A 138,204-nucleotide genomic window follows, 5' to 3' on the forward strand; every position below is an offset into this window, starting at 1 on the left:
TTCGGTTGTCGGGAAATCTCCAGGTTTCAAATACGAACACAGTACCCAATCGATAGAAAAGTCGGTCCAAGGTGTCGATCGACAAGAATTGTGCGATCTTGTGGAATCACCCACACTCGATCACATGCCTCATGTCGAGTCGGCTATCTCCAGGTCTCTAATCGATTTTTATTTGTGTCAGAATGACCCTTGCGATTAGCTCGGTCGAAAGGTCGCTTACGGCCAAATTCTCGAGTCTAATGCATTAGAAACTCTTAGCGGCTTCACCCGACGGACTAGTTTTCACATGAGTGGCCGACTCAAGGAAAGGAACTATATGCGTGCCAACGAAATGCCCGTCTCAATTTATTGAGAATAGAATTGGAAAATCGGGATGTCACACCTTTTTGGGCCGTGTTTATAAGTTAGAATTGGAATGAGAGACTGTTAACTCATTCAGTAGGTTACTGGTTTGGCAAAGAACAAAGTTTGTGTATGATTTTTTTTTCTTTTTCTGATTGGAAAGTCTGTCTATGATTAGATACATGATATGAGTTGAATCTTCACTTCACCAAGTACAAATGGTTCCTGTGATTAGAAACTCATCCAAACTTTCACTTAAGTCGCATTTTTACTTACTTAAGATAAGATTCTTTGTTGTAAAATGAAGATTAAAGACTGAACCAAACGCATTCTTCACCGGTCCGATAAAGGGTTATGGCCGCCGGTGAGCTAGATTTAGCGCCATGGTCATTGATCGAGGTCGCTTGAGGTCACCCTCACTGGTCAGGTGACCTTTGGTGAGGACCACCATTGACGGCCATCAGCCCTAGATCTAGCTTGTTGACAACTATAGCCTTTTGCTGAGCTGATTATGGTCCTTTTTTTAAAAAATTATATGTATTTGATTTTTAGCATTATAATCAAAAATTATATTTAAAAAGTTGCATATATTATTTTTTAATTTTAAACAAATATATTTAAAAAAATTATATTACTCACTTAAAAAGCTTTATAAATATGTTTTCTACCGAACATATATATCTCAAAATTGTTTCTGAAAATCTATTTTAACAATGGCCTTTTTATTTATCTAATTCTTTAAGTTAAACTATTTTATATTTTCTCAATCCACTTTCAAATTACTGAATTGAATGCACTCACCCCGTTTCCCGCCATAACATTTCAGCTCTCGAAAGCGGTATCACTTCACTCGCAGCTCTCCGAAATCCCTAGAAATTCTTCTTCTTCTTCTTCTTCATCATCCTCCAAATGCAGAAACCGCCATGGATGAGGCTCCGACGAAATGGAACGTCACCTTCACGAAGCACCTCAAGCAGAAGCGCAAGGTCTACCGCGACGGCTTCCTCTCTCTCCACTCCTCCTCCGCCAAGGTGCGTCCCCTCTCTCACTCACTACTCGTCTCCGCCATTGATGTCCAGCTCAACTCGATCGGCGAATTTGGTTACCTTCGATTGGGCTAGGACATGATTCGGTTTTGATCGGCTAGTAGTAGTCCATGTCGAAACTGCAGGGGTGATCGATTCCCTGAATTCAGCTCGCTCGATCAGGCTAGATAGCAACGGCTCGATGCTGCTAAGGATTTCGATTTCGACTGTCCTCGCGGATTGTTCTGTTCTGTGGTTTCAGTCGTTGTGCTCCCTGCGATTGAGCTTGTTCTGAGTGGATTAGGCCATGCCGTGATTGATGATCGGATTTTTCGACAGGTAATGCTGTATGACGACAGCGACCAGCTGTTGGAATGCAGGATCTTGAAGAATGACGAAGTTGTTTGCTCCGGTGAGACGCTGACGTTCAATGCTTATCTGGTTGATGTTGGAGAGCCTGAAGGAGGGCAAAAGCCTCTCGATGATACTTATGCTTGCAGCCGAGAAAATAAAGTCCCTAAGCGAACGAATCTGCTTCACAGAAACAAGTTCGTCAACGTATCTGATTGTGCCGGTATTGTCTGTTCTTACATATTTGTCTTTCTAAATGCTGGTGTCTCCGTTGGTTTGAAAATCAATGACTCGTGCTCATACGTTTGTAATGTTGTGCCCATCATCTACCTGTATTATCGTATAATTGACTTAGCTTTCTTTTCAAGGAGATGAGAAGACCATAGTGGAGAAGCATAAAGAGCAGACGATCAGCCTAAGTCCATCGCAGAAGATTATTAGAGGTTGGTGATGAATTCCTACATAATCTAATTCTCTCTTAATTGCAAGTAAATGCTAGGTACAAAACTTAGCATGCGTGTTCCTTTGCTTTTTTTATTTTCAGAATTCAAGAAGAATGAAATAAACAAGTACGGCATATTGCAGGCGAGTCCGAACTCAAGGACATCAAGTACGACAGGTGAGTTTGGATTTTTACTGACTCATCCATGCCCATGCCAGACTGTGTCTTTCTCTTGATGTATCTCCTGGATTGTGAATCTGTTCTCGATTTTCTCTGGGTGTATGATTGCTGCATGTTGTTACACTACATGTGGCATCCATTCAAAAAATATTTACTCAAAGTTGATGCTTTGTATATCAAATCTTCTCAGTCACAGCAGTATTATGTTCACATATTTAAATCGCTTCTCTTGAAGAAAATTGGAGCTTCCTAGCATATTTCCAGACTTTCCCTCAGAAAACTGGTCTCTATATTCTCTATGTAGTTACATTCATAAGTTTGTTATTGTTGTCTTAGCACTGCGGTTGACGTGATATTCTTTTTGATATAGATTGGCATGTCTTGTATACAACACAATTAACTCAAAAGTCGAAGAAATATCATGATGGCTTCTTGCGTTGTATAAGCAGTGGATCTATCACTAGACAGGTCAAGCTCTACAGTCTACATCTCTACTGATCATGATCATTAACCTTAGATAATACCAGCTGTCTTGTTGCTGAATCATATTTCAGGTCTTCATTCCTTAATTAGTTAGTTTTCTTCTTCATGGTGTATACCTTTCTCTACAGATGAGTGAAAATTTTTTATCAGGATAAACATGGCTCAGATCATTGAAACCTTTTTGGGGCCTTTACCAGGTTTTCTTGTATGATATGAGCTGGAAACTTTTAGATAGTAGGTTCCTGAGCAAAGCTGAAGAAGTAAGCCCTGGGGAGATGATGGAATTTCCTGGTCATTTGGTTGAAGTTGGCAATCGTGAAGCAAACCATGAATCTTTGAGGGAACTAAATCTAAATTCAAGCGGAAACAGCTTCAGTTCTCTTCACAAATTATATATGCAAAAGCAGCAGTGTAATGTTACTACCGTTAAATCTGCTGTAGAAGGTACCCTGGAATAGAGTTCAATTTGATTTGCTAGCTAGTGTCCTATAAATAGCTGTTTTTTCCCTGTTGATTCTTTCTTTGGAGGTAATTTGCCTTATGTCCTCTCCTAAAGTCTTGAATTGTCAATTGATTGTCAACATTTTCTCCCTGATTGTTTATATTCCCATTGATCCTATCATTCAGCTGCTCTGCAAATTTATGTAACTAGGGGAGGCTCTGTACTCACCAAACTGATATTTTAACACAATGTGATTCGGAGCTTTACGGACACAAATTCATGGGATGTTTATGATCGTGGGAATTTCCACAAATTCTGGAACTTCCAGATGCCAAGAGTCAGTTTATTGGTTTTATATGTAGTTAACGCTTTCTTCATTGACCAAATATAGAGATCACAATTGAAAACCATCTCTGTTATTTATATCATCTTCTCCTTTTCTGTTAAGGAGCGAGATTCCCTTCTCTTCATGTTTTGTATGATCTATGTTAATTACCTGATTCTGATTGTGATGCACTGAAACATGTATTCATTAGTACTCTTTCAGCAGAAAAAAATGGCCAGGTGCATCAGAATGGGGTAAAGGGGAGTATATTAGATGCTGGAAAATCAGGCGTAACAGGTCAGATTTTGCTTGTATGCATGTTCAGTTTGCTAAGAGTGTTTGCTAGTTGCCTTGTCTCTACATTTGTTGCACGTTCTTATGTGATTATGAACTCACCTTTTTTTCCTCGGTGAAATCAAAGTTGCTCGTTAGGAAACTTTCGCACTTGTCATAGGCAAAACTCTATACCGCTTAATGAGATGGATTTTTGAAATTCCTTACATATGACAGATAACGCACTTGAGTTAAAATGGAAAAAATGTACAGTAGATAGAAGATTCACCAATTTAATAACTATGTATAAAGCTGCCGAATTTGTGCTTTAGAGGTGGTCTAAGGTTGTCCTTTCACTTGGAAAATCCACAATTTACCTTGTCAGGTTATGTTCTTGGTATTTTCCTAGCTCTAGCGCCATGCTTTAGGTATTGAAAAATGAGTTCCATTTAAGAGAACCCCATGCAAAAGAGGAGGGCATATTGGCTAAGTTACAGGGATTCTCCTGTGTAATTCTTTATGGTTTTTACATTTTCTATTGAAGTTTTCATTAACAAGCTGGTTGCTCGTTCTACTTCCTGTTAGATTTTCTAATAAAGTTTTCATTAAGTAGCCAGTTATTGTCTTGATATGACTTTGTATTTACTGCCTCCTTTTAGCTTGAGGTTACTGAAATAATGAAATCAATAACAGGTCCACTATTGTCCTTCAGCCATTTTTGACACCCATGAGCATGTGAATGTTCTTTTGTGGGCTATGTGCTCCCGCTGTTTTGTATTATTCTGAGCATGTCCTTCTTGGAGTTTGACATTTTCGTGTCATGTAGAATGGCAGGTTTTGTACACAACACAAGTAACTCAAAAGGCCAAGAAATACCATGATGGTTTTCTGCAGCTTGAAGTTCACGGATCCCTAGGGAGGCAGGTCATTTCAAGGCACTTTCATGGATTTTTTCATTAAGCCACTTTTTTTTTTCATTAAACTGGGCTGGCCACTTTGTTTGCTGATCCAACATGAATCACTTCTGTTTTTTAAATAGTGGTTCATTATGTGCCCCAAGTATCACACTAATTCAAGTGCTTTTCATTACCCAAAAAAAGTTCAAAGGTCTTTTTATAGGTCCTGGAATCACTTTTCCGCTAATTATTTTCTTCCCCCTGGATCATTCAGGTCACACTGTATGATGCTAGTAGGAAAATCTTGGTGAATAAATTTCTTAGGAGAGATGAAGTGTTGGGAACTGGAAAATCTCTGGTGTTCGATTCTCACTTGGTTGATATTGGGGAGCATGTGGTAAAAGAAAAGGGGGCAATGGGTTTGAATGATCGTGAAACATGTCGCGCTGCCGGAGAAATGAGGACAGGCCATGAGGAGGTGGATGGTGCTAAAGTTGATCAATCAATCCTGGGAGGTTTGCAGCATTTTTATTCATCCAATGCTATTTAGATGTTTCAATAACTTCATTGTAGATGTAGTTTTCCTTGATGCATCCTGTTTGACTAGCTATGTCCTAGTGAAGTACTGAGGAGGTTATTTAGGTGGATCTGTGGGTGTTAAGATACAATAGGAAATGAATATGTTGAAAGAACATGTTAAGAGAAAGTTGCTATCCTTACTAAGTAGGGGCACTTATACGAGGAGGATTGTACACCTGATATGGTCAACTAAAGATGATTCAGAATTGGAACATCTAATTCTTTCTTTCATAGATATTAATTCTATGTGCCTCAATTATTTGATGCCTAATGCTTGACCTTTGGATATTACAGTACCCTGGCATAAACATGGAGACAAAACTTCGGGGAAGGTCCATCCAGCGAGAGATTCGGATTCAAACAGTGGAATATCTGGTATGAAAAGCACAGATTGCATCAGGAGAGTTTCCGAGACCAAGCCTCTACGTGATGGTGATTACTCTATGGAGAAATTTCTCTATATTATAATTATCTTCTGCCTTTTGATGTTACTATCTTTCACACGTGTAGTTAGATTTAGGCACAATGAAAATAATTTTATCTTATTCAGGTGCATCAAGTAATTTACAGTAAGCTTTGTAAAGCCTGCAAAGTCGATAGATTGTTTCATGGACCTGCTCTAGAAAGAGAATGTCATCAATTAAGCTTGGGATTGGTTTTATTGATTTTGATGCATTGCTCACTTCATTTTGCTTTTCTTTGAAAGTTAGTTCTCATGTTTATTGGAGGAACCTATGTGTGTTACTATAGCTTGCAAATGATCTCTTGCAATCAAATTGATGCAGCCTGTCAAATACTATCTGTGCTGCGAAAACCATTAGATCAAGTTGCCATTGCTGAAAATTCATACGAAAGGAAGGCAAGTTTTGCTTCCCTAACGAAGGAGCTTCAGGATCCAGATGAGTTTTGTGATGGATCTCAAAGACAAAGAGCACCAGCTCCCGAGCTGCCTTCGGTGGAGAATGTGGACACTGGAAATCTGACTGATACCGCCAACAATGAAAAGTTACCTGGTCTAATGAAGTCTGAATTCAATGAATCTTACTTGACGGGGGACTTTGCAATTGGCAACTCACAGGTATTTCACAGCTACTTGTCCTGCTCTATTTTCAGTAATAGATTCTTTCAGCTCTATTTTGACCCGTCTGTGGCAAGATTGTCACCCTAAGCATCTGGAAATTCCCTCAGAACTTAATGAGTTTTGATGTTTGATGTAACTCTTTCGTCCAAACTATTGGACAAGCTGGATTAAATTAGCAGCAGGTAGCAACTGCTTGCAGGGAATGTTCAAACTAGATGCATGAGGCCCTGCTTGAATTCTCTAATGCATCCCTGTCCAAAATCTAGTTCTTTATTTACCTTGAGGACATTCTCAATTTCACTGAGCTTTGTATGACTAACATGTACATCTGCTGCAATTAACATTTGCAGCCTTCTCATGGGCAAGCTGTCCCCAAGTGCTGCAGCGACAATCTTGTTTCTGAAGCATTGCTTTCACACTGTTCTCACAGCAATGCTAGTGATAAAAGAATGGACCCTGAAGGAGATAGAGATCCATTGAAAGTGAAGGCTGAGTGTCCCAGTTTTGATCTTGGATTTTGAACCATATCCATTGCTCATTCAACAATATTGTTACTGAAGAATCTTCTGCCTGTCACACATGAAACTGTACAGTTGAGCTCCTGTTTTTATGTGGAGCGTTCTGGTGCCAAATTCATTTGCAGCTGTCTGATCTGAAACGTTTTTAGTTATACGACATAATCAAAGTATTTCCAGTGATCTTCAACATATTTAGGTACACTTTTGATGCAAAGAAACTCATATGTGGGTCTATCCGGTTTCCTTTATCCCTTCTTCTTATTTCTCGTCCAGGAACTTGTACAACTTGCTGTCCTTTCTTGACTTCCGCATGCTAAGCAAGGCCTTGAAGAGACTTTTGTTTTTGCTGGAACATAGCTCGATATCAGTTCTTCTGTTCCTCTCAACATGAGTAGACATTGAAGTGGATCTTTGGGGTTCCGATGGGTACTGGATGTTCATATGGGCATATAAGAGACTCGGCCATGAGAGGTCATGTCCGCAAGACATGTCCAACAAAAAATGAAGCTTAATAGCTAAGCTGCACTGAATTTCATTGATGCTTACTCGTTTTTTGGCGTTAGAAGGGTTTGGAGTTGTGGATTTATCGGCCAGAGAACTTGAACGTGTGAGTTGAAATAGAAATGGGGAGGTGCGTTTTTCTGTTTAGAAAAAGTGCGGCTTGCATTAGTAGCTTGTCTGACTACATGATATATGATAAAATCATAGGCATGAAAACATGATGTAAACGCTATGTATGGCAATCTGGAGGGGGTAAAAACATTAGGAGTGTCAAAATTTCTTTTTGTTCAGTTGAGTGCCACATCAGAATAAAATCAATTATTTCAGTGTCAATTCTATCATTCTACATGGAATTTATTTATTTTTTTTAATTTTCTTTTAGAGTTTGTGTTTTTAATTTTGTTTTTTTTTTTTTTTTTTTGCCATGAGGGTCACTGGCAACCCTTGTTGGTTGCGAGACCCTCGCCCTCGGATGTGAAGTCCTGGGCGAGGCTGCGAGAGCCCTCGCCAACTTTGGGCAACGTTGCCAGTGGCGGGTGAGGATGTGATGCCCTCGCATAGGGCCTTCACTATGAGGGCGAGGCAACCCTCACACAGATCTAGCCACGAAGGCCCTAGGTGAGGGCCCTCATAACTTTGCTAGTGTAGTGGCTAGTGAGGTCTTGGTGACCTCGCTTAGGGCCTTTGCGAACTTGCTTAGGGCCTTCACAACCTCGTTTAGGGCCTTCGTGGCCAAGGCGAGGATTTTGCTATTGGTGACTCTTGCCCGCCCAAAATAAAAAAAAAAAAAAAATAAAGAAAAAGTATTTTAAAAACTGTCCACATTAGTGCTGGCAAAGCCACGTTAAGCAACTAGCGTCTATGTCAAATTTTTTGGGGAGATAATTCGGAATTGGTACTCAAATGATTAATCTTTCAAATTTGTGACACTGAAGTGAGCAAATATAAAGTTTTGGCACTCGGATAAGCACATACGAAAGTTTGGGCACTCTTAATGCTCTTACCCCAATTTATAGTATTCAATACCGACCTGCTTTTTTGTTGGACAAGGTACTTGCGAATGAAAAGGGGCCCGTTCGGGAGGATTGTGGAAATTGTGTTGCCAAATGCCGTCTCCTGCATCAGGGTTCCATTGTCAGCATCAGGTCTTTCCGGAGCTAGGATGAGTAGAACAAATTCAGTCAAAAGTTACCTGACGATTGATGCAGAAGTCTCTATATTTCTCGGATATACTTCTTTGGAAAGCAAAAAAAGTTATTAGTACGTCAGTAGTAGCATTTGATATTCTGCTTTTTGATGGAATAAGTTGAACACTTGCAAATGATGAGCGAGAGAACAGCTACTTCTATGACTCATGAACTTTTTACATCTAATAGGCCAATCTTGTTCCGTGAAATGTGCACAGTGTAGCTAAACTAGAAAAAGAGTCGTACAATGTTAACCTGCTGATATTTCGCCATTCACTTCATTTGTCACGCAATATCGCAGATTTTTGTTGTCTCCACCGTCTTTAGCTTTTGAAACTGAAAGAAAGTTCTTAAGCATGAACCGACTTCGATCTTTTGGCCTTAATAAACCAATGACAAATGTTGTGAAGGGAAGCATGCCTGGTAAGATATATCGCATGTGGTGCTTCGGAGTCCTTATCGCTAGCGACTGTTGAGATAGGCCTCCGTGGTCTACGGACATCTCACACATTCGTTGTCTCTAAAACACAAAAATAGGGTTGAAGGTTATATTCGTTATCTGTGATAAATGAGTCAATAGCACAAGAGATAGTTGTTCCCTATGTCATTTTCCATTTTATTGTTGAAGTAAGATATATTATGCTATTTAGAATATAGTTTGCTCTGCCAATTAGTTTGTTACAATGTAATATAATTCCGGCAAGTCATGTAGTTTATTTGGAGTAATTTCACAGTATCAAGAACTTAATTCTTCTTGGTAAGTTGCAATTTATTAGACCTCGCACATGGTAGATCATAGGGTATGCAAGCCCTTCTCATTCTTAATGCTATAATACAAGGAAAACCTAGTTATATGGCACACCTGTTGAACACGAGAATCTAAGGTCAATTGCAGAAGCTTCCCCAATCTTGTCATCCAGGAGACTATTGACCTTATAAGTCATGGAGCCCAAGTGATCCACAGTGTTGATGAAAGCTTTAGTTATATAATCTCTAAGCGTGTTCACCACTCTACATTATTGACAAGGTCAACAAAGAGATGCACAACATGAATAAATGCTCAAGCCGGTACACTATGATGAATTGAAAACCTATGCATCTCACATTTGTTTATGATCTTGTCCGTTGTAAGATAATTCAAAATATTCAGCTGCTGAGTATAACTGCTTCCTAAGATCCTTCAAGTCCTGATTAGAGAAAAGCTTATGATTAGCATGCAAGACAAATCCAAACCCTTTCACCCTGAAATTCGAACATGATGTAAACTAGATCATGAGGAATTTGATCATCTAATAGGCGAAAAAAATAGAGGAACATCAATCGAATTTTAAGGTAAACCCAGAAAAAGTAACTAGTAGTTATGTACCTTCAGGCTATCTGAAAAGATCAAACTCTCTTTCATGGAGAGCTCATCATAATGCGAAGCTCCTTGAGGGGAGGAAAATGAAGGAGGTGATTGGCAAGCATCCATCATACCAAAGTTCAGAGTATTTTCACCTGTTATAGTGAAGATGAAGCAATCAGATTCAACTTCGCACCCTTGGGCACTGACTATCATTATTTATTTCCACGACGTATTTTCTTCTTCTTGACGTTCTTTCCCTATTCTTATCTTGACCATTTCCTTCCAACAAAGCCGAGGCTAAAATCCTGAGATATTGCGATGCTCACAGAGTTCTCCATGTGCCGACGGCAACAGTTATTGCCAACGGAAGCATTTCTTCTTGTTTTGTCATTTCACGGATCACACAGAGCATTGGCAAACCGCAAGTCCAAAAAGAACCAGATAAAAAAATCTCAGCAGGAGAGCAAAAAGCATATGCGAAGAATATGAAGCTGACGTTACCTCCTTTTTATCTACTGCAACACAGTCCCAAGCCTCCTTTCAGCTCCCTAACATTCTCTGATAAGGAAAATCAAAGAAAGATATCCAAAAGGCCATAACCAAAATTAGTGATCTTCACCTTAGATATTGAGAGAGGGGGAGAGAGTAGAAAAATCATCTTGCAGAAATGGGTCACCACCAAGTGTCATAGTGATTCGTGCCTTTTGCTTCTGTCACAAGGTTGTTTGAGTGTCTCTGTTGGGGAGAGCAATAATTGGGGTATGATGAAGGCTGTACCATCCTAACAAGGACAAGCAAGGCGCTGAGTTTTTTGGGATTAAGTACTGAAAGCAACGCGCACCCAAACTGAACACCACAAAAGTGAGACGTCCAATAACAATAATATCCCAATAATTCTTAATCGCTATTTTGCCCATATGCCTGTCATGTATGAGCATTTTCTTCCATCTAATAATCTAAGATTTTACATATCTAGCATAAAGGAAGATTCTCACCAATCCAATCTCCGCTCCCGTTCATTCCGCTTACTACTTTTCTCATCTCCCGATATTTATACTCGGCATGACACGTGAGAAGGGTTTTTCAAGTTATTCTTTTGCAAAGATCAAGTGTAATATCTGCTTATGAGTGGGAAATACTATCATTTTCATTCACTCTCGTCCATCAAAAGCATTAACATGCCGTGTCAGTGTGGCATTTGGTACTACATAGAATTCGATCCTCTACGTAGCCAACATGCATCAGCTGTCTGGTGCTGTTAGCTTGAGTCTTTTATCATTTGAGCCACACTAAATTAGTATAGGGAAAAAGTTGAAAAATAGAAAAGACTTCGTTCACTTAAAGTAAAAGACTAACTTGCTTTTTGCCTACATTAAAATCATGTGATGAGCTCCTAAATGATAATGGCATCGCCATTAAATTCGTTGGGAGTCCCACCTAACTTGCTTACTGATGAATACGGTTTAATACTTCACCCAAATTTGTTAGGCTTGATTTGAACTCAAGGATGGGTTTGATTTCATTCATTAGCCTACACAGGGTAGATCTATCACATTTAAAATGTGGATTCAGTCAAATTCTCAACTCAATTTGCATTCATCTGAAAATTTATTTGGTACCAATTATGTAAAATGGCATCGTCAATGGATAGTTGTGCTTAATTTAGTTGTCAATAAAGTGATTTTTTTTTTTGGAGATATAATCAATTTGTACAAGACACAATGGACTTTTTTAGGAAGTCGGGTGATGCGGGGCTTACACATTCAATTCGGCTACCAAATGACATTTAATCTAAAAATAGGCCTACTCAAGCTGTGCGTGCAAATCCAATGAAAGTGAGGTTTTGCCAAAGATCCTGTAAACGCAATTAAAAGTGAGGTGGCAAAATCTTTGCATTTGTCAACTTTTTTTATTAACATTGTCGTCTTGAAGATCGAGCAAGATTTCATGGTAAAGATGGAAATGAAACTAGCATGAATTCATGGTAAAGATGGAAACGAAATGTGCGCTTTGGAGCAGAAGTGCCTACTTGAAGAGAAACAAGAAAAAGCAAGTCATTTGAGAAAATAACGGAATGAACACGACATAAAAAGTCATGAATTTAGAACATTTTGGGTGGGTGGGAATTCCTTATTAGACTTTTATGATACATCATCGTACTATATGATGAGATTTGTCAATGATTGTTGCAACCCAACAGCTATGAGTCAATCAATAATGACTTCCATTGTTCTTTCCCAGTCGGAGGAACATCAATTATCATAGTCGGGCACCAGCATTTAGCGACGATTTAACCACGCGGAGGCCAAATCATCTATCAGGCAAGACTCAATGAAATTGCAAACCCCAGAGTAATCGATTCTGCTCTGTCCTGGGGGCTTTATGCAGAAAATGTAGAAAGTAGAATCTCATTTTCACAGAGCTCAACCTGGAGTCTAGGAGAAAATATAGGGGAAAAGAAAGATCCGACACGATTCTCCTACGCGACTCGTCCGAATCGATCTTAAAAGATGGCTCCGAATACCAACAATCAAGAGTAAGCATGAGCCCGCGGCCGTGCAACGACTATTTCAATGCTCTGTGAGTCTTTGACCAATGAAGACAATTGCCGTCACCGAGGGGCGAGGGTCCATTAGTCAATTTATGAGAGACACTTCCGAAGGCCTGAACTGATGCTAGAGAGTATATTGTCCATCTGAGTAAATTAGTGAATTTGAAAACAGAATTCCAAGTAGAGAAAGCTAAAATTCCCTCACCGCAGGAGAACAGCAGCATTTGCCGTGAGTCGGCAATCGACACATAATCATTTGCTTTCTCGCTACCTCCGGCAACTTCATCTCTGTATATCAAAAGTGAAAGAATAAAGTAGGCACACATAGAAAAGAATCTTTAGATATACAAAGAATTGAATTTACTCATTCCACGAGCAACATGCCAATTTCGGCTTTTAGCCACCCCAGTTTCTACTCTCACCCGCGCATTTCGTCAGACATCTGACCCAGCGCTACGAAACGCTCGGATCTTCTGCCCTTTCCATTGCAGCTTTCGTGGCGACGATTTCAACACCACGAGCGACGACTCTCGTTTCTTCATATGCCTCCCATCCAGTGTCTTTTTGGAGAAGCGTGGAATTTCGCTCTACCTCCTCTCGCGTGCCCTTCGCCCTTCAACTGTTCCCCTCCCGGCGCTCGGGAGAACTTCACAATCTTCCATGAGCAAGTCGCGAATTCCTCTCCTCTCCACAGCGAGCGAAACGACGGATTCCCCCGAATTGACGCCCACGAGGATGAGAGGGAAAATGAAACGAGCAGAATGTTGCAAAATTGCAGAATGGATGGAATTTTTTATAATGAATACGTCATGTCAGCTTCAAAACGATTACACACAGACGGCTGGAAAGATGTAGTCTAGTGTTCTTGCATATAATGCAAGGGTGCGTTGACTCAATGGAGAAGACTAAAGCGTGAAATAAAGAAATATATGAATTCGATTAGTGCGCGTGCGGGTACGGTTTAACTTAATATTGGACAATATATACGAAATTATTATAAGAATCGAGGAACAACTTTGGACAAATGAATTAGCGAATACGATTGATATTATTGCCATCAATATATTATATAATTTATATATTTAATAGAATAAAATGAAAATCTCTTTTCACATGAAGGAGCTACAAGATGGATAGATCGTGTCATGAACCTGGTCTTGAAAGAAGAATGTCATGCAATTAAGTTTGGGAGCGGTCGTATCAATGTTGATGCATCATCGCTGTCCCCTTTATTTTGTATTTCCTTCAAAGTTAACTCCCGTGTTTATTGGAGGAACCTACATTGTGTTACTTACTGTAGCTGCAGAAAACCATTATATCAAGTTGCCGCTGGAGAAAGTCATATGAGAGGAAGGTAAGTTTTGCTTCACTGACAGAGGAGCTTCAGCATTCAGATAATTCTTCTGATGTTGCTCAGAAACAAAGAGTGCCGGCTGCTAGACTACCTTCAGTGGAGTATGAGGCATCGGAAATCTAGCTGCCAACGTTGGCTACGGAAAGTTACCTGGTCTCATGAAGTCGAAAAAGGTAGGTTTAGCCGTGATTTCTTTCAATTCAGCGTTCTTTCAAATTTTAATGTTAGTTTCTCATAGTTTATGTTTCCTTGTCTACATTGTAAAATTTCATCAGAATCATCCTCTGATTTCAATGAATTTCACTCTACGGAAGGGCTTTCAAATTGGCATTTCCCACCTATTCCACGGCTACTTGTCCTGTTAAATTTAGGGTAATCAATATTTTTGGCTCCATTTTTGAGCCATTGGTCGCAAGGTTGTGACAAATGACAATAAGCATCTTGAAACTCTATTAGAACTTCATGAGTTTCGATGTTTGTTGAAACTTTTTGGTGCAAACTACTATACAAGCAGAAACAAATTAGCTGCAGGTAGCAACTGCTTGTGGGAAACCAAAGTCTAGTTCTGCATTTACTTAGTGGACATTCTCAATTGCACTGAGCTCTGTATGACTAGCATACACATCTGGTCCAATTATCGCTTCCCGCCTTCTCCCGAGCAAGCTGACCCCAATTGTTGTGGCAAGAAGCCTTGCTTCCAAAGCATCTCTTTCATGCAGTTCTTGTGGCGATGCTAATGATGAATTGAAGACCCCTGAAGGAGATAGGATCAATTGAAAGTGAAGGCCGAGTGTCCCAGTTTTGATCTTGGATTTTGAACAATGGTCATTGCTCAATCGACCGTATTAACTACTATAAGAATCTGAATGGTGTGTACAAAAATCTTGTGCCTATCGCATATGAAATTCGTACAGTTGAGCTCTTGTATTTATGGGGAGTGTTTTAGTGCCCAATCCATTTGCAGGTGTCTGATCTGAAACCATTTTAGTTATACAACATAATCAACGTATTTGCAGCGACATTCAACATATTGAGGTACACTATGTTTACATATCGAAATGGAAAGAGGCCACCCGTGTCAATCTGAGATATTAGTTAAATTAAAGACAAGTGAAAGCATGGTGAAGAAGTTCAGTTGAGGAAGCAGAAATAATTCTGTGTGTCTTCTCATGTCTTCAAATATTTATATGGCAGGACAAAGTTGCATCATAGACCGTTCGTTTGTACACAACACTCGTTTGATTCCTATCGAGAGAGATGCTCACTTTAGATATTCGTTAGATAACACATATCTGGCCATTGAAGGTTGCCCAGTTTTAGCTGTGTCTTAGCATGCAGATCATGTAACAGCAGCTCCTTAGTCAAACTGAGGGAAAAGCAGCCTGTGATTTTGATAAATAGCTGCTTAAGCAATTTTATTGGTCCCTTCCAGGTTGCCTGGTCTTAGCTGTGTCTTGTGAATTGTGGCTTGTGAGCCTATCATTACTTAATTACCAGGAGGAAACAGTATCTCAGCTTTCTAAACATTCTTCAATCTTTACCTTCTCTGTTTGGAATAACAGGCAAGAGCGAATTGTAGACTATAGAGCGGCAACCATCTTCCGAAGGAATTCCTTGTAGAAATTATTTAATTTTATCAGGACTTTCTTTTCATTCTGTTTCTTATTGCATTAAATTATTCTGAAAATCTTAAAGCTAGCTTAAGCTACCATAACAAATACAGTATAGGTCATACTTGCGGTGCAAAGAAACCGTGATAATGGGCCTATCCGTTTTCTTTCATCCCCTGTTCTTCTTAGCTCTCGTCCAGGAACTTCGATAACTTGCTGTCCTTTCTTTGACTTCCGCATGCTAAGCAAGGCCTTGAAGAGACGTTTGTTTTTGCATGAATAAAGCTCGATATCAGTTCTCCTATTCCTCTCAGCATGAGTATATATTGAAGTGGATCATCTGGTTCCGATGGGTACTGGATGTTCATGTGGGGGATATAATGGCGATTCAAAAGAGAATCAATCATAAAAGCTCATGTCCTCAAGACATCCGAAGAACAAGAAAAGTAGTTTTATAACTTGTGATCTTTCTTCATCTAATGGACCAATCTTGTTATGTGCAATATGCATATGGTAGTTAAACCAGAAAATGGGTCATACAACGTTAGCATTTGGACATTTTGCCATTTAAGCCACTTGTCAAGTATTATCGCAGATTCTTGCCGACTTCCTCGTCTTTAGCTTTTGGAACTGAGAGAAAGCTATTAAGCATGAGCCAACACCGACATGTTGGTCTTAATAAAACAACAGATAAATCTTGTGAAGGGAAGTGTGCCTGGTAAGATATATCGCATGAGGTCCCTCAGAGTTCTTATCGCTAGTGAGTGCTAGAGACACCTCCAGGGTCTATGAACGTCTCAGACGTCAATAGTCTCTGAAAAACAATAACATTGTTGAAAGTTCTATTTGTTACTTTGTGATAAATAAGTTGATAGCACAAGGGATGGTTGTTCTCCTTGCCATTTTCCATACTTTGGTCAAAGCAAGATTTCTTCTGCTGTTTAGAATCTCTCTTGCTCTAGTAATTAGTTTGTCACAATATGATATAATCTGGCACATTATGGAGTTTATCTGGAGTAATTTCACATTTTGAAAAACTTGATTCTTCTTGATCAGTTGCAATCTATTAGACCCAGCACATGGTAAATCAGAGGGTATGCAAGCCCTTCCCATCCTAAACACTACGAAACAAGGAAAACCTAATTATATTGCATAACTGTCGAATGCAAGAAAATACGAGCTCAACCGCAGATGCTTCCTCAATCTTGTCAGCCAGGAGACAGTTGACCTTATAGGTCATGGAGCCAAGTGATCCACATTGATTATGAAAGCTTTCGTTGCAAAATCTTTTAATGCGTTCACCACTCTACAATATTGTCAAGGCAATTTACCAGATGTGCAACGGGAAGAAATGCTCAACCTGGTACAAGACAATGAAGTGAAAACCTATTTATCTCACATTTGTAGCTACGTACTGAAGAAAACTATAGGTGTATTATGAAGTACCTTCAGCTATTCGGAATGTTCAAGCTCTCTGTTTCATGGAGAGCTCATCATAATTCGAAGCTTCCTGAGGAGTGGAAACTGAAGAAGGCAACTGGAAAATCCATCATCTTCACCTGTTACAATGACAATGCAGCAAACAGATTCAAATTCACACCCTCGTGCATTGACTATCATTATCCATTTCCATTGAAAATATATACAGACCCACTCTTCAATTGCCACTTGGGATGCTCCTGCATTCCAAAAGATAACATATGTAATTGTTCAGGCTCGACAATACAGCTTTTACGTGGATGTATCCTTCCACACAGCATGAAGCCCTTTTTAAAGCACGAGGTTTCCGTACTGGGCACACCTTTCCAAGTTCAAACTCAGCAGAGCCACAGCAAGGGCCAAATGACACATAGACGTGGTAAGTGGAAGTTTAACATCAGTCTGTGATTCCAGAAGAAGATAAACAATCATAATAGTTGAAGAGGACATAGATCAGCAACTCAACAGAAGAGATTTTATGAGACCCTTCAAAGGTCTGAACGGATACTGGAGCGAATATTATCTTTTTGACTTAATTAGTCAAGTGAGAACAGAATTCCAGTTAGAGAAAGCCAAAATCCTCTCATAATATTTACCTCCATGATATATACCGCGAGTTCTTGGTCGCAGGAGAAGAGGAAAATTTGCCAGGCGTCCCCGATTGACAAATAATCCAGCAATTTCATCGCCGTTGTTCAAAGCGAAAGAGTAATGTAACCACACGTAAAATAATCTCCAGAGTATATCTTGCAGCCTTACATTTAGGAGACGGGGATACTGATAACAACAAAAAATACAGGAGACTGGGAGGTGCAAAATGCACTGTTGTATTTCTCGTCATCGTTCATCTATATACAAAGAAATCAATTGCACAAGCCGAAAGCGACACGCCGATTTCAGATAAATGTTACCCCAGTTCCTACTCCATATCCGCATTTCGTCAAACAGCTGACCAGCACTATGGAAATGATCGGATCTCCTCCCCTCTCCTCTCCTCTCCAAGGCAGCAGCTTCCAACGATGACTGGCTTCCAACGCCACGACAAGCGACGACTCTTATTTCTTCAGATGCCTCTGTGAAGAAGAGCAAGATTACAGATGAATGCTATTGAAGAAGATGATTCCTTATTCTCTTCTGTATTATGGTGTATTCACCTCAAAAATACAGAGCACCTTTTCAATGGAGTATTCTCCTCTCTGTTCTCACATAGACGGTTACAATGAATCAATTGTTTGAAGAAGAAGTCGCTCTTTATCTATATACAACAGAAGCTTAATGAAAAAACCGAATGCTAGCTGTCAACGTAAAGACTTTAAACAGAAAAGAACTTATTTCACAAAGGCTAAGCTAACAGAATTAACTGCCTCTCTTTTCCTTCTGGAAATTGTTCACGTGATGTCTTTTCTTCACCGACTTATCTTCACCGTCTTATGTAGATACACAGCTGGCCTTATTTGACAGCATTACTGGTTACACAATTGCGAATTCTACTTCTTCCAAGCTTCTCCAATGACAGCCATAGACTTGTCTTCAGTACAGTCTAACTTCTCTGTTTCAAGCTTCCTCTCTGTTCCGAGCTTCAAAGAATGAATGTTCTTAACAGCCTCCCCCCATCCATCCAGCGTCTTTTGGAGAAGCAACGAATTCGCTCCTCCTCCTCCTCCTCCTCCTCACGGCGCTCGCGAGAATTTTGCAGTCTTCCATAAGCAAAGTTGCTGAGTTCTCTCGACAGCGAGCGAAACAACAGATTCCACCCCCACTGATTTGGAAGTCCTCAGGGATGAGAGAGAGAACGAAACGAATGATGATTTATGATGGAAAGAAGACATGGAAAATAATTTGTCAAGGAATGCCATAATACAATACTCTCTATTTTCACTTACAGATATTTATTTACTCTCATCAATTATATGCAGCATTGCGGTTATTCATCAATTTTTTCATTTTTCACATCTGCTAATTATTCTGGGGGCCCACCGCCCTGACAACTGACAACCCCACAAGCTCACGCGCCCCTCCCTCCTTAATATTGGGTGGGTTTTACCCTCCACGTAGGCGGTGGGTAAAACCACTCAGCGATCGACACGTGGCGCCACGTAGGCGAGGACGTCAAGCGTTTAAAATTTGCGCGCGCCGCTGCTTGGCCCACCACTCTGACGCTCTCTCTCCTCTGCAACATGTCCACTCGTCCTCTCTCTCTTCTCTCTCTCTCTCTTTCCCCGTTCTCCCCATTCTCCGTTCCGTTTTGCGAGAGAACAAAATTGCAGGGCTTCTCTCCGAATGCTCTTCCCCTCCTCTGCTCTCTCTCCTCCGCTGGTTGCCCGCGACGCCTCCTCCGCTGGTTGCCTGCGACGCCGACGCCCTTTCCACCTCCGCCGACGCCTCTGCTCTCTCTCCTCTGCTGGTTGCCCGCGACGCCGACGCCGATGCTCTCTCTCCTCCGCTGGTTGCCCGCGACGCCGACGCCGATGCCCTTTCCACCTCCGCTGATGCCTCTGCTCTCCTCCGCTGGTTGCCCACGATGTCGACGCCGACGCCCTTTCCACCTCCGCCAACGCCGACACCCTTTCCAGTGAACCGCGACGCCGACGCCCCTCCGCCGGTTGCCTCCGTCGCCCCCAACTCCGATGCCGGCCGACGCGGCCTCCGCCTCCGCCCCGAACCCGACTCCGACGCCGACGCCTCAAGCGGGTTGCCTCGTCGCCCCCGACTCCGACGCCGACGCCGACACCGACGCCTCCGCCCCTCCACCTCCGCCTCCGCCTCCGGCGCCGTCGCCGACGCCCTTTCGCCTCCCTCTCGCGACCTCTGCTCCGCTCTCTCCCTCTTTCCTCTGCGGAGCGCCCTTGCTGGCCAACCCGACGCCGACGAACCCCGATCGCGTTTTGGCCTCCCTCTCCGCGAACGAAGGTCGCTCTCTCTCTCTTTCCTCTGCGAATCGCCCCCCTTGCTCCGAACGCGGACGCCGCCCGTGCCAACGCCGTCGCCTCCCGCCGTCACCTTCCCAAGCCCCCCGATAGGCACCCCATTGGCGACTCCGTACGTCCGGAGGTTCGTTTTTCTTTTTCTTTTGGATTCCACTCGGTAGAATTCATGTTAAGGTTTATAGTCGGATAAGGATGGAGCTCATTTGCATTAGGATTCCACTCGGTAGAATTCGGAGGAAGATTCGAAGGAACGGTAGACCTTGTTTTTATTCAATAAGCAAATCTGTTGGTTTTTACGGACAAAGAACTTGCTGCTAGTGGGTTTACTAGAAAAGAGCAAGATGATATGGACAAGGTATAGTGATTCACGATGATTTGCAAATCGTTAACATTGTGTTGTCCAACCGCTTAATTTGGTGTTAGACCTAGTGGTGACCATAATTGATTATTCTGGTTCATGCTTGGATCACTTAGGAGTTTGCCTATTTAGTCTTATTCCTTCCATGGATTTTACTCTTTGTCATTCTTGGCTTCGTCAACTCCTTTTCTCACGATCATCTTCATTCTCTTGCATCGAAAGCCAAAGGCAAAAGAACGCTTCAAGTCTTAACTTTGCACAAATGGACACTTAAGTGCCATAACTTACGAAAGCGTACACTTAAGTGCCAAAATCGGAGTAAAATGGATCACTTGAGTGCCAATCTGGCCAAATCTTTGTCGTGTCAATTTTTAGGCGAAAGCGTGAAAGTGCGAAACGGCGTCGTTTTAATGCCGATGTGGCCAAAAATTTAATAAAAATTAATTTAAAACTAAATTTATTAAAATATTTATAAAATATTTAAAATTTTTAAATTTTTAAATTTTTAAAAATTTCAAAAATTTCAAAAAATAAAAATATTAAAAAAATTTAAAAATTTTAAAAATTTTAAAAATTTTAAAAAATTTAGAAAATTTTGTAAAAATTTTATAAAAATTTATAAAATTCTATAAAAATTTATAAAATTCTATAAAAATTTATAAAATTCTATAAAAATTTATAAAATTCTATAAAAATTTATAAAATATTTAAAAATTAAAAATAAATTAAAAAGAAATTAAAAGTTAAAAAATTCAAAAAATTCAAAAATTTTAGAAAATTTTAAAAAATTTTAAAAATTTTAGAAAATTAATTAATTTTAATTTAAAAATAAATTTATTTAAAAATTTTAAAAATAAAATTTTAAAAATTAAAAACATTTGCAAAATTAAAAAAGTTACAAAAAAATAATTTAAAAAAAAAAGAAAAGGGTGCCGGTTGAGGGCTGAAATTTTTGTAAATTTTTAAAATTTTTGTAAATTTCGTAAGTTTTTTTTAAATTTTTGTAACTTTCTAAAATTGTTTGTAAATTTTTTTGAATTTTTTGTAAATTTTTTTAAATTTTATGTAAATTTTGTAAATTTTATGTAAATTTTGTAAATTTTTATAAATTTTGTAAACTTTTTGTAACTTTCTAAAAATTTTGCAAATTTTTAAAATTTTGTAAATTTTAATTATTTTTTAAAAATTTTTAAATTTTGTCTAAATTTTTAAATTTTGTAAATTTTTGTAATTTTTTTGTAACTTTCTAAATTTTTTTGTAAATTTTTAGTAATTTTTAATTTTTTTGTAAATTTGTAAATTTTTGTAATTTTGTAATTCTTTTTTTTTAATGTTTAAAGTTTCTAAATTTTTTAAAAATGTTTTAAATAAATTTATTTTTAAATAAATTTATTTTAAATTTATTTTAAATTTAATTTAAATAATTTTTATATTATTATAAAATTAAATGATGTCAAAACGACGTCGTTTTGGCCGGGTCGAGCTGACTCGGCTCTGCGTGAGACACATCGAGAAATATTAATATTTTAATGCCACGTATGATTTCCACCAACTTCGCCGGAGATGGCACTTTAGGTGTCCCACTTTTCTTAAAATGTGGACTTAAGTCACGCTTTCGTAAGTTATGGCACTTAAGTATCCTTTGGCCAAAGTTATGACACTCAGGAAGTGCCGCGTCGAAAGCCAAAATAATATCTCGCCAATTGCCTGCATTGTGGCTCCTGGCTTTGCATGTTTGGTCCTTGATTGGAAGTGGAAGTGGAAGTACTTTGGTAGTATTTTAATTGTTGTTTTCTGTTTTCTTGGAAACGTGTGAATGAAAATGAAAATTCTCTAACGGGATGAAAAATGGGAGTATATGCTTGTATTCCATCAAAGCTGTAAAATAGAATTTTTCTTTTTCCTTCCAAAGATCTGTGCTTTTGTTAGAATGAATAAATACTGGATACACCAAAATGTCATTTTCAGCTTTGAACTCTTTTTTCATTCATAACATGCTTTCCATTGTCGAAGATGGAGAAACTGGAACTTTTTTCTAGGTTGCTTAGTGTTGCTGGTTAACCATGTTCTATGTGAGCTCAAGAACGTGTCAAGTGGAATTCAGGGAAAATGAACCTTTTTGTGCCGTTTCTCTACATCAACAATGCTCTCAGTTAATTCTGTCATGCAGCATGGTACTTTGGATAAGAAAAACTCTAGAATGGGTTGTCGGGAGACTGTTCTATGCAAATGATGCTTATATTGCAGACTTGTACAGAAATCTGTAGATTGCATTGTGGGGTGAAATTTTGAAGGAGCTAATTGGAGCCTTCAAAAATGCGAGTTTTTTTATTTATGAGGTGAGAAAGAAGCGGGAAATGCGATATTTTTTGGTGAGAACTGTGATGGGGGGCTATTTTAGTATTCTCTCGGAGCGTTCTCGTCATGCTTTGATGAATTTCTTGGTGGTAGTTTTAGGTGAGTCAGGGAATGGCATCTGTTGCTGCTAGGGTTAGAAATGACACTTCTGATGTTTAAGTTTATAGATACATCTGCAGCAGGTATTGCTTTATCTCTTGTACGTGTGTCTGCGGCAAGTATCTTGGGCCATTTGTAGGCCATCTTGCCTTCAAATGGTGCTGTTTTTCTCAATTTTTTCTGGCTGTTAAGCATCTGCAGATATTGTAGGTCCGCCCTGTGGTGATTTTGTCACAATATAGAAGTGAATAAATAATTGCGTCGGTCAATGCAAGATGATATATTTCATTTGTTGTTGAAGCTTTTTTATATGGACTTCTATGAAGAATTTGCAGTGCATGCTTACAATTAATATGTCTTCAGGCTTGGGTTTGGTAAAAGGAATTGAACTTTTTAGCGCTTTACTTTGGACATTGCTTCTTATCTACCTAGGCAGGTATGACTTAAATTCTCTCAACGGGACTTTGGCTTCTTCTTTTGTAGTTGCAAGTGGCACAAAAGCCACTTTAAGTTGTTTTAACAGGAAAAATGCTTTCGATTGATTTCTCAGCTGACATTTATGTGCATTATGATGTGATTCTTATCTCACTGTCACAACGTGCTTCTACATTCTTTTGCAATTTCTTAAGCTCTCACCTCAAGAGTCTTCACAAGATCCCATCTACCATGTTCTGCTGCAGCATTCTAGCTAGTATGTTTGCACTCCATTTTATTGTATCATGATGCTATGTGCTCACAAGTTCTTGAAAGGCCAAGCAGTGCGTTTGCCATTATAGTTGGCTTAACTGTATCCTGTGAACTTATTAGTGGAAATTAATCTGCATTCTCTGATTTACTTTTGTTACTTGCTAGGTTCATTTAACCAAGTTTAGATATATTTGCAATATTCATCAGGATAGAATGCATGAAGATAATTATTACTCGACACATTGTTCTTTTAAAGAAATCCCTACAGTTCTCATAAAGTTGAGGTATATGTATTATCCTATGTTCAGTTTACGAGCACGCTTAACATGGGTGGTTTAGTATTCTGTCTAATGCTTCCATGATTGTTGAACAAGGAAATCCTAAGACTGTTGCATATGTTTTTACATGAGTCAACCTGTAGATATGTTATGTTTCTGATAGTTTCAACCATACAAGTTTAGGAACCCATCATGGATAAGGTCATAGGTTTGATGAGTAGAGTTTTTTACGAATGCAAGTTGAGATATAACTTCAGTCAGTATATTTACATTTGCTTTTCTGTTGGATACAGAGGAGGTGAAGTCCAAATGTCCGAGGATTACACATGCAGATCTATACCAGGTGAAAAGACTGTGTAAAGGATTGGTTCTTCTGTCTTACATATCACGAGTTGGCTCCCCAAATAGGCGGACAAAATCATTGTTGATATAACAAGCTTAGTTTGAAAAAGACTTACTATTTTTCCCATGTAACTTTGATGTTTTCTGTCCTCCAGCATGCAACATCTTCAAAACTAATATGCATGCACGTAATGAAGCCCTTAATTGGCATAACTCACAAATTCTCTATTTTCAGATGCTTTAGGAGCAAATCTTTATCTATCTTATTTTTAGTTCTCTGGGAATTTAGTTCTCAGTTGCTTATAGGAAATCTCCTCTGTCTAGTTCAACTGGTATTTTTCTTGGTTGTGGCCTGTTAGTTTTGAAATGTATGTCCATCTCATCTGAATATCAATTAGTAAGTTTCCAGAGGAATGATTTGAATGAGATAAGAAGCGCAGTGGAAAAAGAGGTATCGGAGCTAACTGACATTCAAATGTTGTACATCCCATCTAAATGTCAGTAAGTTTTCAGATTAAGAACTGCACAAGCAAAATGGGCACGGTGCCTATTTCGCATGAGTCAGCTGTTGTGAACTCACTACAAAGAATGACTTGAGAGAGAAGTGCTGGGATTTGAACTCTTGATCCGTCATATGAAACAGTGCTAGAATATCCAGCCTAAAAGTTTAAGCTGTGATGTGGACAGAGACAACATGTATATAAGAAAACTGAGCCATTAGGTGAGAGAGACTATGTGTATGAGACTCATTATGACCATGTTTTCAGGGGATGTTTGATTATATTAAAAACAATATTACTACTCATGCTTTCACATGATATTTTACATCTGCAACTCACTGTAGCTGATCGAAAGGAGGCTCAAAGGAAAGGAGGCCTTCAACCACAGCTTGGTTAAGCTTATCGATTTGTGATATTCACGTTTAACAATCCACTGCCTATCCATAACTTACCATAGCTCTAAATCCATAGGAGATCTTTCATGCATTATAATTCTCTTATTGGTGAAATACACGTACATTTTGCTTAAAGGGTATTCGAAATTTTTTCTAAACTTGTCATTGCTGGATGTAGGTCCTCCACATCTAAGGGACATCTTTTACAGGATGGGTCTCTCGGAGAAGGACATAGTGGCCTTATCAGGGGCTCATACACTGGTAATTTCTATTTCTGCTTGGATTTACATTCAAGGTCAGCTGGGGATGCGTAACCACACTTGTTATTTTTTATTCTTGTGTCTAGGGAAGGGCACACCAGGAAAGATCTGGATTTGATGGTCCTTGGACTCAGGAACCCCTTAAGTTTGATAATTCCTATTTTGTGTAAGATTTCATCTTTTCACTGGATGCATTTTCTAAGTTTCGGCTGGAGCATTATAGAGCCAGATACTAATTGATCATTTTTGACACAGCGAGTTGTTGAAAGGGGAAGCATAGGGGCTGCTGAAACTGCCAACTGACAAGGCATTGCTGGAAAATCCTGCATTTCGCCCTTATGTGGAGTTGTATGCGAAGGTAAATAAGCTTTTCGCGTGGTCTGGTGACTCCATCGATAAATCTATAAAATTGAATTGCAGTTACATGGTTTCCTTTTGTAAATTTGTTTTTGATGAAACTACCCCGCCCACACCACTATTTCGTTTCCTTATGCTCATGGTCTATAACCCTTTGATGCTACTGTCCTTGGTTTTGCCGAGAATGAAAAGAGATGGAAAGTGTTTTTCATGGAATTTATGCTGTGTAGGCTTGTGATGCTTAAAAGTAAGCATTCAATATGTTCCATCACTATCTTCTATGTAGAGACCAGGAAATATTCATGATGAGATCGCACATCAAATGTTGGGTAGATACATACATGTGTTGGGATGGATATATTATGTGGTTCCCTGAAACCTCTAGGCTAGAGCATCATCTTTGTGCTACTGGGAACACCTGATTTGATATTTGAATTGGTTGTTGTTCCGCAACTCTCTCATGGTGGTTGGCACGACCTTGAAAAGAGACAAACGGACAATTTGATACCGTGCTTCTTTTCCTCGTTTTCTTTTGCTATATGCTCTTCTTTCCCTAATGTTGTCAAGCATGTGGCAGGATGAGGATGCAATTTTCAGAGATTATGCAATCTCGCATAAGAAGCTCTCTGAACTGGGGTTCATGCCAAGTTCTTCACGCAGCAAGACAGTAGCGAATGGTGCCATATTGGCACAAGGTGCTGTTGGAGTGGCAGTGGCTGCGGCTGTGGTGATCTTGAGCTAGCGCAAGAAAATGAAGCGAATGCTGTTCTCTGATTTCCCTTTGTACCTAGCATATATTTTAGCGCTTAGTGCTGCCCGCCCCATATATCTTCATCCGCAATAATGGTCAAAGCATTGCCGGTGCTTGAATGGAACAAGCCAGCAAACTCTTTGAAAGTCACAGGAAAAATCTATGCCCATTTTCAACACATCTTTTGTTGCGTGATACTACTTTTTCCAGTTGGTTATTAGTTAAACATGCTGCTTTGAGTGAGTTTCAATATGCGTATGACGCCTGGTAGTATGCATTTATGCGATGCTTGCCCAACTTCCAATCCTTCGAGCAAATTTCTCCAACCTAAGAAAATGTTTAGCTGGATCAAGATTTCTTCCCATGTGCAAGAGATGATTATTAAGAATCTGGGACGTGTGATGCACCTTTTCCGTCATTGAACAGCGAACATTTTCAACACTTGGAATCTTTCATTGGTGGATTTGTTCTTCAACGCACGTTAGTGTTTTAACTTTGGTTGAAGAACCACTCTAGCCCTTTCTCCATCTTTTTCGAATTCTCCTCTCAGCTTGTGGATGGCTGTATTGTTTCGTCTGCTTCAACGGGGAATCAAGTCAGAGACGTGGTTTCGACCTCTCGTGAAGAAGTATGGGACGCGCGCACCTCTTAATTGACACAATGACTCTGGTAATTTGGACATCGCTTCTGATTTGAAAACAAATAATTCTGTCGGTGAATTAAGGAGATTAACATGAAAAAAGAATAACGAACTTTCAAATTAAAATGAAAGGCATACACTATCCGGTTCAACACATCTGGGGAAGGAGCGCGCTAGGATTCCTCTAGGTTAAAAGCCAGTCTTCGAGCAAGAGGAGCCTCCTCATTGCACGCTGGGGTCCTAACTTTGGTTGAAGATCCAGTCTCGCCATTTCATCTTTCTCTCCTCTCAGCTTGTAGATGGCTGCATTGTTTCGTCTGCTTAACGGGAAATCAAGTCAGAGGCGAGGTTTCGACCTCTCGTGATGTCGTATGGGACGTGTGCGCCTCTCATTGACACAATGGCTCTGGTAATTTGGACATTGCTTCTGATTTGAAAACTAATTATTCTGCAAGTGAACTGTGGAGATTAACATGAAAAAGGGATAATGAATTGGCAAACCAAAATGAAAAGCACGCACTATCTAGTTCAACACATCTGGGAAAAAGAAGGAGCGCCCTAGTTTGGCTTTAGTCGGAGGTAATTGTTGAATGGGAATAAGAGGGGCTACTGAAACTGCCGACTGACGAGGCATTGTCGGAAGATCCTGCATTTCGCTCATATGTAGAGTTGTATGCCAAGGTAATATAAGGCTTTTCGCGCGGTCTGGAAATGAAATGAAAGCATGCACGCATACACATCGGGGCATGCACCTGCTTATGTACATACGCATGTATACTCAATTACCAGAATAGCACCGTACAACAAACCAGAAACTCTTTTTTTCCGTGTAACTACAGAAACAAGAAACAGTAACAGGAGATACATATCTATGCATCTATTGGCTATAATTTCAAGATGTCAAAATCAGCTCCTTTACTACAAAATGACAGCATGAAGCAAATTCAAGTGCAAGGAAATATAAACCAGATCCTCACTTCTAAACGTTTCAGATTAACAATTGAAGGCAACCCCTTGCTTGCAGCGGCCAATTCCATCAGCTCCAGCTGTTCATCCTCCATAAGCTCCATGGATTCCTTGGCAATTCTGCGAGCAGTGGCCTTCTCCACTGCAGCTTTTCGTCTCTCTGCTTCTTTTTCTCGACGAAGCTCTTCTTTTTGTCTCTTTTTCTCCGCCTTCCAAACAAAAAACCAGAGAAGTTGGTAAAGAAAAAGAAAAGAAGAGATGCTGCTTAACCAATCAAATAAAGCAAAAGAAACTAACTAGTTAAAATGCAATATCAAGCTCAAATACTTACCTTAATAGATTCTTTCTGTAAATACTTCTCCCGTCGCTCTGATTAACGCCTTTGCTCACGTAGCAATCTCTCCTCCTCTCTCTGCTGTTCACGCATCAACCTTTCTTCTTCCTTCCTTCTTTCACGATCAAATCTTTCCATCTCTTTCCTCATTTGTTCCTCAGACTGCAATAGAAAAATACAGGATATCAGTACATGCCAAAGTTTTCTCCACAAAGCTTACATATCCTTAACAGTCAGCACAACTCTTCAAAAAGATTGAAACCTTTGGAAGATGACTGCATCAACGAAATAGCAGCAAATAACAAATTAATTGCACACAATCTCCATATGACAAGTAATGACCAACATATTAGAAGAGGTTCCTCTTTCTATACAAAATTGCATGTGTGGCTTTTCTTTTGATACGGTAACTGACTATTACATAAACATCATTACAGTAACTGACTTTACACATATTCTGCAGCAAAATAGCCACCTATCTATACTTCCAATACACAAAAATCTCCTTTATCTTCCCTAGCGAAATATGCTATAATATGAAGTCTTAAACTCACACCTTCCTCCAGCCCCTACATGCTGCTGAATTCTTCCAAGTGCACTACCGGGAACTTAATTGTTTTTGAATTTTGGAATTGTGAGATGACCTTCCACCTTTGTCCTTGTAAGAATTTCTAGAAGCAATGGTCTTCCCTCCTCTATAAACAGCAGCAATTGCTCGCCGTCTCTGCTTGTTCAGGCGCTTTACCAACTCAGCATCATTCGCATTCTCTTCACTTTCATCCTGCACCAGGTGGAAAAGAAACTCTCATTACTGAAGCTAACAAGAAAGAGCAATAAACAACGATAAGTGATGACTATGGAAAAACTTCTTTAAAAAACTTAAAGTCACTTTTCATTTTCAATAAACTACAGATGACTCACTGATAAACACATGTGAAAAAGCACCAAACACAACAATTAGTAAACACTATACTAGTCCATTATCCCCTCGAAGAAAACAGTTGACAGCAACACAATTACTCAAGCTAAAATCGCATGTATTTCTCAGCAAAAATTTTGAGAAGCAAATTTACGAATAGCTCATTTTTGTAAGTTCAAACAAGACCAAATTCTGAGCTGCTAAATTCAAAAGACCTCAAGCCAGAAACTTACTTGAATTAGCCATTCCATCAGGCGCCATTAAATGGGATTTTAAAGAACATAGAGAGATAAGTTCATTTCACAGATAGCTGGCATCTTTCAAAGCTTATTCATCATCGTTGTCTATGAAATTTGTCACAAGTACAGAGATTAAACACTTGAGTATAGTCAGAGGTTCTCAAACAAGGAACCCAAGCCCAAAACTATCAAAATGGGCCTGAGCATCATAGAACACAACAAAGGTAGATCGAACTTCAAGATATCTGCAAGCCAGAATGTCTTCAATGTGATTCATATTACTCAACCTTCATGCTTATGTCGATAATCAAAAGTGCTGCCACGCACTATCCAAGACTACATAGCTAGTGGGCGAAAGCCAGACCTAATGCCTAAAAAATTTCACCATATATACTTACCTCATTGAAGTATCCCTCACAACAAGGTTTGCTGAGTTGTCCATCACATCTTTGTCTATTTTCTTTGATTTCCTCCTCATTTCCTTCTACAATGTGCCCTGGCTGGTCATACAAATAGCAGGATTAGGATATAATACTGAGTGAGTCAGCACATTAGACTTTAAAATATATTTTAAGGTGGATCTCAGCTGACTGCCAGAAAATTAATACTGCATCCTCCAGTTAACCATCCAGGAAACAAACCAGGAAATTCTCATAAACGAATATATAAAACATGACTTCATCTTATCCGGTGAAAAGTCACTCAAGTGCTCCAATAGTCTTAAAAGATCTGCTCAGTTTTTGAAAATAAAGCACAGTGAACAACATAGCTTCCAGTAAAAAAGGAAATCTCATGCCCTGATGTTATAGGTTTCACAAAGTTTCAGCAATGTTGATTTTCAGGCCTATCACAGCGAATGCTCTGATACTAGTACCTGATCCAGCAGATGCAAAGAGTCAACATCACTCATGATTGTTTCATCCCTTCCAGCACTATCTTCTTCATCATCATAACATATATCCTGGTCCTTTTCTTCTTGACGAACTATATCAAAGGAATCCAATAAGAGAAGGTTAATATCGCATCATGGACAATGCACACTTACAATACTCAATCAATGACACTCTAGGGATGAACTTTCGATTAATGTGTCAACTAGTTGCACAAAATTCTCCAGGGCAACATGTAATTGGTTCCAGAAAATTTGTATATGCTGTTTTCATTTACATTTCAGAATGCGGCAGCTTCAAAAACACGTTTGGAAAGACACTGGAAATTATTTTACAACTTCGACAATGGAAAGCATGTTATGAATGAAAAAAGAGTTCAAAGCTGAAAATGACATTTTGGTGTATCCAGTATTTATTCATTCTAACAAAAGCACAGATCTTTGGAAGGAAAAAGAAAAATTCTATTTTACAGCTTTGATGGAATACAAGCATATACTCCCATTTTTCATCCCGTTAGAGAATTTTCATTTTCATTCACGTTTCCAAGAAAACAGAAAACAAAAATTAAAATACTACCAAAGTACTTCCACTTCCACTTCCAATCAAGGACCAAACATGCAAAGCCAGGAGCCACAATGCAGGCAATTGGCGAGATATTATTTTGGCTTTCAGATGCAAGAGAATGAAGATGATCGTGAGAAAAGGAGCTGACAGAAGCCAAGAATGACAAAGAGTAAAATCCATGGAAGGAATAAGACTAAATAGGCAAACTCCTAAGTGATCCAAGCATGAACCAGAATAATCAATTATGGTCAGCCACTAGGTCTAACACCAAATTAAGCAGTTGGACAACACAATGTTAACGATTTGCAAATCATCGTGAATCACTATACCTTGTCCATATCATCTTGCTCTTTTCTAGTAAACCCACTAGCAGCAAGTTCTTTGTCCAGAAAACCAACAGATTTGCTTATTGAATAAAAACAAGGTCTACTGCTTCCTTCGAATCTTCCTCTGAATTCTACCGACTGGAATCCTAATGCAAATGTGCTCCATCCTTATCCGACTATAAACCTTAACATGAATTCTACTGAGTGGAATCCAAAAGAAAAAGAAAACGAACCTCCAGGACGTACGGGAGTCGCCAATGGGGTGCCTATCGGTGGGGCTTGGGAAGGTGACGGCGGGAGGCGACGGCGTTGGCATCGGCGCGTCCGCGTTCAGGAGCAGGGGGCGATTCGCAGAGGAAAGAGAGAGAGAGCGAGCCTTCGTTCGCGGAGAGGGAGGCCAAAACGCGATCGGGGTTCGTCGGCGTCGGGGTTGGCCGGCAAGGGCGCTCCGCAGAGGAAAGAGGGAGAGAGTGGAGCTTGAGAGGTCGCGAGAGGGAGGCGAAGGGCGCGTCGACGTGGCGTCGGAGGCGGAGGCGGAGGCGGAGGTGGGGGGCGGAGCGTCGGCGTCGGCGTCGGCGTCGAGTCGGGGCGACGGAGGCAACCCGCTGAGGGGCGTCGGCGTCGGAGTCGGGTTCGGGGCGGAGGCGGAGGCTGCGTCGGCGTCGGCATCGGAGTTGGGTGCGACGGAGGCAACCGGCGGAGGGGCGTCGGCGTCGCGGTTCACCTTTGGAAAGGGTGTCGGCGTTGGCGGAGGTGGAAAGGGCGTCGGCGTCGGCATCGTGGGCAACCAGCGGAGGAGAGCGAGAGGCATCGGCCGAGGTGGAAAGGGCGTCGGCGTCGGCGTCGGGGCAACCAGCGGAGGAGAGAGAGAGCGTCGGCGTCGGCGTCGCGGGCAACCGGCAGAGGAGAGAGAGCGAGGCGTCGGCGGAGGTGGAAAGGGCGTCGGCGTCGCAGGCAACCGGCGGAGGCGTCGCGAGCAACCGGCGGAGGAGAGAGAGCAGAGGAGGGGAAGAGCATTCGGGAGAGAAGCCCTGCGATTTTGTTCTCTCGCAAAACGGAACGGAGAACGGGGAGAACGGGGAAAGAGAGAGAGGACGAGTGGACATGTTGCAGAGGAGAGAGAGTGTCAGAGTGGTGGGCCAACGGCGGCGCGCGCAAATTTTAAACGCCCGACGTCCTCGCCTACGTGGCGCCACGTGTCGATCGCTGAGTGGTTTTACCCACCGCCTACGTGGAGGGTAAAACCCACCCAATATTTTCTCGGCTCGCCGGACAGCTGGGGCCAACCTTGGCCACCCACTTCAATATCCCCTCTATCGCATAATGCCGCACTTCTTGAGCTCCTTGAATATTTCGTCCCAACCGTTATATGTAGAGACATGGGAAGGTACCACCCTCAATTTGGGACAATGCTCGATCCCTAATCGAGAAAGATGAGGCACGGCTCCTTCAGCGGCCCTCCACTCCTCCAAATTTAACAAATCATAAAAATGTAAATGCTTGAGTTGAGGAAAGCCTCCTGCAGAGCAAACCATTTCCTTTCCCTCGAAAGCCTCAACTCCCAGCACAAGAAAAATCAAGTGAGGCAATTTCTCCAATATTGGCATCGGATCTTCCTCAAGTTCAGAAAGTACTAAGACCAGCTTCCTCAATTGTTGGGGTAGACTCTTATGTTCTGGTAACTTATCTATATTTCCCATAATGGACAGCTTACAAGAATAGGGATAGTTTGACATTTTATTCAATTCACCTTCAGTCCATAAAAAATGATGATTTTTGATATAAAAAGACGAGGATCGAAGATATTTCAAATTGAATTCAACAAGTTGCTGAAATATCTCTAGCTCGATAGGACCAAAGTTGTCACGGACGGTCAATTTTTGCAGATTAGTAAGCTTGCCTATATCGTTCACGTCACATTCCTTCATACTAAAGTTTCTCAATGTCCGTAGATTCTTTAAAGTTCCCAACCGCAACTTTTTCCGAGCCCCATGAAATTTCTCCTTGACATCAAAGTAGTAAGGAAGACGGAGATACCTCAACCTTCTCATCTTCCACAACACATTTGGCATGGAAACTGTAGTATATACTCTCAAGTCCAAGAATTCCATACATACAAGGTTCCCCATAGATTGTGGCAAGCCATTAAACCTACTACCTGCTAAACTTAAGAATCTTAAATGAACTAGGTCTCCTACTGATCTAGGTAAGCTTCCCGTCGCATTAAGGTTCTCTAGTTTGAGTCGAGAAACTTATAGTCTTTGAAAATAGATTGAAATTGCTTCAACTCCCATTTGTCACCTCCGAAGGACATGAGAGTTCGAAGGTGGACCAGAGTCCTTCTTGATGCTTTTAAGCTCGGAATCACATTTCTATTAAGAGAAAGCCTTCTTATTTTCCAACTTGACTCGACTTTTATTGCCATTGAAGCAGAACAATTCTCCGTCTCATTGTCCTGTTGAATGTTAAGAATGCTTAGAAAACTCTCTTCTAGAGCCTTGGAGATGCATAAGTCTCGCATCAGGTCGTGGAGGTGGAAGCTTTTGATATTTCCACTTAAATTGAATCGTGCTTGAACCATTCCTCTGTTAACCAACTCCATTACATATTGCTTTGCTACATCTTCCACTGAAATTCCTCTCGCTCGTTGTTTGCATTCGGGGACACAAAACCTTCAGCAATCCACATGTAAAGAACTTCCTTTGCAGAGATTTACGCATCCTCAGAAAACTACCCAAATAGAGGAAGCATGGCCTTAGATGCAATGGTAAATTGTCATAACTTAAGGCTAACACTTTTGATACATTACTCTTATCACTAAAATGCAAATTGATGTTTCGTGAACTGTCTCCCAGTCATTGTGTACCAAAAGTCCACCAAGCACAATGACAGCCAAGGGCAATCCCGCACACTTCTTAAGGAGTTTATATGCTAACATCTTCATGTCTTCAGTGATTACTACACAATATCAGGCAACAAATTGCAACTCAAACAATCATATGAAGATGCAATCGTAATAAAAGATTACTTCAAGGACGAATATATGTGTTTAGATATATAAGTAAAGACGCTATAGTTCTTCATAATTTGTGGTTCATTTATGCTTTTGTAAGGGGAGAAATGGGGACCACAACAAAGCTCCTATATATGCCTCCATCTACGCCTGGAAAATCAAGAAGTCCAAATTGTGGCTGGATTAAGTGACTCAAGCAAATGTAAAACAACAATAAACCTACTTGATGAAGAAATATGAAAGCGAGCAGAGGATAACTTGAGCGTGATCTCTCGTAACTTGAATGTGCTACTAATCTCCTACACAAATTATAATGAAATCTTCATGTGCCGCATAATGATTCACGATTTTCCTTATGAATCCCTACTTTTATGGTTAAGTCAACTATTCACAAATGCAAAAAAGGTGGACTTGAGATGAAGCCTATAGAAGAACATAGCTAGGCTTCACATTATTTCATAAATCCTATCACAATTGCTTATTATGTTGGCCTTATAAAAGCCTCTTCGATATTTAACCTCATTAGAGGAAAGGATGAACAAAGTTTTGGATCTTGGTTTAGTGGTATAATTGTTTACTATTAAAAAACAAAAAGGGCATTTGATTCCCCAAATATTGAAATTATGGTGCCTAATACTCGATATTTCGATTATTTGAATTCCATTGTAACTATCTATTTATAAATTGCTTAAGTTTCTGAAAGGACAAACTAAGCAATGAAATACCCGGTTTTTGTCCCTCTGTCTCTGACTGTTTTGCGATATCTTCTACAGCTTTTTGCCCGCAACAATATCTTGACCAACTCGGGTCCATCGAAGAAATTTCAACAACTAATCCTACAATGATAACCAAAGCACCATAAATTAGAATCAAACAGGCAATATAATCCTTTGAAGTCACTATATGTTAGGTTAATAACTTTAGAGAAGTCTTACCTTTTGTTTGAGGGAATACCTTCTTCTTTAGCAGATTCCAGCTCTCCTCTGGTGATAAGCACTGAGGTTCATTGAGAAAACAATGAGGATCGATATGCTGAGCTACTTCTCTATTGCGGGTTGTTATCAATAGCTTGCTTCTCGTGTCGTTGGTCGGGAATGCGTTTCTAAGACCAACCCATGCCTCTTCGGTCCAAATATCGTCAAGAACCACAATACATCTCTTCTGTTTTTTGGGTCATGTATAAAGTTTCAAACAATTCGTCATCTTTCATCTTCGTAACCCTTCTCTTTGATTATGGTTCAACTTAACAAGAATTCCCTCCAAGATATCCCTCACACGGTACTCTTGAGATATGCAAGCCCAAGCAAAACCATCGAAATGCTTCTTCACTTTGTCATGAGCAAAGACTTTCTTAGCAAGAGTGGTTTTACCCAAACCACCCATTCCACAAATGGAAATAATTCTCTGTTGTTCTCCATCCCTCAACAGCTCGTTCACCAACACCTTGATATGATCTTCCCTCCCGACAAAATCTTCCTCCTCGAAATGGGCATAAGTCCGTTCTGGCGTCGAAGCTCTCGCGGTTTCGCATTCGCTCTCATGCAGAGGCTGTATGCCATATTTCTGCATCTTATCACCAATTTCAGAAATTCTGGATTTTAAGCCCTCGATCTCTGTCCCCGCTTCATGAACCTGCACGCACGAGCACTTCGCCATGAAGCAAGCATACGCCTTGATGATGTTTTGTCCCTCCGTCAGCGCCGCTTTGAGGTAGTATCTCTCGATGACGTCCTCAGCATCATAGGCAAAGTCTCGGAGTTGTGCGACACATTCTTCCACAGCTTTTTTGCGCTCTCGTCTTGCATCCACATCCCTCAGCAAGGCTTGGACCTGCCTCAGCGCGCTGTGCAGGTCCGTGACCTTGCCCTCCACTCCCCTCAAGAATTTGACCTCGTCGATGAGCAGGTTTCCTATTTTCTCCACCGCGAACGAAACAACAGACTCGGCCATTGGTATTGCACTGCTCAGACTGTGATCGGTGGAGATTATGATAGAGAATGACTTGAGAATTCACTTCTGATGCGTTAACAAGCTGTGAACATATAGGCCTGCGAGTTGCGAAGAAGAAAAGAAGGAAATTAAGTACTTAGAAAGTTGCATATTGCATTGATAATGCATATTCTACATCCGCCGACGCAAGAAAAGCACCCCAAGAAGAAAAGAATGGAGTAATGGGGAAGTCTACAGGTGTATATTCTCTCCGCAGGTAGAAGAAATGCTTGATAGCAACAGCTCGATGCTGCATAGGTTTTCGATTTTGACTGTCCTCACGGATTGTTCTGTTTTGTGGTTTTGGTCGTTGTGCTCGATAATCACATTCGCAATGTTGTGATTTTCTACCTGTGTTATTGTATAATCCATTCCACTTACGTTTTAAGAAGATGAGAAGACCAAAGTGGAAAAGGATAAACAGCAGACGATCGGCCTAAGCCCATCACAGAAAATTATTAGAGGTTGGTGATGAAATCCTACATAATACAACTCTCTTGATAGCTAGTAAATGCTGGGTACGAAACTTGGCATCTGTGTTTCTCTTTTTCCAGAATTCAAGAAGAATGAAATGAACAAGTATGGCATATTACCAGGAGGTCCGAACTCAAGACATCGAGTATGGCAGGTGAGTTTGGACTTTTGCAGATTCATATATGCCATGCCTGGCCATATATCATTTCCTTTGATGTCATATCCTGGACTGTGAATCATTTCTCAATTTCCTTTGGGTTTACAGTTTCTACTTATCTTTATAATACACATAGAATCTGTTCAAGGACAATAGATGTTCTCTCAACTCTGATGCTTTGTATATCAAATCTCCTCAATCACAGCAGTTTTATGTCCACATTTTTTCATGGCTTCTCTTGAAAATCATTGGGAGCTTCTTAGCATATTTCCAAACTTTCCCTCAGAAACTGGTCTGAATATTCTGCTAGTTATATTCTTAAGTTTGTTATTGTTGTCTCAGCACTACAGTTGACGTGATCTTCCTTTTGATATAGATTGGCATGTCTTGTATACAACGCAGTTAACTCAAAAGTCAAAGAAATATCATGATGGCTTCTTACGTTCTACAAGCAGTGGACCTATTACTAGGCAGGTCAAGCTCTACAGTCTACGTCTCCTACTGATCATTAACCTCGGACAGTACCAGCTTTCTTCTTGCTGAATTATCGTCTCTTCCTTCCTTTATTAGCTGGTTTTCTTCTTCATGGTTTGTGCACTTCTCATCATGCCAGTGAGAAACTTTTATCAGGATAAATATGGCTCAGAGGATTGGAAACCTTTTTAATGGGGGTTTTTCCAGGTTTTTTTGGATGATACGAGCTGGAAACTTTTAGATGGCAGGTTCCCGAACAAAGCTGAAGAAGTGGGCCCTGGGAAGATTATGGAATTTCCCGGTCATGTGGTTGAAGTTGGCAACTGTGAAGTCAACCGTGAATCTTTAAGGGATCTAAATGCATGTGGAAACAGCTTCAGTTCTCTTCACAAATTCATTATGCAAAAGCAGCGGCATAATGTTACTACTGTTAATTCTGCTGCAAAAGGTTACTGGAATAGAGTTCAATTTGATTCTCTCCATGGTGTTATATTAATTGATTTTTTTTTTCCTATTTGGTCTTCCTATGGAGGTAAATTGCCTTACCACATGGCCTAAACTCATAACTGCCTATAGGTTGCCAAAATTTTCTCCCTGATTTTTTATATTCCCATCGATCCCATCATTCAGCTACTCTGCAATTGATGTTATTGGGGGATATTTCATACTTACCAAAATGATATTTCACCACAACGTGATTCAAAGTTTTAAGGACACAAGTTCATGTTCGTTTCTAGAAAATCTTGAACTCTAGATGCCAAGAGTCAATTTGTTTGTTTTTATTTGTAGCTAACACTTTCTTAATTTACCAGATAAAGAGTGATGACAATTGAAAATCATCATCACCATATTATCTCTTCTTTTCTGTTAAGGAGCATGATTCCCTTTACTCCATGTTTGATTGACAATGATTATCTGATTTCGAGTGTGATACACTAAAACATGTTTTCATTATTACTCTTACAATAGTAAAAAAAAAAACGACTAGATGCATCAGAATAGGGTAAAAGGGAGTATATATTAGATGCTGGAAAATCAAGTGTAACAAGTTAGATTTTGCTTAGATGCTGGAAAATCAAGTGCAACGGACAAGGGCGGTTCTCCCCTCACCTTCAGCCACCCAGGCGAGGGCATCTGCTCACCTAGACAAGGGCAACCCTTGCCAGGAGCCAGTGAGGGCAGAGCCTTCGCCAACCTAGGCGTGGGCATCCCTTGCTCAAGGCTAGCGATTGAGGTCCTCGCATGAGGCTGGCAAGTGGCAACCTATGCTAGCCATCAATGAGGCCCGACACTGGCTAGTGGAGAGGAAAATGGGAAACGAAAGATGATAAAAAAGAAAATATGAAAAGAAAAATTAAAAAATTTCAAAAAAAAAAAAAAAAATTAGCTAGATATACTCATTTGAAAAAATGTGAAAATATTTAGATTCAATAGGCAAAATTGAAAAATTTATGGCCGAATTGATAAAAGTACAATAAATTTAGAATTTTTTAACATATATGTGCAGGCCAAAAATCGAGGAAAGTTTCCACTTTTTAATAATAATCATTCTAAAATATAAAAGTTAGCACCACCGCCTTGCTGGAAGCAAGTAAACCAATATCTATGTCATTCAAACAGCCCAAATAAATAAACGGAACAAAGCACAATCCATATTGCCTTCAAGAACGTAAAAATCAAAATCAAAATTTCAAATCAACAGATTACAGTTGCAATAACTACAACAATACTAAAAACACTAAAATGCACAAAAAGTTGAAGAAGTAGAACATATAAAGCAAAATGTAAATATCAGTACGTGACTCACAAGCTTAAGCGCGACTTCCTCGTTTGTTTATATGTCACTACCTGAAAACAATTCATGAAAAACTTCAATCAAAATCAAACTAAAAGCAGAACGTATAAAGCAAAAACCGAGTATTAGATTACGAGAAGTCCACCGAGATAGATCTCTCCGAATGAGGTGCTACTGGCCGAGCTGAAAACAATAACTCAGAACTAAAATTGCTCAATAATAATACTGGGATTGGGTCGATGAGCTCATCATCTTCATCCCCATCATTATTGTCATCTTACCACTCTCCACAGCGAACTATATGTAGACGATGGCATATAGGTAATGGCAAAAGGAGACTGGCTTCGCATGGGCTAACGGCAACAATTCAGCATCATTTATTTGCTCCATGTGCCGTCAGAAGATGAGTTTTATCATGGCGAATAGCTTTACGTGTCGTCAAGAGATTGGTTTCTCATGGGCCAACGGCTTTGTTTGCCGGCAATTCATCGTCATACTTTTGTCTAATGGGTCCTCAGAAGATTGGTTTCACATGGGCTGATGGCAATAATTCAGTGTCAATTATCTGTACTATGTCCAGTCAAGAGATGGGTCATCATGGGGAATAGCTCTATGTGCCGTCACTCTCATGGGCCAATAGCTTTTATGTGCCGTCAATTCATCATCATGGTTTTTGTTTTATCGGTCCTCAAAAGATTGGCTTCACATTGGCTAACACTGATGGCAACATTTTTGCATGTTGTCCACACAAATCAGTTGGACACGTCCATGTTAATTATGTTCAACTCCACCAAGTTAAGGAAAATTGCTATGATGCAACCGCCCGCCTAATTTGGGAACTCCATATATATACACTTCTCGCATCCTGAAGATTAAGCAAAGTTCTACAGCGATTTTGCATCAAGTGAATGATTAAATGTTCTGATACTATTATGAAAGTGTAGTTGGTTTCTCCGCTATCATATTAGAAACTACAATCCAAAAATTTAAAAGTAATTAGGTAGATGGAGGATAATCACATAAATTCATACCCGTTAAAAGCTCCATCAACAAATAATTTTGAATACTTGAACATCTGAGTGCAACATGTTATATATAACTTCATATAATAGATTAATGAGAGGTGATTGCATTTTATTTTATTTTTTGTGACAATCCAGGGGACAAGCGTCAATGCCATATTTCCTAGAAACAGCAGTAGTCGGACATTGCACTTATGAGCAACCGGAAGGAAGTTTTCTTGGCCAGAGTTTCTTTGTTTCTCGACTACGGCATTCCGCAGCAGAGATGCAACATAATGGGCCAACTGCAGTACAATGAGGTAATGCAGCGAGGTGAGTTATTTGAAGTTGTCATTGGGGAAGAATTGGATGGACGTGATTAGTCTTCACGATAGACATGCACAGTACTCCCTCTCATTGCTCGCCACCGACAAGAGATACATCATAAAAGATCACCAAAGATGCGTTGCTTGGGATTACAATCGTGCTAAAAGTTACCACTGCCGACTTACTGGAAGCAAGCAAGCCAACCAATATCTTTGTCATTCAAACAACTCTAAGAAATGCACAGAACAAAAGCACAAGTCCGTATCCCATAAAAGAACGTGAAAGTAAAGCATCAAAATTCTGAATGAATAAGATACCGATGCAATGACCACGACAGTACTAAAAAAGCACAAAAACTCGAAAGAAAAAGGGGACCAATTCAACTGGGAAAATGCCACTCGCGAGCTTAATTTCGACTTCCTTCTTCGTCTGAATATGAGAACCTGAAAAAAAATTCGCAGAAAACTTCAATGGAAATCAAACTAACAGTAGAACAGGTAAAGAAAAAATTAAGCATCAGTTAGTGAGCAGTTAGGACCTAAGCAAGTCCTTAAACTGCTTATGTTCTTGGAGTAAATCTCAATAGTAAAGTGGGATAATGATAATCGCAGGATTCCGGATCACTCTTAATTTGGGTCCCCCGACCTTGATTCTCGTGAAGCCCTCCTCCTAACATACTAGATTGAGTTCAGGAAAATAATAGGTAGCTGGTCTGGTCCTCTCTCTAGACGACTGCTACCAATCTTACGACCGAGCCAGAGCTTATTGACTGAGATGGAATTTGTTTCAGGATCAACCAGAAACAATAATGACGACTGTTCAATAATAATACTGGGATTAGATCAATAAGCTCATCATCTTCATCCTCCTCGTTATCGTCATTTGTCACTCTCTGAAACTAACTCGATGTAAGTAACGGCATATAAGTAATGGCACGTGGACTAATGACAATTATTAAGCCGTAGTCCCATCAAAAGAGATTGCTTTCACATGGGTAAGATCAGTGATTCAGCATCAGATTTTTGCCTTATATACTATCAAAAGAAGATTCGTTTGGCATGGGCTAATGGCAATAATTCAACGTCACATCTATTGTCAAAAGATGGGTTTTTCGTGGCGAATGGCTTTATGTGTTGTCAGAAGATTGCTTTCTCGTGGGCCAATTGCTTTATGTACCGTCAAATCATCATCACACTCTTTTGCTGTGTCCTCAAAAGATGGTTTCACATGGGCTTATTGATAGCGACATTTTTGTTTCTAGTAGTGGGAAAACAAACCATCGCAGACTATTATATCTACCGTAAGATATATTATGGCCCACGGCATCTAATAAAAACACATATAAGCCGGCCAGACTTGTCCACATCCATTAAATTCAACTCCACGGAATATCGAACCCGCTCGTGTTATTCGGAATCTTCGGAAACTCGATATATGCACTTCTCGCATTTTTGAAGATTTAGCAAAGTGCTACAGTAATTTTGCAGCAAGTTGATGGTCATATGTTTTTACTCTAAAAACTAAGTATGGTGGGTGTCGAGATTATAATCCAAAAGTTTAAAAGAAATAAGTTATATATAAAAGGACCGCGTGTATATAATGCCCATGAAAAGCTCCATCATTGAATACTTCAACGTTTCAGCGCAACATGCTACATACAACTTTATACTTATTTTCTATTCATGTAGAGTCCTATCTACAAAAGATTAACGAGAGGTTGTTGCATAGTTTTTTTTTTTACTTTTACGATCCACGCCGCGGCTGTAGAGGACAGATTGCCTAAAAGCCCGTGAAACACTCTGACACAGCTCCCAAACTTGTTAAGTTCAAACATTTAGTTTATATAATTGGCTGACCAAGAGTAATTTGTATGAAATTGGTGACATTAATAAGCAATCTATGAGTTTGTAATGCGAAAAGCTTCTAGCACTCCAACCAAACAAGAAATAAGAGAGTTGTTCAGATGATCGAGATTTTGCATTGAGATTATTAAATTCGAAAGGAAAAGTAATATAATGAAACCCTATTTTCAAGTGGTCAATCAGTGAAAGACTGAGGATTGAGATTTTAGCTTTGTGCATGGAAGTTAAGGAGGGATACGGCATTTATTTTCTCAACGACCTTTAGACCGGAGAGTGTTGGGAACTGTTAATATTTTTTAGATCGTAACAGCATTCGTGGTGGTTGTGGTGACGTTAGCGTCAGACTATGCGACCGTAAATGATGATCCCTCTTGTTGAGGGAGGTGAGACAAGGATTAAGAGGGAAGGGAGATTAGAGTTTCTTTGTGGTCTGTCATCTGGGTAACGGTCACCCGCACCAAAGCACAGATTGATTCCTTAAATTAACCAATTAAAGAGGAAAAATTACCCAAAAATACTTAAATCTATTATAATTATGTCAATTCAATTTCATAATTTTTAACCAATTCAATAATAAAGCTTTTATATTTATATCAATTCAGTCAATTCAACTAATTTTGGCCAGTTGACATTGATGTGAATACCGATTAATATTGACGTAGATAATTTTTAATAATATTTTTATTTTCTTAATTTTTATTAATTCATATTAACTTTTATTTTTCTTTTGCTTTTTTTCTTTTCTTTTCTTTTCCACAAAAGTCGGGGAGGGTCGTGGCCCTTGGCTGGTGTCACCAGCAACTGTGCCTTGCGATCTTGGCTCCCTACAAGTGCATTCGACTTGTCCCTAGTGAATGTCCCCACATAAAAGCAAAACTTGTAAGGCATGCCGCGATCCGTCCTCTTGAGATCTTGCATCCAAGACAATCCTCCCGAGCCTCAACCTAAGCCTGAGCCTTCTTGTCCTTCTTCAACAATGCCTCCGTGTTCTCCGCCATCCTTGCTTCCCCCACTTCGCTGCTCTTCCCTTACGATGCTTCGTAGGCAACCAAAATACGGAGCAATGGTTGACTCAAAGATCGCGACCAAAGAACGAAGCGGAGATGGCGACATAGCAAAAATGCGAACGCCTTGGTGCGGTGGACCCAAAACCGTTGCCATGTGGAAGCGGGTCTCTTCCTGCAACTTGAAAAGATCTCGAGGCGCGGCCGTGGGTCAAAGGCAGCTGTGGCCTTGCCCGTGGCCAATAATTATGGGGAAAAGAAAAGAAAAGAAAAAAAGAAAAAGGAAAAGGAAAGGAAATCGATAATAAAAAAATAATTATTAAAAATTACTTACATCAACATCAGACAGATGCTCTTGGCGTTCATTTTATTGTTTGGATAAATTGAATTAATATAAATACAAAAGATTTGATAAAGAGTATACGATACATTTGCATGTAAAATCAATTTCAATATTTGAAAGTTTTTGGTGGAAAAATTTCTCATCTATTACCCAATTAGTATAATGAAAATGAAAATCATTTTGTTAGTAGGCATGGTTATTTTAGCGTCGTTGAAAGCACTCTTTAATAAGATTTAAAGGCTCTCAAAAGTAGAAAAGGAGGGAGGCTCCCTCGCTCCCTCTCACTACTTCCATTGCATGTTTAGAGAAAGATTCCATAAGATTATGATGTGATCTCACATCTGCCGGATTCAATAATTGACATCGACAGTGGGTGAGAAAAGTTTGGCAGATAAATTACAATTTCTAGGGAAACACTTCTGCCTAGACAATTGTAAGAAAAGGGGTAAAGAAAGACCAGTGCACATGGTAGTTTAGTCAATAAACAGAAATTGTCAGAAATGACGAGCAATCGCAGGCTTATGGCAGGGATTCTATGAAGAATGGTGAGAAACGAGATTCACGTTTCGACCACCAATGCTTTGTCTCTTTTCTTTTCTTTTTGTCTTTTTTGGTTCCCCTTTGAAGGACAAATGCACGAAAAATTGTAACGAAAGAACGAAGCACGGGAGCTGAAGAAATTATGAGAAGGAATCTGAGGAGGTGCCTAACCGTTGTTGCTCGTCCCCTTGATTAATATGTATTGAAAAAGCCAATTGGTGTTTTCTTAACCACGGTTTTTTTCATTTTTCTCGTTGAGTACATATTTTACGTCTCATTATTCATCTAAATGCAAGAATTGGACTATACAAACCCAAAGTAACATGCCGCTTCTATTTCATGCACTGGAAGACAGTTTCAACTCATACGAGCATTTTGTCAAACGCCCACCACAATTTGCAAAATGCTCGGATCTTTCCCTCTTCTTTAGTTTAGCTTTGACTTCGATGATGACATTTGCAACGCCACGAGGAATGACTCGGGCTTCGTCTAGCCTCTCATCAGCATCTTTCGAGAAGCATGGGATTTGCGTCCCCTCCTTTCGCGTGCCCTTCCCCTGTGCCCTCGCGAAACCCGCAAGAGTTTCGCATGTTCTACGAGCAAGTCACGAGATCTCTCTACAATGAGTGAAATAACAGATTCTGCAATTGAAGCCAACAACGATGAGAGGGAAAAAGAAACCAAAAAATGGGTAAATCCAGAATGGATAAATTATGATAATGTGTTGCATCCAATGGCTGAACACAATCTAATTTTCAGTTCATTGTTGAAAAGAGAAAAGATAGGCATCGGGTGTAAATATGATATAATCAATTTTATAGATTTCAACCAAAAAAAAAAAAATCAATTTTAGAGATGATCATTGAGTGAGCTGAGCCTGAGGTAGCGGTCTAATTTGTTCCTCGAGTTTGAGACCCACATTTAAAATATGTGACTTTCAACTAGTAGAAATTCTAATCGGGTTGCTGACTGGGTTGCAAAAGCCCGGTGTTTTGATTTTCTTCCTATCAACTGGGCGACTAGTCCCCCTTCTGCTCTTCTGGATTTACTTTGTAATGATGCTCATGCTGTATTAGCTTCGCCTATTATCTAATATCATCGGCTTTGGTTCTCGTCAAAAAAAAAAAAAAAAAACCAACTGGATCATCAATTCCAATGTTGACAATTCAAGTAACAATAGGCATACCTTTGTAGGCCCAAATTCTTCGAAGCGATGGTGATTTCCTTTTTGGAGTTTTCTTTTTTGAAGTTCGATCATCAATTCTTCAATCAAGAGCTTCCCTTCATTCATATCCAACTTTCTTGACCGGTCGAGCGCCTCACCCATGCTAAATATCTTTTCTTGTATAATTCCACTCCTATTGCCTCATATACATGCTAAAAATAATGGATCAAATAGGGTACAATGCTGGTGTAAATTATTTTTTAAACATGCGATAGTAAAATGGAAAGTCAATGAAATGAAGTCATTTATTAATATTGAAAGTAGTATACGTATCCATGCTTGATCTCGGCTTGTGTAATTATTTTTCACACTGTCGTGTATAAGACAAAAGTCAGAAACAATTAATGAATTGTGGTGTTTAGAACTTTAAATATCAAAATCATCTTATTGCGCCATGGAATTTTGCACGAAAAAATTATCGAGCAAAATTCAATTTCCGTTAGGAGAAGACTCAGATCTAATGGCAAGGATTAGTTTGTTGCCTCCCGATCCACGATGCATCTCTCGGACATCCAATGGCAGAGACGAGGTACAACTTTTTAACCATTTGAAGAGTCATGGCAATTTTCTCTCTAAATGTGGCTATCAAGGCATAAGATTTTGTGTTTTGAGAAAAATTAAGGATGCGTTTGGTTCGATATTTGAAAAAAAAAAAATCTTTGGAGAAATGCGGACTTTAAAACGGAGGATTTCCATAAAAAAACAAAAGCAGTTTTTAATCAACACTTCTTCCTCCGTACACAAATCCAGCGCTCATTTTGGAACATGAAACTTTCCCAGTTTTTTCCCTCTTCTTCGACTATTATTTGCGCAAATTAAGCTCTCCTTTTTCGATTTGCTTGGAGGATATCACAAATCAAACCAGATAACTTCTGGGTCGTGATTCCTTAACATTTATGAAGGCATTATATCTCAATTTTGCTACATGATGAGGCACAAAATTTATTTTGTATGCGTCTGGTGTGTGGCGCAAGGTAAATGGATAAGGAACACTTTCCATACAAATTATTCACTATAAAATTGACCAACGAAGACTGTGGATGTCACCGAGTGTGCATAGAGCCGATTCCACTATAACAACATGTTAAACTTGATTTTATCTAGGTCTACTCATGGGGTCAGACTGATTATGAGGGACGAATGCATTTTTCGAGTTGTCTATCTCCATGTGAGAACACTAATTTTGATATCTGCTTCTTCCAGGTAGCTAATATAAGGAAATTATCCTACTGATCAAATACAAAATCATATTCAACATTGATATGAGTATCAACTTCATCGTCGAGATTAATTCCATCACAATGACAAAATAAAGTTATAGACATTAAAAAGTATATCAAGTTTCTCGAAATGGCCAAAAGGGGTGAGATGCCATCAGCCCAAAACAACTATTCTTTGAAAGGTGCAAACACCGGTGCAAACCAACGCAAAGGCAGGTCCTAAACAATATATGACCGAAGGTCTGATTGATAAGCCACAGGGAAGGAATTTCCTATGAAGGTACAGATTCCTTGGCCTTCTTAAAAAATACAAACCCACTGTTACATTCCATTCATTTCATGAAAAATAACTTATTGAAGAATGTTTTTCGAATTTTCCAACATTTATTTCATAGAAAAATAAGTTAATTAAGAAAAATATTTCACTATTAAAAAAACACTTTCAAAAGTGAGAAAATATTTTCCAGTTTTCAAAATAAAAAATATTTTCCATAATTTCTTTCATTTCACTTTTTTTCACCAAACTAATTTTCATTATTATTTTATATTATTATTATTTTTCTTTTTTAATAACCAAATTTTTAATTTCTTTTCCTTTCTTCTTCTTACTTGTGGTATTGGCCAGTCACCGGCCATGATGGTGGTCGGAACGTCATATTTTCTACAAAATGAATGGAGTCTAAAAGTCTAATCTTGATATTTGAAAGTTTTGGGTGGAAGAATTTCTCATATATTGCACAAATAGTATAATGAAAATGAAAATTTTTCTTGATTAGGTATGATTAATTAGTGTCCTTAAAGCACTTTTTAATAAGATTCTGATAAATTTATAAAAAGCCTTCAAAGTAGCATAGCATAGGATCAGAAGATAGCATTGGGAGGGAGGCTCGCTCTCACTTCTTTCAATCAATCCTTTCAATCACTTCTTTCATTCACATGTGTAGGGAAGGATTACCCATAAAATTAAGATGTGACCTTTCATCTGCCAAATTCAACCATCGGCACGTAGATAAACAACAACTCCTGCAGGAAACACTTTTGTCCACACAATTGTAACAAAAGAAATTGTAAAGAGAGACCAATGCACGTGGTAGGGTAGGGAAGGATTACCCATAAAATTAAGATGTGACCTTTCATCTGCCAAATTCAACCATCGGCCCCGAAAGAGACGGAGAAAAAATTTAGTAGATAAACAACAACTCCTACAGGAAACACTTATGTCCACACAACTGTGACAAAAGAAACTGTAAAGAGAGACCAATGCACGTGGTAGGGTAGGGAAGGATTACCCATAAAATTAAGATGTGACCTTCCATCTGCCAAATTCAACCATCGGCACCGAAAGAGATGGAGAAAAAATTTAGTAGATAAACAACAACTCCTACAGGAAACACTTTGTCCACACAACTGTGACAAAAGAAACTGTAAAGAGAGATCAATGCATGTGGTAGGGTAGGGAAGGATTACCCATAAAATTAAGATGTGACCTTTCATCTGCCAAATTCAACCATCGGCACCGAAAGAGATGGAGAAAAAAATTAGTAGATAAACAACAACTCCTAGAGGAAACACTTATGTCCACACAATCGTGACAAAAGAAACTGTAAAGAAAGACCAATGCACGTGGTAGGGTAGGGAAGGATTACCCATAAAATTAAGATGTGACCTTTCATCTGCCAAATTCAACCATCGGCACCGAAAGAGACGGAGAAAAATTTAGTAGATAAACAACTCCTACAGGAAACACTTTTGTCCACACAACTGTAACAAAAGAAACTGTAAAGAAAACAATGCACGTGGTAAGGTAGTCAATAAATTGTCAAAAAAGAAAAAAGAGAAGAAATGAGCATTCGGAGCTAAAAGTTTGTTACAGGGACGCAGTAAAGAATGGTGAGAAACGACAGAGGTTGCTTCTTGCTTCATGCTTCATGCTTCCCGTTTCTACCACCAATGCTTTGTCTCTTCTCATTTTGTGCTTGTTGGGTCCCTTTGATAAAGATAATGATAGAGGCTCTCAAAACTAGGAAAGGAGAGGAGGCTCTCTCTCTCCCACTCACGCCAAGGTTTTCCATAAGATAATGATGTGACGTCTCACATGCAAGATTCAACAATCGGCACCGAAAGAGGCGGCGAAAAAGTTAGGTTGATAAGTGACAACTTCTACAGGAAACACTTTTGCCCAGACAACCGTAAGAAGAGGAGATGTAAAGAAAGCCAATGCACATGGCAGGGTAGTCAATAAACAGAAATTGTCATTAAAAAAAAAAAAGGGCGTGAGCAGTCGGAACTAAAAATTCATCACAGGAATTCTACATAGAATGGCAAAACACGAGAGAGGTTGTTCTTTCTTCATGCTTCACGTTCCGACCACCAATGCTTTGTCTCTTATTTTTTTGTCTTTGTTGGGTCCCTTTGATGGACAACCGCACGAAAAATTGTAAAGAAAGAACGAAGCACAGGAGCTGCAGAAATTATGAGAAGAAATCTGAGGAGGTGCTCGTCCTTTTGACTAATATGTATTGAAAAAGCCAATTGGTATTTATTTAATCACAGTTTTCTGTTTTTCTCGTTGAGTTTGATAGTTTATGTTTCGTTGTTCATCTACATGCAAGAATTTTACTATATAAACCAAAAGCAACACGCGGCTTCTATTTCATGGGCTTGAAAAATGATGTGCAACAACTTGTGCTGATTTTACAAGAGTTGCTTCCTAATGGCAAACTACCTCTAATCAAAGATGAGGGATGATTCAACTTTCCGAAGATAGATCGAACAATTTCAATAGCTCCCTGTGTGCTGATATATTTTTATTATCAATTACCTCTAAATTCTCAAAAGCTTTGTAAAAATTCATAGCTATAGCTACTCTTTCTTGATGGTTTTTTTTCCTCATTGAGGGAAAGAAAATAGGTACGAATTTCTTAATTATATGAAATCGAATCTTTTGTTGTGTTGCATGATTATGGACCCCACCTATCAAGACTTAGTTGGCCCGTAATGCGATGATAATGCCGATATGGTAATAATTAGCGCTGTGCGAGATAGAGCTTTCGGTTACTCGAAGGCATATGCTTCGAGCATATTCTGAAAATGCGATAAGGTTACTTCTTGGTACGCCACAGTGACGTACTGCTGTCCCTGGTTTGCGCTATCAGTCTCTCTCTCTCTGGTCCCTTTCTGTTCTTTCATTTGGTCCTTTTTCTCTGATCGAGAAACGATCCGGACGGATATGCTTCGATTGGAGTTGATGGATCGAGTTGAAAAGATCTTAAAATCTTTCAATTAATTCAGGCGGATCTCGATTCTTTACAATCTAATCAAACTTTTGAATTATTTGCTCATCGGAGATTTGATTTGATCGAACTTTTTTGGACGGTTGAGGACTCATGCATTTTTACCTGCCCATATTCTCTTGGGCCGTGGGATGGCAAATGAACCAAAAGCCCATTATTTACGTGTTCGAATCGATCTCCCTAAAGCCTTAAATGAAGGGCCTAGTTCTGCTATTGCTCATCGACTTTAGGGCCGCAACCTGCTTTGCTTCCTTAAGTGCACACAGTCCCATTTCGTTGACTAGATATTCAACTCGCGTGGGCATTTTGTCAAACACCTGGCCAGCATTTGAAAATATGCTCGGCTCTTCGCTCTCCGTTGGTTTAGCATTGACTTTGACGATGGCATTGACATCTGCAATGCCACGAGGAATGTCTCGCATCAGCGTTCCAGAAACAAAAAAATATTTCTGACCAAAAATAAAATAGTTATCTTGCGCCCTCAATGACTTGAAGGCATATGCTTCAAGCACGTGCTGTAATGGGACAAGGCACTCTTGATCCCCAACAGTGATGTACTGTTGTCCCTGGCTTGCGTTGTCTGTCTCTCTCTGGTCCGTTTCTATTCTTTCATTTGGCACTTTTTCTCTGATTAAGAAATGATGCAGAAGGATATGCTTCGATTGGAGTTGATGGATCGAGTTGAAAAGATCTTAAAATATTTCAATTAATAATCTAATTAAAGTTGTGAATTATTTGCTCGGCGGAGATTTGATTTGATCGAACTTTTTTTGAAGAAAAGGGTTGAGGACTAATGCATTTTTACGTGCACATATTCTCTCGGGCCGTGGGATGGCAAATGAACAAAAAGCCCATTATTTACATGTTCGAATCTGCTTCCCTAAAGCTTTAAATGAAGGGCCCAGTTCTGCTATTGCTTGTCGACTTTAGGGTCGCAACCTGCTTTGCTTCCATAAGTGCATACAGTCCCATCCCATTTCGTTGTGTAGAATTCAACTCACATGGGCATTTTGTCGAACACCTGGCTAGCATTTGAAAAATATGCTCGGATCTTCCCTCTTCTTTGGTTTAGCATTGACTTTGACGATGACATCTGTAACGCCATGAGGAATGACTCACTTCATCTAGTCTCGCATCAGCGTCTTTCGAGAAGCACTTGATTTGCGCCACCCCCTCTGGCGTGCCCTTCACTACTCCCCTCGCCAAATTGGCAAGAGTTTCGCATCTCCTAAGAGCAAGTTGCGAGATTCCTCCACAGCGAGTGGAATAACAGATTCCGCCATCGAAGCTCACAAGGATGAGAGGGAAAATGAAACAAACAAAATGAGTAAATTGACAGTGTTCTATGATAATGCAACTTTCACAAGACTTTGATGTCTTGTTAGAGTTATTGGCGCAAAAGGAAGGTGGACATGCATTAAAAGTTCACTTGGCCAATGGGCTCCATATTTAAATGGGAAGGTGATATCAAAGTGTTTCACCGGTTTTGATTCCTATGAAAAAAATTTCACCAAACGTTGTGTTTTGATTTTATATAGAAGATTGTGTTGAGCTTGGACAGAGAATGTCAAATGTGAAGGGAATTTATTCTCAACTTGTATGTAGAATCCTTGACAATCAATGCTAACCACTGCTGAGCACAAATTACATCAAGATCCAATTAATGATGTAATCTGAACATTAGTAACTGGATAGTCTAAACTTTGAATTCAAACTATGCCGTAATTCAATTGACGACATAATTTTCTTAGGTGTAAAGTTGGAATCTAATCAACAACAAAACTCCTAGATAGATAACACAATGCCGGAATTTAATCAATGACATTGGGCTTGTGGAACAATACCGAAATTTAATCGAGATACTGGACTGAATAGAAATACACATCGAAATTTAATCAACGGTGGAAATCTTAAAAAGCTATAGCTAAAGTGCAATAAAGTAAAAGTAAAGTAAAGATAATTGTTGTGTTGTTCGGAGAGCCTTTTTCACTAGAAGGGCTGCGGTTTTTTTAAAGTGGATTGATATTCCTCAGTCGGTTGCTCTTCCTTAGGCACTACCTTCGCATTCTCCACATTTTTTATTTCTTTTTGACAGCCTTATCCTTTAATAACTATTTTCAGACCCGTTGATGATGCTCGTGCAGCTTGTTCATCAAGCAAATAACTGCTCCTTATTTCTATGCACATTTCTCGCAGCAATTATTCTTGTTCGAGTTCCATTTGATGTAATGTGTTGAATAGAATCCCTTGAAGTAAAGTATGTGTTTATGAAAATTCCCAATGTCTCTTTAAACACCTTTTCTTCTCCAACCTGGTATGATTCTCTGAAAAATGCACCTCGGCTAGTTAGAAAGGTTACTATTTTGGCACCCTTGAGTGTCTTTATGTTCTGAACTAAATCTTTGCGCAGTTTGCCACTAAAAGGCTGTCCCTAAAAAGCTTAAACAAGGTTCGCCCACTGTGGGAAGACATACCTACGGTAACTAACTCATTTTTTTTCTTGATTTTAAGCATATATCCCCTTAAATGATCTGATGCACTATCCCTATAACTTGACATGTGGCAATCAGTTACCTGGGCATTGACTTTAGGATTGGCTTTCAGAATTCCATCGAGGCTTAGCTTAAATAGCTTCCACAAAAGCTGTTTTCCTTTAATTTCATGAATCAAAACGGGGCATTTCACCTAATATTTCTTTGTAACCAGCATGTGATTCCGGGAGTAAATTTGGGTATCAACACAAAGTTGGTCCCTAAATTCTCAATCAATGTTCAATTTGATCTCTAGAATTTAATTTTGATTGAATTGGTCTTTGTTCTCTTGAATTTAAGGTGCAAGAGCTAGATTAGAGCCAATCTTTTTTTTTTCCCCTCCGGGAAATACTAGTCTAATTTGTTAAAAGTTTGATACTACAAAAAACTCCAAACTAGTATACCTGTGACGGATTTATCCAAAATTATTTTTTGATTACGAAAAACTCTAAACTGGTATACCCATGATAAATTTACTCAAAAATAATTTTTTTATTACTCTAAACTGGTAGAACTGTCCGACCAAACCCAAAAATCTATACTATTTTATTCTTTCAAAGACCATGGGCTTTTATAAAAAAATAATGGCATCATCACTAATACCCCACAAAGTATAGGAATCAAAAATCACAAATTAGTACATTTATGACAAATTTACTATTGATTAGTTTTCGTTATTTTATTTTTAAATTATTAAATTAGATGATACGTGACAGTTAACAAGTGTGCAAATTTAGATTACCCTCAATTTGCCATAGATTTATGAGTTTTGTGATTTTTCGTGGTATTAATTCAATTTAATAGATGGTCTATTTATCATAAGTATATTAGTTTGGCATTTTTTGGTATTTGGATAAATTTGTCACAAATGTACCAGTTTAAAATTTTTTCTAATTAAAAAATTAGTTTATAGTAAATTTGTTACTAGTATATCAATTTGAGAATTTTCATGATCAAACAATTAATTCAGAATATATTTATATCTTATATATATATATATATATATATATATATATATATATATATATATATTATCTAATATTAAGTTAAACCGGACGTACGCGCACTAATCGAATTCGTGTATTTCTTTATTTCACGCTCTAGTCTTCTCTATTGAGTCAACGCGCCCTTGCATTACACGCAAGAACGCTAGGCTACTTCTTTCCAGCCATCTGTGTGCAATTGTTTCGAAGCTGACATGACGTATTCATTATAAAAAATTCCATCCATTCTGCAATTTTGCCCATTCTGTTCGTTTCGTTTTCCCTATCATCCTCTTGGACTTTAATTCGGGAGGAATCCGTCGTTTCGCTCCCTGTGGAGAGGAGAGGAACTCGCGACTTGCTCATGGAAGATTGCGAAGTTCTCCCAAGCGCCGGGAGGGGACAGGCTGAAGGGCGAAGGGCACGCGGGAGGAGGTGGAGCGAATTCCATGCTTCTCCAAAAAGACGCTGGATGGGAGGCATATGAAAAAACGAGTCATCGCTCGTGGTGTTGTAATCGTCGCCACGAAAGCTGCAATGGAAAGGGCAGAAGATCCGAGCGTTTCGCAGCGCTGGTCAGATGTTTGACGAAATGCGCGGGCGAGAGTAGAAACTGGGGCGGCTAAAAGCCGAAATCGGCGTGTTGCTTGCCGAATGAGTGATTCGTTTCTTTGTATATCTAAATATTCTTCTTTGTGTGCCTACCTTATTCTTTCCTATTGGATACACAGAGATGAAGTTGCTGGATGTAGCGAGAAAAGCAAATGATTATTTGTCGATAGGTGACGCATGGCAAATGTTTTTTTTTTTTTTTTTTTTTTGGTAAAGACGCATGGCAAATGTTGCTGTTCTCCTGCGACGAGAAATTTTTTAGCTTTCTCTACCTGGAATCCTGTTGTAAATTAACTAGTTAACTCCAAAGGATAATATATTCTCCAGCACCACTACAGACCTACGGAGAGTCTCATAAAACCTCTTCTAAGGGGTTGCTAATTTATGTCCGTTTCAATGGTTAGGATAGTTTATCCTGTCCTGGTACACCGGACAGACATAAAACTGACACTTACCACATCTACGTGTCGTCTGGCCTGCAAGGTGGGCTCTGTACGGAAACCTCGTGCTTGAAGAAGTGCCGACGTAGATAGCAAACAGTAGATTCATGGTGTGTTGAAGAATTCATCCATGTCAAAAGTTTTGCGGAGCCTGAACATTTCTTTATTTGTTGGAATGCAGGAACATCCCTAGTGGGTTTGTATATTTCCAGAAGGCGAAGGAACATCCTGAGTGGCTCCCGAGTGCCGAGCTTGAACATCTCTATATCTATCAATACTTGTTTCTCACTTTTATTTTGTACACTGATGATAGGAAAAGAAATCATAAACAAGCCCAGTTCTAGTGCTGACATGTATATTGTATTTAATTTTAATAAATGAATGCATTCCATTGAGATTCCCTTTTATCGTCGCTTGTTTGAAAAGTATTTTATACCAGCATGGTACCTTATTTAATCCTTTATTTTCAGCATATTTGAGAAAAGACATTTGGCATGAGTAAGATGTTCAATGAGTTAGGAGAGTTGGATGTGACAGAAGAGAAACTCTTGTGTAAAGAATTGATGATCGAAGTTCAAGAAAAGAATGCTTGAGAAAAGGAAATCACCATCGCATTGAAGAATTTGGCCTGCTATACTCGTTAAAAATTGAATTGTTAACAATGGAATTGAGGATCCACTTAGCTGAAAGTTGCATCTATATTGTCGGTCCCAAACTCGGGCAACAAGTTAGACCGCTAGCTGAAGCTTAGTTTACACATCAATCATCTCTAAAATTGATTGCATCATATTTATAGGAGCCTGTCATTTTTTTTTTCAAGGATGAACTGGAACTTAGATTCTCTCTTTTCGGCAGTGGGTGCAATAATTTCGAAGCTCACGTATACATTATCATAATTTATCCTTTTGCAATTTTTCCATTTTGTTGGTTTCATTTTCCCCTATCATCTGTGTGGATTATTTATGTGTATTTCTGGGGAAAAAATATCTTTGACCCCAATTGAAGTGAGAATTATTTCAACTCTGCACAATTCAAACCTGTAACTGATTGATGAGGTTTAACATGGAGCATATGAAGGAGTGTGCATGATTGATAAAGTGACGAATGGTTCTCTTATATACATATGACAAATTCCCAAGTTGATATACATGTGACATATTTACTTTTAACTAATTATTTGGTCACAAAAAAAAAACCTCAAACTGGTATCAATGACAAATAAAGAATCTAGGAACAACTTTTGACAAATGAATTAAAGAATACAATTGATATTGTCATTAATATTTTATATAATTTAGATATTTAACAAGTAAAACGAAAATATTTTTTCACGTAAATGAGCTACAAAGTGGATGGATTGTTTCATGAACCTGGTCTTGAAAGAAAAATGTCGTTAAACTAAGCTTGGGAGCGGTCGCATTGATGTCGATGCATTGCTGTCCCCCTTTATTTTGCATTTCCTTCAAAGTTAACACCCATGTTTATTGGAGGAACCTATGTTGTATTACTTACTCCAGCTTGCAAATGAGCTCTTGTAATCCAATCGATGCAGCCTATCAAATATTATCTGTCCTACGAAAACCATTAGATCAAGTTGCTGCTGCAGAGAAGTCATACGAGAGGAAGGCAGGTTTTGCTTCACTAATAGAGGAGCTTCAGCATTCGGATAATTCTTATGATGTTGCTGAAAGACACAGCGCCAGCTGCTAAACTAGCTTCAGTGGAGCATGCGACACTGGAAATCTAACTGATAACTTTGGCAATGAAACGTTACCTAGTCCCATGAAGTCTAAAAAGGTTGGCTTAGCCATGATTTCTTTCAATTCAGCATTCTTTTAAATTTTAATGTTAGCTTTCTCATAGTTTATGTTTCCTTAGCTACATTGTAAAATTTCATCAGATTTCACTCTACGGGGGGCTTTGAAATTGGCAACTCCCACCCATTCCACAACTACTGTACTGTTAAATTTACGGTAATCAATTCTTTCAGCTCCTTTTTTTACCATTGGGGGCAACGTTGTGACTATAAGCATCTTGAAACTCCACTAGAACTTCATGAGTCTTGATGTTTGTTGAAATTCTTTGGTGCAGACTACGATACAAGCAGAAACAAATTAGCTGCAGGTAGCAACTGCTGGTAGGAAACCAAAATCTAGTTATGTATTCACCTAGTGGACATTCTCAATTGCACTGAATTCTGTATGACTAGCATATACATCTGGTCCAGTTATCGCTTCCAGCCTTCTCACGAGCAAGCTGACCCCAAATGTTGCGGCAACAAGCCTTGCATCTAAAGCATCTCTTTCACGCATTCTTGGGGTGATGCTGATGATGAATTGAAGACCCCTGAAGGAGATAGGGATCAATTGAAAGTGACAGCCGAGTGTCCCAGTTTTGATCTTGGATTTTGAACAATGGTCATTGCTTAATTGACTATATTGCTACTATCGAGAATCTGAATGGAGTGCTCAAAAATCTCGTGCCTATCGCATTTGAAATTTGTACAATCGAGCTCTTGTTTTTATGGGGACTGTTTTAGTGCCAAGTTCATTTGTAGGTGTCTGGTCTGAAACACTTCATATTTATACAACATAATCAATGTATTTGCAGCGCTATTCAACATATTGAGGTACACTATACTTACATATCGAAATGGAAAGAGGCCACGCACGTTAATCTGAGATATTAGTTAAAATTAAGACAAGTGAACGCATGGTGAAGAAGTTCGGCTGAGGAAGTAGAAATAATACTGTGTATGTTTCATGTCTTCAAATATCTATATGGCAGGTCAAAGTTGCATCTTAGACCGTTCATTTGTAGACAATGCTCATTCAATTCCTATCGAGAAAGATGCTCGGTTTAGATGCTGCATTAGATAACACATACCAGGCCCTTGAAAGTTGCCCAGTTTTACCTGTGTCTTAGCATGCGGATCATGTAGCAGCAGCTTCTTAGTGATCAAACTGAACTGTGATAAATAGTTGCTTAAGCCATTTTATTGGTTCCTTCCAAGGGCTGCCCAGTTTTAGTTGTGTTTTCTGACCTGTGAGCCTATCATTATATAATTACCAAGAGGAAACAGTATCTCAGCTTCCGAAACATTCTTTATTATATACCTTTCCTATCTGTAATAACAGGCAAGAGTGAACAATAAACTATAGAGCGGCAACAATCTTCCAAAGGAATTCCTTGTTGAAACTGTGTGATTTTATCAGGACTTTCTTTTTGTTTGGTTTCTTATTGCATTAAATTATTCTCAAAATCTTAAGCTAGCTTAAGCTACCATAACAAATACAGCATAGGTCATACCTGTGGTGCAAAGAAACTGTGATATGGGTTTCTCCGCTTTCTTTTATCCCCTGTTCTACTTAGTTCTCATCCAAGAACATGTATAGCTTGCTGTCCTTTCTAGCCTTCCGCATGCTAAGCAAGGCCTTGAAGAGACAATTGTTTTTGCATGAATATCGCTCGATATCAGTCCCTATTCCTCTCAACATGAGTATAAATTAAAGTGGATCCTCAGGGTTCCAACGGGTACTGGATGTTCATGTGGGGATATAATGGCAATTCAGAAGAGAATCAGTCATAAAAGATCACGTCCTCAAGATGTCCGAAGAACAAGAAAAGTAGTTCTGTAACTCATGAATTTTCTTCCTCTGATAGACCAATCTTGCTACGTGCAATATCCTATGGTATTTAAACCAGAAAATGGGTCATACAATTTTAGCCTATGGACATTTTGCTAATTGTCATGTAGTATCACAGATTCTTAGCTTCTGAAACTGAGAGAAAGTTACTAAGCATGAGCCAACACCAAATTTTGTGTCCTAATAAACCAACGGATAAATCTTGTGAAGGGAGGTGTGCCTGGTAAGGTATATCGCAGGTGGTGCTTCTGAGTTCTTATCGCTAGTGAGTGCTGAGAAAGGACTCCATCCTCTACGAACATTTCACACATCCGTAGTCTGTAAAACACAAGGACAAGGTTGAAAGTTCTAATCATATGCTTTCTCACTCCATCCAGCAATTTCATCGCTGTTGTTCAAAGGGCAAGAGTAACGTAAGCACACATAAAAGAATCTTTAAGTGTTTCTTGCAGCCTTACATGTAGGAGACTGGGAGTTGCAAAATGCACTGTTGTATTTGCCGTCATTATTTATCTATGTACAAAGAAATAAATTGCACAAACCGAAAGCACCATGCGATTTCAGATTTATGTACCCCAGTTTCTACTCCACGACTGCATTTCGTCAAACATCTGACAAGCACTATGGAAATGATCGAATCTTCTCTCCTCTCCAATGCAGCAGCTTCCACGATGACGTCTTCCAACACCACAAGCGACGGCTCTCATTTCTTCAGATGCCTCTCCCATCAAGCGTCGTTTGGAGAAGCGATGAACGGCGCTCGCAAGAACTTTGCAGTCTTCCATGAGCAAAGTCGGGAGTTATTGCGAGAGCGTGCGAAACAATAGATTCCCCCTAACTGATTGAAGTCTTCAAGGATGTGAGGGAAAACGAAACGAACAATGTTTTTATGATAAAAAGAAGACATGGAAAATCTATCAAGGAATGCCGTACTGGTCTATTTTCACTTATAATATATTAGATTAGATATTTGCTCTCTTCAATTTTATAAAGCATTGCGGTTACTCATCAATTTTCCATTTCCCATATCTGCTATTATTTTGGGGGGCCCACCTCTAGACAACGCACAAGCTCCCGCCCCTCTCTGTCTCCCTTTTTCTCGCCGGACAGCTGAGGCCACCCCTGGCCACCACGTCAATTTCTCTCTCATAAGCAGGCCTAAACTCCTCGTATATTTTGTCCAAACCATCATGTGAAGACATGTGATACTTCTTTAGGTACTGTCTTCAAGTTGGGACATCGCTGATCCCAAATCGAGAAAGAAGAGGCATGGCTTCTTCAACAACTCCCCACTCCTCCAAATGAAGCAGAGCATAAATAATTAAATGCTTGTGTTGAGGAAAGCCTCCTATAGAGCAAACTATTTCCTTTCCTAAGAAAGCAAAAATCCCTAGCATGAGAACAATCAAGGGATCCAATTTCTCCCATATTGGCGTTGGATCTTCTTCGAGTTCAAACCATAGTAAGACTCACTTACTCAATTGTTGGGATAGACTATTATGTTTCGATAACTTCTCTATTTGCCCGCCTGTGGACAGCTTATAGGAATTACAACAGTTTGACATTTTACTCAATTCACCTTTAGTCTATGGTTGATCAAAGATTGTGAAATAAAAAACGAGGATCAAATATGCTTCAAATTGAATTTAGCAAGTCGCACACATATCTCCAACTCGATAGGATCATTCCAATCGGATTTAGTTAGTTTTTGTAGATTGGTCAGATTGCCTAAATCGTTCACATCACATTTCTTCGGACTAAAGTTTCTCAATGTCTGTAAATTCTTTAAAGTGCCTAACCGCAGCTTCTTCCACTGCAGACAGCCATAACGAGAGACTACAGAGAGCATCAACAAAACAAGCAAAAGCAGACGACATTCCACATCACTCTCTCGAGAATCTTTCAAGCACGAAAGGAGGGACAAAATTGAGAGAAATTCACATCCAGATGCTGCAAAAAAATCAAAGCTTTGATAACGCGAGAATCTTTCAAGCACGAAAGGAGGGACAATATTGAGAGAAATTCACATCCAGATGCTGCAAAAAAATCAAAGCTTTGATAACGGGAGACGGATTGAAGGGCTGTAGAACCGTCGTGTGCGAAACAAATAAGAACGGAATCGGGGACGAGAAGAGCGACGGTGCAGTAGCAATGATCTCAATTCGGAGCTCAATTGGATTGATCGGGACGATCTACGATCATCTCAATTCGGAGCAAGAATTTCTCTTACTGGAGAAACCATTTGTTGATCAGATACAAGGAAGGAAATCCCACATTTTTATTTTAAATTTTGATTGAATTTCCTTTCTTGAAGGCCTTATATGTAAATTGCGGGGTCAGTGCTCCGTAATTCGCTTAGTAAGGTGCAGAGCCAGTTCTTTCTTTTTCCCTTAAAAAAGAATTAAATGAATTCTTTAGTTGCATGTACATATTTTTATATCACTGGTTCAGTCAGTCCTTACCAATTCAAAAAATCAATTACAAATTGGGCTAAAATTTTCCTTCAAGAAAAAAAAGAAATTATAGAGTTGACTGCATTAATTATTGGAGTTGTCTAAGCCGAGCACATTGCACATACTTTCAGCTCATGATGCAACTACACACTTTAACTTATTTTCCGAGTTCTTTGAGTTCTCTTCAAACTGACCAAGCTCCTGCAGCTGGACATAATCATCTATTGGTTTTTATTCATTCAAGATCATCTTAACGTGGGCTTTGAGTCGTGCATGCAAACAAAACTGGAAAGTTCCTTATTGAGGGCCAAGTGCTGCAGCTCGTTAAATTAGATCTTTGCTGGGACACTAATCTCGAGTGCTGAACTAATAGTTTGGTGTTTGGTGCTTGAGGTACTGGTTGGAGATAATACAGTTGGCCAGGGCTCCCAAATCCCGCAAACTGATTTTTTCCCTTAAGCCAGCTCTGGCTGACATAGCTTGTCAAAACGCCACTAAATATAATCTACTCTAAGTGTAGTGAAGAAATCTTAGCAAAGACACAAACTTAGTTCAATCTCTTTCAATGCTCATTTAGATATTGTTCTGGGAAAGTGGTGCCTGAAATGCTTGCCGTTAGCATGAGATTGTGGCTCCATCAGCAACCCCACTAGTGGTCCTGAAACCAAACATATCCTATGCACTAACAATCAAGCGTATGCAGAAGCCCGCAGCTTCAACCCACTGAACTCAAAGTTAATTGAGCTGGACACAAGCAACCCTAGTTGGCCTATGCAATTGATATCAGCAACTGTGCATAGATTCAATTCTACTATAACTACGGGTTAAACCTAATTGTATCTTGGTCTACTCATAGGGTTTGATTAAGAGCGACATGTGCGTTCTCCAAGTTGTCCATCTCCATGTGACAACACTGATTTCGATATCTGCTTCTTCCAAGCAGGCAAGACAAGGATAATATCCTATGACCAAATACAAAATGGTGTTCAAAGAAATGACATGGATATGAGTACTAACTTGATCACTGAGATAAATTCCCATCATAATGATCAATTAAAGTTACAGACATTAAAAAGAATATCAAGTCTCTCAAAATGGGCAAAAGGTAAGATGCCATTAGCACAAAATAACCAATCTTTGAAGTGTGCAAATACTAGTGCATACCACCGTGCACGGTAGAAGGTCCCAAACAATTTGCTCTAACTCTCTTGCGTAACTCAAAGTCTGATTGATAAGCTGCAGGGATGGAATTTCCTTCAAAGGTGCAGATTCCTTCGCCTTCTGGAAATATACAAACCCACCCTTAATCTCCCACTTGGGATGTTCCTGCATTCCAATGGAGATAGAAATGTTCAGGCTCCACATTGCCGCTTTTTACATGGATATGAATCTACTGTTTACTACCTACATCAGCACTTTTACAAGCACGAGGTTTTAGTACTGAACCCACCTGCCAAGTTTGACCCCAGCAGAGTGACAACAAGGGCCAAATGACAAGTAGATGTGACAAGTGTAAGTTTTATATCTGTCTTTGATCCCAGAATGGGATAAATTATCATAATCATTGACAAGGATATAAACTAGCAACTCCATAGAAGAGGTTTTATGAGACCCTCCGAAGGTCTGAACTGATGCAGGAGAGTATATTATCCTACTGACTTAATTAGTCAATTAGAATAGAATTCCAGGTAGAGAATTCCAGCTAAAGTCCTCTCATTAATTTTGCCTCGACATATTCCGCAAGTTCTTGGTCAGGAAAGCATAGCAACATTTGCCGTGCATCACTAATTGACAAATAGTCATATGCTTTCTCGCTACATCTAGCAATTTCATCTGTTGTACAAAGGGAAAGAATAGAGTAGGCACACATAAAAGGATATTTAAGTATGACAATCTCACTATTTGACTAAAACCTTGAAATCTGGATGGGTCACACTTCATGCTTCTATTTGTATATTGCGATGGTTGATAGCAATTAGTACAGGCCATGTACTCTTGTATTTTAATATAAAAGCAACAAAAAGCCACACAAGTATATGACTCAATCATCCCATCAAAAATGCTACACATTCCCAAAAATACCATCTGTTGCAAATATAGGAAGAGACGCATATCTAATTCTATTGATTACTGATCCAATAGTATCCAGTTGAAGCTAACTTCAAATCTTTTGACCGATTTAACATCTTAACAACAAAGGCACAGTAATTACCTGACTGTCTCAGCCAGAAGGTCCATAAAATAAACATAAGTCTCATGACGCACCGTCTGCCTAGCACTCAAAACATGATTATAGGCCCCTTCCATGAAAGATTGCTCCAACTCAACAGCATGCTTGGTATAGAACTCAGCTATTCCATTCTGCACAAGGAGTCTCAACAGGTTGAGACCTAAAATTGGGTACTCTTGAGGAGATGGTGGAATACGGCCACTGCTCAACCAGAAGAATTCTCAAGTAAGTTTATATAAAAATAATGAGTGCAAAATGGTCAATAAAGCAATAAGGATGGGAACTCTTTCTGATAATCTAGCAATTCAGGTCTAATGCCTTATAGCATCTGCAATTGCACATGCCCATGTGTATGAACAAACAATTTCAAGCAACGCCAGGACAAAAGTTACCCTGCATTTGTATAATAAGGCTTCAGTTGAAAAAAATCTCACTCAAAGGCATCTTGATCTTCCATCTTCACACTTATAATAACAGCACGCTCATTAAGTACTGAAGAGTTCTTTAGGAAGTCAGGTGATGTGAGGCTTCCACATTCAACTCAGCAACTGAATGACATTTAATCTTTCTCACCATAAACCAACTCTAACTTTTGTCATGCATCTTCCATATAAGTCTCAAGCATTCGCCATGGTCCACCATGCATGCAAATCCAATGAAAGTGCGGTTTTGCAAAAGATCCTGTGAACCCAATGAAAAGTGAGGTGGCAAAGTCTTTGCACTTGTCAGCTTTTATTAGTATCGTCATCTTGAAGATCAAGTAAGACTAACTTATGAAGATGGAAACAAAACTTGCATTGTGGAGCAGAAGGGCCTACTGAGAAGAAACAAGAAAAGCCAACGAAAATTTGAAAAAGAAAAGAAAAGAAAAGAAGGAATAAACAAGACAATAAGTATTAAGAAATTGGAAACATTTGGGTGATTGGGAATTCCTCAAATGTTCAGTATTACATCATCATAAGATATGATGAGATCCATCAATGATGGTCACATCCTAACAGCAAGGGGTTAATTCATCATAATGCCATGATTCAGAAGAGGCGGACCATTGTTGCATACCCACCCAATAAATTCTTCCTCTTGCTCTTTCCCTATCCATCAGAAGTATCAATTAAGCAAACTAATGATGACTTTCATTTTTCTTTCGCAGCAGGAGGAACATCATTTATCAGAGAGAGGCAACAGCATTTAGCAATGATTTTGCCATGCAAAGGCTACATCGTGTATCACTCAAGATTCTATGAAATTGCAAATTACAGATTCATTGACTCTGCTCAGTCTTGAGAGTGTTATGCAGCAAATGTAGAAACGAAAATCATATGTTCACAGAGCTCAATCCGGAGTCTAGGGAAAAAGTAAGAGGAAAAGAAATTTCTTATATGATTGTGCTATGCCATCTCTTCGGAATACCATCAATCAGGAGCAAGCACAAGCCCACAGTGGTGGCTACTTCAACCTACTGAACTAAAAATTGAACTGGACACAAGCAACCCTAGTTGGCCTTCCTATGTCAATGCTTTGCAACTCTTTGACCAACAGAGACAATTGATGTCACCAAGTGTGCATATATTCCATTCTACTATAACAGATTAAACATAATTGTATCTAGGCCTATTCATAGGGTTAGATTGATTAAGAACGACATATACATTCTCCAAGTTGTCCATCTCCGTGTGACTAGACTAATTTTGGTTTCTGGTTCTTCCAAGCAGGTAAGCCAAGGAAAATATACTACTGATCAAATGCAAAATTGTATTCAACAACGAAATGGAAACGATTACTAAGAATAAGTATCAAATTTCTCAAAAAGAGCAAGAGGGATGAGATGCCATCAGCATAAAATAACCAATCTTCAAAGTGTGCAAATACCAGAGCAAACCACCGCGCATTGTCGCAGGTCCTAAACAATCCGCTCCAACTCTCTTGTGTAACCTAATGTCTGATTGATAAGCTGCAGGGAAGGAATTTCCTTCAAAGATGCAGATTCCTTGGCCTTCTGAAAATATATGAACCCACTCTTAATCTGCCACTGGAGATGCTCCTGCATTCCAACAGGTAACGTATGTAATTGTTCAGTCTCCACAATACAGCTTTTATGTGGATAAATTCTTCCACACATACTCCGAAGCACTTTTTCAAGCACAAGGTTTCCATACCAAGCACGCCTTGCCAAGTTTGATTTCAGCAGAGTGATAGCAATGGCCAAATGACACATAGATGTTGTAAGCGTAAGTTTTAACATCAGTCCTTGATTCCAGAAGAAGACAAACAATCATAATAATTGAAGAGGACATAGGACATAGATTCGAAGATCTGAACTAATACGGGAGCAAATATTATCTTTTTGACTAAATTAGTCAATTAAGAACAGAATTCCAGGTAGAGAAAGCCAAAATCGTCTCATAATATTTACCTCCTTATATATGCTGCAAGTTCTTGGTCACAGGAGAAGAACAACATTTGCCGTGCGTCACCAAATTGACAAATAATCATATGCTTTCTCGCTACATCCAACAATTTCATCACCGGCGTTCAAAGGGAAAGACTAATGTGAGCACACATGAAATAATCTTTAAATTATATCTTGCAGCCTTCACATTTAGGAGACAGGGACGCTGATAAAAAAAAAATATAGGAGATTGGGAGATGCAAAATGCACCGTTGTATTTCTCACCATCGTTTATCTATATACAAAGAAATCAATTGCACAAGCCGAAAGCAACACACCGATTTCAGATTAATGTACCCCAGTTCCTACTCCACATACGTATTTCGTCAAACATCTGACCAGCACTATGGAAATGATCGAATCTCCTCTCCTCTCCTCCTCTGCAATGCATCAGCTTCCACGATGACGTCTTCCTATGCCACGACAAGCGACAACTCTTATTTCTTCAGAAGCGACAAATTCGCTCCTCCTCCTCCTCCTCCTCCTCCTCGCGGCGCTCGCGAGAACTTTGCTGTCTTCCATGAGCAAAGTCGCTGGGTTCTCTCGGCAGCCCCCACCCCCACCGATTCGGAAGTCCTCAGGGATGAGAGGGAAAACGAAACGAATGACGATTTATGATTGGAAAGACGACATCTCGATCAAAAAAAAAAAAAAAGACGACATGGACATAAAAACTAAGGCTGCGTTTGGTTGTATTTTCTTTTTTTTGTTTTTAAACACTTTTTTCGTTTTTTTGTTCTTTTGTTAGCGAACAAAAAAGAAACAGAAACAAGAAACACAAAATTTGTGTTTCTTTGTTTCAAACACTTTGTAAACACTTATTTTTTTTTTTTTTTTATTTTCTTTTCTTGTTTTTTTCTTTTGGCGGTCGCGGCCTCGGCCATGGTCGACGAGGGGGCGGCCTCGGCCATGGCCGGCGATCGCCGACGAGGGCGGCGGCCTCGCCCAACCACGGCGAGGCTCGCCAGGCCCCGAGCCGAGCCTCGCCCGGCGGGCGAGCCTCGGCCTCCGAGCCACCGCTAGGTCGGCCAGTGGTGGCTCGGCGAGGCCGAGGCTCGCCGGCCCCGGGCGAGGTCGGCCTCGCCGGATCTGGGCGAGCTCGAGCTCGCCCGGCCATGGCGAGGCCGACCTCGCGCGGCCCTGGCGACCTCGATCTCGCCCAGATCCCGTGGCCGAGGCTCGCCCGGCCGGCGAGCCTCGGCCTCGCCGGCAGTGGTCTTGCGAGGCCGCGCCGCCCGCCGATTCAGGCGAGCTCGGCCTCGCCGTGGCCGGTCGCCAAGGCGAGCGCGGCCGGCCAAAAAAAAAAAAAAAAAATGAAAAAGAAAAAAAGAAAAAAAAAGGAAAAAAAGAAAAATAAAAAAAATAAAAAGAAATAAAAAAATTATCTAAATTTACCAAACATGTTTCGTTTATTTTTTATTCTAGAACAAGTTTACTAAACGCGTTGTTTTGTTCAAAAATTGTTCCTAACGTAAACACTTTTTTCTATTTCTCGTTCCTTGGAACAATTTTTAAAACGAAACGCAAACAAACGCACCTAATTAGTCAAGGAATGCCATAATACAGTAATACTCTCTATTTTCACTCATAATATACGAGATTAGATATTTATTCTGGAGGGCCCACCCCCCTAACAGCCTACAAGCTCACGCGCCCCTCCCTCCCTCCTCTCTCGCCGGACAGCTGGGGCCACCCTTGGCCACCCCACATCATTATTCCTATCTTGCAGCGTTTAACTTATTGAGCTCCTTCCATATATCGTCCGTACCGTCATATGTAAAGACATGTGAAGGTACCACCCTCATTTGGGACAACTGGAGATCCCTAATCGAGAAAGATGAGGCACGGCTCCTTCAGCAGCCCTCCACTCTTCCAAATCATATAATTCACCAAAAAGTAAATGCTTGAGTTGAGGAAAGCCTCCTGCAGAGCAAACCATTGCCTTTCCCGTGAAAGTGCGGTACAACATGAGAAAAACCAAGTGAGGCAATTTCTCCAATATTGGCACCGGATCTTTTTCGAGTAGAGAATATAGTAAGACCAGCTTCCTCAATTGCTGGGGTAAACTCTTATGTTCTGGCAACTTCTCTATTTTTCCAAAAATAAATAGCTTACAAGAATAGGGATAGTTTGACATTTTACTTAATTCACCTTCAGTCCATAAATGATCATACCGTCCAAGATAAAAAGACGAGATTCGAAGGTGTTTCAAATTGAATTCAGCAAGTTGCAGAAATATCTCCAGCTCGATAGGATGATACCTATCAAAGACAGTCAATTTTTGCAGATTGGTAAGCTTGCGTACATCTTGCACCTCACATTTATTTGAACTAAAGTTTCTTATTGTCCGTAGGTTCTTTAAAGTGCTCAACTGCAGCTTCTTCCGGCCCCAATGGAATCTCTCATCGACGTCAAATTGGTAAGGAAGACGGAGATGCCTCAACCTTCTCATCTTCCTCAACACATTTGGCATGGAAACCGTAGTATGTACACCCAAGTCCAAGAATTCCATACATACAAGGTTCCCCATAGATTGCGGCAAGCTGTTAAACCGACCACCTGCTAAACTTAAGAATCTTAAATGAACTAGGTCTCCCACTGGTTTAGGTAAGCTTCTCGTCACATGAAGGTTCTCTAGTTTCAGAACTCTGAGAAACGTACAGTGGTTGAAAATAAGTTGAAATTGCTTCCTCTCCCATATGACACCTGCGAAGGACATGAGAGTTCGAAGGTGGACCAGAGTGCTTCCTGATGCTTCCAAGCTTGAAATCATATTTTTATTAAGAGAAAGCCTTCGTATTTTGCAACTTGACTCGACTTTTATTGCCATTGAAGCAGAACAATTCTCCGTCTCATTGTCCTGTTGAATGTTAAGAATGCTTAGAAAACTCTCTTCTAGAGCCTTGGAGATGCATAAGTCTCGCATCAAGTCGTGGAGGTGGAAGCTTTTGATCTTTCCACTTAAATTGAATCGTACTTGAACCATTCCCCTGTTAACCAACTCTATTAAATATTGCTCTGCTACCTCTTCCACTGATTTTTTTCTCTCTTTGTCATATGCATCCCCCGACACAAAGCCTTCAGCAATCCACATGTAAAGAACTTCCGTCGCAAGGATTTCTGCATTCTTAGGAAAGCTAGCCAAATAGAGGAAGCATGGCTTTAGATGCCATGGTAAGTTGTGATAGCTTAAGGCTAACACTTTTGATACATCAAATTTATCCCTAAAATGCAAATTTATCTTTTCATGAATCGTGTTCCAATTGTTGACAGCGAGCAGTCCACCAAGCACAATGATAGCCAAGGGCAATCCTACACACTTCTTAAGGAGTTCATGTGCTAACTTCTTCATGTCTTCAGTGATTTCTACACAATATCAAGCAACCAATTGCAACTCAACAATCATAGGAAGATGCAATTGTAATAAGAAGATTACTTCAAGGATGAATATGTGCTTTTAGAAGTATAAGTGAGATGCTATAATTCTTTATAATTTGTTATTCATTTATGCTTTTGTAAGGGGAAAATAGGGACCATAACAAAGCTCCTATATATGCCTCCATCTATGCCTGGAAGATCAAGAAGTCTAAATTAACAAAATGGAATGTATCGTCTCTATTATCCGTGGCTTGAATTACTTGACTCATGCAAATATAAAGCAACAATAAACCTACCTGACGAAGAAATATGAAAGCAACACAAGGACAACTCGAGTGTGATCTCCCATCACTCAAATGCACAACTAATCTCTCGCACAAATTCTAATGAAATCTTTGTTTCCTTTTATGGTTAAGCCAACTATTCACAAATGCAAAAATGGTGGACTTGAGATGAAGCCTATGGAAGAAGTAACATAGCCAGGCTTCGCATTATTTCATGAATCCGATCAAAATTGCTTATTATGTTGGCCTTATAAAAGCCTCTTTGATTTTTAACCTCATTAGAGGAAAGAAGGAACACAGTTTTGGATCTTGGTTTAGTGGTATAATTGTTAGCTATTAAGAAACAAAAAGGGCATATGATTCCCCAAATATTGAAATTATGGTGCCTAATAGTCGATATTTCAATCATTTGAATCCATTGTAACTATCTATTCATAAAGGCTTAAGTTTCCGAAAGGACAAATTGAGCAACGAGGTACCTGGTATTTGTCCCTCTATCTCTGATTGTTTTGTGATATCTTCTATAGCTTGGCCTGCAATAGTATCTTGACCAACTCTGGGTCCATGAGAAGAAATTTCAACAACTAATCCTGCAATAATAATCGAAGCACCATAAATCAGAATCAAACAGGCAATATAATATCTAGATGTTGGGATAATAACATTAGAGAATTCCCACCTTTTGTTTCAGGAAACGCCCTCTTCTTTAATAGATCCCAGCTCTCTCGGTCCGATAAGCATTGAAGTTCATGGATCCCTTGAGGATTGATATACTTAGCTACATCTCTATTCCGGGTCGTTATCAATAGCTTGCTTTTTGTGTTCTCAACCCGGAATGCAACCCGAAGACTATCCCATGCCTCTTTGGTCCAAATATCATCAAGAACCACGATACAACTCTTTTCTTTCAGGGTCTCGTGTACTTTTTCAAACAATTCCCGACTTATCATCTTCTTAATATTCTCATTTTGATCAGGGATCAATTTAATGAGAATTCCCACCAAAATATCTTTCACGTCGTATTCTTGAGATACGCAAGCCCAAGCGAAACTAGTGAAATTTTTCTTCACTTCATCCTGAGCAAGGACTTTCCTAGCGAGTGAGGTTTTACCCACACCACCCATTCCCCATATAGAAATAACTCTATACTGTTTTCCATCCTTCAACAGCTTTTCCACCAACTCTTCGATACTATCTTCCCTCCCAACAAAATCCTCCTCGAAATGGGAATAAGTACGTTTCCACGTCAAATATCTCCCCCTTTCGTGGTCGCCCTCATTCGCAGGTTGTGTGCCAAAAGCCAGCATGCTCGTTCTAAGATTGGAGATGCTGGATTTTAAGTCCTCAATCTCTGTCCCCACCACATGAACCTGCCCGCACGTGCACTTCGCCACGAGCCAAGCACACGCTCTGGTGATGTATTGTCCCTCCTTCGGCGTGGCTCTGAGGATGTATCTCTCGATGAGGTCCTCGGCATCATAGGCGAAGTCTCGGAGTTGCGCGACCAATTCGCCAACAGCTTCGCTGTGCTCTCGTCTCGCATCCGCATCCCTCAGCAAGCCCTGGACCAGCTCCTTTTGTAGGTCCTCGACCTTGTCCTCCACGCCCCTCAAGAATTTGGCCTCGTCGACGGGCAGCTTTCCTATTGTCTGCCCCACGGATGAAACAACAGACTCGGCCATTGGTATTGCACTACTTAGACTACGATCGGTGGAGATTATGACAGAGAATGACTTTGAGAATTCGCTTCTGATGCGTTAACGAGCTCTGAACATATAGGCCTGTGAGTTGCGTAGAAGAGAGAAAAGGAATAAGTACTTAGAAAGTTGCTTGCTGCATTGACTATACCCAATCTATATCCGCCGATACAAGTAAATCGCCCGAAGAAGAAAAGAATGAGGTAACGGGGAAGTTTACAGGCATATATTCACGCCGCAGGTATAAGAAATGCTTTGTCCCTATAGTCACAGACGCAAGAGAATCAACCCCAACTGAATGTGATTAAATTTCTCGGAAAGGGTTATGATGATGCTTTCTTGTTTGAAGGACGAATCGTGAATCTGCTTGACCAGCATTCCCGAATACGATGCTTTCTTGTTGAAGCGGTATCTCGCAGCAATTACTTGCAGCTCTCGAAATCCCTAGAAGATCTTCTTCTTCTTCATCCTCCCCAAATGCAGAAACCGCCGCCATGGATGAGGCTCCCACGAAATGGAACAGTTACCTTCACGAAGCACCTCAAGCAGAAAGCGCAAGGTCTACCGCGACGGCTTCCTCTCTCTCCACTCCTCCACGGCCAAGGTGCGTTCCCTCTCACTCTCTCACTACTGATCTCCTCTGCCGTTCATGTCCTGTTCAACTCGATCGGCAAATTTAGTTACCTTCGGTTGATTCGGTTTGATTGACTTGTCTTTGTCAAAACTGCAGTGCCAATCGATCCGTTACCGTTTTTGTCTGTCACTGTGGATTGCTCTGTTCTGCGCTTTTGGTCGTTATGCTCTCCATATTAAGTAGCCAGTTACGTTCTCGATATTGCTGCGTATTCACTGCCTCCTTTTAGCTTGAGGTTACTGAAATAATGAAATCATTGACGGGTCCATTTCTATTCTTCAGCCATATTCGACATGCCTGAGCATGTGATGTTCTTTTGTGGGCCATGTTCTCCCACTGTTCTGCGTTAGTTTAACTGAGCATGTCCTACTTGGAGATTGACATTTTGCTGTCATGTCGAATGGCAGGTTTTGTACACGACACAAGTAACTCAAAAGACCAAGAAATACCATAATGGTCTTTTGCAGCTTGAAGTTCGCAGATTCCTAGGGAGGCAGGTCATTCCGAAGCACTTTCAAGGACATTTTCATCCTTAAGCCGCTGTTTTTCATTGAACTGGGCTGGCTGCTTTTTTTTCTGATCCAACATGAATCACTCCTGTTTTTTGGATAGTGGTTCATTATATGCCCAAGTATCACACTAATTCAAGTGCATTTCACTACCCAAAGAAGTTAAAAAGCCTTTTGCACCCCTTATTTATAGGTCCTGGAATTACTTTTATGCTCATTGTTTTCTTCCCCTTGGATCATTCAGGTCACGCTGTATGATGCTAGTGTCATGGACTGGACCCGCGACCTAGCAGGAAAGTCTTGGTGAATAAATTTCTCAGGAAAGATGAAGTGTTGGGAACTGAAAAATTGCTGGTATTTGATTCTCGCTTGGTTGATATGGGGGAGCATGTAGTAAAAGAAAGGGTGCTGATAGGTTTGAATGATCATGAACCATTTCTCGCTGCTGGAGAAATGAAGACAGGCCATGGGCAGGTGGATGGTGCTAAATTTGATCAATCAACCAATCCAAGGAGGTTTGCAGCGTTATCGATTTATCCAATGCTATTCAGATGTTTCAATAAATTTATTGTATTCACTTGTAGTTTTCCTTGATGCATCCTGTTTGTCTAGCTATGTCCTAGTGAAGGACTGCAGCGGTTATTTAAGTGGCTCTTTGGGTATTAAGATAGACTTGTAAATGAATATGTTGAAAGAACATGTTAAGAGCGAGTTGCTAACTCCCTAACCAAGGAGGGGCACTTATATGAGGGGTGTTATACACCCGATATGGTCACCTCAAGATGATTCAGAATTGGGGCATCTAATTCTTTCTTCCATAAATATTAATTCTATGTGCCTCAGTTATTTGATGCCTAACTCTTTATCTTTGGATATTACAGTACTCTGGCATAAACATGCAGACAAAACTTCAGGGAAGGTTCATCCAGCGAGAGATTCAGTTTCAAACAGTGGAATATCTAGCATGAAAAAGCACAGATCGCATCAGGAGAGTTCCCTAGACCAAGCCTCTATGCGATGGTGATTACTCTATGGAGAAATTTCTCTTTATGAGGATTGTCTTCGGACCTTTTGATGTTACTATCTTTCGCACGTGAAGTTGGATTTAGGCACAATAAAAATAAATTTATCTTATTTAGGTGCATCAAGTAATTTACAGTAAGCTTTGTAAAGACTGCAAAATGGATAGGTTGTTCCATGGACCTGCTCTGGAAAGAGATTGTCATGCAATTAAGCTTGGGATTGGTTTTATTGATTCCGATGCATCACTCACTTTACTTTGCATTTCCTTCAAAGTTAACTCTCATGTTGATTGGAGGAACCTATGTTGTGTTACTTACTCCAGCTTGCAAATGATATCATGTAATCCACTTGATGCAGCCTATCAAATATTATCTGTCCTCTGAAAACCATTAGATCAAGTTACCATTGCCGAAAATTCATATGAAAGGAGGCAACTTTTGCTTCACTATTGAAGGAGCTTCAGCATTCAGAGAAGTTTTATGATGGTACTCAAAGACAGAGCGCCAGCTGCTGAACTAGCTTCAGTGAGGATGTGGACACTGGAAATCTAACCGTTACTACGGACAATGAAAAGTTACCTGATCTCATGAAGTCTAAAGGTTGGTTTTAGTGTGATTTCACTACCTTCAGCATTCTTTGAATGTTAGTGTTAGCTTTCTCACAATATAAGTTTTCTCAGCTGACATTGTGGAAGATCATCAGACTCAGCCTCTCATTTCAATGAGTCTCACAATACGGAGGGCATTGCAATATGCAATTGGCAACTCATGGGTATTTCATAGTTACTTGTCCTCCTCTGTTTACAGTAATCAATTCTTTGAGCTCTATTTTGACCCGTCTATGGCAAGGTTGTGACTCTAAGCATCTTGAAATTCCATTAGAACTTAATGAGTTTTGATGTTTGTCGAAACTTTTTGGTCCGAACTACCAGACAAGCTGAATTAAAATTAGCAGCAGATAGCAACTGCTTGTAGGGAATTATCAGACTAGATGCATGAGGACCTGCTGAATTCTCAATTTCACTGAGCTTTGTATGACTAGCTTGTACATCTGCTGCAATTAACGTTTGCAGCCTTCTTATGAACAAGCTGACCCCAAATGCTGCAGCAGCAATCTTGTTTCTGAAGCATCTCTTTCACGCAGTTTTCACGGCAATGCTAATGATGAAAGTATAACCCTGAAGGAGATAGGGATCCACTGAAAGTGAAGGCTGAGTGTCCTAGTTTTGATCTTGGATTTTGAACCATGTCCATTGCTTAATCAACTATATTGCTACTCTCAAGAGTCTGGATGGAGTGCGCAAGAGTCTCATGCCTATCACACATGAAATCTGTACGGTTGAGCTATTGTTTTTATGTTGAGTGTTCTAGTGCCGAGTTCATTTGCAGCTCTCTGATCTGAAACGTTTTTAGTTAAATAACATAATCAATGTATTTCCAGTGATCTTCTACATATTGAGGTACGCTTATGATGCAAAGAAACTGAGATATGGGTCTATCCAGTTTCCTTTATCCCCTGTTCTTCTTAGTTCTCGTCCAAGAACTTGTATAACTTGCTGTCCTTTCTTGACTTCAGCATGCTAAGCAAGGCCTTGAAGAGATGTTTGTTTTTGCTGGAAAATAGCTCAATATCAGTTCTTCTGTACCTCTCAACATGAGTAGGCATTGAAGTGGATCTTCGGAGTTCCAATGGAAACTAGATGTTCAAGTGGGCATATAAGAGAATTGGTCATAAGAGATCATGTCCACAAGACAAGTCCAAAAAAAGTAAAGCTTAAAAGCTAAGCTGCGCTGAAGTTTATTGATGCTTACTTGTCTTTTGGCATTAGAAGGGTTTGGAGATGTAGATCTATCGACAAGAGAACCCAAACGTGTGAGTTGAAATTGAAATGGGGAGGCACGTTTTTCTGGTTAGGAAAAGTGCGTCTAGCATTAGGAGCTTGTTTGACTACGCGACATATGATACAATCACAGGGTATGAAAACATGACGTAAATGCTATGTATGGCAATCTGGAGCATTCAGGTCAAGTGTGCTGACCTGCTTTTTTGTTGGATGAAGTACTAAGGTGCCGGCAAGGGAGGATTGTGGAAACTGTGTTGCCGAACGCGGTCTCCTGCATTAGGCTCCACTGTCAGTATCAGGTCTTTTCGAAGTTAGGATGATTAGCACATATTCTATCAAAAGTTACCTGGCAAATGATACAGGAGTCTCTATATTTCTCGGATATATGCCTTCGGAAAGAAAAAAAGCTTTTAGTACGTCATTAGTAGCAATTGATATTATTCTGTGACTCGTGAACTTTTAACATCTATTAGTCCAATCTTGTTCTGTGCAATGTGCATAGTGGTAGCTAGACTAGAAAAAGAGTCATACATTACCTGCAGACATTTCGCCATATACTGCATTTGTCATGCAATATAGCAGATCCTTGCTATCTCCACCATCTTTAGCTTTTGAAACTGAAAGAAAGTTCTTAAGCATGAGCCAACTCCAAACTTTTGGTCTTAATAAACCAACGACAAATCTTGTGAACGGAAGCATGCCTGGTAAGATATATCGCATGTGGTGCTTCGGAATTCTTATTGCTAGTGACTGCTGAGAAAGGCCTCCATGGTCTATGAACATCTCACACATTCGTAGTCTCTAGAACACATAAGCAGGTTTGAAAATTATATTCATTATCTGTGAGAAAAAAGTCAATGGTACTTATCATTGAAGCAGAATTTGTTACGCTGTTTAAAATATATTTTGCTCTTCTATTACAATGTGATATAATCCAGCCGGCAACGACATGGAGTTTATCTGGAGTAATTTCAGATTTTCAAAAACTTAATTCTTCCTGCTGAGTTGCAATTTGTTAGACCCTGCACATGGCAAGTCAGAGGGTATGGAAGCCCTTCCCATCCTTAATGCTATAAGAAAAAGGACAGCCTAATTATATAGCACACCTGTCGAGCACAAGACAATCTCAGCTCAATTGCAAATGCCTCCTCAATCTTGTCATCCAAGAGACAGTTGACCTTATAAGCCATGGTTCCCAAGTGATCCACGGTGTTTATGAAAGCTTTTTTTGAGGCTCATTTATGAAAGCTTTCGTCGCATAATCTTTCAATGTGTTCACCACTCTACAATTTTGTCTAGGTCATTTAATAAATGTGCAACAGGAAAAAAAAATGCTCATCCAGTACACGACAATGAAGTGAAAACCTATATGTCTCACATTTGTTTCTGATCATGTCTGTTGTAAGACAATTCAAAATAATCAGCTGCTGAGTATAACTACTTTCTAAGATCCTTCAAGTCCTGATCAGTGAAAAAGGCTTCAATTAGCATGCAAGACAAATCCAAACCTTTTCACCTTGAAATTCGAACGTAGACTAGATTATGAGGAATTTTATCTAATAGGCCAAAAAGTAGAGAAAAGTAACTTGTTCATAAGCTAAGACAAATATGAAAATGGATAAATTTGAACATAAAGAAACATCAATCAGATTTTAAGCTAAACCCATCAATGTAAAGTACCTTCAAGCTATCCGAAAAGTTGAAATTCTATTTCATGTGGAGCTCATCATTATGTGAAGCTGCCTGAGTAGCAGAAACTGAAGAAGGCAACTGGAAAGCATCCATCATACCAAAGTTTAGAGTATTTTCACCTATTACGATGAAGAAGAGGTAATCAGATTCAAATTCACATCCTCGGGCACTGACTGTCATTGTCCATTTCCAAGACATTGTCTTGTCCTAGTTCTAATTTTCCTTCTAACCAAGAGAACATTTTCCTTCACTAATCTCTTTCATCGTCCAGCCGAATTATGCAAACGTATTTTCTTCAAATTGATGTTCTTCACCTATTCTTATCTCAACTATTTCCTTCCAACAAAGCCGAGGGTACAATCCTGAGATATTGCAATGCTCACAGAGTTCTTCATGTGCCGATGACAACAATTCTTGCCAACGTAAGCGAACTTTTCTTTTTGTTTCGTCAATTCACAGATCATATAGAGCATTGCCAAACCGCAAGTCCAAAAAGAACAAGAGAAAAATTCTCAACAGGAGAGTAAAAAGCGTAGGCAACGAATATGAAGCTGACATTACCTGCTCTTTTCCCTTTTTATCTACAACACAATCCCAAGCCTTGTTTCCGCTCACTAACATTCCTCGTTAAGGAAAAGAAAAGAAAAGAAAGATATCCAGATGGCTATAACCAGAATTAGTGATCTTCACCTTAATATTGAGAGGGGGAGAGGGCAGAAAAAACATCTTGCAGAGACGTGTCACCACCAAGTTTCATTTGCAGCTCTCTGATCCGAAATGTTTTTAGATAGACGACAAAATCAATGTATTCCCAGTGATCTTCAACATATCAAGGTACACTTATGATGCAAAGAAACTAAGATATGGGTCTATCCAGTTTCCTTTATCCCTGTTCTTAGTTCTCATCCAAGAACTTATACGACTTGCTGTCCTTTCTCGACTTCCGCATGCTAAGCAAGGCCTTGAAGAGATGTTTGTTTTTGCTGGAACGCAGCTCAATACCAGATCTTCTGTTCCTCTCAACATGAGTAGACATTGAAGTGGATCTTCGGGGTTTGGATGGGTACTGGATGTTCATGTGAGCATACAAGAGAATCAGTCATAAGAGATCATGTCCGCAAGACAAGTCCAAAAAAAGTAAAGCTTAAAAGCTAAGCCGCACTGAAGTTCATTGATGCTTACTTGTCTTATGGGATTAGAAGGGTCTGGAGATGCAGTTCTATCGACAAGAGAACTCGTACGTGTGAGTTGAAATTGAAATGGGGAGGCACGTTTTTCTGGTTAGGAAAAGTACAGCTTGCATTAGGAGCTTGTCCAACCACACGACATATGATACAATCATAGGGTATGAAAACTTGATGTAAATGCTAGGTATGGCAATCCGAATAATTCGAGTCAAGTGTGCTGACCTGCTTTTTTGTTGGATGAAGTATTTGTGAATTTAAAGGTGCCGGCTGGGGAGGATTGTGGAAATTGTGTTGCCGAACGTAGTCTCCTGAATCAGGTTCCACTGTCAGCATCGGTTGTTTACGAAGCTAGGATGATTAGCACATATTCTATCAAAAGTTACCTGGCAAATGATGCAGGAGTCTCTATATTTCTTGAATGTATGTCTTCGGAAAGAAAAAAAGCTATGAGTACGTCAATAGTAGCATTTGATATCATTCTGTGACTCGTGAACTCTTAATATCTAGTAGTCCAATCTTGTTCCGTGCGATGTGCATAGTGGCAGCTAGACTAGAAAAAGAGTCATACATTACCTGCAGGCATTTCGCCATTTACTACATTTATCTTGCGGTATCGCAGATTCTTGCTATCTCCACCATCTTTAGATTTTGAAACTGAAAGAAATTTCTTAAGCATAAGCCAACTGCAAACTTTTGGTCTTAATTAACCAACGACAAATCTTGTCAATGGAAGCGTGCCTGGTAAGATATATTGTATGTGGTGCTTCGGAGTTCTTATTGCTAGTGACTGCTGAGAAAGGCCTCCATGGTCTATGAACATCTCACACATTCGTAGTCTCTAAAACAAATAGACAGGGTTGAAAATCAAATCCATTATTTGTTGTTCTCTATGCATTATTCCATATTATCATTGAAGCAGGATAGGTTCTACTATTTAAAATATCTTTTGCTCTTCCATTACAATGTGATATACTCCAGCACGACATGGAGTTATCTAGAGTAATTTCAAATTTTCAGAAACTTAATGCTTCCTGGTGAGTTGCAATTTGTTAGACCCTACACATGGCAATTCAGAGGGTATGCGAGCCCTTATATAGCACACCTGTCGAACACAAGAGAATCTGAGCTCAATTGCAGATGCCTCCTCAATCTTGTCATCCAAGAGACAGTTGACTTTATAAGTCATGAAGCCCAAGTGATCCACAGTGTTTATGAAAGCTCTCGTCACATAATCCTTCAATGTGTTCACCACTCTGCAATTTTGTCAAGGTAATTAACAAATGTGCAATGGGAAAAAAACGCTCAACCCAGTACATGACAATGAAGTGAAACCCCATCTATCTCACATTTGTTTCCGATCGTGTCTGTTGTAAGACAATTCAAAATAATCAGCTGCCGAGTATAACTGCTTTCTAAGATGCTTCAAGTCCTGATTAGTGAAAAAGGCTACAATTAGCGGGCAAAGGCAGATCCAAACCTTTTCACCTTGAAATTTGAATGTAAACTAGATCGTGAGGAATTTGATCTAATAGGCGAAAAAGTAGAGAAAAATAACTTGTTCATGAACACAGACAAATATAAAAATGGATAAATGTGAACATAAGGAAACATCTATCGAATTTTAAGGTAAACCCATATATACAAAGTACCTTCAGGCTATCTGAAAAGTTGAAACTCTGTTTCATGGAGAGCTCATCATAATGTGAAGCTTCCTGAGGGGCGGAAACTGAAGAAGGCAATTGGGAAGCATCCATCGTTCCAAAGTTTAGAGTGTTTTCACCTGTTACAATAAAGATGAGGCAATCAGATTCAAATTCACATCCTCGAGCACTGATTGTCATTATCCATTTCCAAGACATTGTCTTGTCCTAGTTCTAATTTTCCTTCTAACCAAGAGAAAATTTTCCTTCACTATTCTCTTTCACTGTCCTGCCAAATTATGAAAACGTATTTTCTTCTTCTTGATGTTCTTCCCTATTCTTATCTCAACCATTTCCTTCCAACAAAGCCAAGGCTAAGATCCTGAGATATTGCAATGCTCACGGAGTTCTTCTTTTGCTGAAGACAATAGTTCTTGCCAGCTTAGGCAAACTTTTCTTCTTGTTTTGTCAATTCACGGATCACGGAAAACATTGCAGAATCGCAAGTCCAAAAAGAACTAGAGAAAACTTATCAGTAGAAGAGCAAAAAGCACATGCAACGAATATGAAGCTGACATTACCTGCTCTTTTCCCTTTCATCTACAACAATACAGTCCCAAGCCTAGTTTCAGCTCACTAACATTCCTCGATAAGGATAAAAAAGAAAGATATCCGAAAGGCCACATCAGAATTAGTGATCTTCACCTTAAATATTGAGAGAGGGAGAGAGGGCAGAAAGATCATATTGCAAAGATGTGTCACCGCCAAGTTTCATAGTGAGGCAGTGATGACTCTTGCTGAAGATGGGCTATAGATAATTGTTTGTGCAATTTGTGCCTCTTACTTTTGTCACAAGCTTGTTTGAGTGTCCCTATGGGGGAGAGTGATAATTGGCATATGATGAAGGCTACACTGTAGTAACAAGGACAAGAGAGGCACTGAGTCTGTTGGGAATAAGTCCTGAAAGTAGTGCACATCTACCAGCAAAGCTAAACATCTAATAACAGTAAAATCCCAATAATTCTTAGTCACTGTTTTTGCCTATAAGCTTCGTGTACGAGCATTTTCTTCCGTCAAATAATTTAAACTTTTACATATCAGACATAAAAGGTAGATTCTCATCGATCCAATCACCGCTCCCATTTATTTGGCTTACGAGTTATATCATCCCCGTATCTACGCAAGGCATAACACGTAAGAAGTGTTACGATTACATGCAAGGATCGAGGGCAATATCTCATCTTGATTGGGGTAACACAAGGGGAAACACTAACCTTCTTTATTTGTGAAAGATATTGTGTCGGTGTGACATTTGGTACTGCACAATAAATCAATTCTCTACAGAGTGTGACATTTGGTACTGCACAATAAATCAATTCTCTACAGAGCCAACACACATCAGTTGTCGCTTGATGTTAGCACAAGTCTTTTCATCAATTGAACCCCACTACATTAAGACAAAAAAAAAATATAATAAAAAAAGGGACACAATTCATTTAAAATAAAAGCTACTATTTGCCCACATAAAAATCATGTAGGGGCTAGTGACTTATAATGGTATTGCCATTAAAGTCGCTGGGAGTTCCATCTAATTTGCTCGCTGATGAATTCAGTTTAATTCTTCAACAAAGTTTGTCAAACATGGTGTATAACTCAAGGATGAACTGATCTCATTCATCGGCCTACACAAGGTCAATCTATCGCAGTCCTAACTCTTGCACTCGCCAGATAATTTTTTTTTTTCCAGATTCGATTATGCAAAATGACAATCATAAATGGACTCTTTTAAGAAGTCAAAGATGCGGGTCTACGACAATCCATTCTCTAACTAATTGACATTTAATCTAACATAGGCCAGCTCTAACTTATGTACTACATTTTCTATATACGTCTCAAGGATTCACCGGTCGTCCCCTGCGCATGCAAATTCAACCATAGTAATGAGGTTTTGCAATAGATCACATAAATCCCATTAAAAGTGAGGTGGCAAATTTTTTGCATCCATTAACATTTTTGTAGTACCGTCATCAAGGAGATCGAGCAAAGGCTACATAATAAGATGGAAACAAAATGTGTGGGGCGGCCTACTTGCAGGGAAACAACAGAAAGGCAACAATAAATTAGAAAACAATGGAATAAACACGACAAAAATGTCTAAGAAATTGGAAACAGATGAGTGGTTGGGAATTCCTTGTCAGACGTTTGGTCATTACATCATCATACGATATAATGAGATCCGACCATGATTATCGCAACCCAACAGCAAAGAGTCAATTCATCATCGCACCATCATTTTAAAGAGAGGCAGAACCATTGTTGGATCCCCGCCCATTAAATCTCTCCTCCTTGCTCTTTCCCCGATCCGTCATAAGTACTAATTGAGCAAATTAATGGTGACTTTCTTCGTTCTTTCCCAGTCGGAGGAACATCAAACAGAGAGAGGTAACAGCATTTAGCGACGATTTTGCCAGCTAAATCACGGATCATGCAAGACTCTATGAAGTTGCAAACCCCAGAAATATCGATCCCTTCTCAGTCCTGAAAGCTTTATGCAGCAAATGTAGAAGGCGAAACCACATGTATGCAGAGCTCCATCTAGAGTTCAGGAATAAATAACGGAAAGGACAAACAAGTCTCTATGCCGTGTGTCCTCCAAATACCAACAGTCAAAGAGTATGCAGAAGCCCGCTGCTGGTGCGACAACTTCTTCAACCCTACTGAGCTAAAAGTTGGGAATCTGAGATCGTCCTGCTTCGATTTGCAATGAACTCTCACAGTAATTCCATCCGTCATATTCTCTTCATCTCGACATAGGTCTTTTTCCAAATGCTTTTTCCGACACATCCAGTTACAAATAGGGAGCAAATAAATATGACCGTATCTAATGTCTTCATTGTGGCGTAAATTGCTTCGATATCAAAACCATTAAGCTATTTAAAGATGAAGAATGGGGCGTATCAGATCTATTACCTTTTATTTTTCTTCCATTTTACTTTGGGACGGGAATTGCGACATTAGTATTATTATTATTTCCTTATTTTTTTCCATTTATCGAAGTTTCCTTTGTGGCAGACGCCACTATGGGAAAAGAATTGCGATATTAGCTCTTTTATTTTATTTTTTTCCTTCTTTTATAGTTTGGGATAAGAATTTCCATATCACATTTTCCGTTCCATCTTATTTTTTATATTCTTTCGTTTTTACACTGGTATAAAAATTGTCACGTGAGATTAACTACATTGCTCCAATATCATCGTCATTCAGATATTTAAAGATGGAGAATGGAGCATATCGAATCTTGCCAGCTTGCCGCAACCATCTTTTACCTTTTATTTTTTCTTCTTCTTTTCTGGGGAGGAGAATTGTGATATCAGTTTTGTTTTTTCCTTTTTGGCAGACGTCAGGTATGGGAAAAGGATTGCTATATGACCTCTTTTTTTCTTTCCTTCATTTATAGTCTGGGATAAGAATTTCCATATTACCTTTAAAATTCTTTCCTTTTTACTCTTGCATGAGATTTGCCATTTCTTCTTTATTACTTTTAGATAAGAATTGCCAAATACGATCAGCTAAAAATCAAGTATAATATCTCATGCATAGCTTAATTAAATGAGAGAAAACGCAAACAACTTTGTGATAATTAATGTCTATTTTTTTTTTTTTGCTCTCATTAGCATCTTTGGATTTGCTTGGAATGATGCTCATTTTTAACTTGTTACAGATTTTTTTTTTCGAACTTTACACCACTCTCAATTAGAATTTTATTTAACTCAGTACAAAACTTTTAAATATACAATACAATGTAAATTAACATAAAATTCTTTTTGTAAACTTTTATAAGAAAGGGCATAATTGTCAGTTCATTATAATACTTGAATAGCCTTTTGTTTCTTGTGAAACTGACATCCTCAGGCTTAAATTAGATGTGGTCCACTTATGGTTCTGAGCAATGGTTACCTTTTAGCATTTAAACAAGCCAATTACTGTTTATCAATCTCTAATTGCAAAAGATTTGGCATAAAATGATCATTTTGATCAATTTTTTCACAAAATCAAAATGAGATTGTGCAATGGTTTCCTTTTGGCATTTAAACAAGCCAATTACCGGTTATCAATCTTCATTGCAAAAGAATAGGCATAAAAGGATCATTCGATAAATTTTTCCACAAAATCAAAATAAGATTGTGCAAGGGTTTCCCTTTAACAAAATGACAGCCAGATCCCTAATTGCAAAAGATTTGGCATAGAACTCACAAATAAATTCTAGAGATATTAAGAGCTATGATTAAAGCTATTTATTCTGGATCGTTTGATCAATTTTTTTACAAAATCAACATGAGATTGTGCAATAGTTTCCTTTTAGCATTTATGAGATTGTGCAATAGTTTCCTTTTAGCATTTAAACAAGCCAATTACCATTGATCAATCTCTAATTGCAAAAGTTTAGGCATAAAAAGACCATTTGATCAATTTCTTCACAAAATCAAAATGAGATTGTGCAATGGTTGCCTTTTAGCATTTAAGCAAGCCAATTACTGTTTATCAATCTCTCATTGCAAATGATTTGGCATAAAAGGATCATTTGATCAATTTTTCACAAAATCAAAATGAGATGGTGCGGCGGTTTCCTTTAGCATAATGATTGCTAGATTTCTAATTGCAAAAGATTCGACATAGAACTTATAAATAATTCTAGAGATATTGAAAGCTACCATAAAAGTTATTTAAAAAGGATCATTGGATCAATTTTTTATAAAATCAAAATGAGATTATACAACCGTTTCCTTTTGGCATTTAAACAAGACAATTACAATTTATCAATCTTAATTGCAAAAGATTTGGCATACAAGGACCATTTGAATTTTTTTTCATAATGACCGACCAGATTTTTTTTTTTTTTTTCACAACAGCTTTTGTAAGCAAAATAGCCTTTAGGCCACTATGAGAATAACAGTAAGTTGTAAGTCATAAATTCTTGAAGTACCCAATCACGCAATAATTTTTAATTATTTGTTATTTGTTTTTTCATGACTTAAAACAAACTGTTGATCGAAGAACTATCACATAAGCATTTCTCTTTTCACAACATTAAAACGAGATTGCACAATGGTTTTATTTTAGCAAAATGATAGTTGGATCCCTAATTGCAAAGGATTTGGCGTAGAACTTACAAATAATTCTAGAGATATTCAGAGCTACCATCAAGTTAAATTTGTTTGGTCCGTACCATGAAATTTATTTATTAAAGATTATTTGATAATTTTTTTTACATAATCAAACTGGAATTGTGCAATGGTTTCCTTGCGAAAGATTTTGTTATCAAACAAAAGCTTGATTTGTAACTTATCTTATTTGACAATTCTTATCTCAGAGTAGATAAAAACAAAAATATGAATTATTTCCGCAATTAATTGTGTCAAATTAAGAAAGAAATATGGTTCTTTGCCAATTTGGTGAGCTCTAACGTGCTCCATTCTCCATCCTTAAATTGCTTTAAGATGTTGATATCGAACACTGTAAGCCACGATGATGAAGACATTAGCCACACTTACATTCATTTGGTTTTTATTTGTAGCTAGCTGTCCAGGAATTGCTATGGCGAGGCAACTGTTTTGATCAATAACCGTTTGGGGGATGGCGCTATTCTAAGAGTTCATTGCAAATCCAAAGACGTCGATCTTGGAGTCCACGATATAAAGGAAAGCTGGTCATTCTCATTCACACCCAATTTCTTCGAAGACACATTATTCTTTTGCAGCCTTTAATGACCGGGTCGATTTGAGAGGTTTGATATATACAAGGAGAAGAGGGACTAGCATTATTGCGAACAGTGTATTTGGAATATCTTGCCCAAGGGTCCTTGTAGGGTAGATTCCCCAGAGTATGATGCTTGTTATCCATGGAATTTGAAACCTTTTATGTGAATGTCTGATAGAGAACTCATAATTCTCAATTTAGATGGAATAAGAATCATCTTTGTTATCTTTTAAATCAAGATTCACACACATGTATTTCTCTTCTAATGTCCTCATCATTGACTTTTGATTGGCATCTCTTTCTTTAAATTGTTGTCCCTTCTCTTTTTGTCATTCTATTATGCTAGTCATATCATATGACTCATCAAACAAATCTGATTATGCAGTGACAATGAATTGCTACAATAATGTAAATCTACTGTGCAAGCTAAGTTGATATATATATATCAAAAGCTTAAGGGTCAAATTGCACAGTGGAGTAATGTATGCGGTTCAGTCTTCCCAAACCGCTCGACATCCTCCTCCTCCTCCTTTCAGCAAACACCTCAAGGGCACAGCCACTCGCAGCTCCAAACCGGGCTCTTTGCTCTTTTAACATCGAATCCCACCGTTTCCACCTCCACAGCCACTGCCGATAAGAACCATGTAATCAACATTGGCGCGAAAAGGGCGAACTGAAGCGGGCGATTCGCGTCCTCTCTCGAGAACCCGACCACACCTGGCGCACCGCCATCTTCTGGAGAATGGCTTCGACCAGGACCCGTCCCTGGCGACCAAGCTCATCCACATGTACTCCGAGGTGGACGCCATCGAGAATGCCCGGAGGGTGTTTGATAAAACTCGCAAGAGAACTATTTATGTTTAGCACGCGCTGTTTAGGGCGCTCGCCTTGGCGGGTCATGGACACGAGGTCGTTGACTTGTACAGAAGGATGAACCGGATCGGGATTCTTTCGGATAGGTTCATTTACACCTATGTGTTGAAAGCATGCGTAACCTCGGCATGAGCCCTCTCGCCTTTGTAAAAGGGAAGGTAGTACCGTGCCCATATTCTGCGGCATGGGTACATGGGTTATGTTCATATCATGACTATTTTGGTGGACATGTATGCCGGGTTTGGGAGGGCGAAATGTGCTGGAATCATGTTTGGTGAGATGCCTGAGCAGAATGTAGTTTCTTGTTGTGCTATGATTGCTTGTTATGCTTGGGATGCCTTTTGAAGCTTTCAAACTTTTCAGGAGATGATGCTTAAGACCCATGATTTGCTTCCAAATTCTGTGACAATGGCCAGGGAGCTGCAAGCCTGTGCTGCACTTGCTGCATTAGAGCAGGGTAGGTTGATTCACGGATACGTTCTGCGAAGAGATCTACAGACTTGCCGGTCATTAGTGCCCTGGTGACAATGTACGCAAGATGCGGTGAGCTCGACTGAGCACAACAAGTTTTTGATAAGATGGATGAGTGGGATTTAGTTTCCTGGAATTCTTTGATCTCAAGTTATGGGGTTCGTGGGTTTGGAGAGAAGGCAATTCAGGTTTCCAACAAGATCATCATCAGTGGAATCTTGCCAAGTCCCATATCCTTCATCAGTATTTAAGGAGCCTGCTGTCATGCAGGGTTTTTCGAGGACGGGAAGATGTCGTTCGACTTGATGGTAAGGGAACATAGGATTTTCCCGAGTGTGGCGGATCTTCTTGGCAGGGCAAATAGATTGCATGAAGCAGCCTAAATTATAGAAGACATGCGGATTAAATTAGGTCCTAAAGTTTGGGGATCGCTCCTTGGATCGTCCAGGATTCATTGCAATGTTGAGCATGCAGAAAGAGCGAGCACAAGGTTTTTTGAGCTCGAACCCACAAATGCTGGGAATTATGTTCTCCTAGCCAACATCTAAACGGAGGCCGAGATGTGGGATGAGGTGAGAAGAGTGAAGGAACTTTAGAAGCTTGGAGACTGCAAAAGGTCCCCGGTTGCAGTTGGATTGAAGTCAAAAGGAGGATATATCCCTTTGCTTCAGTCAATGAATTGAATCCACAGATTGAGCAGCTTCATTCCTTATTGCTGAAGTTGTCGATGGAGATAAAGGAAGATGGCCACGTGCCACAAACTGGAAATGTGCATCACAGTCTCGATGTAAGAAGGAACGCATTTTGTTGGGGCACAGTGAAAAACTAGCTGTGGCCTTTGGACTCATCGACAGCGCTAAGGGGAGATGATATGGATTACCAAGAACTTAAGGTTGTGTGAAGACTGGCACTCTTTGACGAAATTCATTTCCCGGTATACAAAGAGAGAGATCCTCGTTCAGGATATGAATCATTTTCGCCATTTCAAAGATGGGGTGTGCTCCTACGGGGATTATTGGTAGGCTGCTGGCACAATTCATTTGATTAACTCTAGAATGTCACTGAAAGATCATGTTCGAGCTATAAATGAAGGAATGAGGGCATCTGGATCTGACATTCAACTACGAATTCAATCTGCCCCTACCATGATGATTTACATACAGAGGGTTGTTTGAGAACAAGGAGAGAGCGACTTGATGTACTGTTTTAAACCCACATTTTACTTGTATATCTTTTCTGTACTCATGAGATTACAATGGCTTTTGAATCCTTTTTCATTTTTGTATCTTGCGGTACTGTGATTGATGAATGAATGTCGGTTAGATGCAGTTTCCCGGGTTGCAAATAAACTCTCTACTATGACATAGCAGCACCAATCTAGTCAGTCTCCTCGTTCCTTCTGGCTTAGCAGAGAGTTTGTTCAGGAGATGACGGGAACATGTTCCCGCTATCACTAGTGCTTTGACAATTTGGGAATGAAAACAGAAGTCGAAATCGATGACTCTGGCTAATGGTGACAAATGGCAATCGAAATCCAGCGTCATCACCTACAATCCAGAAATAAGTAAAGCTCTGTGGGGCACTAATCCTAGAGAAACCTGTTTCATTTTATCTTTTCCCCTTTTGATTATTCATCTGATGCAACTGATGACATACCCCTTACATTACTCTGTAAAATGGCAATGACAACGACGTGGGTGAAAACAAATGCGTTCATCACGTGTCACTAGTAGGCAAGCCATGGGAATGATGCTTGCCGATTTCACTAGCCACCAATGCACCTTCCTCAATGCTTGTGATGCTGCTAAAGCTTCTTATAAGGGTATCAGACTCATGAGGATTATCTTTTTTGGATGAAAATAGCGCAATAACTATCTTCACGGTACAAGGCATTACATTGTTCGGTGTTATATTGTGTCTCAAGTTTGAGCCTGTTAGATTAATACGCATAAGTTTGGCCAAATAACAAAGTTCAAGGGAGACTTTGTTATGTCTTCGAATTTTCTTGTTCCGGCATTAATCCCATCTCTTCGTGCGTTGGGAAGAAGGAAGAAGCCAAAAGCTGCATGGGGTTTTATTCTTCAAGCATGCAAGCAAAGGAAGGGATCAACAATATTCTATATTAAATAAAGAACCCACCACCTGCTGCATGCACATGGCCATGCACGTAGAAAATTGGTCAACAATTGTAGGCACCGAATTCCCTCTTTCACGGTTTCTCTTTTGTGGGTTTCTCTTGCTTTTTATTGATAAAGAAAGAGGGATGGCAGAATAAAGAAAGAGAGATGGCAGAAGCTATTCTACGTGTGTGTCAGTGCATCATGGTCATACGCTTGCTTCTCTCCATAAACAAGAAATTCGAAGACTGCAGCCCACCTTCTTTTACGGATCAATGGCACACGTTTCTGACTATTATCCCTCATCTCTTCCGCCTCATTAAATGCGTGCCCATGCACATGCACGATCCACATGCATGCCTTCAAATATGGTGGGCGTTCGGTGCCGATTGCGGCTTGTCTTGTGGGCGCCTGCGCTGCATTTAATGAGGCCATTTATTTTCATTTGTTTTGTCTTGTTTTCTGCCCTTCTCTCTATATGAGGAGAAGACGTCCGAAGATGCAAAGTGAGCGAAAGAAAAGAGCTCGGCAGAGAGCAAGAAGAAAAAGCTCGAGAGAGTGTGAGAGACGAGAGAGCTCAGAGAGTCTTTTTTGTGCTGAGTTGAGTCCAGTGAGTTGAGTTGTTAAACACCGTGGGTATTGGGTGTATAGTAGGGCTGGGAAATACTTGAGTGAATATGTGATTGTAATCCTGTAATTCTCCGATTTATAGTGGATTAATTTGCTGGCTCTCCCCGTGGACGTAGGTTCCGACTTTCGGACCGAACCACGTTAATCTCTGGTGTCCTGTCCTTTTATTGTTCCTCGTTTTATTTCGATCGATTTCTATAGCTCCCGAAATAATTGCAAAATATCCGATCCGCTTCCGCTGCGACGCCGATTATCAACAATTGGTATCAGAGCTAAGACTTTGCAATTATGTCTGGAGCAAAAGTAGAAGTTGAGAAATTTAACGGGAGGAACAACTTTGGGTTGTGGAGCGTCAAGATGAAGGCGCTATTAACAACTCAAGGATTAGCCAAGGCGTTGGAGGGCAAGGCTCAGTTGCCCGAAACAATGCGAGATGCCGAGAAGGACGAGCTAATGGAGAAGGCCAAGAGCATCATCCTGTTGAACTTATCGGATGAAGTGCTAATAGAGGTGGCCGAGGAGGAGGATGCCGCAGCGTTATGGGAAAAACTCCAGGCCCTCTATGTAAAGAAGGGTTTAAACAATCGCTTATATATGCTAAAGAGAATGTTCCAGTTCCGATACACTGAAGGTACGTCCATTAGATCCCACCTAGATGAGTTTAATAAACTCATGATGGACTTGAAGAATGTTGGCAAGATTTTAGATGATGAAGAACAAGGCATGATGTTGTTGGCGTCTCTACCGGAGTCATGGGAGCACTTTACCGACTCCTTGTTACAGGGGCGTACTACGATTACCTCAGAAGAGGTAAAATCTGCCCTGTTTTCAAAGGAGTGGCAGAGAAAGTTGCGTGATGACAGTCTAGCGCAAGATGTAGCGCGTGGATTAGTGATTCGAGGTAGAGACCAACATCGGAGGCCCAAGAACGGGAAGCCAAAGCAAAAGCGAGGTCGAAGTCGCGACATAGAAAATCAAAGGTCGCGTGAAGTGCTTCGAATGTCACGAGGAGGGGCACATAAGGAGAAATTGTCCAAAGCTAAGAAATAAAGGCGTTTGGCAAAATGCCACAAACAGTGTGGCGAATGTTGCCGAGGAGAGTACCAGTGATGCCGAGGCTGTCCTATGTGTATCTACGAGTTCGTCAGGAGACGAATGGGTGCTAGATTCTGGATGTTCCTATCACATGACTCCTCACAAGAACTGGTTCACTACCTACCAGACTGCAGATGGTGGTAGAGTTCTTTTGGGGAATAATGCAGCCTGCGAGGTTGTGGGGATAGGAACAGTTCGGATCCGAATGCATGATGGCGTAGAACGGACATTGACAGACGTAAGGCACGTATCGAAGCTTAAGAAGAGCCTTATTTCTTTGGGAACACTCGATGACCTCGGGTGCAAATACACACTGAAGGTGGAGTCTTTGAAGATCTCTCGAGGTGCCCCGACGGTGATGAAAGGGAAGAAGGCGAATTCTCTCTATCATTTCTTGGGAGAAACCGTGACCGGAGTTGCTGCAGTTTCATCGAGGGTGAGTCGACTCAAATTTGACTCGGTTATGGCACATGCGATTGGGACACATGAGTGAGGCAGGTATGACAATGCTGAGTGAGAAGGGGTTGCTAAAAGGTCAGAAGACAGGAAAGCTGGACCTGTGTGAACACCGTATCTTCGGGAAGCAGCGTCGTGTTAAATTCGGTACAGCTCTACATTCGACCAAGCAACCGATCGAATACATTCATTCAGATGTTTGGGGACCGTCTCCGGTTCCATCGAAAGGAGGTGCCGATATATGCTAACATTCATCGACGATTACTCAAGGAAGGTATGGGTGTACTTCCTAAAGCACAAACTCGAGGTATTTGATCGGTTCAAGAATTTTAAGGCATTGATTGAGAAGCGAGTCAAGTAAACAAATCAAGTGCGAGAACCGATAATGGCATGGAGTTCTCGTGGTAAGGACTTTACCGAGTTACGCCAAAAGGAAGGGATTGTGAGACACCGCACGGTTCTCGGGACACCACGGCAGTAATGGCGTAGCAGAACGGAAGAACAGAACTCTACTCGAGCGAGCTCGGTGCATGCTTTCGCATGCAGGATTGGGTAAAGAATTTTGGGCTGAAGCAATTAATATGGCATGTTACCTGGTTAATCGATCTCCATCTTCTGCTATCGAGTGGAAGACTCCTGAAGAAGTATGGTCGGGAAAACCTGTTGATTACTCTGGATTACGAATATTCGGATGTCCTGCGTATGCTCATGCGAGAGATGGTAAGCTTGAGCCAAGGGCGAAGAAGTGCATATTTCTGGGTTATGCACAAGGGGTGAAAGGCTACCGGCTGTGGTGCACTGATCCCAGATCACTCGGTTTTCTAATCAGCAGAGACGTGATCTTCGATGAGACTGCAATGCTTCAAAAGAGGAATCTTGAGACTCAACCAGCAGAGCAAACGGATCATGGTGTCAGAACTGAGGTGGAGATTCAGGCAGAGTCTCCAAAGACCTCAGAGGTAACAGAGGAAGAGATTGCAGATGAGGCCACAATTCCTGAAGACGGTGATATTGAACAACCAGCAGAGCCACAACACAACATAGCCACGGGCAGACAAAGAAGGCAAATTAAACCACCGGTACGTTATGGTTATTCGATATTGCCTATGCTTTAACCGTAGGTGATGAGGTGGAGATGGATGAGCCTTCATCCTATTCTCGAGGCGATGGCTAGTCCGAGTCATCACGGTGGCTAGAGGCTATGAGTGAAGAAATAGAATCACTCTATCGGAATCGACATGGGAGTTGGTCAAAGTACCCAAAAGTCAGAAAATTGTTGGATGCAAATGGGTCTACAAACGGAAAGAAGGCATTCTGGTGTAGAGGCAGCCGGGTTTAAGGCGAGACTTGTTGCGAGGGGGTATACTCAACGAGAGGGCATCGACTACAATGAAGTGTTCTCTCCGTGGTAAGGCATACCTCTATTCGTATATTACTTGCCTTAGTTCTTTGCACAGATCTTGAGCTGGAGCGGCTAGATGTGAAAACGGCATTTCTTCATGGTGAATTGGAGGAACAAATTTACATGAAGCAGCCCGAGGGATTTGCTATTCCGGTAAGGAAGACCATGTTTGCTTACTTGAAGAAATCCTTGTATGGATTGAAACAATCTCTTAGACAAAGTGGTATAAGCGTTTTGATGCTTTCATGACTAGTCAAGATTATTCGAAAAGTCAGTTTGATAGTTGTGTTTATTTTAGGAGATTGGAGGATGGGTCTTTGATTTATTTGCTATTATATGTTGATGATATGTTAATAGCAGCTAAACATATGTCGATATTGATGTGTTGAAGCGGCGGTTGAGTGCTGAGTTTCAAATGAAAGAATTAGGTGCTGCTAAGAAAATATTGGGTATGGAAATTTTGCGTGACAAAGCTACGGGGAACGTTGCGTTTGTCTCAAAAGAAATATATTGAGAAGATCGTGGCACGTTTCAATATGCAGTCAGCAAAATCTGTAAGTACCCCTTTAGCCGCACATTTTAAACTTTCGACAAGTTATCACCGCAACCGAGGAGGAGGAGGAACATATGTCCCGTGTTCCTTATTCTAGTGCAGTGGGTAGTATTATGTATGCCATGGTATGTACTAGACTTGACATTTCACAGGCTGTAAGTGTTGTCAGCCGTTACATGAAGCACCCAGGCAAGGCTCATTGGGAAGCCGTGAAATGGATCCTCAGATATCTAAAGGGGACAGCAGACGTCGACATTATGTATCAGAGGAACGTCAATGGCAATGAGACCACAGGGTACGTGGATTCAGATCACGCGGGTAACTTGGATGATCGCAGATCGCTAGCAGGGTACGTATTTACACTTGCAGGTGGTGCAATAAGTTGGAAAGCGTCTTTACAAGATGATGTTGCATTGTCTTCGGCGAGGCGGAGTACATGGCACTAACCTTGTTGCAAAGGAATCGATATGGCTAAGGGTTTGCTCTTGGACCTTGGACTGGAGCAGAGAAGTGTCACCATACACTGTGACAATCAAGGTGCGATATATTTGGCTTATAATCCAATATATCACGAGCGAACAAAACATATCGACATCAGGTACCATTTCATCCGAGATGTCATAGCGAAGGGTAAAATTGTTGTAAAGAAAATAGCAACGGCGGAGAACCCAGCAGATATGATGACGAAGCATGTTCCTTCAGCAAAGCTCGAGCTCTGTATGAGCTCGATTGGCGTCTGTAGAGTATGAGCGCCCATCGGGCGTTGGGAGAGCCGAGCATGAAAAATAATCACTATAACTTGGCCTCAAACGTTGAGCCAAGGTGGAGAATTGTTATATTGTGTCTCAAGTTTGAGCCCGTTAGATTAATACCCATAAATTTGGCCAAATAACAAAGTTCAAGGGAGACTTTGTGATGTCTTCGAATTTTCTTGTTCCGGCATTAATCCCATCTCTTCGTGCGTATGGGTAGAAGGAAGAAGCCAAAAGCTGCATGGGGTTTTATTCTTCAAGCATGCAAGCAAAGAAAGGGATCAACAATATTCTATATTAAATAAAGAACCCACCACCTGCTGCATGCACATGGCCATGCACGTAGAAAATTGGTCAAAAATTGTAGGCACCGAATTCCCTCTTTCACGGTTTTTCTTTTGTGGGTTTCTCTTGCTTTTTATTGATAAAGAAAGAGGGATGGCAGAATAAAGAAAGAGAGATGGCAGAAGCTATTCTACGTGTGTGTCAGTGCATCATGGTCATACGCTTGCTTCTCTCCATAAACAAGAAATTCGAAGACTGCAGCCCACCTTCTTTTACGGATCAATGGCACACGTTTCTGACTATTATCCCTCATCTCTTCCGCCTCATTAAATGCGTGCCCATGCACATGCACGATCCACATGCATGCCTTCAAATATGGTGGGCGTTCGGTGCCGATTGCGGCTTGTCTTGTGGGCGCCTGCGCTGCATTTAATGAGGCCATTTATTTTCATTTGTTTTGTCTTGTTTTCTGCCCTTCTCTCTATGAGGAGAAGACGTCCGAAGATGCAAAGTGAGCGAAAGAAAAGAGCTCGGCAGAGAGCAAGAAGAAAAAGCTCGAGAGAGTGTGAGAGACGAGAGAGCTCAGAGAGTCTTTTTTGTGCTGAGTTGAGTCCAGTGAGTTGAGTTGTTAAACACCGTGGGTATTGGGTGTATAGTAGGGCTGGGAAATACTTGAGTGAATATGTGATTGTAATCCTGTAATTCTCCGATTTATAGTGGATTAATTTGCTGGCTCTCCCGTGGACGTAGGTTCCGACTTTCGGACCGAACCACGTTAATCTCTGGTGTCCTGTCCTTTTATTATTCCTCGTTTTATTTCGATCGATTTCTATAGCTCCCAACATAATTGCAAAATATCCGATCCGTTTCCGCTGCGACGCCGATTATCAACAGTTCGGTGTTAAAAGAAAGTACAAAATTATAAGACACTGGAGAGCATTGGCTGAAGAACACTTTTTTGAACAATGTTTATTTGACAGAGATTTTCACATGTTCCTCATATTGCATAATGTGATTGCCATAAAGCAATTAAGAGAAACTATCCGACTTTTGATATCCAACCTTGGTTTCTTCAATTATGATAGCAATGAATCTTGAAGACCAGCCAGATAAGTGAGATTACACCTCTCCAATTCCTTGAAACATTTCACGCCCATCTTCATTTGGAAAAGCACGCATCCATGAAGCACAGATATTTTTTTTTATCAAGGAGAGCTCTGACGTGGTATCTATCCTGAGCAATGAAGCATCCGCTCATTCGTTTTTAAGGTGTTGTCTGGGCAAAAGTGGAACGGGCGGCCTGGGCGTTTTTGTTTTCTCCATCAATATCGCTTGGGTAGTCGGGACTATCCCCGCAATGGAGACTGCGCTTTGTAGCGTGCAGCATGAAACCTTGCATGGATTTATAACTCCAGCAACGATAAGATCTTCACATTTTCGCATCATTGCATCGTAACTGATTTCCCAATCACATGTTCGGAATTGACTCTACTATAATATTGCCATCCACTCCTGCATTAGTTGCAATGGCTTTTGCGGGAGCAAGGAGTGCCTGCAATTGCAATCTGCAATTGACCACCAATAAGAACAGAGAAACCTCCAAAACAACAGCAAAATGCTAGAGAAGATCCTGGACTCGATACATTCCTCTTAGAATGCCCAAGAGATTATGGAAGACAGAAGGCAGGTTATCGATCAAAAGAAAAACTAGAACATTGTTTCCTCAAGTCCCCACGAGAGATTGTTAAAATATGATTTCCTCAAGTCCCCATGAGAGGTTGTTAAAATATGGTTTCCTCAAGCCCATGCTGCCCGAGCCTAGGTCCACAGAGGCTTGAATTGGAGCTGAAAGTGGTGAAACATTTTGAGGAGTTGATTCTGTCGAGTAGAATAAGATTGTAGTGATAGCATAGAATTGTTTTAGTCTGTATCAAGAGATCGGGTAGATTCTTGCTGCTGATCTTTCTCCATGACCCGAGTGCAAGTTGAAGTATGTAGTCGTAGTTATCCATTGTAAAACACACACATCCACCTGATTTGCTACATGCCTTCCTCTGTTCAGGACTGATGTTTCCTTGAATTGGAAAGTAAGGCATGTTAGGCCAACCGGCAGATTCCTTTTTAAATTCTGTGGATCACACAAGATGTTTAGGGGGGTCGCATCTACATTTTTGTACGTTGTACATAAGTTTTTTCAATTGCATCCACAACGTAAGTAGTCTCTGAATCGATTGGCAGGTTTAGAACGTGAGCCAGCCATGATTAATCCCGTTCATCAAAAGGGTAGATAAACCAGATTTTGTACCCTCCTGACCAAGTCTCTAGACTTCATGCTCTCATGTCATTTAGTTGAATAAGAAGTCCCCATCACTTGAAAGCTTCTTTGAGGCAGTTCAATCAAGGTTTAGTTTTTCTGGGGGCAATCAGGTATATTATGGCAATTTTTGTGCGTGTACATTACCAAGAAGGCAAGAAGCTTCACCTTCTTCGAGGCAGTCCAAGTTCTCTTCTTGTTCCTTTTGGCCATATTATCGACAATCTCATAAGAAGCTTAATAGGCAGTTTCCAGTTTGCTTGTGTTTTCTGCAAGGATTGGAGCTGAAACACATGATGCAACTTTTCTGTAAGAGGAATCTCATCTAGGTTTTCTTCATGTCTTCATAGTCAAGTAATTCGGCTAAATGAATTCATAGCCAAGTAGTGCAAATCATCTGGAGAGTCTTTTGCATCTGTTTGAAGGTGATGTTAACGACCTCCAGTATTCTAATTAACCTAAAGAGACATGACTGATTAGCAAAGGCAAGATCAAGAATTTTCTAGCGGCAACCAAGTACAATAGTTTCTTACCGGATGCTCCTCAAAACCTAGTCTTTGCCTTTGATTGAATAGTACTCTGTTGATGAAGTAGCAGATATAGAAAGGTAAAATTGCTTGAAGTTTCTACTTTCTTTTGTGCATGTGGCAGACGTTCTGTCCAAAAGAACTCTCTAGTTCTCTAACCAAAAATGTATAGAGAACTCAACTTCATTAATTATCACTCATCTGGGCAATCAACAGAAAATAGCTAAACCTAGCTATAAATCCTCGAGGCTTCCAATAATACACTGCTGAATCGCTGATAATTCAAAAGATTGAGATTGTTACGGGCTTTGCCATACTTGAAGTGTTCCAACTTGCAACTTCGAGTGAAGACATAGATATGTGAACTTTTTGCTATATGAGTCCGACCATGCTGATCTCGTGGAAGCTCGATAAGCAGGTCTACAGATCAGATCACATCAATTGGGACTAGGAGGAGCGCCTTCTTATCATGGACTACTTAAAACTCGTTGTTTCTAAACTTTTGCTTGTGTGATATATTTAATTCAAAAATTAGGTCTCATCGAAAAAAAAAATTTATGGATAAATGTGTCACATGGGCATAATATGGGATTTTGGTGTCATAGAAAAAATTTGTGATAAATGTGTTACATTGGTGCAAGTTTAAGGTTTTTGGCGTCATAAAAAAATAGTTTAGGATAAATATATTTTAGCGGGTAAAGTTGGAGTTTTTTTTATGACTTTTTTCATACTAAAAAAAAAAGATGGGAAGTAATAACTCAATGTACCCTTTCTTTTCAACCCAAAAAATAAAAAAAAAAAAAAATCAAGCAGCAATTACTTGATTTCTCAAAGGGTTTGTTAAGGGACCCTCCGAAGGGGACGTGCTTATGATCTCCGGATCATACGGGGTGCAAGTATCATAATCCCTCTTTCCATTAAAAGCTTCTTGTGACACTAAAGTCCCAAAATGACAATTAAGGTAGAAGGTTCCAACGCATAACTCATGACATGAATGAAGTCTAAAAATGACTCACGCCAAAAGCTCCTCCAAATCAAATGAAAAGTAACCAGAGGCAGACGTGGAAGCCATCATCCATTTGCTGTTCTCAGCCAAAATTTCTATATATAGTAAAGACTTAATTTCTCTAAGTTCTGAAAATAAATCAATGCATGGTTCAGTATTTGATATTCACTATTTTGAAGATTTCCAAATATTTTGTAATAAATAAAAGTCAAAGAGATGATCTTGTAAAATTTAAAGAGATTAAAAAACGAATGAATTGTACCCTTCAAGATTACATAAATGGACCAATTGTAAACTATGTTATTTGATATTTCAATATTTTCAAAACTTTCAAGTAATTTGTGAAGACGGTGGACAAAGTTTTATCGTAACCAAGTACATCAATGAATTTTTTTAATATCATGGTTATGATAGTGCACCAAGGATTTCCCATTTATGGTATAAGTAAAAGACTTTATTTTTATTTAAAATATGTAAATTTCCAACATTTGATTACATGGTATCAATATTTTAATTTTGGACCAATTTCCACATCTAAAATTGGTAGTCAATTCCTCATGAATTTCTCTTTCTTGGATATTATTAGATTTGTTTCTTCAACTACTACAAATATGCAAAATAAATGGTTTCCATAACAAATTTATGTTTAGTCACTTGTTGACACATAAATTTTTGTCAACGTTTTATGTATCCATTTATTTTATAAAACTATAAAAAAATTATATAAAAAAGGATAAAAGAAAAGAAGCCAAAAAAAAAACTGAAAAAATGGACCAAATGAAAAGGAAATAAAAATGATGGAAAGTGATATATAAAAAGAAAAATGAGGAAAATGAAAAAATAAAAATAAAAATCGAGCAGGCCGATGTGTCAAGCCCATCTTTTAATTCCTTGGGCCCATCTTTTTTTTTTCCTTTAGCCCATCTCTGTATTTCTTTTTCAGCCCATCTCTTTTGCAGTGTCTTGATAGGGCAGCTCAGGCCCGTCTCCACTCGCTTCGACAATAATTTTGTCGGAATTGTAAACGGGTGCGGGTACGGATTGGGAGGCCCAATTCTTGGAGGCCCATCGTCCAACGTTAAGCCGAGTGGCGAAGGAGAGAGAAGGGAGAGAGCAGCGGAACAAGGCATGGAGGAAGAAACTGAAGCAATTGACATTTACTCTCTTTTGTTTACAACAGCTACTTGCATCAGACTGGACATGTGATTGACGAGCTTTGGCCGTACACCCATTATAATCATCTTCCTTCTTCCTTCTCTCCCCTTATTTTATGAACAGAGAGAGAGAGAGAGAGAGAGAGAGAGAGAGAGAGAGACGAAAAACAGAGAGGATAAACTTTATTCAATGAGAAGCAGTTTTATATTTGAGAGCTCAATAACTAGTATATCAGCTAAATAGAAAGTTCGACTTTACATGCTTAAAACCGAATATTGATTCTCAAAGTAAACATGCTACATGTTATTTTCCTTCCTCTGTTCTCGGCAACACCAGCTTTCCTTCCTCTGTTCTTGGCAGCAATAGTAGTAACTCCATCAACAACTTCCCTGTTTTTGACAGCACCAGTACTTATCATATGACTCTTAACAGATATAACGAAGAATTTGTTTGTGAGTGTTGGGTTGAGATTCGGGAAACGAATTCCCAAAACGGTGATTCGACACAAAATCAATCACAAACGTAGTGGAAGCGAAGCCCAAGAATATTCACAAGTATCACCGATCCTAAAGCACACCACGGAATCAAGCGTACCTTGTTAGCCACAGATTAAACACCGACGCCGATATGAGGAAGAGAATTTAGCCATGTTCGATCCGATGACGCCAATTCGCCTTGAAGGGAAGATGGGTGTCGCCTCTTGCGCATTGTTCTTTCCTTTGGAGCGTTTTTTTAGGGAGAGAAGGGGGAGGAACGTACGTTATGCCAAAAGGTGCGTTCCTCCCTCTCTTTTTCTCCCTTATATACGTCCCCTCAAAAAAGAAACGTACCCCTTCATCATATCCCTCCAACCATGGGCCCTAATGTTGTGGGTCGGGCTTTTAGGCCCATCACATTAACAATAAAAACCATCATCTCCCACTCGCACATGGTGGGCCGATCAAGATCCTCTTTACCTCTCTTCAACATTCATACCGGTGAATAATCCATGCGACCAGCATACTTTGAGAGCTCGTTGCCATACATCTGTTAGGAATATATAGCAACTCATAATGGGCATCACACTCTGAGTAGATTTAGTATGCAGTACCCTAGATCGATCGATCACAGTTATATCTCTCTTCATCTATTTTAAACAATGATATATATATATTGTATTCACAATTATGATTATCTCAAAGACAGTCATAATTGGTTAACCAGTGAATACAAAACTAAAATGTGATTCTCCAAATTCGATCTTCCTCTTTCCTTCAAACTCTCAATTTCAGTTCAGCTTACTTTTCTAGAAATGTCCCATTAGATCGAATCAACTCATGACCATTGGCAACATGCTAAGATAGCAAACACTAAATAGAAATCTTGAGAATAAATAAAAGTTATGAGGGCACTAAAATTGAGGAACTATTTTCCTCAAGAGTCTCACACGACATAAAAGTTGAGATCAAAACTTTTGCCACTCTTATTAGTCGTTTCATGCATACGTAGTATGAAATACGTATTACGGTATTAACTCTTTTCCCATGGAGCGTATGTCTACACCTTCAATATCGTATAGATGATAGTTCAGACATACCCAATGTCTAACTTGAGTTCACGTATCTACTCATTCACAAAATTCATCAGAACTCATATCTGGCATCATAGACAGATAAAGTAAAATATGTGGGTTATTTTACTTTCGGACATAGTAAGTATTATGTCATCATCTTAACACTCAGTTAAGGCGACATACATATTTTAAGCTTGAGCTCTCGATTATCACCTAGATAATAAGCTTAAAAACAGTCTCATATCTATTTATCACACGGTAAATAGAGGCAATTACCCCGACATGATTTCTCAACTTAAAGTAACGCACTGAGCATTAAGATGCATAAAGATTAAATAAAGATTCATAGGCATTCATGATGGAAACACAAATTCATCAAATGTGAACACTTAGGGAAATTACAATATTCAGTACATCAGCCTCTACGCAATCCTAGAGATTTCATATGGCCACAAAACACATCTCTAGGTATTGGCTTTGTCATAGGATCTGTTATCATTTTATGCGTAGATATGTACTGTAAGTTCACATCCTTTCGTGCAACCATATCTTTGACAAAGTTATTCTTGGTATCTATATATTTGGTCTTGTCATGATATTTTGGATCGTGTACGCTATAGCTGCTTGGCTATCACAGTTAACCAATGATGGATTTGCAGCTTTCTCAATAACACCTAAATGATCCAAAAATCTCTTAAGCTAAATATCTTCTTGTATTGCTGTTGATAATGCCACGAACTCAGCTTTCATCGTGGACAAGGCTATACATGTTTGTTTCTTACTGCTCCAACATATGGCGCCATTAGTTAGTAAGAAAATAAAGCCAGAGGTAAATTTCCTTTCATTTAAATCTACTCTATAATCAGCATCAGAATAGCCTTAGAGTCGCAGATCATTTCCTTAATAACTCAGCGTATAATCGGCAGTTCCCTTTAGATACCTCAGTATTCTCTTAACAGCTTTTCAACGTGCTTGACCTGGATTGGATTGGTACCTACTCACCATTCCAACTGCAAAAACATATGTCAGGTCTTGTACACATCATAACGTACATCAAGCTTTCAACAGCACTAGCATAAGGAATATGTTTCATTTGTTCCTTCTCTTATGGAGTCCTTGGACACAGTCTATGGCTCAATCCTTCACCTTTTGCAATAGGAATGTCTATGGGTTTACAATCTTGCATACGAAATCGTTCAAGAACCTTATTTATATATGTTTCTTGCGAAAGAAATAACAATCTCTTCGAACGATCTTTTGAAATCTTAACTCCAAGAATGTATGCAGCATCACTCATATCCTTCATCTCAAAGTTGGAAGACAACCAACTCTTGACAGTATTAACAAACTCCATATTGTTTCCGACAATTAGTATATCATCAACATATAATGATATGATCACAAATTGATCTTTTGATCTTTTGATATATACACAATGATTCACATCTATCATTGTAAAGTCATATGCCATTATGGCATTATGAAAGCGTATATACCATTATCTCGATAATCGCTTAAGGCCGTATATCAATCTCAAAAGTCGACATACCTTTCCTTCTTAGCATTCTTTAATGAAACTAGCAAGTTGTTCCATATATATTGCTTCCTCTAATTGTCCATTGAGGAAAGTAGTCTTTACATCCATTTGATGTAACTTAAGATCCATACTTGCCACTACTGCTAGAATAATGCGAATCGAGGTAAATCTCACTACAGGAGAAAATGTTTCTTCATAATCAATTCCTTCTTGTTGATTATACCCATTCGCCACAAGGCGAGCCTTATGCCTTTCTATCGAGCCATCAGCTTTTCGCTTTATTTTGAGAACTCATTTGTTCCCAATAGTTTTGCGTCTTTTGGAAGATCAACTAGTTCCTAAACTTGGTTTGACTTCGTTGACTCCATTTCATCTTCCATTGCATGAATCCATTTTTCCTCACTAGGGCAATTTAGAGCCTCATTAATATTTCTTGGCTCATCCTCATCTTGTGGAGCAACCATAAAAGTTTCCACTTCAATGTCAAAACGTTGACGGGGAATACTTTGGCGACTTGTTCGCCGTATGGGAGATTGTACATTTTGCACATCATTCCCCACCATGCTCCCACTCGGATTAGATAATGACGGTATCATCTCATCATGTGGTTGTAATTGAGAGTGAGTTGAATTAAATTCATCACTTCTCATGTTACTCCCACTTGGACGAACTTCATTTAGTTCATTATCTTGATCCAAGGTTTCAAATAGGAAGTAATCCTCACCTATTTCGCCCTTCTTAGGAAATTCATCCTCTAAGAATGTGACATCTCGTGATTCAAATTCAATTATACTCCTATTTTCCTGCTCACCTATAAATACATACCCTTTCGAGTGTTCGGAATATCTTATGAAAATACTCTTCTTTCCTTTGGGATCCAATTTCCCAAAACTTGTGAGAGGACTCATGAGTATAGGCAGCACAACCCCATAGCTTAAGAAAACTTAAGTCTGGTTTTCTACCTGTCCATAACCCATATGAAGTGGAAGTAACTAATTTGGAAGGCACCCGGTTAAGTATATAGGCAGCAGTTAACAACGCATCACTCCAAAAAGTGATAGGTAAGTTAACATGCGCCATCATGGACCTAACCATTTCCAGTAGGGTTCTGTTTCTTCTTTCCACAACACAATTTTGTTGATGAGTATATGGAATAGACAACTGTCTTTCTATTCTTTTTTCATCACCTAATTTTCTGAACTCATCAGATAAATATTCTCGACCTCGATCGGATCTTAATACTTTTATTTTCTTGTTTAATTGATTTTCTACCAAGTTCATAAACCTTTGGAAACAACTCAATGCTTCAGATTTATGAGAAATCAAATAGGTATATCCGAATCGAGTATAATCATCTATAAAAGTGATGAAATAAACAGCCCAATGCCTTCTTCTCACATTCATTGGACCATAGACGTCAAAATCGATTAAATGCAAAGGAAATTCAACTCTTTTACCTTTTCCAAATGGTTTCATTGTCGTTTTCCCTACTAGGCAATGCTCATATATGGGCAAACTGACTTTTTCAATGTTGCTCAACAAGCCCTCTTTGGCTAGTCTATTCATACGTTGTTGGCTAATATGACCAAGTCTAGCATGCCACATATTCACATCATTATCATATGAAGTGGAAGACATGAAAAAAGAAGAAGGGAATAACTAATATTGACATCACCACAATCAACATTTAGTACAATAAAACCATCTAGAAAATGACCACAACCATAGTAGTTTGTATCCAAATACAAATCTACACCTCTATTATGGAAGTTCACACAAAAACCAAGCTTAACCAACACCAAAACAGACATTAAATTTCGACGAATCTTCGGAGCATATAGAACATCATATAGGAACAAGGTGCGTCCACCACGCATGTTCAATTGGCAGGTGCCAATCCCTTTAACTTCATCTCTGGAGTTATATCTCACATAGATCCACTTAATTCCAGTTGGTACTCGTCGGAATTCCACAAAGGATTCTCTATCGTTCACTACATGGTCTGTTGCTCCTGAATCTACAGTCCACAAAGGATTGGATTCAGTCAATAATGCAGAACTTGACACATAAACAAAGTTATCAAATGTACAAGAGGTGTTTACCTTTTTTGGCTCACAACAGTTGTGAGCATAGTGACATTTCTTATCACAATTGTAACACCTCACCCTTGACATTTTCTTCACTTGATGACGTTTTCTTCTCTTATGTTGGTTAACTCTTGATTTCTTGCAATAATGACTTGATCCTTTGCATTCCCACATATTGAACGAATCAATACACTTGCGCTTATAGCTCAAAGCCCTTTTTGAGCTAGAACTAGCATTGCAAATATCTATTTTCGGCTCAAATGCCGTTAGGTAGTCCTCTACTAGCTCAAGGTGGCGCACGGCATTCTTAAGATCTTCCATAACATGGTCAAGAGCTTCTAGTGCTTCTTGCTTTTCCAGCATATATTGAATCTTCATATTCAATATTTCACAATTGTTGCCGTTCATATCAGCAATTACGTTCTTGGTTGTTGAGATCATCGATCTGAACACATCAGACATATATACACGAATAATTAATGCCTATCATTTATGCATTTACTTTGCACAGACCCATCATATCAATGAACAATTTCAAGTAAAGTTTCAGAATCAAAATGTCACTATGTTTCCAATCATCCTCCAAAAATCCTAACTTAAAATTATTATTAATATAATTTTCTTATGCAAAATAAATTTTATGAAGTTACAAAAACTTCTATGAACTACCCACAGCAGTCAACAATGACAAAAAGCAAATAATATTTGACATCCAATAGAATAATAATGCTTTCACATACTATTCACTACACTAAGTAATATATACAAAAGAAAACATCAACATAGAAAGAGATATTCACACCCAAAAGCATCTCAAACTAATCTAAGAAATAAATAGGGAATGTCCCTTCTAATCTATTAGTCAAAATATCTAAGAAATCTGAAGGCACATTTGTCAACCATAGAAAAACTTTTGGAGAGCTTTCATGTTGCCTCCAAGACGCATTTACTCTGCGCCATGTGGCGCTCAATCTAAGGATTGAAGTTTTGGTTAACTCAATCATGTAGTACTCTCTTACAAAAGCTACTACTAGCCTCCTATAACCCGGGACCAAGTTGACCTCCCATAGGCGATCTAACACTGCTTGCCATTCAGGTGGAAGAGTGTTCATTAAGGCTGGCACATTCTCAAAATCCGGCATAAGATAACCATTCTAGATGATTTCATGTATTATCTGATTGACCCTAACCACATGTGATACTAAATCACCATCATGCCACCGGTAGCTAGCTAACTCTGTCATCAGCCTTTTAAGTCTTGTACTTCCATCGTCCGTTCTCGGGATTGCAGGTATCCGTGCATAACGCATCATAGTTTTTTTTTTTTGTGTGATCCAGGGAACCCCTCACAGCCGACAGCTGCATAAGTAAATCCTGGGGAGGCACGTAGGAAACCACCATCCATGTACCCTGGGTATGTCGCCAATGATTCGCCTGCCTCCTTGCAACTTGCGTTGCAGGGGCTTCAAACGACCTCCAGCGTGGAAGTCATGGAGCCTACCAGCGGAGCCACCGCGGCGAGTGGTCATAACGTATCATAGTTCCTGTAACAAATGCAGAACTAAAAATGGATCACTTATAATTCATAATGAACATAAAGGAAAATACATAATTTTACATGATTCATGCAACAAATGCAGAATAAAAAATGGATTACTTATAACCCACATAGACATAATTGAAAAAGAAACATATTTTTTTTCTTCGGGTCAACGGTCAACAGTCAACGTCGGAGTCAACGGGCGGCGGGTCGGATCGGACAGGCCGGTTGGGCCGGGTCAGACAGACCGACCCAGCACATGCGGCACACGCCATCGACGGCCCCCGCGCACGTGCATCGCACGTGCGTGCGTCGGTTCCACACACGCGTGCGACGCAAGCGCCTGCATCTCCGTATCAGCGCGTGCGTTGCACGTGCCGAAGACGTAGGTTCGTCCGGCTGCGCGTGGGGGCGCGTCCGGTGGCCTTTGGCGGCATTCCGCCACTGGGCACACATGGCATTCTCGTTGCATCGAGCCTCGTCTCTTGACTACACATATATGTCAAAGCATTCAAACCGTCCGGCCACGAAAAGCCGCAAAAGAATAAGGTTCTATCAAGGAGGCCGGGTCTCGAAGGATAACTCCCGCTGTCCTTCACCCGATGGGTTCCCGATCGTCGTCCTTCGATTTGCAGTGGACGGTGAGAGTGGTTCCGACCGGCAAACCGTTCTGGATCTCCACGTGCGTCTTCTTCCAGGTGCCTCTGAGGCAGCTACTCATGAAAAAGGAGCAAACGAGTAGGAGCACAACCAATGGCTTCATCATTTCGACGGCGGGCGGCGACGGAATTGAAGGCACACCCCTCGCCCCTGTTTCTCTCCCCTGTTTTTCTTCCCTTGTGTATCTCAAGCTCCAAACGCCTTGGGAATGCTCTCTTAAATGTCTAGAGTTGGAGTCCCTCCTCAACCGTAGTCTAACTTTGGATGCCATTTTTGCACTTACTTGTAGAGAAAACCTCCGCAAGTCCAAAAATGGCTAACTTTAACTTAGGCTTCCCCGAACGAGAACTTGGTGGAGAAGATGGGAGAGAGATGGAGTGGAGTTTAAAGCCCGTCTAATTCGATTCTTCTTTTTTAAGGAAAAAAATGATGACGCGTTTTTTCATTGAAAAATTTAAGCTTCTACATATTCATTATCTGATGACTAACCCCCATCCAAAACTGAGCAATTCCATACTTCCATCGCACTAAATGAATCCGAACATGGGTTGCTTTGCGAGACTAAAACCTATGACATATGACTTGCAACTGCAAAATAAATGAATTTGTCAAAACTACAAACAAACATAGTATTATATATGCTAATAATTCCTTAAGAAGAGAGCATATCCTAGGGTTGAACGTTACTGGAAATTCAAGACGAAACCGATACTCAGTTTTTCAATTGAAAATTTGGTAGCAAATTAAAGCGAGCCGATGTGGTCATACCAATCGGCATTTAGTGTCTCACTACTTCTTCAGTGATTGAGTCATTTGCAACTGATAGAACGCTAACTTTCCCGATAGGTGGCAGCCAGAACTCAATGCACCATCCAGTCAGCATCAATGCCTTTGTCGGTGGAGCCGTGATAATGGATGAGAGACCTGTTAAGGCCAACGCAATTGCGGGGATGTTTACTGGAATGTATGGGGCTGTCGCTGGCTGCGGCCTTGCAATATATATATATATACTTGATGTACGAGGAAGTACCGAAAAAAATCGTACCTTCCCGTTCTTTTGTCCGCACCTTGACCTCTATTTTTCTTTTTCGTCACGTTGATGGGATAGGGCAGACTTGGGGCTACGCGACGAGGGGAAAGCAAGGCCACGTGGCGTCGCCCCTCCACCCGCCGGTTCACTTTCGACGGTCGTGATGGAGCCCCTCCCCGTAGCCTCGAAAATCACTGCCCTCAATCTGTGTGTCTCCATGCTCTGACTGGATGTGGATTCGCTAGGGGTGGGGTCCATGGAACTAATTTAAGAGCGTATCACCGAGAGAGAGAAGGCGAAAAGGTTTCGCTCTTAAGTGATGGGGGCAACAAATCAGATCTCGATCGAAGAGAAGAAATGCGTCTGCATTTTCCAGTGGGTCCCTTTATTGTTTAGGAGAAAAGAGAGAGAGAGAAAAGAAAAAACACAGGACCGCGTGTGAAATTTAATGCGTTATATATTTAATTTAATATGTGTATGGATTATCTTTCGTGACACGCGACCGCGTAAATGATTTTTAATGCAATTTGGCCGAAAATGACTATTTATAAATTTTGTGCGAAGTTTGGGAATTAAATCAATAAAATTTCAATGTTTAGGAAATTTGTATCAATTGAGTTTGCGACATATTAGATAATTTTTAGCTTTTTTTTGTGTTGCCAAAATCTTTAAAAATTTGTATTGCTATGATAAAAAAAAAAATTTGAGGGGTTTGATTGTAAAAGATTTAGGACATTGGTGCCATTTTAGGGTTTTTAGATGGTGTTATTTTCCAAAAGATAATGCTAACATAAAAACCAATTGAATCGGATGAGCTACAACTGGTGAATATGGAAACAACATACGAACAAATGAGAGTGCGGGGATGGAGCGATTATCATTATGGCACGAACAAACGAGAGTACGAACAACGTACAAACAAACGAGGGTACACTTATCCCGCGCTCTCCTTTTTCACTTTTTTACCTTTTTTCAATTCTTTTTTAAATATAAAGTGAAATTTTATAGCAATACATTAATAAATATATTGAGTGGCGATCCTAACTAAATGGTCTTTTTCAAATATATTTAGGTCGAGTTCGACGAAACTGACGTTGAATCTATAAATTATTCAGAAGGAAAAAAACCCCCCAAGTTTTGCCTCCATTGGTGGCGTGATTGGCAAACACGTTACATATAATGAAGGGTTAATATCATAAAAAAATATTAATTCGACATATCATCAAAAATCCCAAACTAATATCTTTATGATAAATTTATCACAAATTAATTAGTATTAGATTGAATTAATATTATGAAAAATCATAAACCGGTACACCTATAATAAATGGAGTGTAAGATATATATATATATATATATATATATATATATATATATATATATGTGTGTGTGTCAATTACCAAATGTTATCCAAATCATCAATTTGATGATAAAATTTAACGAGAATTAACAATAGATAAATTTGTCATAAACGTATCTGATTTGAGGTTGGTCAAATTTTTTTTTTTATGAAATTTTACCTGACATTAAGCATTTAATAAATGACAAAATAGATCACATTCATATTAATCAAATAAGTAAAAAAATCATAAAATTATTGTAATTGTATCCAATTTTCTTCAAAAATCATTAGTCATGGATGTGGGCTATTCTAGAAGGCACGGCTGACATTATATTTTTAATTATTTTTCTGAATTTTTTTTTTTGGGTCCTTTATTCCCTACTGTCGCCATTTTCTTTATATATGGCGATTTTTAATTTTTTTTTTATATTTCAATTTCATTTTGATTTTGGTGAGGGAGACGGTCCATTCCTTGTGGGCGTTGGTCATTGGTGCACGGATGGAAGCGTCGTCGTCCAGAACGATGGAGCGGGCGGGCGGCGGCGGCGCCACGTTTCCGCGCTTGCAGCAGGACATAAGGCGTTGCACGTGTACGTAAGTGGGGTCCAGAACGCAGGTTGGCCCCACGCATCACCAAGCCCAGACGCGGTGGGAGATGTCGTTTTGGAGATCGCCGTCCCCGAATTTGCCATCGCGTGTTAAAGAACATTCGACGACGACCAATTAACATCTCCACTTTTCAGGAACATTAAATACGAACACACGAGTTTTTGTTTTAAAAGGCTTTGCTTCCTTCACATCAATTATCGGTGCATCTTTATTTATTAAATTGTCATTTTCTGTAAAAAGAAGAATTGTCCAAACGCGGAATCCTAAATTGTTCACACCTATCCAAAACGCTTGAAACCAATAAAAACCAAACCCCCTCCCCTAAGCTATAGATACTAAAATAAATTTACAAGAAATGAGCAATTTGATTTCTTTTTCTTTTTACTTTTAGGTTTTTCTTGAAGTCTATAAAGGGTATTTACCAAAAAGAGGCAAGTAAATTATCATCGATTCAAATGTGAGGTGTGTTTTTTTATATTTTTCTCTTTATAAGAGCGAATCAATCCAGATGTATATAATTGAGAAAAGAAAAAAATGATGTTTATAGATCGAACAAATATTGAGTTTCTATATATATTAATGGCCAAATCCCATTTTCTTTGGATTTGGTTGCAATACGGAGGGATGTCACTCTTTGGTTGAATTAAAGAGATATCATGCACCTAATCAATGATTTATCGGTGCAATTGTACACGAGTAGAGAATTAATGGGTAAGCCAAGGGCATATGTGTCCTTTGATCGGGGATCGACCCTCGTGGTTTTCATCTTTCCGTGGGGGGAATAACGGAAAACGAGACGGAGGGGTTACCGTTTCTCGTGACGTGAGAACAGCCATTGGATCCATTTACCTTCGACTGCTTCGTTAACGTCGTGAGCAGGGGCTGTTTTTTGCTGGCTCCACAGTGCGTGTGATGAATGTCTGCTTCTTTCTCCATTTATTACTAATGATTTTTCTGTGGATTATAATTATCGGATTATTTATTGTAGATCATGGGCGGACTCCCCTGACAATATTAGTCAAGCAACGTCCATCTTTGATTACAAAAAAACTGATTTATATCTGGACCAAATATGATAATTAAGGATTTGTGAATGATTTCTTGAACAATAAGAGCAATTGGAACAATCCCACTCCAAATATTCATTTTATTGATAAATATACCAGAGCTAGCTAAAGTGAAATTGATTTTCTTCAAGTAAATCTGATTTAGTCCAATGGAAAAAAAAATACACGGAGTAAATAAGTTCAATTAGTTTGAGAAGCAACCCAATTTTAGTAAATTATTGCTAGTTTATAGCTGGATTAGTTAATTTTATACGAGGATATTAAATCAATATTGGGATTAATTTGTAAGTCCCTTTAAGCTTTACAAATCAAATTATTTCATTCGGACAATAAGTCGAACCGATGGCACGCATTGAAGGACACGAGCTTTAGACTTAGATTTACAACATCCGTTAGTCCAAACATGGCATATTGACATCCAAACTATCACGCATATATCATGGGCATAACGCGACTTCGCTTGATGCATTCGAAAATCCAATGCTCTCGGTGTTTTTTTTGTCCTTTTTGCCAAATCCGTCGAGCCGCCGCCCTCATCTTTTTCTCTCGGATCACCACGCTCCCCTTGCCTCACCGATCGAATCCTTCTGTCATTGCTCTCGCCCGCCAGCTAGCATTGGTTCTAGAAGGCGCTGGCTCAGATCCCGTCGCAGCTTTGTCGCGCCTCCTTCGCTCACCGACGCACGCTTGGCCTTCTTTCTTCCTTGCGTCACAGACGCTGGGCCTGGGCTTTCTTTTGTTCGGTTCTATTATGGGCCAAAGGAAATACAAGAGGAGATGGGCCTAAATAAGAAATAAAGAGAGTCATTTTCAAAAATGAGTTAATGGTGCCCTCCTCGGATTCGCTGATATAAGCCGCGGCTAAAGTTGTAAAAATAAGAACTCGAAGACCTCTTGTAAATACTCCAAGGAACATGACAGGTATAGGAACCGCTAACATCTCGAACGAATTCAATGACATATTCGAAGAAATTCTAACTATCATTCTAAATTGTTTGTGGATTCCGAATATCTATACTAGTTGAACCTAATTAGATAGCAATTACAACCCAAGAAGTAATGAGGACCTGGCCATGGACTTGAAATCCTCCTATTTGGCAATAGAAATGTTGGCCTACTTCCACACCTAATATATTGTATTACCCTTTTAGTGTGTTGCTGGAACACGATAAAACATTCATGTTGCCCTCTAATAGAAATAGAACTTTGAAGGGAATAATTTTGATCCAACCATCTCTTTTTCAACTTGCTTGGTTGAATTCTATTTTGGATACAGTTAATCACATGATATCTATAGTAATTTGGATCTCTTTTATGCAATTCAAGAGTAGCAACCGCTTCTAGAAATTTATGAAGTTCAAAAGATAATTTATTTACCTTATTATTAATCAAGGAGCGTCATCATTTGCTGTAATTAACATATCTGCAAGATCTAGATTGCAATTTGAATTGATTAAATAAATTGTTGAAATTCCCAAAGTGATACAGTCTTGAAGAGCCATATATTCTTCTTGTTGATCAATTATAATTGCAATATTAGGTAACCCTATCAAATGTATAATCCCGCCCAAATATGTTTGCAAGTGAGATAATTGTCTCTTCAACATAGCTGTGTCTCCTTTGAATATATGATCGAGTCTTCCTGTCTTTTATTCCTTTCTCAAGTCCTCGAAATTATAAAGTCTCGTTTCTATAGTGGGCTAATTCCTTAACATACCATTGATCTACTTTTTATTAACATAATGACACTTAGCCCATATTGTAGCCTGTGCTATTGAATCAACTACTTTACTCTTAGCACAAAAATTAAAGATTGTTTTCACCTACTTGCTACATGAAAAACTAAATCACAACTTGGATGAGCAATCTTAGTAAGATTTATGACATCAAGACCTCTACACTTGATAGAAATATAAGGTATTATCCTAGGATTTCACTTTCTAGGAGACAAAACTATATATGAAGCACCCACTCCATATTCTTTTGTATTCCATTCATTGACTTTCCTTTAATTAAGATGAAATTCTATAAAAAAGAAACCCCTACCTTCTTTAAATTATCATAAATAGTTCCGTAGGTTGAGTTTTCAAGAAAAATAATAGTAGGATTTGATTATTTATCGGATCATAAAAACCACTTTCCGAAGATCTCTTCTTTCTCTTTGGGATCGAGCATCGGTTGCAACAATTCAATAAACAACTCATTGGGATGGACACAGATAAACTAGAATCCCCTCTTCCCTCCACCCCCTTCGAAATGTATATGATGCCTTCGCTTCGTGCAGCTCAATCAATTAGAAGATATGTCTATGTATACAATTATAATGTCAAATAGATCTATAAAAAAAAAAAATCGAATATGATTATTTAATACTTTTTTTTATTTTTCTTTATAAAAAATCATTTGTATTCTCAAAACTCAAGTTGAGTAACACTGAAATATGAAATAGCATAACAGAAAACTCTTAGGTATTTTATTTTATGAGTGGTCTCTAACCCCTTTTCTTTGTCTCCTTTAGAATGTATTTGGACTCCTATTTTTGGTCTAGTTGTCAAGACAATTAAAAAATGATATTTCCTTGTTCCAAAATATTTAATCTTTGCCTTGAATCATTGGGTTTAGACACTAATTAGGTGATTTTTAATGTTTCAAAATGGCAGCAACATGGCCCTTTCTCTATTTTATTTCTATCAAAGAATCATAAACGGTTGATTCCCCCGGGTATACTTTTGATAATTCCAACAATTTTTCCTTTTTTGGATGTGAAACTTGCTTGAATTGGATTCTTTTGATTTAGAAAATGAAAACAAACTACATTTATGAAGTTGTTTCAACTTATTAATTAGCATGAACCCTAGATTCTTGCCTTAAGAAATGAATTGATACTTTCTCCTCAAGTCACATCATATGCTATTTACACTACGAACCCAAGCAAAAAAAAAAAAAAAAATGAGGGTTCTGGTGGAACAAAACAAAGAATGTCAAGTCAAGAGCACCTTCATTCCTATATAATAAAAATGATGGGTGTAAAAATCCACAACTGATCATGTCCGTCAATTCGCATGTTGCTTTCTATTACATCGTTTCGAATGAAGTTTAAAAATGATTTTCCTCTAGCTTGAAACCGTTATATAAATTATTCAATTAGGGAATCGTGAATTTTCACTATTTTGTCTTTACATTAGTTTCTAAAGAAATCTTAGAAAGAATTCAATTTAATCCTTGATTTTCTTTTTATTGGATGGATGCAATATTTTATTTTATCTATTAATTATTAATTCCTAAAGATTAGGTTTCTAAATGTTAGGAAGAAAGAAATTATTTGTATTGATTCTACATTGCATCTTCAAGTAAAACTTGAAAGGATGAATTCAACAATCTTAGACTTCTTCAAATATCAAATACTCATAAGAAACCACTAAATTTGGATAGTTATTGAATTGAAAAGAAAAAAACTACATAGATATCACCATTTGAATAAAGTTTTACTAAATATTGCATCTATGATAAAAAAAAATAGTTCATCTTTGAATTAATCCTAAAAGTTAGTAATTAAAAAATATAGATGCTTATTTCTTATTTTCATGGAGGGATAAAAAAAGTTTGATGTAAAGGAAGATTTAGGTTCTTTTTCTTTCATTTCATATTGAAAAAGAAAATCATAAAAAAAAAAGAGCTCATTCTATCGATAGATTGAACAATTGTCATTGGAATGAATTGTGAATATTCAATATAGGTTATTGCAAATTAATAGATCCAAAATCTTTTCTTCTTTTTTTTTTTTTAAAAAAAAAAATTCATCACTGAAATAGAACAACAATAATACATTAAGCATTTCCTCATTTTATGCGTAATTTCTTTGATTGGTGGGGATTCGTTCAATAATTTTTTTTTTTTAAAGTAAGGGAGAATACAAGATGTATGAATTACCCCATGTCTATATTATTACATATATTTACAATTATTTATGAGAACCAAATCAAATACAAAAGGAAACACTTAACAGTGAGGTGAGGTTCAAAGAAGATAATTATGTTATATATATGTAAGTTGATTATGTCTTAATCCATTATGTACATGCATAGCTATTGAAATTGCTATCTTACATTTTTAATTAATTCTTGTTATATGGGATGTAAGGCTTTTTGAAGTAACTAACTTAAACTTCAATATGATATTGAATATTCATTGTATAAGGGGATGTGCATACCATGAAAAGCAAATTTAACCTCTTTTGCATCATTTTTTTTTTCTTTATTTAAAAATTTTCAAATCTATGTTTCTAGATGACAACTCGACTCGGTTCCATCCATATGTATTTTAGTTGAATCCAATTTGTGAAAGACATGATTTAAAGAAGAAAAGAATCGATAAATCAGAAAGGAGAATCACAAAACATCCAATATTGGAATCTTAAATAGTAGAGAAAGTAGTTCAAAAAGAAAAAAATTCAATATATATAAGGTATTCCCTGGGACGGAAGTATTCGAACCTCTAAATAGTAGTATCAAAACCCATTGCCTTTCCACTTGACCATGCCCCAATTCAATTTACATTCAATACTAATAAACTCAAGTATTATTTTTGGTTGTTCATCAATTCCAATCTAAAATATCTATGGATTCTATTGATCCTAGGGTTTTGACCAATGTAGATATACAATGAAACTGAATTTATTGATCATTACATACAATTTGATTAAGATATTGTATAAAAGCATGTTTCCTCCTCCTCCTCCTCCTCCTCCTCCTCTCTCTCTCTCTCTCTCTCTCTCTCCGGGAGAATTGAAAGATTTTTTATAAGATGAGTTCAAAGAAGGATTTTTTGGGATACCTTACTCTCTCTTCTTCTTTTTTTCCCATTTTTAAGGGATATCAATTGTCAATAACAACAGCTCGATCATGATACAGTTATCTCCAAGTCCAAGAAAAAAATGTTTGTTATGCTTAATAACTTTAGTTTAATGTGTATTTGTCTTCATTCCCCTCTTTATTCAGTAGTTCTTTCTTAGCCAAATTGCCTGAGGCTAAGGTCATCAAATGAATGGATTTAGGTTGGGTAGAAAATGGTTTGATCCATATTGACATATTTAACTCATTTCGATCCATTTTCATGTAATAAAAATTTGATGACCCATATCTACTCGACTTATACTCGACCCGACCCATATTATCAAGACACATTAATTTTTAACTCAATCTACTTTAAGCTCTTAACACACACACACACACACACACACACACACACACACACACTTTTTGTTACTTGAATAAAATTTCACATCAATTTAAAAAATTAATTAAACAATAAAAAAATAGTAAGTAAAAAAAAAAAGCGAAAAACCTTAAACTAAAATACTTCTAAAAAATTCTTGATAAGAAAAAGTTTGATTAATTAATGATTGACATGAAAATAATGTGTTTGTAACAAACTTCTTGGATACGCAAATGCATAGCTTCTTAATTGGGATTTATCAAATTAAAAATTACATTATAATGTTTAGAATTTGTATTTTGATTGAATTTCGATCTAAGACAACATCGGGATAGCTTCCTCTAAGAGTACTTCTTTGAGATATATGTGGTAATCTATCCGCCAAAAACATTTTTAAAAATTTATTTATTTTTTAAATTTTTGAATTTTTTATTATGATTTATTTTATTTTATTCTTTTCTTTCTTCTTCTCCCTAGTTCCCTTGTTGGTAGTGACCGGGCCGACCTCATTGGCCCGAGCTCGGTTGTGGCTGTCAAGCTTGCGGCTCGCTAGATCTAGGCAAGCTCGAGCTTTGTCATGGCTGTGAGCTCGCAGCTCGCTAATTGTAGGTGAGCTATGGCTCTACCAAGGTCAGTGAGCTTGTTGCAAGCTCAATCTCCAAGAGGCGGAGCTCACCTATAGCTGTTGCCAGCCTCCATGTCTCCATCTCCACCACCGCGTACCTAAGCACCCAAACGTCTGAGGGTGAGCTTGGAAAACTGGGAGGGGTCAAGGTCGACGATGCCACAAAAGGATATGTAGATCATGAGCGGGGCGGATGGAAATGGAGCCAACCAGAGACAGTGGAGGTGGTGGTTGGGGTGAAGAGGTTGATGCTGTAAGCAGTATTGTCAAGGAGGAGTTCATTCGGCTAGGAAGAAGAAAGAGAGAGAGGGTTGATATTGGTGACCCATATCTGATCCAACTATGACCCATTTTGTTTAGGCTTTTCTTTTTTAAACCCATCTCTAACTCATATCTCAATTTTAAGATGAGTTATATGTGACATACTTTTATAAATGTGGATTAAAATTTGGGTCTTTGACCCATTTTGATGGCCCTACCTGAAACCTATGCTTTTCGATCTAACTATAGATTTTATGCAAGTAATACTCCTCTTTTTTCTCTTAGTCTTTATTTGGCAAGCTCTATAAGTTTTCACTTGGATCTTTAATACTACCCTAGACATGATTAATTAGAAAGAAAAATTGAACAATGGATAATATCGGATAAGTCTTACAACATGAATCCCCGATTCAAAAAATTCTTAGATAGTTGCAAAATTTTTTATTCACCCTCTTTCTTTTTGTCATTTTGATTCCTTTTCATTTATTGAAAAATCCTTTTAGAGTCATTTCAAAATAGGAATGACAATTTTTTTTTAATGAAAAAATTGACTCTTTTTTCCAAATGGATTTCTGAAAATTCTTTTTAATTTTTGTTGTCAAGAAATCATTTTGTTTATTGGTGTCAAAATAGGATATGGGGTATAAAAATGGAAAATCTACTCTTTTTAGAAAAAAAAAAAGATTATGAAGATTGTTTAATACTTACTTTCAAACTCTTTGTTTATGCAATAATGGTATCTTTTGTTTCTCTCTTCATCTTTGGATTCCTATCTAATGATCTAGGACATGAAGAATAAAAAGGCCTTCCTTTTTTCTTGCTTAATTGTTCAATGTTTTCACTTAGGATTTTATCTATTATACCTCCTTGTTGCAATTCAATTAAGAGAACGAACGGTAATTATTGGATTACAAAGATTATATTTATTCTATCTATCTCATATCTAGATATATTTATCTAGATATACAAGATAAAAAAATAACCAAATAAGAAAGGAATGCAGAAAATTCCTTTCAAGAAAACCGGTTTTTGATCCCGTTAGTAAAAGATTACTATCTTTAGTTTATATTTTTTCCAGGTTTATCAGAACCCCTGAATTCCTAGATTTTAGGCGGGATGGGGATTGTAATTCTTTCTACTTCTCGAGGTATAATTCTGGCTTCAAAAGATACGCCTCTTCTGATGAAGAAATGGAAATATTACCTTGTTAATTTATGGCAATATCATTTAATAATTATCAAATAATTGATAAAATGGATGAACCATAAAAGAAAATACCTATTAAACCAATCACAAGAATACAGTTACAAGTACCTATTATCCAAAGAGGAAATAGAACTTATTCTAATGAACTTAGAAAAAAATTCAACTTTGATTAGATACTAAATAGAGTAGAGTAAGGATCTATTCGAAAAGGATTTGGATAATATCTTATTGATAGAAATATATATTGTAATTGTGTCATTCAGGAAAATCAAATCGACCGATTCCTTCTTTTTCGTGCTCTTGCTACTGTTAAGCGATCCTCTTCAGATAATTCGTCCAACCCTAGTAATGAGCATAACGGCCCTATTGTTCCGATGGAGAGAAGAACCTATGATTATTTTTTCAAGAAATTTCCAAACGAACAATTTCAATGAAATCTTTCAATTTCTAATTTTACTATGTTCAACTCTATGTAAGAATAAATATTGGAATATCAATCTCATTGATCTCATAAGTATCATACCAAGCTGTGTTCCGGGGGGGAGTTATTGTCTATCGTTGGCCTCTATGGTAGAATCAGCCGGGGGTCGGAGCTCATCGCGAATGAAACGATTCGAATTTGATAATTTTATGAAAATATACTGAATCATGGATTCTTTGAGATTTCATCAAGTCAACTCAATAGGAAGCGTCACAGCAGTAAAAGCAAGATGTGTAGGTGGATCGACTCATCAAGTTCCCATTGAAATAGGATCCTCAGTAGCTCAGTGGTAGAACGGTCGGCTGTTAACTGACTGGTCGTAGGTTCCTAAAGATCTATGAATAATTTTATGTTTGTTTCTTTATCTTGTTTGATATTTGAGAGAAGTCGTAAATTGAGTCTAGATCCATCTCACATCAATAACTCTACCCTACCACCTATAGGTAGTTTTAGACCAGTTTCCTTTGAAGTGGATACCTGAATGCCAAGTATGGCTCGTAATATTGATAGATAGAAAAATCATGGTATACACTTTAGGGTGGATGGTAGGCAGGCCTATACTTCTTGGTTTCAATAGGACTCCTTACGAGCATTATTTCTATATACTATTATCTAAAAATAATCAAGTTAGTAGGCATACGACGTACAAAAAGTTCACACCCTTCTTCATGGATTCTTTGAAATTTCATCTAATCTAATAGAAATTTCTATATCTTGTTTAGTGGTTCAGGACATCTCTCTTTCAAGGAGGCAGCGGGGATTCGACTTCCCCTGGGGGTAGGATAAATCAATATACTTTTAATGTCGAATCAGGATCAACTAGGATAGGTTGGTCCGGTCTATTACTCTTTCCTTGTGCCTATTTTGCCTTAGGTGGGTAGCATAGATATCATTATGGGAGAAGCTGATCGTTAAAATGATAATATGGGTAGTTGCAAGTTGCAATGCAGTTGTGAAAAATGGAATCCGGTCAAAGAGTTCCATTCCATTAGTTCAGTTCCAGACCAATAGCATCTCTGCCAACTCCTCCCACTTCACACCTTAGAACGCACCCTTATTATAGAGAGAAAGGCACTTTCACATCTTCTTAACCCAAAATGGCTAGGGAGAGGAAAGGTTCCTTTTTTTTTTTAGGGTACTCCCGGGAACAGATCCAGTGGAGACTCCGGGGCTCTGAATATCAGGTATGATTGTGACTTTCTTGCCCTGCCTGTCTAGTAGATATTTCCAATCTTACGTTTTTTAGGAAGTGAATAATCAACCGTTTATGATTCTTTAATAGAAATATTTTTTTTTTTTGTGTTTAAGGTGGAAAACTAAACCAAGAATTCTTAGCCAAAGAAAGATAATGGAAAGTTGGCCAAACTGAGCACTAAATACTTTTCTGTGAACCAATAATAGGTTATGTACACAGAGGAATGGAAAAAATTGCAGAAAATCGTTATGTATGGATGATCAGATTCCATTGATATAGAGCCAATTCCAATAGATTTATTGTAGGGTACCATTGGTGTGCATCCAATAGGAATTGAACCTACGAATTTGCCAATTATGAGTTGGGCGCTTTAACCATTCAGCCATGGATGCTTAGCGGTATCCATCGTAACGGCTAGGACTCACACTCTTAGCTAGGGATGGCAGAGCCTCATAATTCGTTGTCTCTCTCTCTTTCACGATTTCTCCATTACTTCTCTCTCATCTGTCTTCTTGCTCGGCTGAATAGAGAACATGGGAACAAAATCGAGATTTATGGAAGCTCTTCAAGATTTCTATCTCTCCCTGCAACTTCTCCACTAATTCTAAGTTTTCTCGGCTTTTGCCTTTTATATTTGTTGCGATCAAATCCTTATGTCAGCAACTTTCATTGATTTTTATTGAAGAAGAAGCTTAGAAAACGCTTCCACATAGCAACTTCAAAGAAGTGGTCCTGGTCTTCAAGTTTGTAGCCGAGCCGTCCATTGACGAACCTCATAAATTGAAGTTTGCAGATGGGCGTCGAAGTCTGAAATTCTCTACTAAAGGGAGGCTCTCGCTTGGCAAAGGGGGTGGTCTGTTTTATGTGGAATCGTCGGCCAGGAAGGAGTGGCAGAAAAATCTCGCTGAAGAAGAATTTTCACCGAGAGAGGGAGAGGAGAGTGTTCTTGGTGAGTGTGGGACATCAGGAAAAAAGCGGAGCTACAGAGCTTTGCTGAAGAAGAAGTGGGGAGAGATCGTTGGCTAATGGTGCTAGTTTTGGCCAGAAAGGAGAGAGGGAGATAAGAAGGAGGATCACCATATCTGGCCGAGGGGAGCCTTGCGGGTCAGAAGCTGAACATCGTTGAAGCTCAGTCCTGCTCTCGGTAGGGTTCCATCGGACATCGCATCTGTCTGTGGTGGAGTGACGAATAACATAAAAGTTTGCCGGCGGAGGAGAAGAGCATCGGCCATCCTTTTTGAGCTTCCTTGGCGAGCGAGCAACAACTGCACGCCACTTCCGATCAGGTAAAATCCTTCCTCTTCAATGCCCTGTTTTTTCTTTCTTCACCCTATTCTGGAACCGAGGGCATAAATTTAAATCGATGAACTTGTGGCCTGATCTCGCGATACCGAGATACATTCATGAGAGATGACGATGTTAGGAATTTGATATGTCACGTTCTGGTTAGAAATCACGTTGATCATGCGTCGAAAAACTCACATCTCGCATCGGTCCATCACGTGTTTCATAAGATGACTAGGAGAGGGCCGATTGTTAAATCGTGTCGAAGCTTAATATCGATCCATTCTTGCTTCCATATATGCTGAACCACGGCTGACATTAGCATTTTCTTTGTGCTTTCTCTATGAATGGGTGGAAAATTTTGTGTCCGAGTCATGGATCCTCCCCTTGCTGAAACCAACCTTCCCATGCCGGCGGCTATTACGGTTCGAGGCCGTTCGAGTCAGGTCTGCTCCTTATTCTAAGTGGGTTCATATTGTTTGATCATTAATGATGCTAGGGTTTAATAGTGTTAGCTTCGGTTTGAAATATTTTATTTGTTTTGCGGTCGTCGGAGTATGTGACTGGAAGTGCCGGACCCCGTTCCGATTAAACAACCGGCGTTGGGAGGTGATCTGTGGCGGTGTGAACATCAGTGTCAATGGAGAACGGCATGGTTTCAAGGCAGAAAAGGACAAGATAGGGAAAAGAGAAAAGGAGGGACAAAAGAAAGAAAAATAAAGGAAAATTTTAAAAAAATTAAAAAGAAAATAAAAATATTGAAAGATCGGTTTTAATCCGACTCGGGTTGGAACCGGGTCGAAGGGTCGGGTTAGAGAGTCGGATTGGGTTTACACGATCTAAACCCATTTCCTGAATATAATTTTAAAAAATCATTTAAAAAATAATGAAATAAAAATGATTAAAAAATAAAAATAATAAAAACTTAGAAAGCCTTCAAAAATTTATAAAATATTTTAAATTCGAAAAAATATAAAAATCAATAAAAATTTCGGAAAATCCGAAAATATAAAAAAAAATGAAATTTATATAAAACAAATAATTAATAAAAAGTTCAAAAAGAGAATTCGGAAAAGCATTAAAAATTAAGAAATAAAAATAAAAAAATCCTCAAAAATTGAAAAATTCTTAAAAAATTAAAATCTAAAATTGGATAAGCTTTCAGGGTTTTACAATAGAATTTCTTGTTTTGGATTGTTCCTTTTTAAGAGACAATAGTAGGATGCTTGCGTGTTTTTCTTTGTGATTAAATTTGGTTATGCACCTCAGTAACTTGGATGTTATTTGCTTTAAAATGGGTAGGACAAAACCTCCAATTCTTCGATAGAATGTCATGGCATTAGTTAGCATTTAATTAAGTTAGGAACCAAAGGGGCATTAGTCTTAGGACTAATGTAATTAAGTCTTTAAGTCTAGAGTCTTTGCTTGGCAAATAATAAGATATCCTCCTATATTTTACTTCGTTTCTAGTTGGCTGAAAATGGCTAGTGGCAACTCCTTAGTTGAAATTCAAATGCCCCATTGTCGTGCAAGGTAGAGATTGGGAGAGCCCAAGTCAATGAAAGGCCGTTAGTCCGAAATTGACATTACCCCCAAACCTAATCCCCCCTCCCTAGTCGAAGGGGTTAGGTTGCGACAACTTGTGCCGAAATGCTAAGCGAGTCAAAGGTAAGTGATCTCTAAACTCTCAAGTTCGATGAAGTGAGCTCTCGATATTGATTTTTGGATCAATACTCATAAACCGGGGCTATGACTTACATTTTGATGCTTCTAAATGTCTCAGAATGATGATTGTTTGAGCTGAAATTATTGTTAGAAGCTCCTTTATGCTATAACTTGCATGACCATTTTTCTGGAATTCGCATATCATTTTGAACCAAATTTCTGGTTTGGCTAATACGAGCTCTTAGATCTTAAAATTTTGCTAAGTGTGCAACTGATGAATGCAAGTATACTCTCTGAGCTATCCTTTGATATATTATATGCTTGATTTGGACATCGGTCGCCCTGTCAAAATTCCCTCACAATATTGTGTTTGGAATACTAGATTACTCTGTTTGTCTTTCCAATTTTGGCTACGTCCGTTGCTTCCTATTTTTTACAAATTTTTGACATGAGATTTTGGAGTCGGTGTCTTCATGAGAATTATTCATCACATCCAGATATATTAGGCATAACATTTTCACAAAAAACAAATGTTGTTTGGTTGGTACGATCAGCCTCTCATTGAACGTTTTTGTCTCCGAGAATAGAACTTCCAGATTGACCATCATCTGTTCTTCGATTTTTATAAAATCATGTGATCGGAATTTGATGTTGATGTTTTTAGAAGATGCAAATGTCATTTGCTATTTTTAATGATCTTCACAAAGTTGCAGTGTTGTGCTGGAAACTGCTTTCCAGAACTGACTTTCAGTCATTCTCGGATTTTTACAAATTTTGTGACGAAAATTTCGTAACATTTTCTTCACGAAAGTTTTAAAAGACATATTAAGTTTCATTTTGACATTAATTTCATTGAACTTGAAGCTCATTAAGATATCCAACAGATCTGATCAGAGCGCCGAACATGCCACGCCCAGATTTTTCTCGGGTGTGTGAATGTGTCTTTGTAATTTCAATGAAGTAAATGTCTTCCTTTGAAGTTTTGCAAAACACGAAAGTTAAAAGGTAATGGTATCAGCTTTCACTTGACCCCGATGTCATTGAATCAATGCAGGTTTGGTCGTTTAAAAAAAAATTATAAATATGTATTTGATTTTTTTAGCATTATTGTCAAAATTTATATTTAAAAAGTTGCATACATTATTTTATTTTTCAATTTTAAGCAATTAAAAATTAACAAATTGCGATGAAGGGTTTGTTCTTTTTAAAAAAAAATTATATATATATTTGATTTTTTTAGTATTATTGTCAAAATTATATTTAAAAAGTTGCATACATTATTTTTTTTTTCAATTTTAAGCAAATGAAATTAAAAATAATAATATTAATCGTCCAAATAATATCTCAAGTGAAGTTACAGTTCACTTCAACATGCTTTGTTCTCTTATGGACTATAGGATTTGCTGCAAGTTTAAGTACTATATGATTGTCACAAAATAAGTTAGTCGACCTTAAGTCCAAAAGTAGTCTTCATAAGCATACTATTTTGCAAATAGTTTTGGCCATGGCTCGATACTCAGTCTAAGCTGATAATAATGATACATCAATTTCCCAATTTAATGCAAAAACCAATGACAGATCTTTGACTCATGGGACACGTGGCATAATTTGTGTCATAGTAAGCTATCATTTCCAAATTTCCAAAATTGCAGTCTTGAGAAAGAAGTATCCCAAGTGCTAGACATTCTTTTAAATACTTTACAATCTTCAAGGCAGTGTTCATGTGAGACCTTTGGTTTTTGCATGAGTTGACTAAGTGTTTGTGCCACATAGCATATGTTAGGTCTTGCCATGGTAAGATATGTGAGTTTCCCTACAAGCCTCTGATAGATGGACGGATCTTCAAGCAAAGGATCTTTAGTTTGAGAAGATGATCTATTGTCATATTTAGCCGTGGTTAACTTAATATTATGTTCAATAGGGATGACAGCCGGTTTACATCTTAGTTAACTTAATATTCCGTTCAATAGGGATGACAGCCAGTTTACATCTTGACAATCCGTCTGATAGTGTCTTCATTCCCTTGTGACTCTGATTAGGTTGGAGCATCTGAGGGATATTTCGGAATTGTAACTGGAGAAGTCTCCAAGCCACTTTGAGGCAAACTCGACATTACCAACTATTTTTTTTTATATAATATAAATAAAAAAACCTCTACGTTATTGTGCCAACCGTCGGAATTATTAGAATGTTACGCCGATAAGTATCCGACAAGTAAAGATCCATTAATTCTCCCCTACGAGGAACAATTCCACTAAACAAACAAAATCAACCAACATATATGATTCCAGCCAAAATCTTAAAATCAAGAAAGGGAAATAGATGTCGGAATCAAATGTTCGAACAGACAGACCAAACAACCTAAAACACAATCTAAACCAATGGTTCGCATTGGAAAAGTTGTCTTCCTTCTATTTGTACGAAGTGTCCACTACTCTATCGACTTCAGGGTGCTTCTTATGTTCCCCATAATAACAGGGAAGAAGCAAACGGCACAAAGCTCTCATCGATGGCTGCTTCAGCAAAGAATTAATTTCGAAAGCTAATCGCCTCAACATATAACTCGCTTGGGCAGTATGTGCAAGACGAAGCAGGATCGACAGTGATTTTTTGGTAGAGAAGTGATCAAAGACGATCAATCCAAATCTGATGGGGAGATCTATTGGCAATGATAGTAGGGCACCGGCGAGACGTCAAGCAGATTCAAAGAAAAAAACTTGTGGTGTCCCTCACGTGTAGAGATTGAGAGAGAATCATAGAGTGCGACCCAAGAAAAAGGGAGGGGAGGAATTTTAAAAAAATTCCCCAATTTTTCATTCCTTCACTTTCTTTATTTTTATTTTATCAATATTTGCAAGCAATGGGAAAAGTACCAAAATAGTCCTAAACCTTTTACATTTTTTTTTTTGGGTAAATGGTAAGAATTATATTAACTAAAGCCAAAGAGAAGCAAGAAGCTAACAACAAGAACTCAGCACCAAAAACTTACACTCACGAGGACAAGAACAGTCAGAGTGAGTGGAAGGGTGCCAAAGTAAAACAAGGCCACCTGCATAGGAGCAAAGGAAAGCCAAAACAGAGGCAAAAGCAAACCAAACAGCCTACAACAACACAATTGCAGAGTGAAGAACCCCATGGTAAGATTGGTAGCAAAGTGATCAGTCCGCCAAAATGGAAGGGTTTATAGACCAGCATTGTAGCAACCTACAATTCGTGGTGTTGGAAGGGACCTGTTTAAAAGACAATGTTTGTCTCTGACAACCTTCTCCAATCGCACCTTCATAGCTAAGAGGGATGGTGGCCTACCCTTGAAGATAATATTATTCCGCTCCTTCCAAATGATGTTGATAAGGCTGCAAAAGCAAACCGGCCAAGGGTGGAACAAAAAGAATTCCAAGATTTATACTTGATCGCCCAGTGCAGGTTATCCACCCAAGATTGGTATCAATTCAGTTCTAAACTTTTTAATTGAGCCATTTTAGTCCTAAACCTTTTTACATTGGTACTAATTCAGTCCATCCGGCTAATTTAAGCCGGAAATTGCTGACATGGCCGTCGGCGGTCTTATGTGGCGTTACGTGGACAAATTTTATAATTTTTAAATATTTTTCTCTTTTTCTCTTTTTATTTTTTTCTTTTCTCCTTACGCCCTTGGCCGGCGAGGTCGCCAATCGGCCAACCATCGTTGGCCACAGGTTGGTCGGGGTGAGGAGCCTCGCGCTCGCCGGCCATAGGCGAGGGCCGAAACCCTCACTTGTTGGTGGCCCTTGCCCAGATCCAGGCGAGGGCGTGGCAGCCCTCGCTCGTGGCGGCGAGCGCCGCGGCGAGAGTGTGGCAGCCCTCGCCCACCCTCGTTTGGACCGGGTGAGGGCCGCCACGCCCTCGCCCGTCACGAGTGAGGGCTGCCACGCCCTCACCGGGATCGGGCGAGGCGGTGGCCCTTGCCCACCACGAGTGAGGGCTGCCATGCCCTCGCCCGGATCTGGGTGAGGGCCGCCGCACCCTACTCGCCACCAGCGAGGGCACGAGGCCCTTGTCGGCCAACGGATGAGGGTTTCAGCCCTCGCTTGTGGCCGATGAGGGCGCGGCGACCCTCGCTAGTGGCCGGCGAGGGCAAGGGCCCCTCGCTTTGACCAGCCCTATGGCTGGCGATGGTCGGCCGGGGCCGGCGACCTCACCGGCCAAGGGGGTAAGGAGAAAAGAAAAAAAGAGAAAAAAAGGAAAAATAATTTAAAAATCTGAAATATATATATATATATATATATATATAATTTATCCATGTGCGCCACATAAGACCGTTGGCGGCCACCCTTGCAATTTCCGGCTTAAATTAATTGGATGGATTAAATTAGTACCAATGTAAAAATGTTTAGGACTAAAATGGTTTAATTAAAAAGTTTAGAACTGAATTGATATCAATGCAAAAAGTTTAGGACTATCTTGGTACTTTTCCCTGCAAGCAATCACTATGGGAAAAAATGAGTAGATAATACCTCTTATTTTAAATCTCATAAACATTTATTTAAAAAAAAATTGTCCAAATTTTCCTTGTCCCATATCCCCCAAAAACATTACAATATCTAGTGTCCCAAAGTAAGAGCTTCTACTGGTAATATACGCCTAAAAATAATATAGTGTCAAATGCACACAACCAAATTTCCTTAACAAATAGCCTCAACATCATCATAATAATTTACCAGTGCTTTGAAGGGCATGCCTATAATACTAAATTTTAATAATCAGGATTTTATTGACCTGGGACATGATGTAAAAATAAAAAAAAATAAAAAATCTTATGATGTATTTTATAACTCTGTAGAATGGCATCATACTTTATCATATACGTGACAAAGAAAACTCTATAATGTTGAGTTTTCTCAACAAAAAATATATATACAAGTGATTTTTAGTGTATAATGAGGAAAGCCAAATTTGAAAGTTAAAAAAAAAGGAGGAAAATTAAAAATTATATATATTTTTACTCAAATCGCAATGTAAGAAAACACTATCGTTGTAATATTAAAGCATAAAGGATTTATAAACTAATCCTGATATTGATTTAATAACCTCATATAAATTTACTATTCCGGCCATAAACTAGCAATAAATTACTAAAATTGCTTTACTTCTCAAACTAAGTGAACTTATTTACTCGGTTTATTTTCTTCCACTAGATTAAATCAGATTACTTGAAGAAAATCAATTTCACTTTAGCTAGCAATAGTATGTTCATCAAAAACACGTATATTTGGGGTGGGGTGGGATTATTCCAGTTGCTCTAATCGTTTTAGCAAGAGGAAACGAGGTAAAATCAAGAAATAATTCACAAATCAGTATTAATAAACGAAGAAAGAAGCAGACATTCATCACATGCAATGTGGAGTCAGCAACAATCGGTGCTCAATCACGCCCTTAATGAAACAGTCAAGAGTAAACAGATCCAACGGCTGTTCCTGCACACGAGAAACGGCAAACTCCTCCAGCTCGTTTTCCGTTATTTTCCCTCCACAGAAACATAAACCCCACCAGGGTCGATCCCCGGTCAAAGGACACATATGCCCCTAGGCTTACCTGTTAAATTCTCTCCCAGTGCACAATTGCACCCATGAATTATTGATTAGGTGCATGATATCTCTCTAATTCAACCAAAGAATGACATCGCCTCCACAATGCAACCAAATCCAAAGGATGGGGTCTTGGCCTTAGATAAAAAGTTCATATTTAAACCTGTTTGATCTATGAACCTCATCTTTTCTTTTTCTCAATTATACAGAAATCAAGATTTCTTATATGCATGTAAGGGCAACCCCCTTGCCTTTTTGTATCTTCTTTAGTAAATTAAAAATTGCTTATATATAAGACATAATTAGATCACATGAGTGATTTAAGATGATGTGTGGTATGAGTGAGGTCAAGAAGTTATATAAAAATTATTGTGACGGACACAACCCTCTCTAATTCTTATCTGATCATATGACCCTCTTCAATTCTGATTATAACATTTTCTAAGTCTATTTCATTTTTGGGAAAACTTTTTGGGTGAGCACGTGCGATGCTACCATTAGGAAGACATCACATGTCCACTGACTTCATTGGATCTACAGAGTATGGCTACATATTCCAAAACAGACATATTTATTGTGTAACTTAACAAAGAAAAAGAGAAGAATTTCTACTCGAAGCAATGACTCAAACTTGTCGAGGCACGTTTTATACACCTAGATCAGTTCATTCTTCTAAAGTGGAATATATATATATATATAACACGTCACTTTGAATCAATAACCACTTACTTGCCTCTATTTTTATAAATACCATTTATATACGTCGAAGCAAAACTTCAAATTGAAAAAACCAAATCACTATTTTCTTGCAAATTTACTTTAGTATATATAGCTCTGATTTGGGGGTTTGGTTTTAATTTATTTTAAGCATTCTGGGTAGGTGTGAAAAATTTGGGATTCGGGGTTTGAGCAATTTTCTAAAGAAAATGACAACTTAGTAAATAAAGATATGTGGACAATTGATGTGAAGCGGCAGAGCCTCTAGATGTGAAGCAGCCCTAGTCGGCCTATTCAATTGATCTCACCAACCGTGCATAGATTCGATTCTACTATTAACAACGGCTTCCTCTCTCTCCACTCCTCCACCGCCATAGGTGTTTTCCCTCTCTCTCTCTCTCTACTGATCTCCTCTGCCATTCATGTCCTACTCAATTCCATCGGCAATTTCAGTTACCTTCGATTGGCGTCGGTTGTGATTCGGTTTGATTGGCTAGTTCATGTCGAAACTGCAGTGGCAATCGATTCCCCGAATTTAGCGGGCTCGATCAGACTAGATAGCGACAGCTTGACGCCGCTTAGGATTTCGATTGTTTCTGTTTCTGTGGTTTCGGTCGTTGTGCTCCCCGTGATCGAGCCTGTTCTGAGTGGACTAGGCCATGCCGTAATTGATGGTTGGATGATTCGACAGGTCATGCTGTATGGCGACAGCGAGCAGATGTTGGAATGCAGGATCTCGAAGAAAGATGAAGTTGTTTGTTGTGGTGAGACACTGACGTTCAGTGCTTATTTGGTTGACGTTGGAGAGCCTGAAGGAGGGCAAAAGCCTCTTAATCATACTTGATATTCACAGCCGAGCAAAGAAAGTTCCTAAGCGAACAACTTCGCTTCACAGAAACAAGTTCATGAACGTATCTGATTGCACCGGTATTGTCTGTTCTTCATGCTGGTGTCTCTATTGGTTTGAAATTTGACAACTCATTCTTGTACATTCACAATGTTGTGATCGTCTACTGGTGTTAATGTATAATCCACTTCGCATACGTTTTAAGAAATGAGAAGACCAAAGTGGAGAAGGATAAACAGCAGACAATTAGCCTCAGCCCATCACAGAAAATTATTAGAGGTTGGCGATGAAATCCGACATAATCTAACTCTCTCTTAATTGCATGTAAATGCTGGTTACAACAACTTAGCATGCGTATTCTTTTGTTTTTCGATTTCCAGAATTCAAAAAGAACCAAATGAACAGGTATGGCATATTGCAGGCAAGTCCGAACTCAAGGACATCAAGCATGACAGGTGAGTTTGGACTTTTGCTGACTCATCTATGCCCATGCAAGGCCGTGTCTTTCTCTTGATGTATTTCCTGGATTGTGAATCTGTTCTTGATTTTCTTTGGGATACAGTTTCTGTACATCTTTATATTACATACAGAATCTTTTCAAGGTCAATAAGATTCTCTCATCTCTGATGCTTTGTACATCAAGTCTTCTCAATCAAGGTGGTTTCATATATTTTCATCGCTTCTCTTGAAAATCATTGGAGCTTCTTAGGATATATCCAAACTTCCCTCAGAAAACTGGTCTTGATGTTCTTTATGCAGTTATATTCAAGAGTGTTATTGTTGTCTCAGCACTGCAGTTGACATGATATTCCTTTTGACATGGATTGGTACGCCTTGTATCCAACTCAATTAACTCAAAAGTCGAAGAAATATCATGATGGCTTCTTACGTTGTACGAGCAGTGGATCTATGACTAGGCAGGTCAAGCTCTACAGTCTTCATCTCTTTCTGTTTTTCACCCTTAGATAATACCAGCTATGTTGTCGCTGGATTAAATTTCAGCTCTTGCTTCCTTTATTAGTTGGTTTTCCTTTTCATGATGTATACCTTTCTCCAGTTTAGTGAAAAAAATTTGTCAGGATAAATATGGCTCAGATGATCGAAACCTTATTTGGATCTTTTACCAGGTTTTCTTGTATGATATGAGCTGGAAACATTTAGATGGCAGGTTCCTGAACAAAGCTGAAGAAGTAAGCCCTGGGGAGATGATTGAATTTCCTGGTCATTTGGTTGAAGTTGGCAACAGTGAAGCAAACCATGAATCTTTGAGGGATCTAAATGCATGTGGAAACAGTTTCCATTCTCTTTGCAAATTAATGTGCAAAAGCAGCAGCATAATGTTACTAATGTTAGATCTGCTTTAAAAGGTACCTAGAATACAGTCTGATTCGATCCATTTCCTGGTGTTCTATAAAGTGTTTATTTTTCCTGTTTAGTCTTTCTATGAAGGTAATTTGCCTTACCTCCTAGCCTAAAGTCTTAAACTTCCAATAGATTATTAACATTGTCTCCCTCATTATTTATATCCCATGGACCCATCATTCAGCTGCTCTGCAATTGATGTAATTGGGTGATACTCCATACTCACCAAAATGATATTGCAAACACATTGTGATTTGGAACTTTAAGGATGCAAGTCCAAGGGATGTTCATGAGATGTGGGATGATTTCCGCAAGGCCTTGAACTTGCAGATGCCATGAATCAATTCGTTGTTTTCATTTGAAGTTAATACTTTCTTCGTTGACCAGATAAAGGGAGTCGACAATTGAAAATCATCATTGTTATCCATGTTATCTCTTTCTTTTCTGTTGAGGAGCATGATTCCCTTCTCTTCATGTTTTGCATGATCTACCCGATTCTGTTTGTGATGCACTGAAATATGTATTCATTAGTACTCTTTCAGAAGGAAAAAAAAAATGGCCTCAGAATGGGGCAAAGGTGAGTATATTAGATGCCAGAATATCAGGGGTAACAGGTCGGATTTTGTTTCATAATAGATAAAAGCTTCACCGAAAATACAAAACTATCTATTGAGTTTTCAGCTTTGTGCTTCACAGAAGTTTTGAGTGTGTCCATTCATTTGGAAAATCCATAATTCACCTTGACCGGTTACGTTCTTAAGATTTTCCTAGCTCTAGCACTGTGCTCTAGGTACTTAAGAACGACTCATAAGTACAAGAACTTCATGCAAAAGAGGAGGGCAGTGAACCGAGTTACATGGATTCCTCATGATATTCCTTTATGCTTATATTTCTTATGAAGTTTTCATTACTTAGCCAGTTGTTCGTTCTACTTGCTGATAGATTTTCTAATGAAGTTTTCATTAACCAGCCGACTACGTTCTTGATATTGCTATGTATTTACTGCCTCCTTTTAGCTTGAGGTTATGGAAATAACGAATTCAATAGCAGATTCATTATTTTTCTTTTCAGTCGTTTCTGACAAACATGAGAATGTGAATGTTCTTTTGCGGGCGGTGTCCTTCCTTTATTTTTGTGTTAGTTTAACTGAGCATGTCCTACTTGGAGATTGACACTTCCCTGTCATGTAGAATGGCAGGTTTTGTACACCACACAAGTAACTCAAAAGGCCAAGAAATACCATGATGGTTTTTTGCAGCTTGAAGTTCGCGGATCCCTTGGGAGGCAGGTCATTCCGAAGCACTTTTAAGGATGTTTTCATCCTTAAGCCACTGTTCTTTAAATTAAACTGGGCTGGCTACTTTGTTTGCTGATCTGACATGAATCACTTCATTTGTTTTTCGGATAATGGTTCATTATGTGACCCAAGCATCACGCTAATTCAAGTGCATTTCACTACCCAAAAAAGTCATAAGGCCCTAAGCATCCCTTCTTTATAGGTCCTGTCACGCCCCGATCTTCAGGCACGTGCTCATCCCTTACATTTGGTCGATTTTAAAATGCGATATCCCAGGACTATGTATCGCCGACCCTTTCATTTCTAATATGCACATGCAGAAGCAATTATAAATCCCCAGACAATAAAACAATGTGATAGAAAAGTATGGTCGTATTTTTCTTACTGAAATTCACAACTACTCTTTTATACAAGCACCTCATAGTATATAATGCAATACTATTCTTAGGGGTCTGATCTAACACTTATCCACATATAATCAATGTCTGACAAAACAGGATGGGATCTCAGTCCTCATCCGGGTCGTACTCAAAATCCTCCTCATGGTCATCTTCTTCTCCAAAATCTTCATTCTCATTTGGTTCCACATTAGGGTTCTCCTCTTCAGATTCCTCCTCATCATACTTATCATCAGGGTCCTCAACAAGTTCTACCCTCTAAGACCCGATTAGTAAACTAATACAGTGCTGCTTATGCACAACATGAGTCAGAGGACTTGCCTTGGCCTTAGATTACACTTGTATATTAGCACAGATCAAATAGGCATCTAAGCAATTACATCACCGATCGAAGCATCAATCAAATCGACCTAGTCGATTACACACCAACAAGACCATTCATGGTCATTTCTATTCGATCAATCAATTCACAACAACAGATCAAAGCGATGAATCACATCAAATCACACTTAGATCAAATCATCGATCAATCGACCTCACGACCCATGCTTGGTCGGCACATTCAATACTATTTATAAGTCCGACCATAGTCCATGATTGCTCACTTTAAGCTGATAAATAGATAGTATAGCTTATATTAAGCTGATAGGGTTAAGGTATACTGCTCTCGCTAAGCCGACATATCGTCCGCAGGCTGATATAGTATACCCCCAATGTTCATTCTAACCTGATAAAGTGTACTGCTCACGCTAAGCTGACATATCGCCCACAGGCTGATATAGTACACCAGTATACTGCTCTCACTAAGCTGACATATTAGAGCCCGTAGGATGATATAGTATACTGTTCTAATCTTTCAATCAATTCCCTCTTTTATCATTCTCGATAAAATAGCCGTGTGTGAGGACACAGTCGGCCTTAGCCAAAATATAATATTTTCCTTTCCATAACTCCCACATTTTCTGTTGTCCACTCAAATATTTTTGGCATTATCAACCGATGCCCGGTCATTTTTCGATTAATAACCGATGATTATCCAATTAAAGAATAATTCTCACTTTCACAAATAATTCAATTCAGCACAAAATAAAGATCAATTAAATAAATGAACTGTGCCAAGACAATCGGCACAAAATTCCGGTCACTAGCCATCCCGGTTGAATTACCGGGAAATAAATAATTAAATAAATAAATTTCAAAAATTAAATAAATAAACACAATAAATTCAATTTAGCACAATATAAAGTTTAATTAAATAAATGGATTACACCACGATCATCAGCACAAATTTCTAGTCACTGACCATCCCTGTTGAATTTCCGGAAAATAAATAATTAAATAATTAATTTCGAAAATTAATATTTAATTCCTAAAAATTCTACTTAGGCCTGAATTGCCTAATTAACACTTGATAAGGGTCGGGGAAAATCCCAAGAAGCATCCAATAAATATTATAGGCAATTCTCTATCTAAGTACACTAATCACCTAACTAATATACAATGCAATCAACTAATAATCACTAATCTATTCTAGTCTAACCACCTAATTGCACTTAATTAAATCTAATCAGCATTTAAGTATAATTAGAAAAATAAGAAGGTATTAGTGAGCAAAACTTACTTGGCAAAGCGAAGATCAAAAACCGCGACAACAATGCGACGGCGGCCGAATTCCAAAATTTTGGCGGCATCAATGCACACTCGGACCGGGCCAAGAAACTTCGCAAGCCGGCAGAAATTCTAGGCTTGGGCCTACTAAAATTCTTGGGCTGAGCTTGACCTGGGCTTACTTTGGACTGGGCTTGCCTTCGAATGGGTTGATCTTTGCGAGCTAGGCCGAGCAACAAAAGAAATTGCTGGGCCGAACTCCAATGGCTGAAGACTTCAAATGGACTGCTGAAAACAATTGCGAACTAGGCTGAGTTGGGCTGAAATAGCTAAACTGAATGGGCCTCACTGAACTCACGGGCTGAAGAAATGGAGCTGCTGGGCTTGCTTGGAGAAGCTGGGCCGAAACAAACCTGAACTGGGCCTGTCTTGCTTCTGTAGATGGGCTGAACTTGTTGAACGCACGTGTGGCTGAAGACTGTTGGGCTCGGGCTGCTGCAAGTCTTCGTGGGCTGCAGCGGCTGAACGAGAAGGAGCCGCGACGTCTACGCCAGGGAAAGCAGAAGTAGCGAAGGGTTGATGAAGGCAGCTTCGAGTGAGATGAACCGCACGAGGATGGGAGCAAGTTGGCGTGCGTCTTCGGTGGAATGGAGCTGCACGAAGAGTCGTGGCTTTGAACTTCGCTTGGATGGGATGCTGCTCGGTGGAATCGGTGGGCAGATGGACGAACACAGTCAAACTTGATGGAGGACGTGCTGCTATGGTGACTCATGCGGAGAATCGGTGGGGCGTGAAGGTTGCTGCAGGCGTGGAAAACTTCGTGGATTGAAGAAGCTGAAGACGGCTGGTCAAGTGGCTGTTTCGGTGGGGCAGCTGGCGTTGACAACAAGGAGGAAGACCGGTTGAGGTGGCGAGCTGGCTTCGGTCTTCATTGCTTCGTGGGTGAACGACAAGCTTCGGTGGAGAGTGGGCGATGGAGTCAACTTCGGTGGCCGCATGAACTGACTTGTTGACCGAGAGTGTTGCAGGGAAATGAAACGTGAAAGTGGAGGAGGACGCTTGGTAGCTTGGGCTCTTTGTTGCTGGATGGATGACCGGCAAAATGAAGACACGAAGAGGCTGATGGTCTTCGGTTGACTGAGGAGAACAGACCATGGACGTGTGGGCCTTCGGTGGATGAGTCGTGGATGGCAGAGGGAACCGAAAATGGAGCAGGCGGCAGGGACTCATCGAGGAAGGAGGAAGCGAAAGTTGAAAGCAAAAGCAGAATAAATCTTCAGCTGAGGATAAGCTCGCGTGAAGAAGATGGAGGCCAGCAGTTGGGACGTGCTCAACACGCCAAGAAAAAGAGGAAAAGATCAACACAAACATCTCTTCTCTTAAATGCTTGTCCCCCATAATACTTTCCAACCTAAAATTCCATAAATAATCCAAATTGGTGCCAAAATTCTAGCACCCCTCCTTATTTCCGAATTTAATAATTCTTGGGTTCAATTTCTTCATTCAAATCTCCAAATCGATGTCCGATTTTGCTGAAAAAAAATCCCGAACAATTTTCTATAAATCCCCGACACTCAAAGGCTCGGCTTGGAAGTCCAAATTTCCTTTAATTTGGCCCATCCAATTTTCTATTAATTTTCCGTAACGTTCGAAACGGTTTTCGCAAAAACTTCGGAATCTCTGAAAAATCTTCTGAGATTGAGTCGACGTTCCTAAAATAGCTCGTGACACCACAAAATCTTCAATTTTTGAAATCGGACTCGATTGACGGTTAATTTCACTCCGACACGCTTTTAGCGTGACCTAGGCTACTGGATAGTTTTCATAACTTTTTAAGACAAATGACCTGTGGTCGATTTTTTTCGAACCACGATGAACTAACTCGACCCATTGGCGATTCTTGTTTATTGTGAAAATCTCGATGATTCAAATACGGACATAGGATACCAAAACGACAGTAAAATCAAATTAGTGCCAGTCGATGAGAGTTTTCCAATTTAGTGGAGTCACCCACAATCGGTCATTCATCTTAGTCGAACTGACCTATTTCTAATCTTAATTCAATTTTTAACTGTGATGTAATGATCTCTAAAAATAAGCACGGTCGAGAAATCAATTCCTGATTGAATTCTCAAGTCTGTTTGCCTTAAAGTCCTTAATAGCTTACCCAGCTAGTCTAGTTATCTCGTGAGTGGCCAACTCAGAGAAAAACACTGTAGTCATGTCGATGAAATGCCCATTTTATCTAATTGAAATCCAAACTTGAAAATCTAAATGTCACAGGTCCTGTTTCTGCTCATTATTATATCCCCTTTGGATCATTCAGGTCCCACTGTATGATGCTAGCAGGAAAGTCCTAGGAAATAAATTTCTTTGGAAAGATGAAGTGCGGGGAACTGGAAAATCACTGGTTTTTTATTCTCACTTAGTTGATATTGGGAAACATGCAGTAGAAGAAAAAGTGCCACTGGGTTTGAATGATCGTGAACCATTTCATGCTGCTGGAGAATTGAGGACAGGCCATGGGGAGGTGGATGTTGTTAAAGTTGATTAATTGTCCCAATGTTATAATCCTACCTATTGAGCTCCAGTCGAAAAACCTTCAAACTCGAGAAGCAAGGTTTCAATGTAAGTTGGAGGATAATGAGAATACGCTTTTTCTCCAATGCCACAGCATGAATATGCACTTGATGTTGTGATGAGTTGTGGGATTTTTCATTACATTCAAGTGACGTAAAATAAGGTGGGATTCATATGATGAGATATGTCACGTCATTTTTGTCACGTGATGTAACAAGTCAAATGATTCATAGATGATTAGTTCATCGATAGAATATTTTTCCAAAAGAAGAGTTGTGCTAAGTGACAGAGTCTGTGCAAACCTTTTGCCTTTTGAGAGACCTGGCAGACCACTGTGGAAAAACTATGATGTGATTCAACAAATCCCATCTGCAGCAATTATTGAGGAGGACGGGGAGGTGTAGATCGGAGGCTGCAAACTTCGTCTCATTCTCTACCCCACCAGTCCCCAGTTGCAAGTACGTCAACGTCCCTGTCTTCTCTCTCTCCCTCCTCATCTCTATAGCAAGAGTTACAGCTTCGCAAGCTCAAAGGAAGTGGAGGGAAATGCTTAATGTTGCTCTTTCTTCATTTGGAAGTGGGTGATGGGGTTAGCTGGATGTGTTCTGAGCGGTATGAAGGGATTTTGACTGCATCGCCTTTGAGGTCTCGATGCCATCCAATTATTTTCAAATCCATTGGTAGAGCCAGAATTCAACTACCTACTGCACTAGAAGTGATACCCATTTCTGCCTTTGATCATTGTAACATAGTAGAATTGCATACTTTGAGACACTGATGTAGGTGATGAAATTTTTTACTTTGCTGAAATAAAAACCAATCTGCTCTTGTCGGGGGTCCTATTTAAACTTGCTGAAATGATCCGATTGTCGCTAGCACATGCCTTTGGATAAATAATGGACCAAGAATAAAAGAGCATCTTCAACTTTGCACATTCGGTTTGGTCTAATGTTTAAATGTAAATATATGCTTGTTAATTAGTGTGCTTCAATTGATGGGCGGGATAAGGACATACTGTTTCATATGTTTCCAAATTTGTCTCTACCTGCACCTTGAAGATCATCCATTCATCCATTTTCCATTTTTGTAGGTCGATTAGGTAGCCCTTGATGATGTGGATCATGTTATAGGAGATGGTGAAGAACAAGTGCCTCAAGTTAGATACTATAGCTCGAGCGAAACAATTGAAGCTTATACTATAGTTTGGTGTTGATCTAAATGGTGTCTACCCCTGCTTGCATGTGTATGTCGGGCTGGGGGATTTTGGTTTATTTGTCAATATTATCACTATGTTCTTTTAGCTTTTAAGTGAATTTAGTACCCAACATTTACATCTTCATGAAGGTGTTGATATCGATGCTGCCACCAAAAATGGAATAAAAGTAGCCAGAATTCCAGGTGACGTCATGGGAAATGCAACATCATGTGCAGAGATGGCGATTTATCTAATGCTGGATTTACTCCGAAAGCAAGTATGTTTGATCACTAGAAAAATCTTTAGTAGCTGGGGTACTTCATGCGATTCATTCTTACATGCTAAGTCCACAGGTTAGGTATGTCGTATGTCGTGCTTCTTTTTGTTCAGTCATAGGGAATGACAAGTTGAATATTCTAGCTGTAACATTTTCTAAAATGTGAATGAATCCCCTACCGTTTTGCATTCTCATCTTTTTATTGTCTAAGTTCCAAGTGAATGTTTAATCATCAGGGCCAGTAAATTCTGTTTGAAGCCTATGTAGTTTTTTCTAAATGAAAGTGCGTGGGTGTTTATATCTTCATCGATATACTGGGAAACAGGAAAGAAAAATCGTTCAAATTATACCCCAACTTTCAAAACATAACAAAACATCCTGCATAAGGCCTACATCTGAATGAAAATGTTCATTTACAATTCAAGTTGACATAAGGCTTCCGATAAGGCTTCCTGTGTTGGCATGACACCACTTGACGTAGGGCTTCCACATTTGCATTCATTGGTTG

General features: G+C 39.1%; 7 protein-coding genes, 9 long non-coding RNA genes and 1 pseudogene across 40 annotated transcripts; 7 read left to right on the forward strand and 10 right to left on the reverse strand.

Moving 5' to 3' along the window:
- The first annotated feature begins 1,179 nt into the window (after positions 1 to 1,179).
- On the forward strand, positions 1,180 to 7,169 carry LOC104443888. Of its 2 annotated transcripts, none has more exons than XM_039316485.1 (12): positions 1,180 to 1,373; positions 1,707 to 1,941; positions 2,087 to 2,161; positions 2,263 to 2,337; positions 2,711 to 2,808; positions 3,021 to 3,267; positions 3,813 to 3,887; positions 4,690 to 4,787; positions 5,034 to 5,274; positions 5,633 to 5,770; positions 6,124 to 6,416; positions 6,770 to 7,169. In XM_039316485.1, exons 1-12 carry the CDS (start codon positions 1,266 to 1,268, stop codon positions 6,938 to 6,940), a joined length of 1,854 nt encoding a protein of 617 aa, XP_039172419.1. In that variant the 5' UTR covers positions 1,180 to 1,265; the 3' UTR covers positions 6,941 to 7,169. The 2 variants fall into 2 exon arrangements, with proteins under 2 accessions (XP_039172419.1, XP_039172420.1); XM_039316486.1 differs by having other exon boundaries at positions 3,816 to 3,887.
- LOC104443914 (protein ABIL2) lies at positions 6,672 to 10,718 on the reverse strand. Of its 8 annotated transcripts, none has more exons than XM_039316487.1 (9): positions 10,472 to 10,709; positions 9,992 to 10,122; positions 9,730 to 9,812; positions 9,488 to 9,636; positions 8,881 to 9,145; positions 8,631 to 8,673; positions 8,469 to 8,554; positions 7,484 to 7,578; positions 6,672 to 7,366 (listed from the first exon to the last, which is right to left on the reverse strand). In XM_039316487.1, exons 4-9 carry the CDS (start codon positions 9,539 to 9,541, stop codon positions 7,196 to 7,198), a joined length of 714 nt encoding a protein of 237 aa, XP_039172421.1. In that variant the 5' UTR covers positions 9,542 to 9,636; positions 9,730 to 9,812; positions 9,992 to 10,122; positions 10,472 to 10,709; the 3' UTR covers positions 6,672 to 7,195. The 8 variants fall into 8 exon arrangements, 7 of the variants coding, with proteins under 7 accessions (XP_039172421.1, XP_039172427.1, XP_039172426.1 ...); XM_039316493.1 differs by having other exon boundaries at positions 8,631 to 8,670; positions 8,881 to 8,961; positions 9,046 to 9,145; positions 9,488 to 9,812; XM_039316492.1 differs by having other exon boundaries at positions 8,881 to 8,961; positions 9,046 to 9,145; positions 9,488 to 9,812; positions 10,472 to 10,707.
- Positions 10,719 to 14,856: 4,138 nt separating this feature from the next.
- LOC108959933 lies at positions 14,857 to 18,032 on the reverse strand. The gene is made up of 3 exons (XR_005552750.1): positions 17,136 to 18,032; positions 16,932 to 17,044; positions 14,857 to 15,841 (listed from the first exon to the last, which is right to left on the reverse strand). It is a non-coding gene; the product is annotated as an uncharacterized LOC108959933 (long non-coding RNA).
- A 5,274-nt stretch (positions 18,033 to 23,306) lies between these two features.
- Positions 23,307 to 24,122, forward strand: LOC120295391. Its single transcript, XR_005552752.1, has 2 exons — positions 23,307 to 23,397; positions 23,965 to 24,122. It is a non-coding gene; the product is annotated as an uncharacterized LOC120295391 (long non-coding RNA).
- Positions 24,123 to 25,111: 989 nt separating this feature from the next.
- LOC104443913 lies at positions 25,112 to 25,498 on the forward strand. The gene is made up of 3 exons (XR_001987537.2): positions 25,112 to 25,169; positions 25,255 to 25,334; positions 25,424 to 25,498. It is a non-coding gene; the product is annotated as an uncharacterized LOC104443913 (long non-coding RNA).
- Positions 25,499 to 26,588: 1,090 nt separating this feature from the next.
- On the reverse strand, positions 26,589 to 31,541 carry LOC120295388. Of its 2 annotated transcripts, XR_005552749.1 has the most exons (8): positions 31,388 to 31,541; positions 31,158 to 31,292; positions 30,249 to 30,358; positions 29,773 to 29,874; positions 28,773 to 28,997; positions 28,214 to 28,378; positions 26,684 to 28,091; positions 26,589 to 26,603 (listed from the first exon to the last, which is right to left on the reverse strand). It is a non-coding gene; the product is annotated as an uncharacterized LOC120295388 (long non-coding RNA). The 2 variants fall into 2 exon arrangements; XR_005552748.1 differs by lacking the exon at positions 31,158 to 31,292 and having other exon boundaries at positions 31,388 to 31,538.
- A 3,435-nt stretch (positions 31,542 to 34,976) lies between these two features.
- LOC104446069 (putative disease resistance protein At1g50180) lies at positions 34,977 to 39,565 on the reverse strand. 3 transcript variants are annotated; one of them, XM_018874259.2, is made up of 4 exons: positions 39,202 to 39,565; positions 39,069 to 39,109; positions 35,103 to 36,215; positions 34,977 to 35,003 (listed from the first exon to the last, which is right to left on the reverse strand). In XM_018874259.2, exon 3 carries the CDS (start codon positions 36,115 to 36,117, stop codon positions 35,374 to 35,376), a length of 744 nt encoding a protein of 247 aa, XP_018729804.2. In that variant the 5' UTR covers positions 36,118 to 36,215; positions 39,069 to 39,109; positions 39,202 to 39,565; the 3' UTR covers positions 34,977 to 35,003; positions 35,103 to 35,373. The 3 variants fall into 3 exon arrangements, with proteins under 3 accessions (XP_018729804.2, XP_018729807.2, XP_010058277.2); XM_018874262.2 differs by having other exon boundaries at positions 39,338 to 39,564; XM_010059975.3 differs by lacking the exons at positions 39,069 to 39,109; positions 39,202 to 39,565 and adding an exon at positions 36,353 to 36,713.
- LOC120295389 lies at positions 36,478 to 37,709 on the forward strand. The gene is made up of 2 exons (XR_005552751.1): positions 36,478 to 36,620; positions 36,711 to 37,709. It is a non-coding gene; the product is annotated as an uncharacterized LOC120295389 (long non-coding RNA).
- A 633-nt stretch (positions 39,566 to 40,198) lies between the features above and the next one.
- Positions 40,199 to 41,369, reverse strand: LOC120295367. Its single transcript, XR_005552720.1, has 2 exons — positions 40,923 to 41,369; positions 40,199 to 40,827 (listed from the first exon to the last, which is right to left on the reverse strand). It is a non-coding gene; the product is annotated as an uncharacterized LOC120295367 (long non-coding RNA).
- A 3,078-nt stretch (positions 41,370 to 44,447) lies between these two features.
- LOC120295331 lies at positions 44,448 to 45,493 on the reverse strand. The gene is made up of 2 exons (XR_005552669.1): positions 45,320 to 45,493; positions 44,448 to 44,774 (listed from the first exon to the last, which is right to left on the reverse strand). It is a non-coding gene; the product is annotated as an uncharacterized LOC120295331 (long non-coding RNA).
- A 16,069-nt stretch (positions 45,494 to 61,562) lies between these two features.
- Positions 61,563 to 65,843, reverse strand: LOC104446140 (putative 26S proteasome non-ATPase regulatory subunit 8 homolog B). Of its 11 annotated transcripts, none has more exons than XR_005553095.1 (5): positions 65,535 to 65,843; positions 65,181 to 65,271; positions 63,160 to 64,808; positions 62,750 to 62,968; positions 61,563 to 61,863 (listed from the first exon to the last, which is right to left on the reverse strand). XR_005553095.1 is itself a non-coding variant. In XM_039317247.1 (4 exons), exons 2-4 carry the CDS (start codon positions 63,222 to 63,224, stop codon positions 61,794 to 61,796), a joined length of 312 nt encoding a protein of 103 aa, XP_039173181.1. In that variant the 5' UTR covers positions 63,225 to 64,808; positions 65,535 to 65,843; the 3' UTR covers positions 61,563 to 61,793. The 11 variants fall into 11 exon arrangements, 3 of the variants coding, with proteins under 3 accessions (XP_039173181.1, XP_039173182.1, XP_039173180.1); XR_005553094.1 differs by having other exon boundaries at positions 63,160 to 65,014; XR_005553093.1 differs by having other exon boundaries at positions 65,442 to 65,843.
- Positions 65,844 to 66,769: 926 nt separating this feature from the next.
- LOC108959454 (putative disease resistance protein At1g50180) lies at positions 66,770 to 70,594 on the reverse strand. The gene is made up of 3 exons (XM_018873108.2): positions 69,558 to 70,594; positions 69,358 to 69,468; positions 66,770 to 68,582 (listed from the first exon to the last, which is right to left on the reverse strand). Exons 1-3 carry the CDS (start codon positions 70,558 to 70,560, stop codon positions 67,018 to 67,020), a joined length of 2,679 nt encoding a protein of 892 aa, XP_018728653.2. The 5' UTR covers positions 70,561 to 70,594; the 3' UTR covers positions 66,770 to 67,017.
- LOC104446136 lies at positions 70,530 to 74,261 on the forward strand. 3 transcript variants are annotated; one of them, XR_005553097.1, is made up of 5 exons: positions 70,530 to 71,179; positions 71,617 to 71,706; positions 71,963 to 72,233; positions 72,600 to 73,340; positions 73,421 to 74,261. It is a non-coding gene; the product is annotated as an uncharacterized LOC104446136 (long non-coding RNA). The 3 variants fall into 3 exon arrangements; XR_005553098.1 differs by having other exon boundaries at positions 70,535 to 71,179; positions 72,600 to 72,738; positions 73,099 to 74,261; XR_005553096.1 differs by having other exon boundaries at positions 70,535 to 71,179; positions 72,600 to 74,236.
- A 12-nt stretch (positions 74,262 to 74,273) lies between these two features.
- LOC104446135 lies at positions 74,274 to 76,600 on the reverse strand. The gene is given in 9 exon segments (XM_039317244.1): positions 74,274 to 74,436; positions 74,553 to 74,647; positions 74,780 to 74,855; positions 74,931 to 74,973; positions 75,121 to 75,385; positions 75,691 to 75,810; positions 75,813 to 75,867; positions 75,963 to 76,045; positions 76,265 to 76,600. Coding segments are annotated over 9 exon segments (1,071 nt in total). The 5' UTR covers positions 76,475 to 76,600; the 3' UTR covers positions 74,274 to 74,312.
- Positions 76,601 to 76,755: 155 nt separating this feature from the next.
- LOC104443885 (protein ABIL3) lies at positions 76,756 to 79,240 on the reverse strand. Its single transcript, XM_039317245.1, has 7 exons — positions 79,113 to 79,240; positions 78,810 to 78,892; positions 78,566 to 78,716; positions 77,847 to 78,301; positions 77,686 to 77,771; positions 77,459 to 77,553; positions 76,756 to 77,342 (listed from the first exon to the last, which is right to left on the reverse strand). The coding sequence occupies exons 1-4, from the start codon at positions 79,215 to 79,217 to the stop codon at positions 78,167 to 78,169; spliced, it is 474 nt and encodes a 157-aa protein (XP_039173179.1). The 5' UTR covers positions 79,218 to 79,240; the 3' UTR covers positions 76,756 to 77,342; positions 77,459 to 77,553; positions 77,686 to 77,771; positions 77,847 to 78,166.
- Positions 79,241 to 85,508: 6,268 nt separating this feature from the next.
- Positions 85,509 to 87,532, forward strand: LOC104446058 (annotated as a pseudogene).
- Positions 87,533 to 128,530: 40,998 nt separating this feature from the next.
- On the forward strand, positions 128,531 to 130,504 carry LOC108959750. Of its 2 annotated transcripts, XR_005553099.1 has the most exons (4): positions 128,531 to 129,059; positions 129,185 to 129,258; positions 129,360 to 129,434; positions 130,107 to 130,504. It is a non-coding gene; the product is annotated as an uncharacterized LOC108959750 (long non-coding RNA). The 2 variants fall into 2 exon arrangements; XR_001987231.2 differs by having other exon boundaries at positions 128,531 to 129,258.
- The last annotated feature ends 7,700 nt before the right edge of the window (positions 130,505 to 138,204 follow it).

Source organism: Eucalyptus grandis, chromosome 7 (genome assembly GCF_016545825.1).
Source record: "Eucalyptus grandis isolate ANBG69807.140 chromosome 7, ASM1654582v1, whole genome shotgun sequence".
In the NCBI taxonomy this organism is placed as follows: domain Eukaryota; kingdom Viridiplantae; phylum Streptophyta; class Magnoliopsida; order Myrtales; family Myrtaceae; genus Eucalyptus; species Eucalyptus grandis.

What these genes read in the sequence shown, in the direction of transcription:
- LOC104443885 (XM_039317245.1), bottom strand. Translation starts at nt 79,217, where the DNA reads ATGGATGCTTCCCAATTGCCTTCTTCAGTTTCCGCCCCTCAGGAAGCT. An exon ending in AGACACGATCGGAAACAAAT is followed by an intron (nt 78,717 to 78,809) that starts GTGAGATAGATG and finishes ACAAAATTGCAG; the next exon opens with AGTGGTGAACACATTGAAGG. An exon ending in GATTCTCTTGTGTTCGACAG is followed by an intron (nt 78,302 to 78,565) that starts GTGTGCTATATA and finishes TATTTGTTTTAG; the next exon opens with AGACTACGAATGTGTGAGAT.
- LOC104446140 (XM_039317247.1), bottom strand. Translation starts at nt 63,224, where the DNA reads ATGGAAGATCAAGATGCCTTTGA. An exon ending in GAAGATCAAGATGCCTTTGA is followed by an intron (nt 62,969 to 63,201) that starts GTGAGATTTTTT and finishes CTGGTTGAGCAG; the next exon opens with TGGCCGTATTCCACCATCTC. An exon ending in CTTCTGGCTGAGACAGTCAG is followed by an intron (nt 61,864 to 62,749) that starts GTAATTACTGTG and finishes ATTGGAATGCAG; the next exon opens with GAACATCCCAAGTGGGAGAT.
- LOC104443888 (XM_039316485.1), top strand. Translation starts at nt 1,266, where the DNA reads ATGGATGAGGCTCCGACGAAATGGAACGTCACCTTCACGAAGCACCTC. An exon ending in GTGGATCTATCACTAGACAG is followed by an intron (nt 2,809 to 3,020) that starts GTCAAGCTCTAC and finishes GGCCTTTACCAG; the next exon opens with GTTTTCTTGTATGATATGAG. An exon ending in TTGCAATTGGCAACTCACAG is followed by an intron (nt 6,417 to 6,769) that starts GTATTTCACAGC and finishes TAACATTTGCAG; the next exon opens with CCTTCTCATGGGCAAGCTGT.
- LOC108959454 (XM_018873108.2), bottom strand. Translation starts at nt 70,560, where the DNA reads ATGGCCGAGTCTGTTGTTTCATCCGTGGGGCAGACAATAGGAAAGCTG. An exon ending in GGCGTTTCCTGAAACAAAAG is followed by an intron (nt 69,469 to 69,557) that starts GTGGGAATTCTC and finishes TTATTATTGCAG; the next exon opens with GATTAGTTGTTGAAATTTCT. An exon ending in GATAGAGGGACAAATACCAG is followed by an intron (nt 68,583 to 69,357) that starts GTACCTCGTTGC and finishes GATATTGTGTAG; the next exon opens with AAATCACTGAAGACATGAAG.
- LOC104446069 (XM_018874259.2), bottom strand. Translation starts at nt 36,117, where the DNA reads ATGGCCGAGTCTGTTGTTTCGTTCGCGGTGGAGAAAATAGGAAACCTG.
- LOC104443914 (XM_039316489.1), bottom strand. Translation starts at nt 9,541, where the DNA reads ATGACAAGATTGGGGAAGCTTCTGCAATTGACCTTAGATTCTCGTGTT. An exon ending in TAGATTCTCGTGTTCAACAG is followed by an intron (nt 9,146 to 9,487) that starts GTGTGCCATATA and finishes TTTGTGTTTTAG; the next exon opens with AGACAACGAATGTGTGAGAT. An exon ending in GAATGGCGAAATATCAGCAG is followed by an intron (nt 8,674 to 8,880) that starts GTTAACATTGTA and finishes TGCTTTCCAAAG; the next exon opens with AAGTATATCCGAGAAATATA.